We start from the raw sequence: 117,972 nt of genomic DNA, 5'->3' as shown, positions 1-117,972 counted from the left end.
GAAAACTATTCTGGCCAAAAGTTCTCACCAAATCTGAAGCCAAAGTTTGAAGCGCCAGCTCCAGGTTTTTGAGGGCCCTTGGGCAAGACACCCTCCATGGGTCCCCTCCCTCAGGGAATCTACCTTCTTACTGCTATTGTCACCACCTGTTATTTCTCCTCACCCTCTTTCTCATCATCGCCATCACCTTGCTCACTGGCTTTTTGACAGGCAGGTGCCTGAAAATATCTACCGTTGACACCAGCCCTTATGTCAGTCCCCAATGTGTATATGCATCTATCAATGGCCCCCTCTGTTTTGTGCTATTTTCTCTTCCCTTTCTTTCTCTAGTTTATGGGCTAGCAAACAGGAAAACTGTTGTTGACTTTAGGGACTAGTACATCCTAAAGGAAGATTCTATGACCACTTACATGCTGTAGTCCTAACAGGTAACTGTTGAATGACTCCTTAAGTAAACTGAGGAACTATAATGGCTTCACTAATAATGCAAACAGCTAGCAATCTGAAGGTTAGTGGTACACGGACAAAATCAATATCACTGTGTTGTTTAAATCTGGATCTTCCAGAATATTGATGAGCCTTGAACTTGTTGATTTTTAAAAAGCCACTTTGGCTCTGACCCCACACTCTTAAAAAGAATTAAATGAAAACATTAAAGATGGCTTGAAAGTTTTCTTGCTAATAATGGATGGTATTTTTCTTCATTAAAAAATGATACTTCACACTTAAAAGAAATCATCTCCTTCCTTTAAGATCCCCCCAAAAGAGTTCCATTAAGCTTTCCCACTTTAGGCAAAAGTCACGCTCACCATTTACATTTCAGTTAAACATGCAGCCAGCAGAAACACATTTTAAGCCTCTGTCTTTAAATTGCCTATCATCCTTTCAGATAACCAGCTGCCAATTCTTTGTGGAGTATCTGAAAGTGTCATTCAATGCAATTGTCTTCAAAGGGCTTAATCTGTATCTGAAACCAGGATCCTGTGGTCTCTAGATGTTGCTGCACTACCAGCATAACTGGCCATTGTCTGGCTTGAGTCAAAGAGCTTCTGAAGGATAAGAGGTTCCCCATCCCTGACATCTAGGGATGTTGAAATTAAAACTGTCATCCTTAGCAAATTTACCTTAGAGCAATCCTACTAAACCCAATGGGGCCACTTAAAAATATTATATATGCAATGAAATAATTTTTTCCTGTTGAGTTAATTAAGTCTAGGGTTGCCTACAAGGCACTTTCGATCTCCTTGTGTGTTCTAATACCACATATATTTACTCATACACAGGCCAGGTTGGCATGTTCTTTAGCTATAAGCCATAGCCCTTTTCAGTTGGAATGGAGAATTTCTAACCTTTGAGGACTGGCCCAGGCAGAGTAAAGCAGTCATCTCGGGCTGCAGATGATGCAAGAAGGCAGTAGTAAGATGTTGGAGGAGAGACCTATGTGCTATGCAGCCTGATCTGACCCCCCAATTTAACCTGCTGCCTTCAGGTACAATGGAGGATGTTGTCCTCTCATCCATGTTGAAGGCAAATTCAGTGGCTGCTTCAGTTGGCATGGAATGGGAGAAGCACCAACTTGTTCTTTGTCTCAGGCAGCAAAATGTCTTGGAACAGCCCTGTAACCTCCAGCAACATATAGGAATGGTGCATCCAGACAGACAATCCAAAGGCCCCAGGTATCTATTCCACCTTGCCTCCTTAACAGGTTGCTTTGTGGTAAGAAAGAAGACAGACAGAAAACACAGGAGACACAATGAAGTCAACTTTCAAATTCTCTGTTGGTGGCAAGGCAACTGCAGAATAAGAACCTCTTTTGGAAGCACCCCAGTTTTCATCCCCTCTGTTCTCTCTGACTTTCCTTAGCAAGATTGTTTCCAGCAAGGTTGGCAACATCTTCAGTGTCAAGGGTTGGCATGGTCAGAAGACCACTGACAAGAACCCCCTGGAGTTGCTGCTCCTCTTTAGCACTGCAACCTGCCTGTTCACCTGCCTCTAGCTTGGCCCAGCTGATGGTAGTGGTGGTGAGGAGGAGGAGGAGGAGCGGTAGAGGACAGTCATCTGCCAGGTATGCTTTAAGGTGGATTCCTGCACTGAGCCTCAATGGCCTAATAGGCCCCTTCCAATTCTACTATTCTATGATTCTAGGGCATGGCCTACTTGCTCACTGGCGCTCTGACTGTCAAGCAAGCCAGTGGGAGCAATGAGGAGAAAGAGCGTTTGGTGGCAACAGTGGTGAGAAGGTAGACCATTGCCCAAGGGCCCTCAAAACCCCTGCTGACTCCACTCACACCCTCTCATGTGGGTCTCTGTTACTCCTTCTCTAGCACAGAGGGATCCCATGGGTTTCTTAAAAGGGGGTTGGATAAATTCCTGGAGAAGGCTTTCAGTGGCTACTAGCCCTGATGGTTATGTGCTACCAGTTGCTGGGGAACATGGGTGGGAGGGTGCTGCTGTGCCATGTGCTGGTCGATAGCTGGTTGGGCACTGTGTGAACAGAGTGCTGAACTAGATGGACCCTCGGTGTGATCCAGCCTGGCACTTCTTATGTTCTTCCCAGCCGCTTCCTCTGTTTTCCAGGCGTTGGCTTCTCCCCGCACTGCGAGGAGGGGAAGGAGGAGGAGAAAGCCGCCACCTCTCCCAATCCCGCAACCAACTCCATCCATCCAGGCTCCTGTTGTGGTTGGAGCAGTCCTTCCCGCTGCGCGCGCGTCGACAAGCTCCCCTTCGAGACGGGAAAGCGGCCGCGGCGTCCCGGCCGCTCCCCACTCCGCCCCCCACACCCCCGGCCTCGAGCTGCTCCTTCGCCCCAGTCCGTCCCGCCGCCCAGGGTGATCTCACCGAAAGGGGCGGAGTCGCGGGAGCGGAGAGCCGGGCCGCGAGGGCGTTTGAGCTAGGGAAGAGATCCCGCCGAGGCGCAAATGTAGCCCGGCGTTGGCGAGGGAGGAGGCAGGAGGCGCGCGCGGCTGAGGGAGGCAGGGAGGCATCCTGAAGAAGTTCCGGGAGCGCGTGAGGAACCCAGGCCCCCCGCCCAGCCGAAGGGCTCTCTGCGCCATCTAGTCAGAGATATTAAAATTCGCAGGATGGATAAATATAAAGGTAAGGGAAGATGGTGTCTCTCTTTTTCTCTCTCTCCCCCTGGCTGTCTCCCGGGCGTGGGAAAGGGGAGGCGTCGGCGCCTCTTCCGAAAGGGTCGCCGGTGACTTTCGCACCAGGCATGTTCTTCACGCCTTCCTCGCTCGGGCGTTTCCAACGGGAGCCGCCGAAGGCGCCGAGCGCGGCGTTTGGTGGCGGAATCTGGTTTTGTTTCTCTCCCTCAGACGCCGATCTCTGGCAGCGCTGAATGGGCGCGTGGGCTGAGCCGTGGAGTTCGGCGCCGCGCGCGCGCGCGCGCGCAAGCGACGGGCAGTCGTGGGACAGAAACGAGGCGGGTGGGTTCGTGGAGGGGCTGCGGGGCTGGGGTCCCATCAAAGCGGCCGAGTTGGGGCAGGTCCTAAGAGTGGCGGTGCGTCCTGGCGTTCCCAAATCGGACGGAAGCGTTTTCAGAAGCGGTGGGACGAAGCAAAGAACCCAGCCCTCCTCCCAGACCTGGACGTCTGGAAGGACTTGATGGTGCCGTTTTGAGGAGGATTTTAGTGATCGGCGAGCGACGAATCGTGTGTGTGTGTGTGTGAGAGAGAGAGAGATGAGAAAATATTTGGCTTCCTTTTGGAAGGAAGGAGAGAAATTGTGTATCTGTGCGGGTGCTACATGTGAGGGTACCATCAGATGCCTTAAAGATCGAAAGGTGATGAGCAAGTGAACGCGAAGCTGCTCTCGGGTTGTAGCCAGGCTGCCGGGAAGCGGGGCTGGGTCGCAGACCTGCACCTGACACGCACACTGCGTGTGTCTGACGGATAGTTCAAAGGGCTTCCACACTTTCTTCTCCTTCCTGGGGAATCGCTGCTCCTCCGAAAGGGAGTAACCATAGAGGATATATGTTGCTACTGGATCTGAGCAATAACTAAAGTATCTGCAGACTTTCTGGCTTTAGCTTGCAATCTCCCTCGTCAGCAAGATTATGCTGGGGAGTCAATATACTTTTTTTTTTAAAAAAAAAAGAAGAACTGGGAAGGAGTGGCTGAGGGAGGCGGGTAAGAGTTGAGCGTGTTAAAGAAATGATTTAAAGCCCTTTTGAGTAGTTAAGGGAGCAGTGCTCTAAGTGCTCTATTTCTATAAATAATAAAAAAAGGGAGGCACTTGTGGAACTCATGCCCTTTCCCCCTGGGAGCACTGCTCCTTATCCTGAAGGTATGGCACGGGGACAGATGTGGTTAGTCCCTGGTGAGGAAAAGGTACTCTGCACGTTCTCAGAAGCACTTTTCTTTATTATTACTTTGAAGAATCCAGGACTGGTATCATAAAGAGGCAGTCCTGACACGAAGCCCTGTAAAGGCATGCTTTCTCTCTCTGAACCTAATGAGATTTGCTCAGCACGGACAAGCAAATTTATATTTGCTGTTTTGCAAAGATATTAAGGTTGAAATCCTAGCCAAACTTATCTGGAATGAAATTGCATCAAACAGCATGAAAACCTGCATAGGATTGTGCTGGGGTTTTATTCCTTTTTAACCCCGGTGAAGGAAGTTCTTTTCGCGTCCCAGTGTGGGGGAGATTGACATTCCAGTCTCTGCTCAGTGATGAAGTTGCTATCATGCATTCTATCTGACTTTGGAGGGCTGTTGAGAAGATACAATGAGATAAGGATGCATTGCCACCAGCAGGAGAGAAATCTAAATACAATAAAGAAATGTTTTCCCACTGAACCTGTTTAGGAGCTTGTCAGACCAGTTGGCAGTGCAATCCAGTGAGGCCAGTTTGCATCAATACCTGAGAATTTGGCTCTCTGCATGTATCATTTTAACTTTGAAAACAAACTTGCCACTCTCTGATGGCCAAGGCTCCTCTCATGTGTGCCGTGCTTGCTCCGGTGTAGACAATCAGTCATTCAGTCAACCTCTCCAAGCTGTCATTTATGTGTAATCTGAACATATAATTGTTTGAAATTGGCAGGTGCTTTCTGAATCTGGATTTTGCAGGAACTATGGGTGTGTGCATAGTGCAGTTTTATACATCTCTGCTCAGAAGTAAAGCCCACTGAGTTCAGTGGGATTTACTTCCAGGAAAGTGGGTGCAGAACTGCAGTTTAGGGCTCTTATATATTGGCCCATTTTACACCTTTATGGCAATGTCAAAAGCAGCAGTTTAGCATGTTTGCATCCATATGGGTGGCCAAATATCAGCGTTGCTATTGACTACCATTCATATTATTTGTTTGTGAGAATGTTTCCATCTTTATTATTACTTCTGTTTGTGTTTGTACATCTCAGAGCTAGTCACAGCCCTAAGAAGAGAGTGATCTGCCTTCCCCTGTCTTGCACTTGCTCAGCAGTGATAGTACCAGTACAGTGTAGTGGTTGGAGTGTTGGACAAGGACTCAGGAGACCCAGGTTCTAATCCCCACTTGACCATAAAGCTCATGGGGTGACTTTGTGCCAATTGCTGACTCTCAACAAGGTTGTTGTGAGCATAAAATGGAAAGGAAGAGGACCATGCAAGCCGCCTTGGATCCTTGCAAGATGAAAACAAATGTGGGATTTAATGTAATAAAATAAATAAATAAAGGTCTCTGTTTATCTTTTGCATTATTCTGGCGTCCCTCACTCACATATTTATATACATCTTGTTACAGCATGTGTTGCAGGTGGGGATCTGTACAGTGGAGGCTGGTGGCTGTGATGTCAGTGGGGTGGTGAATCTGCTCCAGGTTTCAATCAGAACCAGTCAGGACTCCTTTAACTCCTTTAAAATTCTGACTGGTTCAGACTGAAACCTGGAGTGGATTTACCGCCTTTTTGACATTGTAGCCACCAGCCTCCACTGGATCTCTGTGTTTCAGGTGGGGATCTATGTGTTGCAGGTTCATGCACAAGGATGGACACAGAGGGTCCCAATCCTGTCATTCCAATGCAAAGGACTCCCCCCCCTCAACACACACACACCAGATTGTCATTCCATTCACTCATGGTCTGTCATTGCTGTCCCCCCTTCATTTTTCTCTTTCAATGCAGTGAATATTTTTTAACAGGCTTATAAGCAGCCATTCAGAACAGCAATACTTTTACAAAGCAGTGAACAGGATATATTAAAATCATAGTAAAGCAAATATCAAGATTTTACACTAAAAATAATAAAACAGAAAGAGCAGTTTAACCCATTTCTCTCCCTGTGACCAGAATATATACAAATCATATTATAAGAAGCATTAAAAGTAACATTTAAAATAATAAATCAGAAAGAACAATATAAACCACCTCATTTCATTTCTCTCTGTGTGACATATTCCATTCCCTCTGAGGATCCATTCCTTACTTTAGTTGTAGCTTACTTGGGGTTTACATTGATTTCAAGAGAGCCCAGCCATGTCAGCTGTCATTCTTAGCTGGTGTTATTTCCTATGCACATTCAGATATCTCCTTTTCTAAAAATGAGGATTCAGGTGTGTAAGGTCTGAAGTGTGGGGCTGGCATTCTCCTTTGAAGTAGAGTCTTTGCTATCATCATCATCAGTATCTGATCTGAATTGGAAAGTAGCTCTTCTCTTTGGTTCAGGCACTGTGGGAACAGAGAATCACATTCTTCTCATGTATGACAACTTGTATTTGAGGAAAGAGTGGGAGATGCAGCAATTGCAGCTGGAAAGGCAGCTCGCCAATAGGAGCCAGCAATGGCAGAGGGACCAGGAAGGCTATGTGGATAGATGTGAAGTCCTGCATTGGCAAATGGCTGACAACAATATAGGCAGGAAAATAAGGTTTGTGGGCTTCTGCTTTCACCCATATGTTTGAGTCTCCTCTCTGGGATTGACAAGGAGCGCATAGAGAAGCTTCATCAATCACCTGGCCAAGGATTCCTTTCCTATTGGAGCCTTACAAGTTACTGCCCACTAGTGTCTACGATAATGGGCTATGGACCAATGGTCTGACTCAGTATAAGTCAGCTATCTATGTTGCTAAAATAGTTGGTCTTTACATTTTCTATAAATCAATAATAATAATAATAATAATAATAATAATAATAATAATAAAAATGTGATATCCAAGTGGCAAATTTGTATTGCATATTAAACATATTCCCATAAGATAAAGAAAGGACACCATATGCCCATAAAATGCGGAGTGAACTTAGCTCAGTGGTAGAGCACATGCTTTTCATGTAGAAGGTCATAGGCTCAGTTGTCAGCATCTCCAGATAGGACAGGGGAAAAAATCTGTCCTACCCCAGAGAGCTGATGCCAGTTAGTTTTGACAACAATAGGTTAGATGGACCAGTCATCTGACTCAGTATAAGTCAGCTATCTATGTTCCTAAAATATTGGTTGGGCACTTTGTGTGCTGGACTAGATGGGCCCCTTGATCTGATCCAACATGGCTCTTCTTATGTTCTTAATTTTAGACTGCAATCCTGTACCCACATACCTGAAATAAATGGGATTTGCTTCCAAGTAGACACGTTTAGGATTGTGCTGTTAATTCCTGTAATGAATGAAACCAGTAAGCTTCTCTGCTCTAGCAATATATAACATTTACCTTAATTATTCTAAGATAGAAAGCACATCTGAGGACTTAAATTAGTTAACAAAATAATGTTGTTTTTAAAGCTGAGTATCACTTTCAGTAGATTTGCAACCAGTGTATTTCTGATGGGGTTGGCTTGTGGGGTGGTGGTGGCTGATTAGTGGTTGGGAATGTTAGCTGCTGTTTTGTTCTTTAGGTATTTTAATTGGATTGTAACTGAATTTTAGAGGCGTATCTTGATGTTTGTCTTGTAATCTTTTGTTATTCACTCTGCCCCATCGGGATGGGGCATGCTGTGAACTCAAATAAATTAGTGTATAATTTCCAACTGTTTTGAGACTGATGTAATGTTTAGCCTGCCCAGGATGGCTTTAGGGATGATTCCTGTGGAATCATTAGAATAGAATTCGTCATGCAACTTTCTCAGAGTAATCTGTGAGCTGAGACTGAATTCTCAGATAGAGCCTGAGATGAATCATCTCTTAAAAGTTGTGTGAATGGCCCATTCTGATGAAAAAAAATCAGGTAGATATGCATGCAGCAGTGTCTTTCTAAAAGTATGCTGTTCATTCAGAATGCTACAGTAGCACCAGCTGATTAGTATTCTGAGTGGTGCTTATTGCAAAAGTCATCGCCTTCAGCTTCCGACAGATGAAAACAGGGATACCTGCTGAATGAGTCATTCTTGTGCAATAGTGAGCAGGCCTGCTGCTATTTTGGTGTGTAATGGTGCATTTCCATGAATGTGCTACTGTAGTGTGAGGTCTGACATTCAAATTCAGAAATATCTTTCTCAGTTCTGAAAATGCAAAGAGGCTGCATGGCTCCATGATTCCAAATAATGCCGCCCTTTTAATTTGTTTCTTGCTTTTCCATGTGAGTGACTTCTCTCACCCACCCTGAGATTTTCCCCATCACCTTGTGAGCTAGAAAAGTATTTTTCAAGAAAGGAAGAAATGGGAGCATTTCACAATTTCACCCACTGAAATACCTTTGTGTGCAGCAATGGGCTATGCACATGCTGCTGCATGCAAGGATCCGTATTTGCCAAATCAGGTTTTATAGAACTAATTACCTCCCAAAGGCAGCAGGGAAAGGAAGACTGGATTCATAGTTCTCTAAACAGGAGATTTCTTCTATCAAAGCTGACTGTGTGGAACACCTGTTAAGGAATTCATCTGCAGACTGAAACCAGCCTGAGTCACATGTGCAACCCCAGATGCTGAATGCAAAGTTTTAAATTCTAGATGGCACCCTTTTGTGAACAGAGAACACAATGGAGACCTCCCCCCCCCCCCATTCCAATTAAAGTGAATTAACTAACATTCTCAGTGTGAGTCTAGACACTCAATAAACATTTGTTGCCTGGAAAATGTGTTTATTATAGCTTGCTTGCCAGGATTCTAACTTGATGTCTGTAAACAGGTGAGCTAACTTGCAACCAACTTTCTAATAAGACAGAACAACCAATCATCAGCTAGGCTAAATCTAAAGTGTTATCTACATAGGGTTTGGCATAAAAGGTTTGGGATTGTCGCACCCAGCCTGTGCCACTGCTGCCGTAGCTTGGGTCTCAGCTGGGGTGGGTGGGGGTAAAATCATCCATTGCCAACTTTCTCTCTCCCAAGCTCTCTTCTGCCCTCCTCTCTCTCTCCCTCTCTCTCTCTCTCTCTCTCTCTCTGCTGCGAGAAAGGTCTTGGGCTGATCCTTCTTGGTCTGACAGGCTTATGAATGCTGGCTATAGACTTGACAGTCCCTCACCCAGCCTGACCCACCCAGACTTCCTGGTATGGGGGAAGTGTATCCACCACCACTTCAATAGAGCTGCAGTTTGCTCTCATCTTGTTCTTCCTGCCATACTTCTCTGTCATCCTGCTGTCTCCTTTGGCTAACCTCTGCTTTGGTTCTACCAAGGCAACTGAGTTCCAGTAGGCATCTGTGTTCTGTGTCCCAGTGTGTGTGTCAGTGTTGTGATACCGTCTGCCTAATTGTTAGCCTTGACAGATGTTGTCCCAGATCGGTGCACTATCATTGGATTCCCTCTCCAACAAACAGTTAAGATTGTCTGGCCAGAAGCTTGATATTGCTATGGTTCAGAATGAATTACTTTGGGATAGGGCAAGGGAATCATCATCATCATCACCTGTAAGAAGTGTGTACATAGATATTCAGCTGACCAACCTGTTAAATGTATCCCACTGGGCTGGTTCCAATGTTTTAAATCCTCCATTCAAAATAGTCCCTTGGTTGCAGCTGCAGAAAGAAATTAATATCTATCCTAGTGCACTCTGGTTGCACATGCAGTTTCCTGAAGGTGAGTCAGATGAGCGTAGTAGTATTTTTTCAGCTGCAGTGCTTGTTTATATATCGGACTTCCCCAACCTGTTACCCTCCAGATGTGTTGGACTACAACTCCCATAATTCTTCCATAAAGCTGGCTGGTGGATTATGGTTGCTGTAGTTAAACTCATCTGGAAAGTAACTGATTGGGGAAGATTGATTTTTTGTCCCCCCAAAAGCACTGCCTTTCACCCAGGAGCCTGCCAGAACAGATCTTCTTTCCTTCATGCAGCTGTTTCATGTGGGAGGAATTTCAAGCATTTGAACCAGCCGCTGTATCATTTTCCTTTGGATGTAGTTCTTAAGCTACAATTCTGAAGGCCATTTATGTGCATACATGTCCTACTCTGGTAGGTCCTTCTGGACTGCAGCCCTGGTATATGATACAATCTTGTTATATAACACTCATTTTCAAAAACAAAACAAAACAAAAAACCTCAAACACTCCTTTTATAAAACCCATTCCTTTTCTAAATTAGATTATTATGGGCTATAATAATGGATGAATATGCAGAACTGTGCCACATAACATGTTCAGCTAGAATCCAAGGATAGAAGCCTGCATTGGTTTCATGACAAGCCACATCCCACTTCCAGAACAGAGCCACAATAAGTACCAGTAGGTCGTATCCTCTCCTGGGACCAATCAACTAAATCACGTTGTATGTGTATGTTTTGTGGTTCTGTCTGGCCAGTCCTTAAGGGAACCCACTAAGTGTTAGCATGTTGCAACTTGTGAAGGACTTTACTGCCCCGCTAGTGCCATTGTCTGCTGACCCAGGATGGCAACTGCTGCTTTAACAGTTAAGAGACAACATTTAGGAACTGTTTCTGGTACAGCAACCCATTCACCCTCTGGCCCCTATTACTTTATATAGGAAGTCCTATTTCCAAGGTCAGGCAGAGAAGGAGGGGAAACTGATGATGCACTGGGGAAGAACAACCATTCCCTATTTCTGTCTTTTGGACCTGATGCTGTTAAAATTACTATTTGCTCAAGCCCACCTAGCAAGGTCCAGTTTTTGGCAGATTCTTTCTCACACACAAGGTCTGGAAGTCCATCCTTCTATATTCTATGGACTAATCTGCACCTGGAGGCCTTCCTGGAGTGGGGAAGGATGATTACGGGGGTTTGCGCTTCCAGGATTGTCCCTCAGGGGCCACACAACAGCGAGTTATCCTGGAAGTAAGGAGGGCTGTTCCGGGGTGCCATTTTTTTTACAAGTGGAGACATTTGCGCAACAGCACGAGCATGATCCTGCGTGAAGGTATGATTTTTAAAAACACACACACTGTGCTGGAAGGCGCTGAGAGCCATCGCAAACATGGTGAAAATGCTCTCTCCCTCACCCCTGATGCCCACGGACTCTCCCCACACAGCTCCTTGTCCATTTTCTGAGCCCTGCTACTCACGGGGAAGAGAGGGGACCCTGGGAGCGAGAGCCACACTGCCCGCAGATCTAGGGGTTGTCTCAAGACTGAAGAAAAAACTGGGACAAAGGCAGTCCCTGATATTCTGGGAGAACTGAGAGGTCGTCCTCAGTTCACCCCGAGATCAGCTGTGCATCATTTGGACCTGCAGGGATGACCCCATGGCCACCCTGGGATAAATGGCGGGTGTAAATTAGGCCTATGTGACTATAAGGCTTGTTGAGTCCCACTGAGGCCTTTCTTTCTTCCAACTCAATCCTACTGTTGTATAAGTTAGTGGGTGCCTCACAGAGTCCCTCTGTGTTGGGTTATTGTGCCAGAACTTTTCTCTCTCTGGAACTCTGTTTGTGCTCAGAAACAAACACACATCACGCAGGTTTTACACAGCAGAGCTGGTTTATTTCCTTCAGGCTTCTGTGCAGTCCAATTCAGATCAGTTCAGATCAGCACACTGAGGCATACACAGAGAGCAGTGATCATAGAGCAGTGATCAGTAAGCAGTGATCAGTAAGCAGTGATCAGTTCCATTTTACAAAGTGAGAAACTATATACAGATCTACACAATTCTTATCTACATTACATACAGCTGTGATGAGGCTAACTTAGAATCTTGGCAAGGTTCCCAGAACAGCCTCTATCTCAAGGTAATTGCCCACAGATAGACTTTCTCTGTTTAACCCTGAGATAGCCATACACACACAATTTTAATGACTAAGCAAGTATTTCTTTTCATATACTTAACAGTCCTCCTCTTGCGCATGTTGTTTAAATTGTGTTACAATCTGAGACCCAGCTTTAAAAGCATCTCTTTGTGTTTTACCATTGAACATTCCACCTGTCCTTTCTCATTTTGTTTTACTTTGAATACCCATTTACTGGTAATGGCTTTACGACCTTCAGGTAAAGGTACTAGCTCCCACGTTTCATTTTTTTCCATTGCTCTGATTTCCTCTGACATTGCTTCATGCCAGCCCTGAGCTTCTGTAGGTTCCATTTCCTGAATTTCCTCAAATGAAGTAGGTTCATAGGCTATTAGTAAAGCTCTATGAGAAACCTGTTTGCTTTGGTATTCATCTGAGTAACGAATTGGAGCTTTGCGTTCCCTTTCTGATCGTCTTGGCATAGTTACAGGCATAGTTTCCTCCTCTACAGTTTCTTCCCCCTCCCTCTCTTGCTGAGATTGTTCAGGAATTTCTTCTGTTTCTACAGCTTTCTGTTCTACAGGCAAACTTACATACTGTTTTGTTTCCTGCATTTGTTCATGAAAAACTACATCTCTGCTCACAATTACACTTTTGTGATATGGAGACCACAAACGGTAGCCTTTTGTTTGTGTATCATATCCCAACAGTTTACATTCCAAACCTCTTTGAGCTAGCTTTCCTGGTCTGTTTTCTTTCTGAATATGAGCAAAACATTTACTTCCAAAAACCCTTATATGTGACACTCTAGGTTTTCTTTTGTAAAACATTTCATATGGGGTTTTTTCATGTACAGAGTGGTAAAGCCTGTTTAACAAATAATTTGAGGTGGACAAAGCTTCTGCCCAGAACAGGTTAGACAATCCTGACTCTTTCAATAGAGCTCTTAACATGTTCTGCAAGGTTCTGTTTTTCCTTTCTGCAACTCCATTTTGAAATGGTGAATATGGAGCAGTAAGGTCATGTTGTATACCCTCATCACTGAGGAATTTTTTAAATTGGTTGCTAAGAAATTCACCTCCCCGGTCTGTTCTTAGATTAGCTATAGGTTCTTTAAATCTATTTTTACTCCACTTAACAAACGCTTTGAACTTTCCAAAAGTTTCACTCTTCTGTTTTAACACATACACAAATCCAAATCTACTGTAATCATCAACAATAGACAAGAAAAATCTGTTTCCTCCTTGACTTGTCTCAAAAGGACCTGCAAGATCTGCATGAATTAATTCAAAAATTCTTTTTGTTGTTCTCTCACTATGTTTTGAAATGTTTGACTTATGACACTTGGTTTCACTGCATACATTACATTCTACATAGTTAGAACATGGTTTGATTTTCACCCCTTCACACAATTCTGGAATCTTAGAAATTGTTTTATAGTTAGCATGACCAAACCTTTTATGAGTTAAATGGATACACTCTTGGTGTGGTTTGCAATTGGCTATTGTTTTTGTTGTGACTTTGCTGGCTACAACTTCATTTTCTGTACAAGTATTAATCACATACAAAGATTCTTTCATTATTCCCTGCACACACACCTTGTTTCCCTGTTTTATAGTACAATTTTCTTCAGTAAAACAAACCTCATACCCCATTTCTGTTAACTGAAACACACTTAGAAGGTTTGTTTCCAATTCTGGTACATATAAAACACTTTGTAGTTCAATTCCCAGACAATCAAAATATACATTACCCACACCACAAATCTGGATTTTTGTTCCATTTGCAAGGGTAACACACTTTTGCTTTGAAGTAGAAGTTTCCAAGGTTACAAATGAAAGTTTGTCTTTTGCCATACTTATTGAAGCCCCAGAGTCCAAAAACCAAGGATTCATTGTCTCTTTGACTCTTGCTAGAAGACACTTCTTTGTTGATTCAGCTTCATTCATGTTGTTTTCTTCTCTCCACTTTGCTGTCAACTGCTTTTTCTTCTTCTTGTTGCAATCCCACCTTAAGTGTTCTGTGGAACCACAATTAAAGCATTTCCTTGCCTTTAATGCAGCCACCACGTCAGAAGATTTATGGCTTTGTTGAAATTCAGCCACAGGAAGTTTAAGGCTCTGTTGTTTTGAAGCTTGTCTTCTTTCATAGGTTTCCAGTAGTTTTCCAGCTACATACTCGAGGGTTAAATTTTTCTCCTCTTGACTTTCTATCATGGTGACAACCGCGTCGTACGATGAATCAAGACTTGACAAAATCACATAGACTTGGTGTATAGTTGTAAACTCCATCCCTCGTGCCCTGAGTTGATTGAAGATTTCTCTCATGCTTTTCAAATGGTTTGACATAGACTCCCCTGGTTTCAGCTTCATTCCATACAGTTTCCGGGTTAGAATTACTTTACTGCCCGCTGTTTCTCTTTGATATACAGCTTGTAGCGCATTCCAGCACTCTTTTGAGGTATTCAAAAACTGAATGAAGGAAATTTGAGAGTCTTCCACAGCTAATGCAATAACTGCCATTGCTTTTGCATCGTCCTTAAACCATTTAGCATTCTGTGGATCTGCTCTATTTGGTGGATCCTCTGTGACTACATACCACAGTTCAGCCTGAATCAAATACATTTGCATTTTGTAAGACCATAATGCATAGTTAGAGTCATTCAGCTTTTCTAACAATTGATGCAAACCAGACATATTAGCTCCTGCCATTTCCTCTGCTTTAGGAATTTGTATCTCACCGTCCTCCTGCTCAGAGTCCTCCTCAGAGTCAGCCGACTGAGATTCTTCCTCACTTTGCAGCACTGGCTTTAGCTTGATGTCTTCCTTCATCAACAGTTTTCTGTTTTAGCAGACTCCTGGTTCTGGTTCTGATACTGCACCATTCCCATCAAGTTCTGGTTCCTCTGCCTGGGTTAGGCTGGCGTAGGCTTCCTGGACTGGACTAGACTGGCTCTAGGCTGCCTGGACTGGACTGGGCCCATAACCTTTGTTGGGTTATTGTGCCAGAACTTTTCTCTCTCTGGAACTCTGTTTGTGCTCAGAAACAAACACACATCACGCAGGTTTTACACAGCAGAGCTGGTTTATTTCCTTCAGGCTTCTGTGCAGTCCAATTCAGATCAGTTCAGATCAGCACACTGAGGCATACACAGAGAGCAGTGATCATAGAGCAGTGATCAGTAAGCAGTGATCAGTAAGCAGTGATCAGTTCCATTTTACAAAGTGAGAAACTATATACAGATCTACACAATTCTTATCTACATTACATACAGCTGTGATGAGGCTAACTTAGAATCTTGGCAAGGTTCCCAGAACAGCCTCTATCTCAAGGTAATTGCCCACAGATAGACTTTCTCTGTTTAACCCTGAGATAGCCATACACACACAATTTTAATGACTAAGCAAGTATTTCTTTTCATATACTTAACACTCTGGTCTATGCTTGAACATTGAATCTTTGAACAGAGGATCCAGCAAGTCACTCCATCCCATTCTAACTGGAATCTCTGCTTGTTCCTCTTACAAAGTGCCCATACATAACCCACAGAATTACCTAATTGCTAAATTGACTTTGTAATGGATCTCACTTCCACTGCTACTGAATGGCAAAACCACTGATCTATACTGAGACGTCCCGCTCATCCTTCTGGTTTCTTCGCCAGATCCACTTCAACCAATTTTTTTCCTCAATGCCTGCTGTCCTCCCTTTACCTGCTCCTCTTCCTCTTCTTAACCTACAACTGGTGTACCACAGTGATTAAAAGCTTGTGCTACCACCTGAAGTCCCTGGCACAGATCTGCACTGATGAGCTCCCTGGCTTGTCTATGACACAGTATTGTTTGACCTCAGTCTCTCTCTACCATCTTTAATATGGAGAAGAATATTGCCTTACCCCATGGGGCTGTTGTTAAGGATTCCTGAAGTAAAGGTATTTTCATAGAATCATTGAATAGTAGAGTTGGAAAGGGTCTATAAGGCCATCGAGTCCAACCTCCTGCTCAATGCAGGAATCCACCTTAAAGCATCCCTGTCAGATGGCTGTCCAGCTGCCTCTGGAAGACCTTTAGGGTGGGAGAGCCCTCCCTAGGCAATTGGTTCCATTGTCATACTGCTCTAACAGTCAGGAAGTTTTTCCTGATGACCAACTGGAATCTGGCTTCCTGTAACTTGAGCCCATTATTCCGTGTCCTGCACTCTGGGATTTTAAGGGCACCTAAATGATTATGAGTAATTATATCTCTGTTATTACTCTCTCATGTGTCCCCTTTCCCTGTATCTCATAAAGCTTGTACAGTCTTCTGGGGGTGGGGGCTGTATTTTGAACAGAACTTGCCCTTGGTGATTTTAGCAAAATGTTCAGTAGTGGGAATTGGCCCAAACACAGAATATTCCTTGCTGGCTCACACAGCCTCTTCGGGAGGAAATGGATACAATTAGTGCTTTGACGTTCTGAACTTGTTTTGTCTTTGTCATTGTTCTATAATCTGCCTTTCCACTTTCTCCTGGTTGTTGCAATATTGTGCTTTAGTTTCGAGGGTGGGGGTGGGATTAAGCAAAGAGCAGCCTTCCAGTTTTAAACACCTGGCACCCATTGTAGGTCACACCTCTCTCTTGGTCTTCCTTGTTCCTTTCCTTCTTACCTAGCCAGGCTTGACAATGGTAATGCTACTATGCTTCTGTTTTGCTCTTGCCCTCCTTCCTTATTTTCCCTTACCCCTTCTCAATAAGATTTGTTCATTGTGCATGCATATTGAATTCATGCAGAAAAAGAGACTGTGGGCTCATCTACACCTAGAGCCCTTTCGAGAATGGGGAGGGATGATCGCGGGGTTTCCAGCTTACATGATCGTCTCTAACGGGGCACACGTGAGGGATGTTTCCCGGGAGTAAAGGAGAGCTGTTGTAGGAGGACGTATGCCCCATGATGAAGCTTTCGAAGGTGTATTGGGATAAGTGGGCAAGACTGGACAAATGGGTATGGAGCATGGAATATTTTTTTAATACCTCCTTTGAGATGTGCATCAGCGCAAATACACAGAAATGCAGAGGGATAGGTACTGTGTCGAAGATGCACTCTTGCACATCAATATGCTTGTGTTAAAAAAAAAATACACACGGGCAAGGCCAAAACATTTAAAAATGTGCCCAAAATGCCAGCTGAACACTCCCACACATGCCCGAAATCGCTGGACACACCCATGACAGTGGTTTGGCTGTTCACTGAGCCAGGAGCTCACACCGAACAGCAACAGCTTCAGAAAGGGGGGGGGCACACCAGCTGTGGACATGGGGATCATAGTGAGAGAGCCAAAAAAATCAAGGCAAAAGCAGTCTGTGATATTCCTGAATAACTGAGAGGTTGTCCCTAGATCACCACGGGAGTAAGTGAACGTCATGTGGTGTGGTAGGGATGACCTCGATATTATTCCGGAATAAATGGCTGGTGTAGATTAGGCCTGTGTATGAATGACTTTATTATTGTGGGGTTTTCACTGATTTCTTTCACAGAGGACCCACCGCCCTGGAATATATTAACAGTGCAATCCTATGAATACTTACCTGAGAGCAAGACCTGTTGAAAAGGGTGGATAGGATTGCACTGTAAATTAATGTGCAAAGATATCTTATTGAAATAATACTTATATTACTCCAGCACTGTATTTCCAAAGCACAGGACCAAATAATGCCTTTACTGTAAATCAGAGTGGGGGCGGGCAGAGGGCTGAAGGCCATCAATTGCAATGGTTTATGGGCTGGAAATATAGGAATGTGTGTCTTTCTCTTGTCAATTTTACAGGCACAGTTTAAATCCAAGCCTAGACCCATCAGAACATTTATTGCTTTGTCCTCAATCTAAATTACCTGAGCAGTCTTTAGTAAAGGCCTGTGTGACTTTATATCACATATCACTTGCCCTATGGAAGTCTTAACAGCTAGAGAGAACATGAAACTTACAAGATGAATTTACATTTAAAATTGCCGGGGCGGTGGGGAGAGATTTTTCCCAGTACAAACATTGTGATAATTTCTTTGCAGATTCTGTGTCTGTAGAATTCAGCATTTTCCTTGAAATTTCAGAATTGGGGTGTGGGTGGGGATGGCTAGGCTTCATGCCTAAACATTCTAATTTTACACACCTTAGTGATTTTATTAGAAAGATTTTAAAAATCGTAGGCACCGAAAATGTTGATTCTGGTGCCTACGAATATTGATAATTCCCCTCCTTTGTGTGTGTGTGCAAAGTGCTTTACACTTTTTAATCTCATGCATCCTTATGTTAATCCAATGTGGTAAATTGGCAGTCTTGTTCTAACCATATAGGTATTTCCAGATGAGACTTTTATCCTTCAATTGCCCTGTCTCAAACATGACATTTTCCAGGGAAATGTCTATCCATTGTCTTTCATTTGCAATTCTCCTGTGTTTTTCTACCACTTCTTCCATCTTTATCTGATCACAAAAAGTCTATTAAGGAGGGAAAGATGCCATTGAGTAATTGCACAATGCCTTCTGGCCAGTAGCACTAGGAATCCTCCATTTGGAAGCATTCAGTTTCCTTGGTTTCATTGCTCAGAATTGCTTTATACTGATTTTGGCCAGTGCCAAGTAATAAGCTTCATGGCTTCAATATTTAAGTCCCTAAAATTTATCTTGCCTTGATGACATCCCACTATTTCTTAGGCTGTAGATCAAATTTTGGGCAAGGAACCTGGAAAAAAATAAGAGCAGTCTTCTTCACCCCAAACCAACTCACTCTCCACAACGCTGGAAAAGTTAGGTGATATTGTTCACAGAGTCTTCCTCTACTGAGGCGTATGTAAATTCTACTTCTGTGAAAAAGTGTATGTTGAAATATGATAAACTAAAATGTGCTTTGTAGAGAAGGGGAGGAGTTAGAAGACACCCAGGATCTTAAAAGTGTGCTGGAAAAGAAGTCAAAACAAGGGTGTGCTCTTTCCTAAGGAAGCAAGGTGATTCACTTCAAGAATCCAAAATAGCTCATGCATCTGACTTTTTTGTTGTTGTCTAGTTTGGAATGCTGAAGGATCATCTCTCATGTGCCAGGTATACAAATAAGTAAAATGAAGTATAGCTGTAGGGCTAAGGAACCAAAATGGTGTTAGAAGAATCATTTTATGTGCAAATAATTGAGGGTGTCTTGCCCAAGGGCCCTCAAAAACCAGGAGCCAGCACTGTCCATCAGGGACCTAGTCTCTCATCTTCGAGGAGCCAAATCAAAACTTTTAATTTGCTCTTGCTTTCGGAGAGCTGTGATACACAATCTCTGTTGCTATTTTAATGCTGCTGGTAGTTCTGTTCATTGGGGAAAGGCTGTAGTGCAGTGGTAGAGCAGAGGCGATACATGCAGCAAGTCTTAGTATGAGTTCCTTGTATCTCCACATAGGGCTGGAAAAGACTCCTGGGCTAAAACCCTGGAAAGCTGCTGCCAATCAGTATAGACAGTATGAAGTTAGATGTATAAATAGAAGCCTATCACTAGTGCTGAGCAGGGAACAGCCCTCCCTTTTTCCATGCAGAATGAGGCCAGGGGAAAAAGGGGAAGTCTGAAGCCCCATCACATGCCCTGTTCCCAAACTCCACTCCCTGATGTCATCAGACCCCTTTCCCTGTGCAGAGACACACACAAAGCAATGGCCATGCTGGTTGCGGCTGATGGGAGTTGAAGTCCACCACATCCAAAGGGCACCAGGATGGAGAAGGCTGCCCTAGATGAAGGCATGGGGACACATGTTAAAATGGCCACTATGTGTAAACATTGTGAAGCATATGAGGATTGCCGTGTTTGCTTCTGTACCACAGTCATTTACATAATCAAAAATTGCCAGTCCAAAAACCAGCCTTGAGATCAGCTTCAAATCTTTAGATCCAAGAACTGAAGCAACTTAATTTGGGCTGCTTCTGATTTTTAAGGAAGAGGTATTCTGAGCCCCCAGGAATCCCAGTGATTGAACTTGTTTGCCAGTCTTAGGGAGGGCATATGAAGAGGAGGACAGGGCTCCTGTATCTTTATAGAAAAGGGGATTTCAGCCAGTGTCATTTGTGTGCATGCAGCATCTGATCAAATTCCCTGTTCATCACAACAGTTAAAGCTGCAGGAGCCCTGCCCTCTTTTGTATCTGGTCACACTAGGCAGGGCTCTTGCATCTTTAACTGTTGTGATGAAGAAGGAATTTCACCAGGTGCTGCATGCATATAAATGACACCTGCTGAAATCCCCTTTTCTATGCAACTGTTAAAGATACAGGAGCCCTGTCCTCCTCTCCATATGGTGACCCTAGAGAGCTGTTGCTAAAAGAAAAGCTGAGCATAGGCTATCAGAGCTGTCTTGGGAGAGTCTGGTTGATTGTGTAGGGCTGGTTTTTTCAGTTGTTTACAATCAAATTTTAGCAGTGGAAATAAAGGTATCCCAATCTGCATGATCAGTAGACACATTTTCAGTTGCTTGGGGAAAGCATGGGAAAACGGAGTGTTTGCTCTAATGTTCCAAACATGAAGGGTCAGTGTCTACTAAAATAGCATTTTTCCCCACTGACCTATTGCCTTTGTGGGCAGGATTCCATTGAAAGCACATCTGATGATGGTTTGGTATATGGCAATATCCAATTACAAACAGCTCTGCCTGGAGGAAAATATCTCTGTCTTATGGGATCAGACTGTGATTCCCATGAAGCAAACCTATCAGGCAACTTACACTTAATAGAACTTTTTTATTTAGGTCAGATTTTAATAATTGATGCTTCTCAGCATGCTTTTGTATTTATGCGTGCTTCCTTTGGAAGACAAATTTAGAGTGCATCTCGCAAACAATTTTGTAAGCCACTTGGCCTACAACAGATTTGTGGATTTTATATTTAATTGGAGGCAATACTAAAGCCATTAACTTGCTACTTATGCATCTATCGCCGAATCTTTTTTTATCCCTGTCATGCAAGCATTTATTATTGCACTTCATGGGTAACACTGAAAATCTTACCAGTTAATCAGGGGAATGTAACACAAATTGAATTTTGTGGGTCACAGCAAGCCTTGAAACGGAAAGTATAAGTGAGTTATACTTCCTATTTGGGGTTTTCTTCTGCAATTCTGAAAAGGAATCCCACGCTCCTTAATGAGAGCTTTGGCAGGCAGTGCACATTTCCAAATGGAGTGTGTGGGTGTAATGCACCATTTTCAAGTATTACAGGTGAAGCCCAAAGTACTTGGGGTTCTTGTTTCAGCATGTGTTACTTATAAAGTACAAAAAGGCTCAAGTCTATGTGAGTGACTAAGATTGGAAATAAGTATTTTGAGCTAGAATTGTTTGAACATTCAGCCTGAAATGGGGTGAATCTGAGTAACTGAACTGAGCTAAGAGATGCTGGGAGAGGGGCATTGCTGGCATAACTCCCTGGTTAATGAAGGGGAAATACATTAAGGGTGTGATCCTATGCATGTTTAGACAGAAAAAGGTCCTACTGGGAGTTGCAGGACTTTTTTCCTGCCTAAACATGCATAGGATTGTGCCCTTAGGCTGTACAGGCTTGGACTAGGAGTAAGCCCCATTGAATTCAGTGAGGCTCACTTCTGAGTAGACATGTATAAGATTGTTCTGTGAGTGGAGGGAACAAAGTGATGAAAATGCAATGGACGCAGCTTAATCTGCCCCTCCGCCTCAGAAGCTGTTTTGAACAGAAGCTGTTTTGTGAACTGCCCAGAGAGCTTCGGCTATTGGGCGGTATAAAAATGTAATAAATAAATAAATAAATAAATTGAAAGTCTGACTCAGCCCTGCAACATTCGAATTAATGATCAATTAGAGGGTGTTCCGTGTACATTTAGAGTGCATTTTCAGTCATACCAAGCCACCAAAGCTATCTCTCAAACCACCTCTCTTTTCATGACTTAAGTAATGGTAGTGGGGCTACTAACGTAGAGGCCTTCACTTTAAAACTTGGATTGTCACAGAGAATGAAACCGACATATGAGTAGATTTACAAGGTACGGTGGAGCACTTTGCAAGAGCAGTGGTGTGGTGGTAAATTTTGAAGTGAAGACACTCATCATGACAGTTCCCATATCCAAGGCCCCAAAGAGAGTCCAAAAATGTAGGCATCTGTGTTGATCCATATCAACAAGTCCTTTCAAGCGGTTTTCATCTCCACCAGGAGCAGGTCTTTGGTAAAGCTGATGGGTCTTAATTGCCTATTCAAGTCCAAGTCATCTCATAATACTTTGCATTGCAACAGAGAACAATATATTGCTAAGAAACTTCATTCCCCACCCCTCCCAGCTACTGTGAGGATTGCAGCTAAGCTCAGAGGGAACAGGGAATTCAAAAGCAGGGTTCTGGTGGCAGATGCTGCATTCCTGCAAGGCCCAACTCCATTACACCACTGCTCAAGAGTGTGTGTTTTGAATTGTGTCCAAACAAACGTAAAGAGGGAACTTGCTGACCAGCTGTTGCTTGTGAAGCTGATGTGCTCGTTGCCTTCTGTGCATTAAAGTTTACCATATGGCAATGGCACAATTCAGAGTGGCTAGATTTTTTTATACAGTGCTATTTGACAGCCAGCTTAGCCAAATGTAAATGATGACCAGTTCTAAGCCCAAAGACCTGTGGATATTGTGGTGCTTCATCTTAACTCCAACCTCACATTGCCTTTCTATTATCACACAAACCAGTATGCTTTCGCCTTGCCAGTCTGCTGGGTAGAAACAAGGAGTGTGGTGGTGGTGGTGGTGGTGGTGGTGGAGGAGGAGGAGGAGCAGGAAAACCGACTCAAGCAGCTTAAGACAGACTTTGACATCATTCTGGAAGTATTTTCTTTCATGCTGAGAGCAAAAGCTTTACAGAGTCAGAAAAAAACAGTTGGGGCACTCGCTGGTTGAAGCAAGACCTTACTGCATCACTGATCCTGCAAACATGCTTTGTAACTTGGAAAGAGGGTTTCACAGAGCCATCTGTAACCTTCCAGCAGCTTATTGATTTAGTTCCATGTAGGGGATGAATGGCCCATCTTGTTTGCCTTGAAAGCAACAAGTGCAATGGAATTTTTGCATTTCTTGTAGGTTTTGAAAACTTTTCCGTAACATATTTTAATTAGTCAGTATAACCTATCTATAATACATGTAGCAGTCAATTTCCAACATAATCCCCCCTCTCTTTTTGTCAAACCAATAAAACCCCAAGATTTGTTTGTGCATCTTGCTCATAATGATGGGGGATGTTGCTCATCTTTCCCCCTAATCAATGTTTAGTGTGGCACATTCTAAGTCTTTGCTACACTCTAGTACAGGGGTGCCGAACTTCCAGCCCTCAGGTCTAATCCAGCCTGCAGGGCACCCCTATCCATCCCATGTTACCTCTTGGGTTCCTCCAGGGGGCTGGCTTAGACTTCAAGCCCCACCCTCCTATATCCAATCTGAGACCAGAGATAACAGTCAGGATTCCCCTGCTGGCTTGTGACAGAAGCAGAACCCCCACTGTTATCTCAGATTGGAAATAGCAGAGGGGATGCCCAGTGGCAGGGGTTAGGACTCACCCATACACAGGGAAGAGGGGCTCCTCTTCCCCCTGCGTGGGTGGCTCCCACCACCTCTCATCCCTGCTGCTATCTCCAAGATTGGAGATACCAACAGCTCAAGGAGTGACAGTGGAATTCTCTCTGTTGGGAGGAGGCACAGTTCAGCCAAAAGAGAAGGTGAGGGGGGGCACACTTCTGTCATGACATCAGGGGGAAGACCACAGACCCTGACATTATCCAGCCCACAGGGTAGGAGGTAGGAGGCAATCCGACCTGCTGCCCCAGAACCCCTGCTCTAGCACCATCACACTGCTCTACAGCACGATAGAGAGACAGAAATTGAAGATGTGGCTTTGCAAAGCGAGGGTCGCATTCCCTGATGCCCTCTCTCCGTTTCTCAAACCACTTTTCGGGTTGGCAGGCAAGATCCCTCTTCAAAGTGCGTCAAGTATATGTCACTTCCCACAGCTCAGTAATAGAGCACCTGCTTTGCATGCAAAAGATTCCAGTTTCAATTCCTGGCATCCTCAGGTAGGGCAGGAAAAGACCCCTGCCTGAAACCATAGAGAGCTGCTACAAGTCAATACTAAGCAAGATGAACCAGTGGTCTTACTCTGTAAAAGCCAATTTCCTGTATAAATGCTTCATGCTCTTTAAGTGAGGGGCCACAGCTCAGTGGTAAAGCACATGCTTTGCATGCAGAAGTTTTCAGGTCCAGTCGCCAGCATCTCTAGGTAAGGCAGGGAAAGTATCTTGACTGAAATCCTGGAAAGCCACGGCTAGTCAGTGTTGGCAGTATTGGACTAGATGGACAAATGGTCTGACTCAGTCCAAGACAGCTTTCTATGTTCCCAAGTATGGCCACAGATGGAAGTCTGTGTCCCTCAAAGGCTGCTCAGCCATCTCGTACAGCATCCCTGTCTTCTCTTGCCACCTGTGCTTGAGAGGGTTGACGGAAGAGGAGGAAGAGACAGAGGCAGCAATGCACATATTAAGTCTAGTGAGTCCAAAGGGAGGAGCAGAAGCAGGGAAAAGCTGGAGGAGAAGAGTGGAGGGGGGATGGCAAGAGCAAGGGGAATGCTAGGCAGGAAGGGATGTTATTTTCTCACTAGTCCCCTTAAACACTTCCTTATTCTGTTTGTGACATTCCGTTGGCAGTTGTCTAGTAGCAGCTTGTATGTCTTTCTCTCTCTCTCTCTCTCTGTGTGTGTGTATGACGTTCTCCAAGGCCAAGAACCTGATGATATTGCAGATGTGTCTCATGATGTCAAGCAGCCTTTACCTGCTTGGTGACTCCTGCGTCTTCCAGTTGGTAGCCTCAAAATATCCTGAGTATGAGGAAGTGCGGGAGTCAGAGAGCACGGGAGTGAGAGAAAAGGACTGAGCAGGATGGATTGAAGGAGAAGGGGACCCTTTCGCGCTTTCCCTCTATCCTGCTGATCAAACATTAAATCTCTTTATATATTTGGCCTCTGTGTATACATTGTACATGATTGTAAGTGCAACTTCCAATTGTTTGAATTCTGAAGTGTACAGTCTATTCTAAAATAAAGTTTTGGAGCGTTTCAAACATTTTCCATCAAGTTTCAAAATTAGAAGTCCTGGCACCCTGAGTAAACTGGAAAGAATTTCAGATATTTCTATCTCTGGGGACCTCTTACATATACACACTGTCTGTTGGCAAGCTCATCTCAGTTGGATTCCCCCCTCTTAATCTGACTTCTTCATTTTTCAATCATGCAAATTAGATTTGTTCCCTCCAAATGCAACTTCTAAGTAACAGTATAAATATAAATAAAGAAGAAAGAAATCAAACAGAACTTGGACTGGTTCCATACCTGTACTTTGCAGCCAGTAGTCTTTCATTGGGGATGAAACTCTATTCTGTGCTACCTGAAGAAGGTATTGCAATGCTCACCCCACTTTGAGCCTTGAGAAGGTGTGGGGTGCAGCACTCAAAGTCTAGATTCCTTTGAGAAGATCCCACTAGAGACTTGTGGCATTTTGTAATATTTGAATTTATTTATAAATAGACAACTGAACAGAGGTTGGAGGCACTGTTTACTCCAACAGCCACTCCACTCCCCTACATCAGATTTCAGAGAGAGCCAATTCCTCCCTCTCCTGACAAAGCTTACTGAGCCCAAAAATTCTTGCTCTCTGCTACTCTTGAAAACCCGCACTCTTTCCCATTTCTTTTGTTTCACAGACATATAGATTACAACATCCTTAGCCCAGTGTGGGGTAGGTCTGTTTTTGCCCCATTCAGAAAACTTCAGATAATATCATCTTAGTTCCCATGGCAACACTTCACCTGAATATCCTGGGCTGTTAACATTCCTTTGTTAAGTCCAAGACTTTAGCCAGGTATAGCCTTAAATAAGCAACCAACAGTGGCAGTCCTATTTACAGGAATCTGATAGGAAACTCATACAACACCATCGAGTTTGTATTCCCACCAGTAAGAGCAGGAGTCTGTGAGTGGATTCACACAGCTGCCTTTAGCAGGTGACCGACATAGTGAAGCAACCACAAATTCGGTTTCCTTTAGTGCTGCAATATGGTGGTTGTCAAGACATGTTTTAAGAAGTACTATCTGGAAAACCAATAAATGACGACGAAGCGTATTCTTCACTCATGTCTGGGTCACCTTGAGGACTCAGTGCAATTTTTTTTAATCCCACAATCAAGCTATTCAAATATAAAGGTCAGTATTATGTACTAAATTTAGCAACATGCGGATTTTACTTTAAACTCCTTTTAATTAAAAACACACACACCTAGAAACTACTTTTGTAGCTTTTAAGGAGTGCTAAGAGTTACTTGTAAGTATAAGCCAAGCTCCCTGCTTAACAGGGAGCAGTGGATTGTGAGGCGCACTGGCGGGCAGAGGAGGGAGAAAGGCTGGTGGAGAGCAGTGGCACAGATCCAGCAGCAGCATCTCCTTCCCAGGAGGGGACTGCTGAGCCAATCAGCACGATGATGGGGTGGAGCCAAGGAGGCAGACCCGGCAGAATGAGATCTCTCCTTCATTCTGCCTCCAGTTCAGCCTGAGGCTCCAAACGGCAGTCCTTCCATGCGGCTCCAGAATTGCAGTTGCTGGCTTCCCCACCCACCCATTCCTGGTAGTAAGATGTCTTGCAGTGGCAGAAGTAGTCACCCGTTAATGGGGCTGGGAAGGAATTTTACCTGCACACCAATTGGCAAAGACTGTGCAGGGTTTTTGCCTTCCCCATTGCAAGATTAACTCCATCGTAAATAAGTTGATCTGGACTATCAGTAAATTTTGTATGATGACCTGTGTCGGGAGAAAGGCAGGAGAGGGAGTGTGACTCTGTTGATCTCAGCGGCTTTCGATACCATTGACCATGGTATCCTTCTGGGACGAATCGCTGAGCTGGGAGTGGGAGGTACTGCTCTGCAGTGGTTCCGCTCTTATTTGGCGGGTCGGATACAGAAGATGGTGCTTGGGGAACATTACTCGGCCCCGTGGACTCTCAAGTATGGGGTCCCGCAGGGGTTGGTTTTGTCCCCCATGTTGTTTAACATTTACATGAAGCCGCTGGGTGCGGTCATCCGGAGCTTTGGAGTGTGCTGTCATCAGTATGCTGACGACACGCAGCTCTATTTCTCCTTTTCATCTTCAGCAGGAGAGGCTGTGGATTTGTTGAACCGGTGCCTGGCTGCTACAATGGACTGGATGAGGGCTAATAAACTGAAATTCAATCCAGACAAGACTGAGATGCTGTTAGTAGGTGATTCCGCTGACAGGATGGGGGGTGTTCTACCGGTTCTGGATGGGATTGCACTCACCCTGAAGGAGCAGGTTCATAGCTTGGGGGTTCTTTTAGATCCATCATTGTCACTTGAGACTCAGGTGACCTCAGTGGCACGGAGTGCCTTTTACAAACTCTGGTTGGTGGCCCAGCTACGCCCCTATCTAGACAGGGATAACCTGGCTTCAGTTGGCCATGCTCTGGTAACCTCCAAGTTAGATTACTGCAATGCGCTCTACGTAGGGCTGCCTTTGAAGACGGTTCGGAAGCTGCAGCTCGTGCAAAATGCAGCGGCCAGATTGATTTCGGGAACCAGAAGGTTTGACCATATAACACCTGCTCTGGTCCGCTTGCACTGGCTGCCTGTATGTTTCCGAGCCCAATTCAAGGTGCTGGTTTTGACCTATAAAGCCTTACATGGCTTGGGACCACAATACCTGACGGAACGCCTCTCCCGACGTGAATATACCCGGTCACTACGTTCGACATCTAAGGTCCTCCTCCGGGTGCCTACTCTGAGAGAGGCTTGGAGTGTGGCAATGAGGGATAGGGCCTTTTCGGTGGTGGCCCCCAGACTATGGAATGATCTCCCTGACGAGGCTCGCCTGGCGCCAACGCTGCTATCTTTCCGGCGCCAGATTAAGACTTTCCTCTTTGCCCAGGCATATAGCGGCACATCTTAATCACCCACATGTTTAGTTTTTTAATGGTTTTTAATGCTTTATGTGTGTATGTTCTGTGTTTTAGAGTTTTAAATTTTGTATACTTGTTTTTATCTCAATTTTAGAATTTCTGTAAACCGCCCAGATAGCCCTGGCTATGGGAGCAGTATATAAGTGTAATAAATAAATAAATAAATAAATTTTGTGTGGATGCTTCATTTTATAACATTTGTCACAACTTACGTAGGCGTGATAGGCATTGGGCTGGATCCATTGGTGAGGAGGGGGCGGGATTGGCCTCCCTGCTCCCCCACGGTGAGGATTCCCATAAGGGATCTCTGGGATGTGGCAGTTGGCTGGAGTGCGGAGTGCAGAGGGGTAGAGACAATGACAATTTGAATCTGGGAATCACCATAGGGACAAAAGGTTTGAGCCCTTCCTTCTGCACTGCAGCCACAATCCAAATTCTCTCTCTCCCCTCTTGTTCCATGGCTGCTTGCTAAGAAAGAAAGAGAATGAGGGGAGGCCCTATCATAGAATATGCACATAACATTTGGCCCATAGCAAGATGGTCATTGAAGGGACTAGTATCTTGAAAATGAGATTGGTGTCCTTTCTTTTTATCTAGGCTCAAAGCCCATTCAAGCAAGCAGGAATACTAGAAGACAAGTCCTTCCTGCAGTATATCCCTTCAGACTTTCTGCACATATCCATGTTCCTGTACATAAAAACCTGCTGCACATGTTAGCATGTCGAGAAGAAACTAGGCTAAAATCCTTACACCTTGCTGAAAAAGAAGACTTGTATTGCCAGCAAAAGGACCCTGATTGTATAACATTTATTATTTATCAAGATGTATATTTAGGAAGAATTACTATAGTTCAAATAGAAGTACAATACACCTCAGCCGGGGGGGGGGGGCAGATTGTGACCTGGCTAGTTGACCACTGTGTGAACAGAGTGCTGGACTAGATGGACCATTGGTCTGATCCAGCAGGGCTCTTATGTTCTTACTTGTGTGCCTGCTCAGTCTGCTGTCCAGGCGCTAAAATTGTCGATGGGCAACTCCAAGGCCTCTGCTTTCCCTTCTTATGGTTCTTAAGCTTTAAAATGGACTTGAAGCTCCATCACACCAGGGTTTAATTGCATTGTCATCCTGCCTTGTTTACTGTTTTGCCCTGTGTCCCTCACATAACATTGTCCCTGTCCTGCAGTCATCTCGCCTCTTCCCCTCCATTTTCCTTCTTTTTCTAGGGTGGGGAAAGTGCAGCTTTCCCCCCCTCCACACTGGATAAAACCACACTTCCGTCCCCATGTATTACTGTCCTTGCACTGTCGCAGAACATCCCTTCTTGGGGGCGTCTGCGTTGAAGGGAGGTCTTGCTGACAAAAGAGGAGGGTATGGGTGGTTCTCCTCCAGTGTGTTGAGTCGGTCAAATGGACTTTCGCTGCACCAACCACACTGTCATTACTCTATCATCCACCCATTTCAACTTCCCTCTTTTTTTTTGCCTGCTGTACCAGGTGCCAAGCCAATGAAATGCTAAATCACTAAACTTTAGACAACAAAACTAGAGCGAGGGGGAAGGTGCCCATGTCCATCAGAATGACCATCAACCACAAGAACCAATGAACTGTAGGGAGAAGGAGAAGGGGCAGGGGTGGCAATACCATTAAGCACGAGTCAGCACAGGTAAAAAGGTAAACCAGGTAAAATAGCACAACAAACTATGCACGTGAAAGTGACCAGCACTGGATGCACTAATGAAACAGAGGTGGAAATCACGGAAGCATACCAGGAAAAAAAAGTAGGTGCGATGGAGCTTTTGGACTATATAACACATCAGAGGATGCATTCAAATAGAAGTCCCATAATAGCCCTTCAGATAAAGGACTGTAATATGTAAGTTCAGACATAAAGTCACCCTGCCAGTCTAGGAGCAGATGCTGGGCTTGCTTACTGTTGCTTTCACTACTTGCCACTCTTTGGTTGGTTGTAGGGAGTGAAGCTGAGCTGTGGGACCCAGAGTTCCAGCCATAACTACACTACTGTTTTGAGCTGCAAGGTACATGATATCTTGATTTTGACAGCTAGTGGATTATAAGAAACCCTAGCCTGAGAAGAAGAATTTTAAGATGAATTAGAGCTGAGGGTTTTGTGTGACAGGCCAAACTGCATTGTGTGGATCACAATTGAAGCCTGAGTTACCCTTTGTATGTTGCACTGCCCTGCTTTCCTCATTTCCTACCAAACTGGATTATGAAACTGTGTGTATTCAGAGCATTGTTTTTATGAGAGGAAGTGTTTCCACACCGTTGGTATTTCTCTGATGTACTGATATGTTTTCTTCAGTTTCAAGTGTTGTATTTTCTCTTCTCTCCCCTCCTTTTAAAAATATGTCCCTGCAACCTTTGAAAGGCCCTAGAAGAAATGTTAAGGAACTAATTAATAGGATCCCGGAAAGTACTCCTTTTTAAAAATCATTGTATGGGGGCTGTTGTCTTTTGTTTTGTTTTCTGTATGGGACTTTATTGTATAAGCTGCCTTAGGAAGGCTCTTTAGAGTGGCCCTGTGTCCTCTTTTACAGAAGACAGTCCTCTGTTTGAAGGGCTGTCCAGTCTAAGAACTATGGGCCTTGAAGTTGCTCATCACCAATTAATAGTTGGACCACACACAGGCCACCTGGTGGCCACAGTCTTCCACACCATGCACTTGTTCTTAATACATTCACATTAATACTTGGGGCCAGATTTATTGATTCATTAAATGTGTATTTATTTTTATGTCCTGCACATCCTGCAAGTAATTTAGGGCAGCATATTCTGTGAGTTAGATTAAGCTGATTGGCTGTGAATTGTCCAAGGCTACCAAGTGGCTAAACAGGGATTTGAACCCAGGTCTCTCCAGTTCCATCTTGAACACTCTGCCTTCTGCAGCGTAGTGAATGATTCCAAATTCTAAAATGAAAAACTGGAGCACTGATTTGAAAAGCATTGTAATGTGTTTCTGAAGCAAATTATTTAAGTGTAGAACACCAACCTCAGAATTAAAAAAATAACTGATAAACTATTAGTGCGTGTGTGTTTCTTACAATATGCAGAATGTGAATTAGGACTGCTAACTTCCACTCAAGCTAATTTCCAACTAGTTTCAGAAATAAAGCTAAAGTTTCCATTTCAGTTGTGCATTACCCAAGACAATGACCTTTTTCACCTTATTGATACTCCATATGCTCCACTCCACCCTACCATATGTGTTGACAAATAAGTAACCATGGTTGTGTACAGCCTGTGCCCAAATAATGTCATTTTCTTGCCAAGAAGCTGTTTGTGTGTGTGAATTAAACACATTTGCATTTTCTTAATTAGTTTGCATAATTTATTCCATTGCCATGTTTCAGGGGAGGGGGTTCAAAGAATTTTTAATTTGGGGCATTTATTGGATTAGCAGAGAGCCTGGAATAATAGCTTCGGCTATTGGCCGGCATAAAAATGTAATAAATAAATAAATAAAAATAAAACAAAGGAGTAAAGCAAAGAGATTGGGAGTAGATCGTTGAAATAAGCAAGAGGACAGCAAGTGTCTTGGCTACTCGCACCCCTGGTTATTCAAGACCCTTCTTTTAGCCCCTTCTCATTTCATACTTCTGCCAGAAGACACCAAGACCCCTGTTAGACTTCAACATTGCTTAGTTTTGCATTCCTGGCACAAACATGGATTATATGCTACCACACTAATGCAATTGCATCAGAACTACAAGCGGGTGTTCATGTCAAAACGGGAATGGGAAAGAATGGATAGAAAATGGCAGTGCTGTAGTGAGGTCCCCTTTCCCTCCTGCATTCAGCCCACCCCACCTCACCCCACCCCCAAAACTTTTTCCCACCTCTGTGCTATAAGGGTGCAAATGATGTGTACAATGCCAGAGATTCTAGTGTTAATCCCATTCAATAGTTGGCTTCTCACTTCAGAAAAACATATTTCAGTAGGAGGGTGTAAAAGAATGCGAAATGGGCATGATTGTAATTGCTTGTGTTCATGTGGCTAGACAGTAGTTCTTGTACTAGAAATGTAGACGGTACCAGTTCAAACATGTTTTCCTCAGACATAAATCCCACTGAGTTCAGTGGGACCAAATTACTAGGAAGTGGGTTTAAAACGGCAGTCAAAGGGCACTTCCTGATAGAATACAAAAAAAAAGCCTTGCTGGATCAGACCAAAGATCCATCTAGTCCAGGCAGTATCTTGGAACTAACCATATGCCCATGGGAGGTCTACAACCAAGACACCACATCACACTGAAATGCAGTGTCAATTCTGGAAGGCTAAAGAGTTAAAACCAATGTGTCCTGTAGTTTCTTTTTTGCAGTGTTTTTAAAAGTTCCCAAATGCGAATGTCACACAGGTGAAATTTCTTAGAAGATAACCTTTCAGAGAATGCTTAGATTCAAGCTATAGATGTAACTGGAAATAACAGCTTTAATGTTATATTAAAAGGTAGTTCTATTAAGGCTGCACAAATAAATCTTGGTTGACTATCTTGCAAATAGACTGTACTTTGGCATAAGAAAATTATTATTTCCAGTAAGAATGGCATTTACCACCCAGTCCTATGTATGCCTACTTAGAAGTAAAACCTGTGGATGTCAATGAGGTTTGGGATTACAATCTTGGTTTCTGTGTTTATTTTTATGAATTCGTAACCTGTATATCTTTCCTGCTTTGATGCTGATTTAAGTTACACTGTTTTTCCAGATGTGTTTTTTACTTTGTTCTCTTCTAGCTTTTATGGCTGATCTCTGGACTATTGTACAAATCAAAATAAAAACCATATACTTTTTTCTGACCTGTGGCCCAAAGCACTGTGTGGTGGATAGTTGAAACTGATGAGTGCAAATTTGCACAGCTTTCATCCATTTTGTAAATACCCTGATAATTACAGAGCCATTTGTATATAGCTTAACCTCACACCAAAACATCTTGTTATACCTTAAAAAAAATGTAATTCTCATTTTGACTGAAATGAAATATATGAAATGTGAAAAGTTACATACGACTTTTAAAACAATGGTTAGTCCAATGAGATATCAGTGCATGAAACTGTTTGCCTAATTTCCCCTCCTCTACTTACAAATAAGATTTTTTAAAGTCAAGTTTCGACTAATTGTTGGTAATCTGTTGAAGGATTCATAGAATGGCAAATACAGTCTAAAGTTACAAAATAATAATCTCTAGGCAGGCCTTTAGCCAACCATACAGATTTTGCCATTAAATTTCATTCCCATGCTAGTCTGAGTTTTTGTTGGAAACTCTGTCTGTTTGCAACATATGTTCTTGTTTCTCTCAATAAACATAACTGTCTCATTGGCCAGAATCTAGAAGAACTGTCTGCAAGGCCAACATTTTGTCCTGATGTTCCTCCAGCAATATCAAGAGCATGATTTAAGTATTACTGAGACCCATAAACCTTATACCACTCTTCCTCAACTTGGTGCCCTCCAGACTTTGTGGACTACAGTTCCCATCAGCTGCAGACAACATGACCAGTAGTCAAGGATGATGGCTTTTTAATTCAAAACATCTGGGGGGCATGAGGCTAGGTGAGGCTGTCTTATAATTATATTAACCCTGAAGGAGCCAAGTATGTTTATGGGCATATAACTTAAATCTATGTTCCTTGCTATTAAATAAATTAGGAAATATAATTGTAGTGAGAGAATAATTTCTGTTATGATTAAGGTTTCAGACTGTTGCATGATTTATACACAACAGTTTGTTCAAATATTAAAATTTAATATTTAGTCTGGATCTAGCACCCTACCCCAAGTGTAAGCCTTATTGAACCAATGAGACTGAGGCCACAGCTAGACCTAAGGTTTATCCTGGGATCATCCAGGGTTCGTCCCTGCCTGACCACTGGATCCCCTGTGTGTCACCTAGATGAACAGGTTTGACCCCTGGACGATCCAGGGATAAACCTTAGGTCTAGCTATGGCCTTACTTCTGAGTTGATATGCATTGGATTGCGCTGTTAGTTCCATTGAAATAAATGCCAGGTACTAGCTCCATGTATCGTGGCAGGGAGACAAACTGTACGGTGGAGGCCCATCTATTTACCGGGTAGCATATTTGAAGTGGCAAATACCATATAGAGTAGCCACAATCTGGAGGCTGTTTTTAAGATGCCTTTAAATTTTAAGGTTTAGAATACATCATCTGCTCTGCTCTGCTTTGAACCTTTATCAGTATCTGAGGAAGAAAGAGAATTATTAATGAACTATACTGTGAAATTTCTTGAAGAGCATGATTATGATATAGGAGCTTGTTCCCAAATTATGCTTTTGGCTGTTCTTAATCTGCAGTTTGGAAATCATAAGGTATTCATTAAGATGATACTGTGTCAGTGCTGTGGTTTTATGTGTGGCCAAGGCAGACCTACAGTCGCAAAGGCTCACAAGGCAGATGAGATAACAGCATTTCATTACCATTACCATTACCATTACCATTACCAGCATTACTAACACATTCATTCCCAGAAAAACCAGAATGAAGATTACTATAGTGAGATTTAAAAAAAACACAACCACCACAAATGGGGGTTGGAGCTTGCCTGGCATCATTGAACGACACCATAGTATGGCTTGATTTGAACGTAGTTCTCCCAAATATAACCCCCAAAGGCTATTAAGCCCAGCAGTCTATGTGTTGGACATGGCACAGGGCATATCTACACCAAAGGGTGTAGAGGGAGGGACGGAGGGGGAGGATCATGGCCTTACCTGCTTCCATGATCCTACCCCAGCATTTTGACATCTGCATGACATCCTGAAAGGAAAGAGTGATGACGCAGCCACACACACACACACAAAATGTGTGTGTATATATATAGTATATATACTATATAGATAGATAGATAGTATATTTTTATCTATCTATCTATCAGGGGAGATGGAGCGCAATTGTGCTCCACTGAAAAGTAAGTTTGAAACAAAAACAAAAACCTGAACTTGCTTCCCACTGCCTACCTCCATGGGCACAGAGCCTCCCCATACAGCTCTGTGCCCATTTTCAGAGCCATGCTATTCGTGGGGAGGAAAGGAAGAGGCGGGAGTGGTGGCCACACCACCTGTGGTCCGCAGGATGCTCCCAGGACTGCAGGAAACATCGGCTTTTCTGTGGTTTGTGATATCCCGCAGAAAGCCCGTGTCCGTCCCTGCTTGTCCCCAGGATTCCCTGTGCATCATATGGACACACAGGGACACACAGGAGACCAGCCCGGATTTAATGGCTTGTTTTATTGAATTGTTTTATATGTTATTGTAAAGCGCCTCAATGCCAGAAATGGTGAGGCGGCGCTATAAAAATGCTTTAAATAAATAAAATAAATAATAATTAAATAATGTCTCGTGTAGACATGCTCACAATGTCACTTATTATGAAATACTGTGTCTTGTGCCTACCTTCAACTGGTATAATATTATTTATTAGTAAAATGCTTTAGCATGCTTTCCATGTACTATAGTACCTCTGATTTTCTTACTGCATCTTCTTAATGACTTTTCTTACATGCCCAATCTGTCTGTAAAATATGAAAGGAAGAGGGAGTTGCTCTCACCATTGGTCTGCTGGCAATGTAAAAGAACACATTTCATGAGAGAAAAGAATCGATTACTATAGATACGCCTTAGAGCATGCTATTCACAGCTTGTTCTGGAAAGAAAATGAACAAAGCCGTATCTATCTGAAATCACAGAGGAGATCTTGATTAGGCAGGATGTAGCTACTACTCAGAGGGGATTTTTTATTAGGAAGGATGTAGAATGCAGCCATAGCTGCTATTATGAATAATATAATCTAGATGCTTCTTTTCATTCATCAGACCTTTCTAAGAAAAGAATACCCCCAAGCTCCTTAATGGCTAACATCCTGGGAGATTCCAAGCCAGGGTCAAAGCCAGTCAGTCTGCTGCCTTCAGTGAGTCATGCACGTGTTAGTCAGTGCAGTTTTCATTCAAGATGTGTGACCACGAGACTTATGGAGCAGGTAAATTCCTAACACACTTATTCATAGTGCTGCAAGAAGCTGTGTAGGTTGAATAGTTATGTTTGTTTGGTGAGGTGTCTTGCTCTTAGCTATCTTCACTTGCCCCTTCCAGAAACAAGCCTTTCCACTCATTTGGAGTTATTTTTAGAGCCAGAAATGCCATGTTGCACAAGTGGTGGGTCTTGTGAGTGTATGGACACAATAAGATGCTACCAAGTGGCAATTGTTTGCCACTTTTCAAGAAGGTTTATGACTTTGCCCAATGCAACCATATGCATGTTGACGAACTGTTGCTGGTGTGGTGATTCTCTTCATAGTCCCATTTTCAGTTGCATAGGATCACATAGCACAGTGTAGCATGGGCTCCACTTATTGTGGGGAGGGTGGACCACCTGATGCATACAGAACCCAGTTGGCCAATTGTTCCATGTACATGGTTTTCTTGCTTGTGCTGCTTGAGTATTTAGGACTTGTGCTTTCAGTGCAATTTGCCAGTATTCCTACTTTTCTGTCACCATACAGTGTACTACTTAACGCAAAGTGCTTCAGCTAAAAATGTGAAGTGGAGGAGTTCAGGGAAACTGGGAATTGAGTCAGCACAGTACCTTTTGCAATTGTTGCCATGGGATGTCCCGAAAGCTAATAATAGTTTTAACAAATGCATAGACCACCGGATCATTCTTGTATCTTTGCCTGGGTGATCAGAAAATGCACACGCCTAGTTATTTAAGCAGATTCAGATCTTCCACAGAAGAGGGGACTATGGGCACATGAATCATTCCTCCCACTGAATTGCTGCTTCTAATATAATGTGAAAGCAGGGACAGGTGACTTGCACCTAATTTACAATAGCTTGTTGTCTGAAGTAACAGAAGGTAGAAAGTATTGGGTTGTATCCAACAGTGCCATTCCAGTTGTGCAAATGATGTTGCACTAGTGAAAACCAAGTGCTGAACGCTGTGCAAGGGGACAATCCAACTAAAGTTCTGCTTCTGTAATGCGTTACACATCTTAGGTTTACAAGTGGTCTGCTAGCCCTTGCACAACCACTTTTGTGATGGACAAAGGCACGAGGGCACCCCTAGGGCAGCAATTTCTTCTGCTAACAGTACATTGGATTTAGGACATAGAGTTGTAGCTTCATTGGCTGGACTAATTCATTCCCTAAAGTTTATTTTCTCACACTTTCTCAGTTCAGACTTAAAATGCCCCACGTCCCATGTGACTTCTACCTTTTTCCTTAGGAGATTACTCTGCAGTATTTTAGTATCTCATTAGTCTTCCACATGTAATAGGAGGCATTCAAGCATTCGGGTGACAGCTGGGAGCCTCTATTGCGCAGTGACTGTTTGTGGCTCCTAAATGCAATTTGTTCCCTTTGAAAAATTCCCTCTTTTAAAGTCTTGGCAATTGACAGTATAAGGCATGTATCTGTGCCGTGCAAAAGATTAAAATAATCTCCTTTCTTAGCAGGATTGAAAAATCCCATTTTCAGATCAAAACAACCACATATGTTCCAGGGCCAATGAACAGCCAGCACCCTAGTGGGAGAATTCGGCAACAGAACTCTTTGTTGGAAAACAGAGTTATCTTCAGTAGTATGGAATCAGCTAATTAAACCCATGCTGATTGCACCAAGCACTTTGGCAGTCCTGTGGTTAGTGTGCTTTCATATCAGAGCCTTATAATACAAGCAGGAAGAGGGGAAATCATATTTAGTAAAACATATAGTCTGGACTATTATTGTGGTGCAACAGGTTGCAGGATGCAACCCCGAAAGAAAGTACAGAAAATGGTACGCACAATCCATGGTAAACATCTTCTGTGCAATCCCTAATGAATGAATGGAGCTTACCCAAGAACGCAGCAGCTCCACTACTTCCATTGGGTTTAACGGAACCACAGAAAAGAATACATAGGATTCGGACAATGGTGGCCAGTTTTTGATGTACTTTGTGTCAAGAGTTTCAGAATGTAGTTGGTCCACTGGTCTGATGGGAGGGCTGGCCCAAGACATTTTTTCTATCTGAGGCAAAGGGTGAGAGGGTGCCTTCCCCTGCCCCCTTCCACAAAAACAAAACAATACAAGCCAACAAGACTGCAGTTGAATTTTTCTTCAACGTTGGCCAGAAGACAGCATCTTCCACTGCCCTGGTCTTGGGACGCTTGGGCAGTCCATGTGGCATACAAATTGCTCTGTCCTCCAACATCTCAGTGCGGTTCCCCATCCACAAGCATCTGCTGCCTGAGGGAACTGCCTCACTTTTCCTAATGGTAGGGCTGGGCCTGTCTGGGGGGCTGCCTTGATGGCTCCGGCTTGCCCCCGCTTTTAGAAAAAAAACATGCATTTTTGCTGTAGCGGGGTGGTGTTGGGTAATCCTGATGCAGGAGGCCTTGTGGGCTTTCTGGTGGCCATCCAGCTTGCCAGGTCCGCCCCTTTCCCCTTGCCCAGCTTCTGGCAACCAATACCAGGTCGCCTTCCACCCGAGAACGCCCCTGGCGCAATAGTGGAGCAAAGACAGATGGCGGAAGTGCCATAGTAACCTTGCTCCAGCAGGAAAAGCTGAGGTAAGTCCCTGACTTTTCCAGCATGCCGCTTCATGGGAAGGTCCCACAGTGGCTGTGAAGTGACTGCTGCAACATATAACCGATGGCGCGCCACTGCACAGCACTGCAGGGCTTTTAACCTGTATAGTTCAACTTATATGAGACTAGCTTTCTTTTGAAGGCTAGTGATGTTCACCAACCTGAACAGCTTTTTAAAATGTGGGATTCAACAAATTAATGGAGCGCAAGGCTGTCAGTAACTACTAGGCATGAAGGCTGTATATAATCTCCAATATCAGACGCATTATGCCTCTCAATAGCAGTTGCTGGGTGTTATTACACTCATGTCTTGCTTGTGATATTTCTATAAGTGACTGGTTGGCCACCGTGCAAACAGAATGCTGGTGTAGATAGGGCTTTGGTCATATCCAGCATAGTTTTTCTTATGTGCTTAAGCCATGTGTCAGGTGGGTTCAGCTAACCCATTTTGCTCTAGATGGGTGTGGTGTTGGTTACTGTCTTATTTATTTCTTTATTTAGTAAATTTGTATCCTGCCTTTCTGCCCAAAATGGTACTCGGCAATAATAAAGTACAGATTTCAAAACAGACTCTCAAATCATAACAAACCAATTAACAGCATGACAATAAAAGAATAGGGCTGCATTGCTGCAGTGTACGCTCTGCGAAGACATCCGTAAAAACCAACAACACAGTTTTGCCTTTGGGGAATCCTTTAGAATACCAGCTCTCATTCCCTTCTAGCTGTCATTTATTTATTTATTTATTTATTTATTTATTTATTACATTTCTATACCGCCCAATAGCCGGAGCTCTCTGTCATGTAAGAGTAGCCCTTATGTGACAGCCTAGAGGAGAGTAAGGGCAGCTGTGTACCCTGTGGTATTGGGCGTAAGGGCGTAAGGGCACTCCAAGCCCTTATGTAACAGGTAGAAGGGCATACGGGCTGATGTTCCGAAGAATACCCCAAAGGCAAAGTTGTGTATCTTTCATCTGGCATTGTGCTAGAAGAGGTAAATCATCTCATTTTGGTGGGAAGCTCTGTTGACCTATTTGGGAGCCTTGAGTTGCTGTAAGTTAAGCATATATCTAAGACCCAAACAATAGATAAGATGGAAAATTTGTGGCTGGACCGTACCACTTCACACCGCAAGTGGGGGGCAGCGAAAAATACACATTCCTACCCACAGCAAACTAACATGTTAAATAGGGGGAAAGATATTCTACAACCATTCATCCTGACAACTAGTTTTCTATTGCAGCGTAATATTATCATTGTCATTGTTGTTATTATTTGTACGGAGGAGGATTCAGTCCTATGAACCATCTGCAGTCTAATGTGGAACTAACTAGACATAGGTTTACTATGTCATCTGCTACTAGTGTGAATTAAGCCAAGGCCCCTTGAACAAATAGGACAAAGACACTCAGGGTAGCGGAAGAGATGGAGTACTAGTTGTAGCTAACTGCCATCTGTAGCAAATTACTGACAAGGTTTTGTTAAATTATATGCAAATATAGTACAGATGCCAGTGGTAACCACGATATACAAAAGACTTTACTTTCCAGAATCGGTCAATAAGGAATATTATAGCTAATACAGGTTTTAAGATACTACAAAATCACGTAGAATATTTATGTAGATGCCATTGTTCATAATCTTTGTTTCACAATGAACAGAGATGGGTGAAGTAAACCTCTCTTTATTTTTTGCATAGCTGATTAAAAAGAACTACACACCTCGATTAAATAAGAGGACATCTGCTATTATATCCAATACTAGTGAGTTTTAAATTTCCGATCAGCATGCCTGATGCTCATGCGTTCTGGATTTTGATGTCAGGTATAAAAATATTATTTAAAAAATGGTAGGATAATATTGTGAATGTAAAATTTTATTTATTTATTTATTTATTTAATCACAGTTCTGAAATCAAAACTCAAAGAAGACTGAGATGCTATTAGTGGGTCGTTCTTCTGACTGGATGAAGGGTGTTCAGCCTGTACTAGATGGAGTTCAAAAGGAGCAGGTTCATAGCTTGGGGGATATCTTGGACCCATCTTTGAATGTCCTGGTGGCCTCAGTGGCACAGAGTGCCTTCTATCAATTTCAGTTAGTGGCACAGTTACACACCTATCTGGACAGGGATACCTGGCCACAGTAGTCTTTGCTCTGGTAAACTGCAGGTTAGATTACTGCAACAATGCTCTACATGGGGCTGCCTTTGAAAACAATTCTGAAACTACAGCTAGTGCAAACTGTGGTGTCTAGACTGATAATATGAACCAGAAGGTCTGAGCCTATAACTCTGATTCTGGCAAGTGTGCACTGGCTGCCTATATATTTCTGAGCTACACAGCTCAGGACCATAATACCTAATGGAGCGCTTCTCCCAGTATGACTGTACCCATCCACGATGATCCACATTTCTGAGGCTCTCCTCTAAGCGAGAGAGAGAGAGAGAGGTTCAGAGGATGGTAATGAGGGAGAGAAACTTTTCAGTGATTCTCCTCCCCCCAACTGTAGAATGTTCCTCCCAGTAAGGTCACCTGGTGTCAACATTGTCATCTTTTTGGTGTTAGATCAAGACTTTCCTCTGCACCCAGTACTGATGTTTTAGTTGTTTTATTATGGTATTTTAATGGATTTTTTAAAAGCTATTTTATATTTTGTAGGTTTCAATAATTTTGTTGTAAATCACATTGAGTATTTTTAAAGAGAAAGGTGAGTAAGAAATATAATAATAATAATAATAATAATCCCTGTTCTTCCTCCAAAGCAGGAGCACAGAGCAGCTTACAAATACTAATAATATAACTATCAATAAAACAACAATAAAATTCTTCCATTACAATACAGCATTTATAATATGACAATAATTTATTGTGAAACACTTAGAGATTTTAAGGAGATTTTAAAATAAAAAAAAAACTATCAGAGAGTCCCAGAAATAAACAACTCAGGAGGCAAACACTTGTGCAAACAAAAAGATGTCTAACTTACATTGAAAAAATATTCACAATGGAGACTAATCAAAATGCTCTTGGGAGGGGGTTACACAACCAGTGGGGGGGGGCACCATTGCAAATGCCTTATATCTCATTCCTCGCTGCTTCACCCCATTTATTTTGGTGGTACAGTGAGTAGAGTTAAACCAGTAAAATAATGGTTATTCAAATTTGTACACAACTAAATTATACTCAGTCAGATGTATTCAATATGACGATAATACAAATCAGAAAACAATTCCCTGCCACATCAGTGTAGCAGTATAACATTCAATATGATTAACAACCATTCACATGTACCCTATTTCTTCGATTCTAAGACACACTTTTCCCCCCATATAGACATCTCTAAAAATGGGGTGCGTCTTAGAATCGCGGGTGTGTCTTAGGGTTTTTTTTCCTGTTGGTGGTACTGAAATTAATGTGCGTCTTACAATCGATGCCGTCTTACAATCGAAGAAATAAACCAGTCAATACATTGAACTAGGAGCCCATTTGTAATGAGAGTGATGTGCAATCAAACAATACACAATTCACATACATAAACAGTATATCTAGACCAAATCAGTCAAAGTAATTAAACATTGTTTAAAAGACCACATTAAATTTGTTTATTTTGGGACTGTTATTTTTTACAGATTACTAAAACCAATGTTTTGGATTTATTAAGACCAACGTTTTGAGAAAGAGATCTTCAAAACAAGGATTATCATAAACTTTGTTAATGTGGTCTTTTAAACAATGTTTAATTACTTTGACTGATTTGGTCTAGATATACTGTTTATGTATTTGAATTGTGTATTGTTTGATTGCACATTACTCTCATTACAAATGGGCTCCTAGTTCAATGTATTGACTGGTTTAATATACATGTGAATGATTGTTAATCATATTGAATGTTATACTGCTACACTGATGTGGCAGGGAATTGTTTTCTGATTTGTATTATCGTCATATTGAATACATTTAACTGAGTATAATATAGTTGTGTACAAATTTGAATAACAATTATTTTACTGGTTTAACTTTATTCCTTTATTCCTATGCCTCTTGGGGTTCTTTTTGTTCATACAAATTCCACCACTGCCTTGCGTTTATTTGGTACAATGAATAGGACATCTCTTGCAGATAAAAGGGCCCTCATTGGCTGGTAATGATGGAGGCGTTCCCTCAGGTACATACTGTAGATCCCAGTCATTAAGGGCTTTATATGCTATAGAAAGACCTTAAATTGGGTCCTCTGTCTCACAGGTACCCAGTGCAATGCTTTCAGGATAGGTGTAACATGGTTCCTTCTAGCTGCCAGCAATAGGGCTGCAGCATTCTGCATTACCTGCAGCTTCCAGATTGTCTTCAAGGGAAGCCCCACATAGAGCATGTTGCAGAGATACTACCAGAGCATGGACAACTAAAGCCAGATTATCTCAATTCAGGAATGGTGATAGCTGGTGGACCAACTGGAGCTGGGCAAAAGGGCCTCTTGCTACTCCAGCTACACATTGGAATCCAGGCACATATCCAATCCATATTCCTGTTCCTTCATGGGAAATACTACTCCATCCAGAACAGGCCATCTATTGCCATACCTGAGAATCATTGACCCGTAGTGCTTCCATCCTGTCAGGATTTAACTTCTGTATAAAAATGGCTTCATACTTGAGGAACACTTAATTCTGTAGATAGTTTATTCATACTTGTGTAATCAGGAACAATGGAAAGAAGCTGAAGTTAAATACCTGAGTGGTTGTTGACAGTAACATGCATAGAAATTGCATGACGGGTTCCTGAAAAAGGTGTGCTCAAAACAAGCGGCAAATTAATTAAAGCTTAATTTTCTCTAAACATTATTCCAGAATATGGTGGGCATTACCTATGGATTTTCCATTGGTGATAATAGTCCATGATTAAAATCCTGAAAGACTGCAAAAATGAAAAATAAATTTTAAAAATAATTCGTTTAAGAGATCACTTCTTGGATATTTGGGCTACGATCAAGCCTGTGAATGAGTTATTTAAGATGAAGTTGGCTTCTTCAAAGAGCATATGTTTGAGGTGTAAAACATATGGCCTGCCAATCACGAGAATCTAACTGCAAATGCATGTTACTAATTAGGTTTAAAAGTGACAATTATGTTTGACGTAGATCAGAATGAAGAAAGAATTGAATGAATAATGATGCTGGAGAGATGTCCACACCCTTGAACAGTTTGAGAACAACTGGATTGCTGTATGGGGATATACTGGCACTTTAAACAAAGAGGGCTAGCTATCAGTTCTGTAGAAGTTTTGTAAAGAGTTCCTCATGGGTGAAAACAATGGTCCTTCTGAGAAACCCTCATAATATGAAATTGGTGCCTGTCAGTTTGCAAGTAAGAAAGGATGCTATTGATTCTGGGCATGAATAAATACCACTCTTTAAATGTAATTGGAAGGAACAGTCACATTGTAAAGTGGAATGCGTGAGTGGGTTAGTGGAGTCAAATGCTGAAGACAGATGGCACAAATAACTGAGGGGATAAATAAAATGCATGACAAATTAACTTTACTTTCTCTTCATATTCATTGTCAGAGTCCAGCTCTCTTGGATTTGGTCTATTGTGTAGAGATATGCAAAGTTTCTAATTGCACTTCAGAAAATATACAGTAAGTCAAATGCTTGGAATCTCTGATATCAGCAACTAAAAGCTGGATCCTTCTCTGTTTTGCATCTCTCTTCTTTGGAAATCAAGCAGTACAGATATCTACTTGTAGCTAAAGGTGGTGTCAACAGAGGCTTTGTCTTACTTGCTGTATTTATGGACTCCAAAGTATTCAGGGCCTTTGATTACGGAGTCCTGTAATCTAATGTCAGTGTAATTATACCTGGATATCACTTCCATTTATTTGACCTCTCTGTTTTCCTAAGGTTTTGAATATCACTGAAGATTAAAAAAAGTTGGAAAATATTTTGTTTCAAGTTAGAAGTGGAGAGTATGGGAGTATACAAAAGAGTGAATTTAAAGAAGATAATGAACACAATTCTGCTAAATTTTGTTGTGATGAAAATGGATTTTAACATAAAAGTTGCAAACTGATATTTTCCTATATGGAAAATCATAATAGTAGAGTTCAGACAATCATATTTTAGCTTAATAAGCAGTGGTGTGTGAGCCCTTTGGCTGTGCATGCATCCCCTTCGCTTCTCCCTTTGCAGTAGGAGGAAAGAAACCAAGAAGTCTTCCATTAACTGTACTTTCCCATTCTGTCTGAACTGGGAAATGATGGTGTTGTCATTCCAAGCCCTCCCACCAAGATGTGAGATAATAAAGTCTGTCATGCGATCCACAAAGCTTTATTTAGTAAATAGACATCTATTCACACCTGAAGGAAGTGTGAATGCTAGGAGCTATCCTTTAAGCTTAATTAGCCTAACAACACAAGGCAGTTGCCTATCAACTAAATGGATAGTTTCCTGCAGTGTACACTACAGGCTTTTACTGAACCCCTGCTTCAGGGAGGGACTTCAAGTTGTAACCTCTGGTGAGTGGCTAACATAGTGGACCGCCTCCCACCTCCTCTCAACTCTGCCTGCTTGATCCTGCGGCAGACTCGGGGAACTGTCAATTCCTATGTTCCCTCCCCCTCCGACAAAGACTGAGTTCCCAGGGGCAGGGAGGATGATCTCTGAGCCTGGGGCCATAGCTAGATGTAAGGTTTCTCCCTGGATCGTCCAGGGGTCAAACCTGTTCATCTAGGTGACACACAGGGGATCCAGTGCTCAGGCAGGGGCGAACCCTGGATGATCCTGGGATAAACCTTAGGCCTAGCTGTGGCCTGGGTGTCCTGTCTGATAAGCTCCTGGAAAGATTCCTCCTTATCTTTTGGAGAATTTCCTCCCTCGCTTCCTGTCTTGCTGGTCTACTTCTCCTTCTTCAGGCTCCAAGTCCGATTCGGGATACACACCAGGGAGATCGAGCCTGAGCCTGACAGATGTTTAACAGCTTTGGAACAAGCCAGGATATTAAACTATGCCTTGAAGTATCTTGGCTTGTTCCGAAACTGTTATGCATACTTTCCTGGTTCAGACAAAATGGGAAATTATAATTAATGGAAGAGTTCCGTTTGTTCGCTCCCACTGCAAAGAGGTGAGTGAAGGGGCTGCATTTAAGATCAAAAGCATTATCCATATCTCAACTTCTAAAGCCAAGATATGGTCATCTGAACTCTTCAAACGTATGAAGCAGCCCTGAAGGACATTTCTGTTCTTCTTCTTTTGCTCAGAGTGCTGTGTGGACCTGTTGGAAGTGAGCATGCCATCCCTGAGAAACAGCTGCTGAAAAATCTGGAAGAGAAACTTTTTTATTATTATTATTTTCTTTCCATTCTACAAAATCTGATTCCAACCCAGCTGTTTGCAGACATTTGCCAATGATTAATCTGATGCCTGAAAAGTACAGTAACAGCAGGTCACAACTGTTCTTAGCCCAGAAAGAACTTGTAATGTCTTTCCAGTTTCAATCTAAGTGATGCCATTCTCAAAGTAAATCCAGTGGAGTAGCCCTGAGTTTGCAAAATTGTAAGTTACTGGCCTAATCTACACCAAGCAGGATATTGCACTATGAAAGTGGTATATAAAAGGCAGGAGCCACACCAAGCAGGATATAGCATTATGAAAGTGGTATATGGTATGTGTCAATGGGCCCCAACAGTTGTCAGTGCACTTAAATACTGCTATAAAGCAGTAGTGTGGCTCCTGCCTTTTAAATACCACTTTCATAGTGCAATATCCTGTTTGGTGTAGATTAGGCCTAAGTGTAAGGCCATGTCTCTCATTTTTGTATGGTGCCTAACAGAGTGATAGACACAGTAGAAGTAGATGGTGGGGACAATGGTGGTGAGGATGAAATAAATGATAAGTAATGCTAGTTGTGCCAGTATTTAAGTTAGCAACACATCACTGAACTGTGGAGTTGCAGGAGATGATCTCTCATGGCTATGTAGGAAAAGGCGGATAAATCAAATTAGTTTCTATGATGTGGCCAGTGGCTAAACCTGGCTGCCTTTGACTTCCCCTAACTCAGTGGTACATGATGTAATATAAGAGGAAAATGACTGTGTGCTGTGAGAATGAACACAACTCCATAACTTCCAAAGTTTCATCATAGTGTCCTTTGCAGTTCAGCAGCTGTGCCTCAAGAATGGCCTTCTGGTAAAGAGGGCAAAATAATAAATGTACTTGACAAGCAGTGTATATTAGGGTTGTGCACGGACCACCACCCCCAAAACCGTTTCGTGGCGCAATCCGGAACTTCCGGATTGGGCCCAAACTGATTTGGGTCAATCCGCCCGTGCCCCGCTCCAAGGAGCAAGATCCATAGGGGCAGATCGAGATTTTGCCCCCCCCTCCATACTTACTTGCTTCCGTGGCGGACGGCAGAGGCAGGTAAGTGGGGAAGAGGGGGAAAATGGGGGCCGATAAGCCAAACTCCCCCCCCTTACCTGTGTCCATCACGGTCCGTTGTGGGCTTCAATTGGGGCTTCTATGGTCATATACTGTAGCAAAGGCTACAATCCTAAACTCACTTACTAGAGATAGGGTGACCATATGAAAAGGAGGACAGGGCTCCTGTATCTTTAACAGATGTATTGAAAAGGGGATTTCAGCAGGTGTCATTCTTATGTATGCAGCACCTGCTGAAGTTCCCTGTTCATCAGTTAAAGCTGCAGGAGCCCTGCCCTCTTTTGTATCTGGTCACACTAGGCAGGGCTTCTGCAGCTTTAACTGTTGTGATGAACAGGGAATTTCACCAGATGCTGCATGCACACAAATGACACTGGCTGAAATTCGCTTTTCAATACAACTGTTAAAGATACAGGAGCCCTGTCCTCTTTTTTATATGGTCACCCTAACTAGAGAGTATGTCTAATTGAATTAAATGGGAAATGCTTCTGAGTAAACATGTGTAGGAATCACCTGCATATCAGCACGAAGTTCTATGAAAGAACCACATCATAAATTGTATGGCCCAAAATGAATCCATAGAATCATAGAATAGCAGAGTTGGAAGGGGCCTATAAGGCCATCGAGTCCAACCCCCTGCTCAATGCAGGAATCCACCCTAAAGCATCCCTGACAGATGGTTGTCCAGCTGCCTCTTGAATGCCTCTAGTGTGGGAGAGCCCACAACCTCCCTAGGTAACTGATTCCATTGTCGTACTGCTCTAACAGTCAGGAAGTTTTTCCTGATGTCCAGCTGGAATTTGGCTTCCTTTAACTTGAGCCCGTTATTCCGTGTCCTGCATTCTGGGAGGATCAAGAAGAGATTCTGGCCCTCCTCTGTATGACAACCTTTTAAGACAACCTTTTAAGTTCCACATAAGTTGCATCTGTGTAATTTAAAATACACAGTAATTATTTCAGAAAAGTAGGTATCAAACTACTAGGGGTGGACATATTGCACATATTCTATATATGTGAGATGTCATTAATCCATACTCTACATTCTGTTCCATTTAATATTTATCTAGAAGATGGATTGGGGAGTCTTTCAGGAAGGCATACAGCTACCTTGGGAAGACTGTAGTCCTGAAAACAAGCTAAGAAGAAAGAAAGAAAGAAAGAAAGAAAGAAAGAAAGAAAGAAAGAAAGAAAGGAAGGAGGGAAGGAGGGCAGGCAAGCAGGCATGCAGGCATGCAGGCAGGCTTCTATCTCTAAAATCCACCAAATACATTGAAAACCACAGATTTGTTGCCTTTTAGTTGTCCCTTCTGTTTGTATATTATGATGAATATATTATGATGAGTTAATGGTAGGCTAGTCTTTTTGGGCAGCCAATCAAAGTTCATCTGGGCAGAGACTGTAGGAAGAATGTATACTTTTTGAATACGTGGATGTTCACTGGCCGCCCTCTATTTTGGAAACTTATCGAGATCTTCCTGCCCAGATGACCTGGCAATAAAAGGTCTCCTACAAATAACACAAAAGTCAGCTGGCCAGATGTGATCCCTAGAATAAGTGAACATCTGTAACTCCTTAAGTGTGTCCACTGCCATTGTTTCCATCCCTCCAGCATAGTAAGGTTGTGCCAAAGGCCCCAACAACTCAGATGTTTGAGCTGGAGGAGGAGAAGACATCTTCTAGAATTAGTGTAGTGTTTTGTTTTGTTTGTTTTATAAAAAAAACAAGTAGAAATTGATATACACTGTTGTAACAGGCAACAGTTCAAAGTCTACAACGTTAGCAGAGCATTTGAAAGACTGGGGTGGAGGACTGTTTTGGGCAGTGTACTGTATGTGTCCAAGATGGTTAATTTTTTTTAAAAAATACTGCCCCTTGGAAGAGGATTTTCTTGTCTGTCAAACTGACCACTGCTGATGCAGTCTTTCCATTTGCACTCCACAGTTCTCTTTGAGAGGCAATGGGAGATTGCACAGCAAAGCAACAGCCACCAAGCAGAGAGATAGAACCCTGCTTCCATGTGGTGTGAGACCCCTGAGCTCCTCTGTACCCCAGAGTTGATTTTACCACTTCAATCCTTAACTGGAAATAATAGGTTAAATCAAACCAGGGAGATGCTTTCTGGCTTGCACTATTTACTCAAGTAGAAAGCTGGGGGGACCTTCAAAAGGGCACATGGGGGGGAAGGGGAAACTCTCTACACAAGTATGTAGGAAGCTAGAAGAACAGTAGCGCTAGTGTTCCTTCCTATCTCCCAACAAAACAGAAGCATTTATAAAATATGAAGCAATTCAGGGGGAGGGAGGGAGGGAGGGAGGGAGGGAATATCAACCCATGATTCAAAAACTTATGCTCACTGGCCTGCTTTCCTGTCATGCATTAGTATTGGAGTGAGTCAAAACAGAATGAGGATCAAATAATAAAGTACCTTTTAAGATTCCTTTGTTCAGAAGTCTATCCAAAATGTATTGTTTTCCTCTCTACGGGATCAAACCTCCTGGGCCGTTTGTGTGTGTGTTTGCGTGTGGTGATGGTGACTGGGGAGACCTAGTTGCTGAAGTAATTGTGCTTCCTATAATTGAAAGATTAGAATGCCATTTGTTTCATCTCCTTTTATGTGTGAGAAATGTGTGAAGAATTTGTTCCTAAGCCTAAGTAGAAACCGTGGCACAAATGTTGGACTCTTTGGCCTTAGCTAGACCTAAGGTTTATCCTGGGGTCATCCCTGCCTGATCCCGGGATATCCTGTGTGTCATTTACATGAACAGAGATGACCCCGGGACGATCCCGGGATAAACCTTAGGTCTAGCTAAAGCCTTTATCTGGGCATTATTATTACTATTTCATTTCTCTTCCATGGAGTGTAGGATAGTATTTATTTATTTAATGTTATTTGCAGTATTTATATACCGCTCCCCATTCAAGAATTTCAGACAAAGAAAAGAAAAGAAAAACAGAATAAAAACACATTCAAATACATTTTTAAAAGAAACAAAGGACAAATAAAACTGCAGCTGTATACATAGTCCTCACTCCTGTTTTCATTTTATTCTCACAGCATATACATGGAACAGTTGGTGGGTAAACCCCAACCTTGTCCCCTCTGATGTGTTGTACTGTAACTGCCATAGTTCCTTGCCAGCGTGGCCAATTATTGGAGATGCAGTCCAACACATCTGTATGGTACCAACTTGGGGACAGCATATTTACACGCATAACACTGATACATGTGAGGATGAAGGACCAGGATAGGCCTGCTGGCCCAGTGTTGTGCAGCTGGGCTACTGGCCCCATACCAGGTGTTGTTTTGTGGGCTAGCCTTTCCCTGACACCCACACCTTGCACATGTGAAGAAGACCTGCTAGTTGTGAGCAGCTGTTCTTGCCTAGGAGCGCCACGTAACTGGGTCACTTGTGGAACTGGGGATCCACCTGTGCAGCAGGTGTTTCTCCTGAGCAACTGCTCATGTGTAGTGACTTCTCTTGAGACCTCCATGCTCAAGGTGCAGATGTCATAAGCAGGGCTAGCTTGGCTGCACAAGGCCACAGACAGGGCCAGCAGCGGCACCCCATTTCACAGTTATCTCATGGGCTCTAAACACATGATGCTGGCTATTTGGATGGAGGCATCAAAGAGGCGTTCTAGTCCTCAGCAAGTTGTCAAAATACAATACAACTTCCAAGAAATCCTTTGTGCTTTGTCTGTTCATAGAATCCTATATTTGGAAAAGGCCAAAAGGCATGTAGGACTAAGCTAAATGTTTGTAGGTGAACATTTTCATATGCAAAATGGAATTTCAGGTGGCCTGAAATATTCAACAAACGATATCTCTCTCAACCCACTCCTCCCCAACAACTGGCTTTGCCCCCTTTTTTTCTTTTTGGCCTTGTGCAATTGCTGTTCACTGCTCTTCCCTGCATTTCCCTTAGCACATTTTCTTTTTAAAAAAGAACATTCATTATTCTTCATATGTGTTCCAGCCAATCAAGGATAAGGTAGCCAATATGATGATGTCACAGCACCATAGAGCTACTCAGATTTGATACAACTAAGCCAAATTAGAGAGAAAATAATAGTAGTAAGATAATGCTTCCTGTCCTCATTCTGAATGAGGCTTTTCTGCAGCAGCAGCACCCCAAATAGGTAGCATGTTTAGCAGGTGGTGATTTGTGTATGTGAACCACATCCCCTGTTTCAGTACAGCTCTTATCAGGTATTCTAATTTCTTTCAAATCAGCTTACACATTCCCAAGTGTACCATGAGCAGCAAGCAGGTGCGTTGTAGAATATCTGAGAGCAAGTACTTCTGGACAACTCACCCATGCTGGCCACTCTAGGAGCTTTTCTACCCATGACTGTTAATCCACTGTAATCCACTGTATCTACTTTCCGTTTCGTCGCAGAATTGAAATCTGAGCATTATACAAGGAGCATTTCCTTTCCTGCTTTTCTGCCACTTAACCTCTAGGTGGCACAGTGGTATAGCGGAATAGTGCAAATACACAAAATGGAAATCATGCTTTCTTTCATTTTCACACTTCAATGCCTCATTTTCTCTGCTTTAAAAAACTCACAGAAAGTTCTCATTAGACATAGAAATGAAACTGGAGGGTCATAACATCATCTAAAGAACCCATAAATAGCCATGCGTAAGGAATGACGAGCACATGATAAATGCCTTGTGTAGAAAAGCCCTACAGCAGAGGGCAAATAATTCCTAAACCCATAGGAGGGGATTCCTTCCTGATGCCCAATCATCCACTGAATATGAGCAAAACATATTCATCATGGATTTTAGGTGCTACTACTTCACTACCAGCACCTTGTCTATAATTGTGGTAGGCCTGAAGACCCAGGCCTTAGCTAGACCTAAGGTTTTTCCCAGGATCGTCCCGGGGTCATCCCTGTTCATGTCAATGACACACAGGGGATCCCGGGAGCAGGCAGGGATGACCCCGGGATAAACCTTAGGTCTAGCTAAGGCCTCAGAGGAAGAGGAATGAAAACATTTATGGGGAAGAGAACAGTTCCTTATCCCAGAAAGCCAAATCCAAGGTTTCAGGAGAACTGTGCATATTCCAAAAGTCTGCTCTCTTTGTTTTAAAAGGCACATTTTTAGTCCTTCTTGTTAGGACTATTGCAATGTCATCTGCAAATTGCTGGAAGGGGGCAGTATTGCAGTTAGTTACTTCATGGGAATCTCTATAGCCTACAATGTGGTTTCCCGTGATTTCTTCCTTTTGCTCCCCACTCCCCGACCTTCACCATTGCTGGAAGCACACATGTTTGCTCTTTTGCTCCTGCCTGTGTAAAATATACTGAACAAAAACTCTTTTTGAAACTCTATGCTGTACCTGCATTGTATGTGCAAGAATATCTGTGCATAAAGCCATTTTCTTTCCTTCACTAAAGAAGAAAGGTGTGGTCGCCTTTTGCTCTCCTAAGATAGTCTGTGTGTATGTGGGACTGGTACATGCTCATTCTGTTTTGCATTTTGTTTTTTCTCTGCTAATTGTCTTTCTAACAGGAGGCATCACTTCTAAATAACCCCATCACATCTTGGCTGCAAAGATGGCGTTGCCCCCATGCTTTCAGTTCTTTTGAAACTTCAGGTGCCAAAGAGAACAGTTTTTAGTTTCTAAGATTTTTTTTAGCCATTGCCTGAATATTTTCAATTCTATCTGAGAAGGATCCCCAGTGGTCCCAGGGGGATTCCACACGTCGTACTGAGGGCGCTTCCATGCGCCCCCAGTGCGCACCCAAAGTGATCGTGTAACTTGCCTGGAGAAGCGACGAGGAAGAGGCGTCCTTGCCGCCGCCACCCACCTACCTCCTCTCCGGCCAGGTCGGAGAGCTCGGCCGAAGAAGGCGGGGTTCCGCTCTCCACCCTGCCTTCTTCCGCCGAGCTCTCCGTCCCGGCCGGCGAAGAAGTAGGTGGGTGGCGGCGGTAGCGGCGGCAAGGACGCCTCTTCCTCGTCTCTTCCAGGCAAGCTACACGATCGCTTTGGGTGCGCACTGGGGGTGCATGGAAGCGCCCTCAGTACGACGTGTGGAATCCCCACCCCCAGAGTGATCTGTCCCTTCCCTGGCAGTCCACTAAGCAAGAAGAGAGAAGGGGGGGGAGAGAGAGAGAGAGAGAGGTGGGCAGCATAAAAAGAAAAGGAGCGAACTGGTTCTGCCACCAGTGACTTGCAGCCCCAACAAATTACAAATGTGATCCTTGGCAGAAACAAGGTTGCCCACCCCTGTTTTAAAGTAATGGGGTCATTTTCCATGGGAATACCTAGATTTCAAACCACTTTTAAAGGAGGGGGTTCTGTTCTGTTTCGAAGCAGCTGCCCTTTTCTCCAGTTATTTAAATGGGTGACGAATGGCATGAGCAATCTCTGCTTTCCATCTTTTTCTCATAGTATTTTTAGTAGAGGGATGGACTTCCTGACCCCGTTGTTTGCAATGCTGTGTGTAAGAGCTGTGCATTGTTAGGCCATGGTATGCAAGGGGAGTACGATCCCATGCATGCTCCAGCTGTGATTATCTGATCTATTCCTATTTTGGGAAGGACTGGGTGTTTCCATGTCCCTTGAGCTCTCTGTGTTTTGCCTTCTCGCCTTTGTCTAATGTGCTTAGATTATGGAAAGAACTTGGACGTATGTCAAATCCTTATTATTGTTGTTTTGGTTTAAGTGCTTCAACCTAAAATGAATGGGTTCCTGCCTTTCCTCCCATAAATACATTTGTGGGATATTTATGTACATGTGTGGTTGCATTTTCTCCTCTCAAACTTAGATCTATTGCCTCCCCTGCTCCCCCCACCCCCAAGTAATGCCTGTTTTAGTTTAGGACGAGGCTGTAGCAGTATCATCATCTCCAAGGTGATTATGAGCTTTGGTTTGAAATCTGCAGAGCTGGGAGCAACAGCTCAGTAGGGCTGAGTCCAGAACAAGGATTTTATTATCGGGTTTCAGCATCTCCATATCACATATAGTGTGAAATTTTAAAGGCATGTACAGTATATCCCTTGCTAAAAGGGAACCAATTTCTGTACCAGACTTTCCCAGCTTGTTGTTTTGGACTTCAGCTCCCATCATCCCCAGCTAGCATGGCCAATGGTCATCCTTCATGGGTGTTGCAGTCTAAAGCATTGGAAGATAGCAGGTTCTAGCTGTTCTAGACATTATTACCGCTGTACTACACAGATGGGTAGCAAGCAATATAAAATATATCAGCCTTTCCAAACCTGGCATCCTCCAAATGTTTTGACTACAACTCCCATCATTCTTGATCATTGGTCGTGCTGGCTGGGAATGATGGAAGTTGTAGAGCACCAGGTTGGGCAAAGCTGGAACAGATCTTACACAGAGCAATATAGCTTTTCTGCTCACCATTATCCAACCATTATCCATTATCCTGCCTTTGTTAGTTCTGTGAACATATGGAGCCAGGCTATTGGTCCATCTTGCTCAGTATTGTCTACTCCCACTTGTAGTGAGTCTCTTGGCCAGACATACTCAACCTGGCACCTTCCAGATGAGTTGAACTGCAGATATGTTGAATGCTGTTTGGGAACAATGGGAATTGCAGTTCAACACATCTGGAAGGCACATCTGGGGAAGTTCGCTCTAGAGTCTTAGGCAGATGAGATCTTTCTTGCCCTGTTTCCTGAATTACTGGAGGTTGATCCTGGAACTTTCTGCACTGAGAACAAGAGCAAAAGTCCTTCCAACAAACAGTAACAGTCTTCCATATTCTGCATCAACTCTAATATAGGACTGTTTTTTAAAATTAATGTGCAGGCTATCTGGAGAAGAAAGTACCAAGGGGAATGCACTGTGTGCCTTTCTGTCACTATTGCACTTAGATTCAAACAACCAGGTACAGTGTGGCAACATCTTGTTTGTAGCCTGCCCCTGTGTGTTTAACGTTGCAAACCTATATGTACTTACTTACCTGAGAATAAGTCCCATTGAATTCAGTGGGGCTTAGGTCTGAGTAAATTATTTTATTTTACTTATTTTAATTTTATTTATTGCATTTTTATAACATCCAATAGCCAAAGGTCCCTGGGCGGTTCACAAAAAGCCTAGTAATTATTACCCCTTCACCATTGCATGAAATTTCACAGAAGTAGACAGGTACTAATGCTGAGGTAACTGTATGGTAGGAGGCTACAGAGACAGTTTCTCCATATGATGGAGATGACACCTGGTATATATTTCAGTGGCTACAGGGACTGTGTGGATTGTCTTGAGTCTGCCATGGTTTACCACAGCTAGCATCTGAAATTAGTGGGCTAAGCTTCCAAAATGTGTGACATCCAAGTACGCTTGTCCGTAGCATATGTCTTTAGCATCTTCCATTTTACAAGGGAGGCCAGGGCGAGCAAGTACACCCACCTCCCCAAATTCCTTCCTGCTATTAGGAGGGATTGTCTTATCAGGCTTATTTCTTTTGAGGATCGAAAGTGAAGCATATTCTTAAATCATCATATGGTTGCTGTCAATTGCATGTAGGTAAAAATGGACAAGTGAAGCATTTCTCCGCACAGAACTGCAATGATTAGGAAAGCTTCATCCAAAGATTCCTACCCATTTACAAAAAGGTGGGAATCCTACTAACCACAGGTTGAGTAAGATCCCTATTTAATATTCATTTTCAGCTACTTCCCCATTGTATCACTCCAGTCACTTCTTTCAGGCTTTTCATCTTTCTTCTATTTTCATCATCGATGTTATGTAAAGCTCTTTTGATGCAGCTTGGACAATAGGGGCTTTCTAGAAACTAACTGTTTCAACTCAGTAATCTCCTGTCTCAGTATCATCAAAGAAGAATTATAAACAAGATGGAAGACTTTTGGTGCTGCTGATTACTTATGCCTTTTAAAAAAAATATAGCTGGAAACAATACGTGCAAAGATTTTTTTAAAAAGTTCATTTTTAAGTTGTAGATACTTTGACACACATTTCATTTATTTATGCATAAAAATACAGATATCTTTTAATCTGTTGAGCTTGTAATAATGGAAGGAAATTAAGCTATTGTGTTTATGACCGTTACCTATTGGGCGGTATAGAAAATAAATAAATAAATAAATAAATGATTCCTCTCCACAATTAATGTCCTTCTCCTCGAAGGCTTTTAGCACATCCTTTAAAACTGAATGGTTCAACATTTGTGATTATGGCTATGTGGTTTATGGTATGCCTGTGTGTGTACTTGTGGAAGGCAGTGATAGAGAATTTGAAGAATCAGATGTACACATTGCACAGTTTATATTAGTCCTGACCTTGTCAGTGTCAGCTGTAGGTCTGGGGTGTGGAAATCAGATGTCCTAAAACAGCATCATTTTAGTACTTGAAATTAGAATCATGTGGAAAGGTCCAGACATTTAAATAGCAAGTTCCTAGTCCTCATGTTTATAGGGGAAAAATAGAAGTTACAAGAAATATCTTCTGAAAAGTGAGGTACCAGCAAGAGTGTGTAAGAGAAAAGAGAATTCTTGTAGGTCAGAAAATGTGTTCAAGAACCCAGTGCTTGTTTGTTTGTTTCGTAACAACACCTCTGTATCTTGTCCCACTTACCTGTGATATTCCATTCCTTACTAAAGTGTCACTATCTATTACTTTGGCACAATATAAGGTCATTTGGATTTGCGGGGGCGGGGGGAGAACATGGAATGACGTACTTGATTTTTTTCCCCCTGTAATGGAGAGGCTCCATAGCTTAGTGGAATAATGCCTATTTCGCATACAGAAGGTCCCAGGATCAATGCCCAGGGTCTGCAGCTAGGACAGGGAAATGCTCCTGCTGGAAACTCTGGAGAGCCACTGCCACCCAGCGTAGGCATTAATGATCCGGGTGGACCAACAGTTTGATTCAGCATAAGGCAGGCACTTCCTCTGTGTTCCTTGTGAAGAGTTCTCCTCCCACAGACCACTCTGAATTTTCTTGCAGCATTTCTCTGTTTATTTTCAAGCTCTTTGGGGTGATCGTTTACTCCATATGCATTGTCTGACTCACATTTCTATTAGCATTTTTTATATATTCCAGAACGTGCGTGATTGTGGGGGGAGGAAGACTCTGCCTCTACTGTACTAGGGTGACCATATGGAAAGGAGGACAAGGCTCTTGTATCTTTAACAGTTGTATTGAAAAGGGAATTTCAGCAGGTGTTATTTGTATGCATGCAGCACCTGGTGAAATTCCCTCTTCATCACAACAGTTAAAACTGCAGGAGCTATACTAGAGCGACCAGAGACAAAAGAGGGCCGGGCTCCTTTTCATGTGGTCCCCCTAGCTGTACGTAACTTTGTTAATATGTCTTGCACTGTGTGTATGGCGCTGCTGGGGAGAGAAGTTCTAACCCTCCCCAGCACTGCAATGTCCCCTACGAATCACCATTTCCATGCTGCAACAAGGCTTTAAAAAAATCTCCATTAGTGCCAATGAAGGCTTTTTGAAGCCTCATTGCATGCATCTCTCTCTCTCTTTCTCTCTCTCTCTCTCTCTCTCACACACACACACACACCACACACCCCTCCCCTGCTGCACTCAGGCTTTTCAAAAACCTCCATTGGCACCGATGGAGGCTTTCCAAAACCCTGATTACAATGGGAGAGGGCTGGTGTGTGTGTGTGTGTGTGTGTGTGTGTGTGATTTTGTGTGTGTAAGTGAGTGAGTGAATGGGGTTCTGAGCATGCCAGCAGTGGGAAGGCCCTGCCTTCTTTGGGACATGACCCTGCCACTGCAGGCATGTGGTCCCCTGACATTGTTCCCCAGAACTACTTCAACCCTGGAACCACAAAAAGTTCCCTACCCCTGCTTGTGCATGCATAGGCGACTTCCCAGGCATGGTTCCCAATTTTGTGGAGAGGTAACTACATGTGAATGGTTTTGGTACATTCAGATGTACCAATGAACACACTCTGTGCATCCATGGAAAGGGCTATGGACACCTCTACCAAGCTAATACAACCACGTCCCTCTGAGCCACATAGTTCTAAGCTTGTAGAAACAGCGCTGTGACTGCTGCTATGTCTGCATGTGGGCTAAAAATGGAAGGTGTGGTTTACCTTAACTACAAGCAGAAAATAAATAGTCATTACACAACTGTGCTCTTCTCAAGAGCTGACTTCAAGGGTAGATGTTTACTGTAAGCACAGTAGGTTTTGTTTAAGTTCACCTTATATCATTTTTATTGAACAAAACAAATGCAACGAGAGCTGGTATGTTATAGTGATGGGCTAGGAGTGGGTAGATTCAGGTTGAATCCCTGCTCAACGTTGAAGGTTATACTGTTTGACTTTGGGCCAGTTACTGGCCTCTTTCGGACACCACGATGATCAACAGTGGGTTAATAGTCAACTCACAGTTGGTTATTTTGCAGGTGCTGTCGAGACGATCAGAGAAATAACCGACAATGAATTGGTTATAAGCAACTGTGAGTGGATTATTAATCCACAGTACGTTGACTAACTCATACCCCACCCTCTCTCCTCCTCTCAGTCCTCCCGCTAGTATCCCATCATCCATTGCTACCAAAAATAGAGTTCTGCTGGCTGCTCTTGCCTAGTGACTCTGTCACCAATGCAAATAACCAACGGTGCCCTCCACATGACACGATAACCAATGGTGGCTTAAATAACCCACTCTGCACATCATTAGTTATTTGCGTGGGTGATTGCAGCAAAATAACCTACCATGGGTTAAAAAAAATCTCACCACATGACACCATAACCCAGAGTAGGTAAAATAACCCACTGTGGATTATTTAACCCATCATGTTGTCCGAATCCAATCACTATCTCTCAGCCTAACCTACCTCAGGTCGTTTGAGACAAGCTAAAGGAAATAATGAATGAAACAGATGACCTATTTCGAATACAAATGCAATCCTTGATGGCATGCTTTATTTCAATGGGGATGTGGACACTGTTCATGTCAAGAAATATTTGTTTGTTTGTTTGCGTGGAAGAAGTAAAGCATCTATGATTATTTGGAAAAGAAGAATGACAGGCAGAAAAAAGAGAGAGTATGTCTTCACTGAAGTTCTGACTGCAATTTCTTTGAAAAATATCTTAATTCTACAGGGTCTATATTTCTGCGGAGGAATGGGAGAATATGGTCATACAGCCTAGTGTCAAGAAATATTAACATTATTCGTCTGAATGTAGCTCTCTGTGTTCCTATAAGAGCTTTTTGTTAGTTGGTGTTTTTTAAATTCTAATGATTTCCTGAAGCTCAGCACGAAACAACAATGTGTCACTTTTCCTTTTGAAACTTGCTTCCATAATGTTGGCTTTTCGAAGCTTTCTTAGTGCTAGTATGCTAACTAACCAAACTTGTTTTTTCTCTTTGGTGCTTTTGTCTTTCGCTGCCAATAACAACACCCTTTTTTAAAATGCTGATAAAGGTAAGAGATGTTCTAAACCTTAGTTAGATGACAGTGGGAAACCAGCCAGAGACACCATTTGGGGCTATGCTGGTGTGCACAGATGTGTCCCCCCCCCCCCGGTTATGCCAATACATTTACCAGAAAACACTACATTGCTTCTTGTGGTGAGGGAAAGCAACTGTCTGACCACCTTATCCCACCCCCTGGGATGGCATACTTTCTAATGTTGACAAGGGAAAACTGCCTAGACGTTTCATGAGTCTGGCACCCACAAAGAGGCAGGCACACACTACAGCTTCATACTGCAGTAACTCATTGCATCCTCCCTGCCAGACCTGTATCATACACAATCTTTTGAAGAGCTACTTTACAAACTGCTGTGTGCATGCCTGACATTTACCCTACTTCTTCAATTCTAAGACACACTTTTCCCCCCATATAAACATCTCTAAAAATGGGGTGTGTCTTAGAATCACGGGTGTGTCTTAGGTTTCCCCCCCCTGTTGGTGGTACTGAAATTAGTGTGCATCTTACAATCAATGGCATCTTACAATCAAAGAAATACGGTACTAATGTTGTAACGTGTGAAGGAGATGAGTTTTGAAAAGGTCCTGACATAAGGCACACACACTTGCCAGAGAGTCGGAGACTGGTTGGACTCTTCGGGAGGGGGTTAATTTTGAGTAAAGAAGCAGTGTGGGGAGGGGAGGTGTGCTTGATCCTTTCCCTGCTGCCCATTTTTCCACTTCAAATTAGACCATATTTGCTTAGTCCAATTGAGTTGCACACGTGCATTTTGCTAAGGTGATTGCAAACATACATGGAACCCCATGGGGATAAGTATTATGGGCGTATTTGGATCTGGAACCTGTTGGGGGGAAAGTGTATGGGGGAAAGTGTTAGGGGGAAAGCAGTGCTGAGCCTCATGGGTAGAAAGACCCCACTGAATGGGGTAGACTGTGGTTAGTGCCTCCACTCCCTTGTATATCCCATTTGACAGCCACCCCAACTGTCTGTGTAGCATTGCTAGAAGGGCTGTCATTGAGAGAAGGTGGTGGGGACATCTGCTTTTGCCATCCCAATTGCATGTACCTAAACCTGGATCCAACCCATTTGTAATTGTGTATATGTTGTCCAGCCTTTTGCATATTTGCTGCAGGAAACATTACTGTGACACCACTGTACAATTTGGAGCCCTCCTGCCACCAGATGCTTGCATGGGAGTAAAATGATACTTATGGACAAACATTTCCCATAAAAACTAACTAACTAACTTTCTATTTCTTTCTTTTTTACCTGCTTTCTTTCTTGGGCTTTGGAGGCTGTTCTGTAAAGCACCACGAACGTTGATGGCGCTATATAAATATTAATAAATAATAATAATAATACACAGGGGTTTTCTACCCAACACATTTATCATGCACTTGTTCTTTCCTACTCATGGTTGTTTACAAATTCTTTAGACAAAGTTGTGATCCTCCAATTTTGCTTCTGTGTCTAACCAGCACTTTCATTGAGTTTTTTTAGAGCAGGGGAAATGTGGCATTTAAATGTGAAAGTGAAAGAAAGTGCAATTTTGTCCTTGTATAATTGTTCTATTCCTCTACACCATAGTGCCACCTAGAAGTTATGTAGCAAAAAAAGGAAACACTCCGTATGTAGTGCTTGGATCTTACTTTGGCGATAAAAGTAAAAGTAGATATAGCAGATTAACAACCAGTTAACAGCCTTGTGCAGAAAAACTCACAGCAGTGATATTACTAATTTGCTTTGTGATTTTGATGAGCCATTAAAAACAAAAATTCTCTGTTGCAGCCCCATCCTAAAATAGCATAGTGATATTACCCAGTTTAGAGATTTTAATTTAGTTCTTGGCTCTCAAGTACTTGAAGAGGGAATAAATGATCTGCATTCACCGATATGTAATGATGATTTAAGGTTGTTTCCTGTTTTGTAAGATAATAACCATATCCTGGGCTGAATTAAGACTGAGGCTGAAAGGAATTAGTCCAGATTATTAGTAGGAAACCCAAGTTTCTTGTGTCCACCCCACCCCACCCACCACCACCAAGCAGGCTGCAGATGAAATTTTAAAAGAAAAGTATGCGACCCTTTTGGAAATATCAGTTTTGCATTTCTTGCAGGACTAGTCTGCAGGACACACATTTTTGGCTGATGAGATAGCCATGAATTCATACCTAGAATGTAAATCTTAATTGGACTAAGATGTTGAAAATGGATTTCTTTTGCATATACAATGAATTGAGGTATGTCCCCATCCTCTTACAGAAGTCTTGGGAAACTATTACAGTTTGTAGATAGCTTCTCTCCACAAACATGAGCAGGCTGTAAGCCTCTCAATTTGTTTGAAGAATTTTGTTAAAAGCTAAGGTTGCAATCCTATACACATGGGGCTGGATCCATATTTAGTTGCCTGCAACAGGGCTGGCAGAAGTGGACTTTCCTGCCCCCTCCTCCTCCAGCCTGAAAATGCTACATTGAGAATCACAGAGCCGTTCTGAATGGAGTGAGCTGTGGTGTTATGTGCCTGTGTGTGTGTGACAGGATGATCCCCCAAAATTAGGCAGATGCACCTTCCGTCAATGGAAGACAGATCCTGGATCCAATCTATGTATCTTGGAGTAATCCCCATTGAACACTGGGAGGGCTTAATTGTGAGTTACAGGAATGTTCATGACTACATGCTTCAAGGCTGTTTGTTTTATCTGACCTTGTGACCCACTAGGAATATCACTACTTTATTATACAATGCAGTATCAGGGGCTGTTATGAGCAGGTTGAAGTTGTAGTAATTGGCAAGTCTAGAAGCAACTATCCTGGCAGATCATTGTTTAAGCAAGAAGGTAGGGGGGAGAATGTCCATTTTATATGGGGAGACCAATCAGCTGCTAGCATGGGGTCACCTAAACATGGCTCAGCACAGGGTGCTGAACTGAGGTTCATAGTTGTAGTTAGTTAGTCACAGACCTTGACCTAAAAAGCTGTAAAGAAACACCCTTGGAGGCCCCGGTGATCAGGGTTTGGACTTTGATAACTAGATCACAAACAGGTGTAGCTTAATGGCACATGCCATTTTACTAGATTATGCAAGATGGGTTTTGACTATGAATCTGCAGCTCCAGTCAGGCAGAAACTGAATCCTACACTCTCAAATCTTGTGATAGGTAAAATAAGGGATTTGAGAGGCACTATATTCAACTGTTTTACATTTCTCTAACACCAAAGAATTGATCAGGCCACACAGATGGTCTAGAGCCCAAATTCCATTTTGAGAAGCTGTCAGAGGCCACATTCAATGATTAGGTCAAAGGAATGCCAGCAAAAATACAAACACACACACAAAACCCAGCATACTGTCACTTAAAGCTCTCACTGCCAGCAGTTCTTACACTGATTCACCCATCTGAATGGAAGGTCTAAATTTGGTGACATTGGTCTTCCAGGCCAATGTCTCCAGATTTCTGCACCAGGGAGAAACTTTGGTGAAGCTCAGACCAATTTTTACAACCAATTTCTGCAATCCAAGCCAATTTTGAATTTGGAAAGGAAGAAGCCTTTCAGAAAGTGTCTGAAGAGGCAGCCCTTAAATTATAGCATATTGACACAAGTAATAATCAAGCAGCAATGCTGAGAAAAGAGAAATAACTAAATTACAGTTGAGCTGCAATGATCTTTTGGAGACTTGTTAGTGCAAAAGAAAGATTAAAGAGCAAAACATGAACGCCAAATGTTCCAAGAAGACTACAGTTACTGGAAAAGCACAAACTCCTTTATCAGCAGGGTTTTTTTGGTGACTGGTTTTATGCTGAAACATTAAAATCAAAACAATAACCTAATTCTTAAATATGTGGTAGGATTAGTGATACCTTCAGAGTGTTCTATCTTATGGGCTTTGGGAGGTTTAATGCAACTTATCATTCTCTCTGTAGATAATAGGCTCCTGTTTATGTAAAATGAAGTCTGGGATAGGCTAAGTAAAAAAAAACTTCTTTTATCTGGTAAATGCCTGTTTTGCAAAGTCTGGGACTCTTGGGCAATTAAGGGCCACCTTTGGTGTTGTTTTTTTAAAAGCTGCAGACATCTGTGCCTTAAGATACATACACACACACACACACACACACACACACACACACACATATATATATATATATATATATATATATATATGTCTCTAAATACATACATCTGGCATACTCTTGAAACTTTCCCACAAAATACGTATCTTGCTTGAGAACCAAGTGTATAAGTACATTTGCCTAGTTTTGATATGTGAGCATGGCCACATCTTTGTTTTAAGGTTAATATCAAAAGCAACCCTTCATAAAACATGAGGGAATTATTGCTGAATTAATTCTTTGAACCTCATTAACAAATAATGGATTATTATTATTATTATTATTATTAAAATTATTATATGCTGCCTTATTTGCTAAACAAGCAAACAACCATCACACCCTGGTACCTATGTACTGTGTATCATGTGGGGGAAAGCTAAGCTTTGGTAATTTGTTTACTTGGGTGTACCTGTATTGAGTTTCCTAGAGGCACTCCAGTTTTGAAAAGACACCAGTCAGTGGAGGCTGGTGGCTCTGTTGTCAGTAGGGTAGAGAATCCGCTCTGGGTTTCAATCAGAACTAGTCAGAATTCTAAAGGAGCTATCCAGGGTGCACACCTTGGATAACTCCTTCAGAGTCCTGACTGGGGCAGATTCACTGCCCCATTGATGTCAAAGCCCCCATCCCCCATTGACATCCGAAAGATTCAGTCCAAACATTTTCCAATCAAGCAATTGGTGTGGTTCCCCAATAGAGTTTTGACATTGCACTGTGGTTTGTCCATGGGTGAACTAGCAATTGAACAACACCTGCTTTATACCAAGGGTATACACATGCACCCTTGTGCTATCTATTTGATTGCCAGGGGCTCTCTTCTGCCCTGACATTTAAATTACTTGAAACCCTTTTAACTGGAGTTACCAACAAATTAATCTAAATCCTTCTGCATGCAAAACATGTGTTCTACCATTAAGCTAACAAAAAGGTAACAGATGAAGTTAATGACTGGGCTTGTTAAATAAAGAAAAACGATAGACTGGCAATTCTTCATAAGTATTTAAAAAGGACTGGGGAACAGGCCTTTCTCCAGCCATTTTGGTGTCCTAGCAAGGTGGTATTTTGACACCTTAGTGGACATACCACTACTGCCTTTCTCTCCTCTCTCTTCATCCCTTGGCCATGCCTCTTCCTTCTCTCCTCCCACCCACTTCACTCCCAGCTACTGCAGCCACCTTCTACCCTTGCTTCAGCTTCCTCACCTTCTCAAGCTGCCACCATCTTTCTCCTCCTCTCCTTCTTTACTTCCCCCTCCCCACCTGCCTCCCCATCAGCCATGCTTTGAAGGGTTCTTCCTTAAAGTGAGGCATTCTGGGTGAAGTGGCCCTTTAGACTGCCTGTGCTATGGCAGCATCTCACCCAGAATGCCTCGCTTTAAGGAAGGATCCCCTCGAAAGGCAGCATTTGAATCAGGGCAGTTCTCCAAAGAACGCACCCACACATTCTCTCTCTCACTCTGGGACGGAACTCAGAGTGACAGATTGTGTAGGTATGCAGGTTCACTGGGCGGCACAGATGGATGGGCAGTCGGCATGGGGGAGGAGCTGGAGCAATGTCGTCACCTTCAGGGGGGCGGTTTGATTTGGCACCCACAGAAATTGGCACCCATCCTGTTCATCCCCCCCAAAAAACGGCCTTGCCAGAAAAAATACTAACATTGCACAGATGTCAGCCTTGACCTCTACTAATGAAGTTGTCCTAGATAAGATATTGCTTATCCTGGAATGCATTAAGTTGCTGAACTTTCCAGGAAGTGCCACATTATTGCACAGTAAGTCGTCGCACTGTCAGTACCATTGCAATGAATGTTCTTTATTGAGCCATTACTCCTCTGCATTGTGTGACTGCTCATGTGGTTATTTTGTGGTGATGGCATCATCATTCAAACAAAAGCCATTCAAAATCTATATTCTATTATTTTCAGGCATATTTTTTTATCTGCATACTGATAGGCCAGATTTCATGATAGCAAAATTTATTTTCCCCCAATTTTCAATTGCACCGCTGGATTTCAAAATAGCTGGCAGTTTGCCAGAGAAAAAAGCTGCCTCGGAGTGAATTGATGTGCAAGGATGGATGTGCTCTCAGTTGCCATCGCTTGTAAAAGAGTACTTTTTCCCAGCAGGAGCATCATTTATTTATTTCTTCACATTCTACAATTGCCATTTGAGTTACAACAAACTGATTATTTATTTATTTATTTCTCCAAGGCATTTTCAACCCTGAACAGAATTCCATCAAGTAGGATTCTAAGGCTGAAGTCGATGACCACCATGACAAGTAAAAAAAGCATGTGAAACACACGAAATACACATAGGATTCATGTAATAAGTTAAAAGAAAAAGAGAAGCATAAAGTGGAATTAAATTGGGTGGAGGGAATCAGCAATGTTATAAAAATGTATAATCAAATTATGATCTCCCAAGAAGGATTAGAATCTCTGAGGTCAGTTCCTGGCACGTTGTACATGCTGCAGCATAGAATTTGGCAACACTTAAGACATTTCGGTCAGAAAGACATTAGAAAGCATAAAACTCATCTGATTGTCCTGGCAGTTCGAAGAGAAGAGGTTCAATCATTTTTTGTGTAAGTCGCAATAGAAAAATAGGCATCTATACTGAGTGCAGTTCATCAAAGCAAGACAAGCATCCTACTTTTCATTGGAAACATCATACTTCTCTCATTATGATCCCCTGAACTAGGGGAAGGCTACAGCTCAGTAGTAGAGCACCTGCGTTGCATGCAGAAGGTCCCAGATTCAGCCCCCAGCATCTCCATGTAGGACTGGGAAGGGCTCAAGTCAGAAACAGAAAAGCCACTGGAGTCAGTGTCAGTGGTACTGACCAAGATAGGCCAATGATAACGCAGCTTCCTAGGAGCTAAAGCAGGATATTTTGAAGCTAAAGCAAGGAAGAAAGCAAGACCACCCTTAAGATGGATCTGTCTTTCCCATATTTATATCTTTTGATTACCTCAGTTAGAATTGTCGAGCTGGTCAGTCTGCCCCAATATGCTGAGTTGGATTTTCTGGAGGAGGACTCTGAAGGCTGAGAGGGCTCTTGGATATTGGAAGGCTTTGTGGTACCTTCGTGATGGCAGGCTTCATAGCAAGATACAACCATTGTTAAGAACAAGGGGAAGTGTGGTTATAGTCAGAAATTTCAACCTCAGCCAAAGGATTTTCCTCACAGGAAGGCCTCCCTGTTTTGTGAATGACTCTAGAGCAGCCTTCTCCTATCAGGTGAACTTGTGATGCTTTGGATTCCAACTCCCATCAGCCCCAGCCAGCATGGCCAATGGTCAGAAATGCTGGGAATTGTAGTCCAAAACACTTGGATAGCACCTGGTTAGGGCAATCTGGCCTAGAGCACTATGGTAAAGATTCCAAATGGCAAAGCTGAAAGCTGCTTCGTTTATGAAGGAACTCACTACATGGACTCTGCATTCCACCATTATAAAGCTGTAATTGGGAGGTGGGTCATTCTAACGTTCATAAAATGGAAAATGTTTCACCAATCTTGCTGAAATTTACATGTGCCAGAAAGAAATGCTGGTTTTACATACCCTGAAAGTTTCAAGAAGATTGGTGGAAGATTGAGGGAAGGATGGCAGTTTGAAGTACAAAACGAAAAAAACCCTCTCTGAATCAAAATGACACTAAAAAAAAGGGTTGGTGACTTTTTGTGCATGAAATTCAGCGAATTGGGACCCTTACCCTGCAATCCAGTGGTGGGGTCTTCTTCCCCTGTTCTTCTAGTTGGTGGAATGGCTTTTCTTTTTTTTAAATTCCCTTTGGTTGATTTTTAATGAATATTTCTTTGCCCCATTAAAGTGAATAGAGGCCTCATAGCACGTGACATGCTCAGTAGCGTCGCTCTTCCCCCTCCCTCTTGTCTCAGACAGATTGGAATGTTGGAAATAAAATGGCCACCCTGCTCCTCTTGCACAGATGTGGGCAGAAAATAGATATATCCTGATGTTTTGGACATCAACTCGCAACATTCCTGATTACTGTCCATGCTGATAGGGACTTTTATGAGTTGAACTCCAAAATATCTGGAGAGCTACATTCTGCCTGCCCTTGCTCTAGAACAGTATTCCCCAACCTGGGGCCCGTCAGATGTGTTGGGTTGCAACTCTCAATGTGAGGAGATGCTCTAAAAAAAAGAGAAGTAGGTGGTCCAAAGTTGTTCATGATCAGTTTTCCACAACCCCACAGTCACCTCTGCAAATGATAGCTTGCTGCCCTCCAGATGTTTGAGATTACAAGTTCCAGCATTCCTGACCATGGGACATACTGACTTGCAATGATGGGAGTTGTAGTCCAACACCTTTGGAGGACACCAGGTTGGAGAAGGGCTGCTGGAAACAAAAAAAGAGAAGTAGGTGGCCCTAAGTTGTTCGTCATCAGTTTTCCACAACCCCACAGTCAGCCCTGCATATCCTATTCTCCATCCTGTCCTCATGGTTTATCTGCGCTGGGAGAATGAGAATTTCACCGGCACTTTCTGCCTCCTTGGGAGGATGTGGCGTTAAGGCTTGTGAGCCTTAACTCCCAATTTCCCTGTTTTTTGGTGCTTGGTTGAAAACTGTAGGTTTTTTGTTTATTGAATATTGATTTTGATCATTGTGAAAAGCCACCAAGAAGCATGTGATTGTTCATAGTAAGGAGGGGGAGGGGAAAACAGCCCTTCCTTCATTGAGCTTTCTGCATGTTGTTCAAGGACTTTCCCTCATTCTTCCCCCCACCCTTCCCAAGTCCTCCCACCAGCTTTTTCCAGTGAAGGGGGAGTGGAGGGCGGAAAGCTAGTCTGTTATTTGTTCATCAAACTGGAAAGCCTTGTGCGTCTTTTCTGCTGCCTCACTTAAAGTTCAGAGCTCCTGGTTTTGAGATGACAGCCCATCAATAAGATTATTGTCCAGACATCTAGAATGGCCCATATTGTGCTGATCGAGTTCAGCAGTTGGGCTCTCAGCCCACAAGCAATGAAGTCCATTGTCGCACTTATCCTATAGAAAGACACGGCCAAACTTTTCAAAGAGAGGTTTTCAGATCCATGCATTAAATTTAACTGAACTATGATTTGGGTTACTGGAGCTCCTTTCACCATATTTTTTCACAATGAGCAAAAATATGGTGAAAGTAGTGCAATGGGGAACAACGGTTTGCTAGGACTTGCTAGCGCAAGCCTGGAAACTAACCCCAATTAGGACTTTCTTGTGCCTTTCTTGAAGCTCAAGTTGGTGCTAATTTCTGGAGCTAGCAACTGCTACCTCCCAGTTGCACTAATATTTGTGCAACATGCTAATGCAACATGGTTAGCGCTGGTGGAATGCCAGCCTTGGATACTGCCCAATAAATGCATATTTATGTTTCATTTGTTGTGAACAGTTTCCACATCATCGCCACACTTTCATCTTGGGTTGCAAGGACCTTTTATTTTTCAAAACACCTAAACTGTGATTTTTTTTTAACTCGGAAAATGCTAAGCTTCCCACAGATTCCTTGCTATTAAGACTAACAATGTTTAAAATGTCATGTGGGACATGCTTTGTCAGCTTGGAAAGTCATGTAAGCTGCAACCTTATATCCATTTACCTGGGAGGATGCTCCATTGAACTCAGTGGGGCTTACATCTGAGTAGATGTGCATAGGATTGTGCGGTTAAGGGAAAGAAAGGATTTTGGCATGCTTTTGTACCAATGTTCTGTGAACAATTGGTATTATCTTCCTAAATCTGTTCTAGTTTGCTCGTCTTGTCTAGGCTTGCATTGCTTGTGACTCACAAAGCCAGAACATAGCCCACCAGCCATGTATTGTGAGGTGTTTGAAAATCGCCCTGTTCGTGCCTGGAGATAGCAAAACCAGGTTTATTACACCCTAGACAACCATAAAATGTTGGGGTGGCTGGGTGGTCAATATTTAGCTTTGTGAGACAAATGTTGTCCAGGAGTAGTAGTCTGGGTTATTGACAGGATTTCAGCTTTTCCAATGTTAACATATGTTATTTTCCAATTGTTTACATAAGTCTTCCTCTTATTCTCCTCTCCACGCATTCAATCAATGTGTAGAGGGGAGTGGAATTGTGGCTTCAGGCCCCACCTCGCAACTTGCATGCTGCTGTTGGCCTGCCTTAGGCATGTTGGGGGGAATGTAAGAGCAAGCACATGCACTTGTAGGGTCAATTCTTCCATTCCATGCAAAACATGGGAGACAGGTTGGGGCTGGCAGACATGATCCGGTTGTCCTCCATACATTGACTGAACATATTGAGGAGAAACATGAGGATTATAGAGTACTTGTAAAATAGAAAGAGGAAGCTACGGCATGGTCTAAAGCTTTCCCTAACCTGAGTTCCTCCAGAACTTATTGGCCTACAACTCCCATCAGCACCAGCCAGCACGGCGAGTGGTCAGGAATGAGGGGAGTTGTCCTTCAAAACATCCAGATGGACCCAGGTTGCGGAAAGCTGGTCTAAAGGCATGTGATGCAGCAACTGTGCTGAAGCTAAGCTGGTTGGGGTCTGAAAGGTGCCTGCATAGAAGATTGTTGGGGAATCCTATACTTACTGTCATGGATTCCCTGGATTTATTTATTTATTTATTTATTTTATTACATTTATATACCGCCCCCCAGCCGAAGCTCTCTGGGCGGTTTACAACAATTAAAAATAGTAGACATTAAAAGTATACAAAAAATTTAAAAAACATAAAAACTGTAGAAAAACAACAACAGTATCCATTTAAAAACAACAATTCTGGGGTCCATTAAAACAAACTTAACGTTATTAAATGCTGTTAAAATGCTGTTAAAATGCTGTTAAAATGCCTGGGAGAAGAGAAAGGTCTTGACCTGGCGCCGAAAAGATAACAACGTTGGCGCCAGGCGAGATATCAGTGTCATAAACTATTATTAATATTTTATTAATAATAACAGTTGTTATTATTATTATTAATATTATTAGTATTGTGATTATTATTAATAACTGCATACAGAAATATCTATATTTATTCAAAGTCACTGTCTCATTAGTTCAGCCACATATCAATGTTAACAAGTTCTCTGTGTAGACTTCTGCATGATAATCTGATTATATGAACATCCGATTAGCCCTTTTTAATTAGATCTTTCTCAGTCCATTGGGATACAGGTTGTTCTGTACTTGCCAATAGATTTGTGTATCTCTTATCTAGGTAATGATGCGGCACTTGTCAGCATTAAGCTTGTTCAAATGTGCTTTAAAATACCAGGCCTGCTATTTTGTAGAGCAAAAGAATAAATACACAAAACCACGCGTACACACACACGCACACTCATTTGGTGGAAAGTTCAACTACCTTTTGTGTAAAAAACATGTAAACTAATAATCATGACTAATAATCATTAAGACTACATCAGCTCACAGGAGAAAAAGCAGCAGATCATTCTAATTTAATAGCCACATGAGCAAGAGTTAGAAAATCAAATGAGAAATGACTGTTTCCCCCACATTACCAATTACAGCCATCTTGAAACAAGGTAGAGATTAAAGTTGGAACAAGGTGGAGAATAAAATAGGGACATTTTCAGTACCACTTTCAAAAGCAGCTTCTGATTTTACTTCTGTGAATTCAGTGGCAACTGGAAGCAGACCAAGGAACATGACGATCTCTCCTGTCCTTCTAATTGTAGATAACTCACCATTCTTCAGTGCCCACTCGGGTGACCAGCACGGAAGGGTCTGCTCATTAGAATAAGTGTGTGTTTTGTTCCTTTTGGGAGCTCAGCCTCCTCTAAAAGTCTGTCCAGCTGTTTCAGCTGCCACCATCAACACATCTGTTTCTATTCCCACTTAGGGAGAATAGCATTCTCCTGCTGTCATCGCAATCTGCTTTCCCTTCCCGTACAGCAGCCGACCCATGTAAGCCTTGGAATGTGGCTGGCAGGATGGCCGGGAAGGCCACATCCAACACTCGCCCCCCCCCCCCCAACATTCAGCTCCTTGAAGGCTTGCTCGAAATCAGCACTGAGCTGGGCTCTTGGTTTTCTGGAGCAGACAAACAAAGAATGGAACTGTGGCTGGAAGTTGGGAGGCCTTCTGCCAAGGAAGCCTGCTCAGAGAGGGAATGGTGTCCGCTTAGAAAGTCTGAGATGTTTTGGAGAGAGAGGGGGGAGGGATGCATGCAAGGAGGGGTACAGGGAAAACCCTCTCCTTAGTGTTCAGTGGACAAGGTTTGTGGATGGAGGGAAATTAGGGTGACCATATGGAAAAGAGGACACGGCTCCTATATCTTTAACAGTTGTATAGACAAGAAAATTTCAGTAGGTATCATTTGTATGCATGCAGCACCTTGTGAAATCCCCTTTTCTTCACAACAATTAAAGCTGCATGAGCCCTGCCCTTTATATTAGAGTAACCAAATACAAAAGAGGGCAGGGCTCCTGCAGCTTTAACTGTTGTGATGAAGGGGGAATTTCACCAGGTGCTGCATGCATGCAAATGTCACCTGCTGATATTCCCTTTTCTATAAATCTGCTAAATATACGGGAGCCCTGTCCTCCACCACTCTAGCCCCCCTCTTCTGGCAGAGACTTCACAATAAAAACAGCACATATACACCCAAACACCAGCGTGATGCAGTGGCAAGGCCTGGGAGGCCTGGGTGCAAAATCCCTGCCCAGCCGTGAAGCCTGCTCAGTGACTTTGGGCCAGTTGCTCTTTCTCAGCCTAATCTACCTCACAGGGTTACTGTAAAGAAAAAGAAAAGGGGTGGGGGAGAGAATGGGCTATGTACATCCACTTGCACTCCTTGGAGGAATATTCACATTGGTCCTCCTCCACTTTTGAGATATAACACTTTCACCAATTATAATCCTTATTACATTTTGTACCCATCCTGCTCTATACTACGTATAGTATATACATATGGCCTTGTCTAGTCTTTTCTCCCTTCATATGTCAGTGAATTTATCCTTGCCTCCATTTTCTTCTGCTCCCTGTATTGCTTCCTCTGGGTCCAATTTCAGATAGTAAGTTCTTCCAGGCATGGACCTGTCTTTTTGTCATTTCTCGGCAAAGTACCACCCGTTGACTGCACTAGATAAATAAATGAATAGTACTTAAAAAAACCAGATTGCTCTTGTTTGCTTTCTTGCCAGCACATGTCAGGGGCAGGAGCCTGTAACATGCTTTTTCAGAGGTTAGCAGGTGTTCATGCTCTTTGGGAAGCCATGCTGCTTCCTTCAGCCACCTGCAGCGTGTCACATTTATAGGAGGAAAGTTCCTGCCCAACTTTGTGTATGTAGACATGAAAATACAAAGGCAAGTATCCTCAAAGCCATCTGACTCCACCCTTCCCTCCCATTGATGCTCATATTCTTTGTTTGTTTCTTTTTATTCATGAAAGGTTTTGTTGTTTCCTTTCCATGAAGGTTTCTTCACAAATGTGCATGCATGCATAGTCTTTATTTATTTATTTATTTATTTATTTGTTACATTTATATACCACCCCATAGCTGAAGCTCTCTGGGCGGTTTATAAAAGTTAAGAACAGTAAACATTAAAAGTATACAAAATTTAAAAAACATAAACACAACAGTATAAAAACAACAGTATCCATTTAAAAACAACAGTTCTGGGGGTCCCTCTGTAGCTTGTTATAGCAATAAGATTTAGGAAGGGGGGGAAAGACACATTCCTCCCCCCACCCCCTCCCTCCTTTACATATTTGAAGCAATTTCACCTAGTGTGATAATGCCCCAGACCAGTTCTTAGCAGACATTCTTTTTGTGAGGTGTGTGTCTTTTCTTAGACGTTTTCTACATGAGGTTTTTAACTTTACTGAGGATTCTGCTTCTGGATTCGTTGTGGGAATAAGATTGGCTCCTTTACACATGCGTTTTCCCCAGGGGGTTTCTTACTCTGCCTTTCTATATGTTCTATTACACAACCACTAGGTGGTGCTGTGCCATAAAAGAATTGAGGAAATAAACCAGGCTTGCATGTCACCATTCACAGGAATATCAGACTTTCGTTGCTGGGGGTGGAGGGGAAGGGAAATGCTATAATGGTTGCAAAGGACAATACATGCTCTGGAGGATGATGACATCATGTAAAACACCCGCAAACTACCATGAGTGAGGAAGCATGAGCACACAATAAATGCCTCATGTAGAAAGGTTCTGTTGTGTTGTTGAGCCTGCTTTTGGGGAACATTTCTATTAAATCAGATAACAGTTTCAAGCAGAGCTGTCTATATGATCCCAACAAAAAATATTATTTCCCTGTCCTTATGTCAGCATTCAACATAGAAGATGATGAAGACATAGAGAGGGTGGAAACTTAAACTAATAGCAAAGGATCAGCTGAGGACTAAAGTGTAACGTTTTGAATAAGGGTTTAAAGTTTTGTTTAAGGAAACCTAAATATTATTATAAACTCCAACAAGAGTAAGAACAACAAAGGCTTGTGCCAAGTTTGAATTAGACGAATTCCACATCTTATTTCCAGAGGGGGAGCTGTGTTAATCTATTGTAACAAAACCAACAGTTTTGTAGCACCTTAAAGTCTAATACATTTATTATGCCATGTGGACTATAGTCAACTTCATCTGATGAAGTAGACTTTAGTTCAGAAAAGCTTATGCCATAATATTTTTTTTAGTTTTTAAGGTGCCATAATTTATTTATTCATTTATTACATTTATATACTGCCCCATAGTCAAAGCTCTCTGGTTTCGGCTATGGGGCGAAACCAGGACTCTTTCTTGGTTTCACGTCTTCTGTTTCACATGTTTTGTAATAAATATGCAATGTTTATCTTTGCACATTTGAAAAGACTCTGTTATGTTTACTGAGAACTCTTGGATCTAAATTTAGGAAGAGAGTTTCTTTTCTTTATTTTTTTGCATGAGATTTAGGCTAACCTGAAACCACAAAATGGGATGATGGTAAAAGCATAGATTTTGGTTTAAAATAGGTATTTAAATCCAAATGGATGTGAAAAATGTGGTCATTCAAAGTTCAGTGTGAATCCTTTGTTTATATGAGAGAGCCAATGTGGTATATTGTTTAGGGGGTTGGACTGAGACTCAGGAAACCAGGGTTCTAGTCCCCACTCAGTCATGAAGCTCACTGAGTGATGTTGGACCAGTTACTAACCTACCTCACAAGGTTGTTGTGAGTATGAGATGGAAAGGAGAAGGATCATATGTGCTGCCTTGGGCTCTTTGAAGGAAAGGCAAGATATAAACGACAACAACAACAACAACAACAACAACAACAACAACAATAATAATATATTCAACCAGTGGGCAGAGCATAATAAACATTTGCAAATCTGTTTTGTGTCTACTGCAGCTCTGGAACAATTGCTCACAGAACTTGAAGATTTTCTGAAGATACTAGATAAGGAGAACCTTAGCAGCACAGCTGTAGTGAAAAAGAGCTTTCTTGCTGACCTCCTTCGGCTGTGCACAAAATCAAATGGTAAGCAGCGTCTCATCAAGGGACAGTAATTTCAGTAGAACTGATGTCTTGCTGCATGTATACTGCTTTGAGCAGCAGGTTGCTGATACCACACTGAGCTCCTTCCCCATCACTTTTGAATCGTATCTATCATGTCCCAAATTGCATGTAAAAACAACTGAATCCTATGTTAGCTTAAAGACAATCTTATTTACTGGGGCACAAATGTTCATGGATTGGAATTTGTTTTGTCAGATGATTTGAACTGATATACTCAGTTGTCAAGAGATATGTGTGCATACACATGCACATACGCACACATGTACACAGACACATGCACACACTCTCAGATAGGTACAGAGGGGGAAAGTTTGTAAACAGTGGGGCCAGAAGTCCATGCAATTCAATGTATAGTAGTGGTTTCTGCCAAATTGCTATGCAGAGCCTAAACATATATAAGTTGAGAAAAGTTTTGCAAGAGCAAAGTCAATTAAGGTGTCACTAAGTTAAGTCATGAGAACAGGCCTTCTACAGTAATTTAGGGAACGAGGAAAACAAAAATGGTATGGAGAAATAATCTTCCCAGTAATTGATTCCTAATGTATGTTTTGGTCTATAGGTACACCATACTGTATGAATATACACAAAAGCATATACACAAAAGAATAAGGGCCTTATATTCTTTTCTTTGTAGGTGGTGATGAGGAATACATTTACATGAACAAAGTCACCATCAATAAACAACATGGTGAACCTGAGAAAGCAGATAAAGGTAGGAATTTCAAGCTTTTACTTGCTAAGCTAAGAGAGGAGAAAGGTATAAAAAGATTGAAGATGCTTTCATTTATGGCTTTTCTGCATGAGGCATTTATTGTGTGCTCATCATTCCCTACACATGGTTGTTTATGGTTTCTTTAGACGGCAACATGGCCCTCCAGTTTCACTTTTGTGTCTAAAGAGCACTTTCAGCGAGCTCTTTAGATGGAGGGTAATGCAGTATTTAATGTAAAAGTGAAAGAAAACACTTTTTCACTTGTGTATTTGCATTAGTATACTATATTAGTCTACTTACATATTTGACAACAGTTATTTGTGTTGTCAAGTTAGTATACAACTGAGCTGAAGAATGCAACACAAGTGCTCTCTTTCCCTCCCCTCTCTCTTTAAAAAAAGTTTAAAAAATAAATATAAATGAAATATAAGTGTTAAAGAAATTAAAAAAGAATAAGAGATTTTTGATTACTGCAAGCAATAATCACATGTAACGTTATCACAGTTATGGTGTCCAAGAGCTTTTTATTCTTGGCCTACAACTCCCATGATCCCTCATTATTGACTATACTGGCTAGGGCTGATGAGAGTTGTAGGCCAAAACATAGGCAACAAGTTGCCCATGGACTGTTTTTGTTTTGTTGTTATTACACCAGTTGCTGGAGAACATGGGCAGGGGGGTGCTGTTGCACTCATGTCCTCCTTGTGGGTTTCCTGTAGGCATCTCGTTGACCACTGTGAGAACAGAACGCTGGACCAAATGGCCCTTTGGCTTGATCCAGCACGTTCTTACAACACTGCCCAATACACAATGCCAGACATACAATGATTATTTATTTATTAGGTCCATGTTAGGGTGACCATATGGAGAGGAGGACAGGACTCCTGTATCTTTAACAGTTACATAGAAAAGGGGATTTCAGCAGGTGTCATTTATATGAATGTAGCACCTGGTGAAATTCCCTCTTCATCACGACAGTTAAACTGCAAGAGTCCTGCCCTGTCACTCTAGTATAGCTCCTGCTGCTTTAACTGTTGTGATGAAGAGGGAATTTCACCAGGTGCTGCGTGCATACAAATGACACATGCTGAAATTCCCTTTTCTATACAACTGTTACCAATACAGGAGCCCTGTCCTCCTTTTCATATGGCCACCCTAGTCCATGTATATATTCTCCTTCAACAGTTGCCATGGTAAACTCTGACCCTATTCATTTATCCATATTAGCTGTTACAGCAGCCCAGGCTGGGTTTGGCACACAGAAACCTTCAGTTTTGGATTTAAAGATGAAGAAACTTCCTCTATCAGGGACCATTTTATTAAGATGTGACGAGGAAAATACCAGGAAGCCATGGGAAGGGCAGCAGATGTCTAATTTGTTGGGCTAATAACATCACTGTACACTCTGGCTTTTGCTTTGCTGCTTCCCCTCTTATGCCAGAAATCCATTACAGGATGTAGATGCAGAGCTGTTATTGTGGCTTCCCAGATACAGGCTGAAAGAGGCTGATGATTCTAACTTTTATTTTTAAATCAGACAAGTATGCAGCCAAGTCCACTCCAGATTCATCCCAATGCTTTGCTACGAGGCTATGCAAGTTTGAAATGCTTCTATTTTCGGTAGCTGTTTTGCTTGGGATATTTGTAGGAAGCACAGTCCCATTTCAAATGTGGCATTTTTCCTATATGAGGATAGTCTTGATCTAGGGAGAAACATGGGCACCTGTGCACACCATCACATTTCAGGATAGCAGGACCATTTGTGCTGCCGATGATTACTTAGCTATTTAAGCCTCTTGGATCCATTCAGAAATCCAGAGGCTTGGCTTTACCTTTTAGCGAGAGACAGCTGCCTTTACGCATGGCTATAGCCACGATGTGATATATTTTTAAGCAACTATGGTGGTGTGGTTTTAAGCCACTTCTGTGTGGTTAGCAGTCATCTGTTTCCACTCATAGTCAGGCTCTGAAGAACGGAAGAGCATTTCTTCCATTCACTGTCAATATAGCCAGAACCGTCTACTGCTTTCTTCCCTTTCCTATATCGCTAATATCACGTGGATTCCAGAATTACAATAGCAGTGAAGCCACACTTCACTTGTAAACTAGCTGCAAAATCAGATTGGAAGGATTATCCACCTGCTGAGATTCAGTGCAAGTACCTTTTGTTTGAATTAGGAAAAGACCAAGTTGCCTGCAGACTTAATCCACAACTGTAATGACAGGGTGAATATATCGGACTGCTCAATATAGACACCAGCCTTGCCTTGTGAGTAGAGAGCTTATTTTTAAGGCATCTTGGTCTTTGCTGTTTTCAGTGTCAAGTGAAAATGTGCCAATAAACCCACAACTAGCAAGAGAACAAGTCCTTAGCTCTACTGGGTTTTTGCCATATCCTTGGAGGTGGTATCAAATGCCATTTTTGTGGTCTAAAATATGCTCTCTAATTAATGCTAGACTTCCTCCAAAACTAAAGCAAGGCATCTAAGAATGTTACTGAGCATGGTCTTCATAATGGACAGTTTTGCATGCTGTTATTTCTGTTTGGGCCATAGTGCTAGGTCTCAGAGACTTTTTGACCAATGGGGAAGTGGAACAGCATTTGTCTCCTCCTCAGAAGAGTTTGCCGGACCTTCCACCTTCAAAAATAGTAAGTTCCTGTTTGTTCCTTTACTTCCTTTGAACTGCTGCTATACAACAATCATATAAGCTACATGGGTGTTCTGTGGTAGAATTGAATGCCCTTCAATGCAAGTCTGAAAAAATTCCCAGAATTCCCAGTATTTTCAGTCACAAATAATACAGTAGTAATCATTAAACATTTATAGAGTACTAACAGTGTTCTGGGAATTGGCAACTGTTTTTATTACCACTGTGCAATAAACACACAGAGATTTGTTTTTACCTCAGCTCATTTCCAGATATTTCATGCCATGGTGTAATCTTGGACTAGAAATCAAGGTCAGATCTATTATTATTATTATTATTATTATTATTATTATTATTATTATTATTATTATTATTATTTATATAGCACCATCAGTGTACATGGTGCTGTACAGAGTAAGACAGTAAATAGCAAGACCCTGCCGCATAGGCTTACTGCTTTGATATCCTGTCTTGTCTGAAATTAAACCCCAGTTTCCTGGTTCATATGTAACAAAAAACTGTGGTGTAACAAACCCTTGAAATCTTTAATTACTGTGTGAGAAAGAAAGGAGGAAGGGGCACCTAGGAAAAACCTTGTTCTTGTCAGAACTGAACCTTTGTTTCTCTAGCGCAGAAGTTATTTGCACAAAAAATATTTTCCAAATTATTTTCTAATAACTGTTCCTGCTGTTGATGCTCAAATTTTATTGTTGTCGATAATGCTGTTTGTGACTCAGAGTAGCCACATTCAATCAACTGAATTTTTGCGGAGTGTGTTAAACCTATCCCTTTCCATCAGGTGACTATTAATTTAAACTTGGCTTCCATTTTGTATGACCCGTTTTCTGAGGAACTTTTCTTCCCCAAATCAATTTGAGCACAATGAGGTTAGATCATAACATTTAGATATTGGACATAGACTTGGGGATCTCAGCTGTGAGGAACTTTGTGCTTTAAAACTGTAGAAGACTTGAAAGAATGTGTGTGTGCAGTGTGGGGGGGGGGAGGTGAGGGCCTGTGGGTGGTCTGCTGAGGAAATGGCTGTGTGAACTACAGTCAAAGGGTGATCTGAGGGATTATTACTGTGAAATTGTGCTCCAGGGATTTTAATGGGTGGGTGTCCCTTCAAGGTTGCTGGGAAAAGGAAGATCAGAGGCCTTAAGATGCACTGCACTGCTTTTGTTCTAATGAATACATTCTATTGCCCAAGGAAGTTTTCTAGCCAATCTATCTGGCTGGTTACATCTGACTGTATATTTTTTTTTATAGAAGACTTGTTCTGAGAGAGGGAGGAAAGTGCATTTTTTCCCCAAGCCCCCACCCCCACCCCCAGTTCTGTATTATCTGAATTGAAAAACCTTTTCTCTCAAAATATGCATTTCTGCATATCTTTTGTCTCAAAATGAACACTTTGAAATGTATTTTGAAACATTTTATAAACTGAGAACTATGCTCAGATTCATATGTCCATTATACATCAGATCTGGTGGATAACCAAATTCCAATTTGCACATTAGTTCACAAAGTTGACAGTAGGATCAAGAGGTTCGATTTGGAATCCATAAAGATCGAATTTCTCAAATAGCTGCTCTTCCCAGCAGCCAAGTCTCTGGCTTGGAATGGTGCCCGGCATCCCTAATTTGGCCAGCAATGGGATAAACAGCTGCTATTCCCACCAGTGGCTGAGTCCCCTACCCACACTGCCTACATCCCTGATGTTATCGCCAATCTGGGATTGAAGATAACAGCAAGGATTCCCCATGGAGGGATTCCTCCAGGGCACTCTGTGGTTTGGATTAGGCTCACAGGCTAGAAGGTCTGAATTCCTGTTATGACATTTTACCACATGACATATTGTTGTGTTGTGACTTACCCATCCTCACCACTGACAGGTTTTTTTAGACTGGGGAAAATGGAGTATTATTTCTGAAAGCAAAAGAATTACTTATATATTTGTGGTATTCCGCTATAGCACAGGGCCACCTAGTTGTTATGTAGTGGAAATGCAGAAAAGGAAAAGCTCTTTGTGCAGAGCTCAGAGCTCAATTTTGCAATGAAACCGAAATTAGATTAAGCGATTAACAGTCCTGTGTAGAAAAAGCTCTTAACCTGAGTGACATATCGCACGCTAAGTCATTGAGTGATGAGTGCCAAGTAATTTACATTTATGTGTTAATTAACTATTAGTCATTATTCACAACTGAAGAAGCTGTGCTTAGAATTCTCCCTGTGATATGACGGAGAAGGCTAAACCTCTAGTACCATTCTCCCTGACATCTAGTTTTCTATGAGGTGAGGTTTTTGTTTGTTTGAAAGAGCATTCCATCATATGATTTCCCTGTCCTGCAGCCTGAAATAGCTCAGTTGAACAGATTTTTATCACCTCAGCTGCTGTTTGTGAGAACTTGACTTCAGTGACTGATGAATGATGAAAGTCAACAAGGAAGTTTTGGCTCAGCTCCACAAGTTTCCTTGTTCATATACGGCAGGTTCATTATCTCAGGGTAACAAACCTGAAATAACAGCCTCTGATCTTGGCTTGTGTATTGAAGTTCTTTATTGGTCATAAAAACAGAACCTGGGACTCTGTGTGCGTGAATGGGAAGCGATAAGACTTAGCTCTAGTCTCTTGATATGTGGGCAGAATTTCCTAAAACAGACCTAGGATTAGCAGCAAACCAAGACCCATCCAAAGCAGGACTTATGAAGGAGGCATCCATTTTGTTTATTTATTACATTTATATACTGCCCCATAGCCGAAGCTGTCTAACTAACTAACTCTCTCTCTCTCTCTCTCTCTCTCTCTCTCTCTCTCTCACACACACACACACACACACACTCACACATACACTATTCTCCAACAATTTTCTATTTGGAAGCTGTTTTCTTTCTTCCCAACTCCTTTCCTTCATTGTAAAGCAGGTGGCATAATTATTCACCATTTCTGAGAGCAACTGAATTAAGTTGTATGTAAGACAACAGCTGTGGTAGTGAAGCACTGCGATGTAGATTTTCTGGGAGAATCAAATAACCTATATTCTGTGTATAGCTTATCATACTGGTATTGCCTATTCATATAAAATCAGGAATATTTTAAAAAGCACCAATAGCTAGAGAAACTGAAATCCAAAACAAAGTAACCTAAATTAATGGTCATGTTTATTTTATGATGCTGGATAGTTAAGAGTTTAAAATTCATAACCAAACAGGAAAGTTTAATCCCACCTCCAATAGTGAGAAAATAATACCATGTTTCTATGAGAAAATAATAAATGGAGCTTTGAAATCACTGAAGGATGAAACTACCCATCTGGTTTCTATTGTTAGTGGGAAACAATTTAGAGTAGCCAGGTTTTTCCTCCTATCCAAAACTTGTTTTACCGCATAGGAAGATACGGCAATTTGTTTCATGACTGTAGACAGAGATGTGTTTATTGCTTTAAACTTTCTTGAAAATATTATAGCCTCTGGCTCCAATGCCAGCTAGCACTAGAAGTAAATCACAGACATGCTCCCTGCCTGGCCGCCACTGAAAAGGTGGTTTTATGCTGCGGTTCGGTTTTTAAGCACTTAAATATTTAACCAGGTTCTTATGTACTATCCATAACTGCCATAAGAGCTGACATCAGCGCTTTGTACTGTTGTGTATTACTTTCCATCTAACCATTTTGCAAAGGTGAGTAACTATTTTGCCAAGGGACCAATTGAGAGCAGTTAGTTGAGAAAATTGTGGTTATATCAAATCGAACATCTGCCACTCTATACCCAAATTAGCTAGCATCAATATATACTCCTACCTTTTGACAATTCCAGCAGGGGATTTCCTGGAGGCTCTTGCAAAGGTAATATTGATCTGGCTCATCTTTGAAGTAATTGTGTAAGAGGAAATGTCAGCATTAAAACGAGATTCATTGGCTAAGATTCTTTTTCAAATGGTTGGAATCATTTAAGATTTAACATCTTTAAAGCCATTTTAATACTGGTGGAACCACCTCAATTTCAAAAGAATAAGATGTTCTTGGAGTTGGACTACTGATACATGTAAATTAGATCTCTTCTGATATAAATCTTGTCCATCTCATGCTATGGAGTCACTGGAATGGAATAAGGATGGTTTGCTTGAGATTGTAGAGGAATTAATGTAAGGATAGAGTCAAATGTGTACCCATCACATCTCCAGCCATGGTTTTCTCTAGCGATGTGAAGTCGAATTTCATCAGTACCACATACAGCAACCTATACAGAAACACCAAAGAAGAGCTTCTATCAGTTTCCCCTCTTTAGGCAGTTGAGTTTATCCTCAAAATATTGATTGTAATTTCTCCTTGTCACTTGCATGTGAATATTTCCAATGAAAAATCTTGTTTTCTTCCTAAACCTTGGGCTGTTCATTATGATGGATTTGGCCACTGTCCAGGGATTTTCCAGTGCTTGGAATCTTTTGAAAGTATTCGTTTACTTCAGTACTATTTATCTACTTCCTTTTTGCTTAAATTGACTTTGAAGATGTCTGGTGTATTTCCAACTTGGTTACCCCCCCTTTTAATCTTTTAAAAGAGAAAACTAAAATGCAATTGTACAGTCATAAGATCAACTTTAAAATAAGAAACAAGAGATGGCTCTACTCATACTCTGACAGAGTGTACAGCTCATTCTCATTAAAAAAATACTTTTAATGAAGCAGTGGATAAGAAGCAACATCCTTATTGCAGGATCCCAATCTGGATGTAATCAAATAAATGCCAAAGACCCTGGCCCCTTCCAATTTAACTTTAGGGTTTCTTTTTAGAGAGATCTGAATGATCCAGTTTTCTTGACTTACCCTGTATCCTACAGCTTCAATTTTTGGGAAAACTAAGAATGCTATAATAATTATTTAACTGTGATTTGCTTTACAGTTCTGTTTGTCTTTGTGCTTCCTGCAGTGTATGCTTTTCATGGTTTACCCAAAGAAACGTGGTGGGCATAAGGAATGTCACCTATTGTTGTGATCTTTTTTTCTAGTAGGGCTCCTCAGTCTTTAATATTAAGAAATTCTGCAAACTTTTTTTTATCACTGTATTGGCATGCCAGGAAAAACTAAACCTGTCTAATTTCCACTTGTCAAACAACTTACACTGCAACCCTATACACATCTACTCACAGTTGTCTTACTCCAAGGTAGGTGGGTATAGGACTGCAGAATCAGAGTCACAAGAGCCTTTCCAGAAAAAAAGCCATCAGTTGTACTGTTACACTGCTTGTAGTATTTGGCTGTGCTGTTCCAAAATCTACATACTGTAAAAGAGAATTTGGATACACAGTTATATGACTACCTCTTGGAAAACACTATTGATTTGGATTCAGAAATACAAAATATCATGTGATAATCACAGGTATCATGTTGGGTCATCACTATAACTCTGTTATGTATACTGCTGTATCCATTCTTAGAAGTTTTACCAATGGCATTTGTCTTGCCTTCACAAGAGGAGGCTCCTTTGATCTGAATTCTAGATACTATCTTGGGAATTTATTTCAAAACTTTTTCTTTGGCTCTTTATCTACATATTCCAAGCTTTTGTTTATATTTCAGATTCCAGAAACAAAACTGCATTCAGGCCCCAAAACAGAGTCTCCAGAAGGGTACTATGAAGAAGCTGAGCCCTTTCGCATCTCTGTAAATGGTATGTAAGAGTGTATTTACAACGTTTCATTGCTGTTTGTTACCTTGGATATTACAGAGAGTTTTGTTATTTCTAAAAGCAGCCAACTCAACTGCATCTTGGAGGGGAAAGCCCTCAAAATATGAAATTGCAAATATATGAGATACATATGTCATTTGTCATGCTACAAATTAAATATCATAGAATATTAAATGATAGCTAGTAAGAGACATGCTGGACCTCAGAAGTGGTCATACAACATTTTCAGTCAGGTTCCACTGCCACCGACTTGGCTGAAGAAGGTTTCCTGACTGAATAAGGCTACAGTGAAGAAGCCGAGATCTGTAGTATCTTCATGAAAGTGAACGATACATGTCTTGCTTTTGGATGCTGATACCAGCTACCAACCTGGCAGCCACAGCCAGCACGGCCAACGATCAGGAATGCTGGGAGTTTTAGTCCAAAGCATCTGAGGGGAGCAGGTTGAGGGAGGCTGCTCTTGAGACTCTACTGGGCTTCAGCCCTCTCAAAAAAAGATTGACAGGTGGGTGACTTCCTGGATAGAAAGGGTAGACTTCCTTGGTCATCACTATGCATGGAGGTAGTCTGAATTACTACAGAAGGGAAGGGACAGTAATGACTTTAAATCCTCAAAAACATGTGTGACCCACAGTCTACTGTTCCTCTTGAGAAGCAGAGATTAGCTGCAAATCGAGAGAGTGCCTGTTCCAACTTCCAGTAGTTCCAAAATTGCTTTCTAACATGTATTTTCCTGTTAAAGCAAGACATTCTATGGCATTTTCTGGAACATGCCAGAAGGCATCCTTTGATGCATGGGCATTTGCCAGGGAACTGATTTTACATTATTTTTGGTTTTGTCTCATACATAGAAACTATGTAATTGCCCAATTAAGAGTGATAACATGTAGAGATGTGTGGAAAGCTCAACTGGAATTGTTATTTAAACAAAAGATTATTGAGATCAATAGATATTTTTACTAGGTTGCAGGCGAATATCCTAATCACTAGATTAGTTTCCCTAGATGGCAATTATGATGTGGAGCATTCTTGAAAATGCTTAATAGGCCAGGTCTAGGACCACCACTTCATTTACTATCTGCCTTAAGATGTATTTGAATGCTCAACAACTGTTGCATATCAGCTTTTTTATGTATGTATGTATGTATGTATGGGAAAGGCTGAACCGATACCAGTTCCTGTGTTTGTTCAATTCAGCCACAGAATCGTTGCATGCACACAGCCCTCTTATAGCATAGGCAGAATAATGGTAAATCTCCATTGTGGCACATGATGGAAGTCAGAAGGATTTATGACACCCTACCTGGAATGAATGGAGAGCATGTCTGGATTGCTTTTTGCTTTTTTTGCTTTCCATGCATCAACACAGTGGTGCCCCATATATACTTTGCCACGTCACATGAACAGTAAGCATTTCCTCCTTGACTCCCTGCTCTGAAGGTAAAATAATTGAATGGTGTAATTAAAAAGCAAACAAACAACCCAAGTGGTATCATGAAGGGCTGAATATTGACTAATAATTATTCAGACGAAATTGGTACCATCTTTTTGATGGTCATGACAATGGATGGTGGTGATCATAATGTAGTATAAGGGACTGCTGTAAAGTTTTTGCAGACTGATTCTAATTATGATGATGATGTATTTTGACATTAATTATACTTTGTCCTGCTAAAAGAGTTTAATTCATGTTTTGATGAACAGAGAGGTTCATTTGCAGGTCTCTTTCTTTTTTCTCTTTCTTCTCCATGTGCGATTATGCAGGTCTTTATGGTAGGCTTGCAGCTACTGGATCCAGACCAGGGTTGCAGGTTACCGAGGGAGTAATATATGCCACAATTACTATGGGTATGGCATGTTTTCAAACCCTATCACTCATGTGTTACCTTTCAGCATTTTGTCATATGAAGGTCTTCCACTATAATCATATTCATGTCAAGGATTCTCCCAGCCACACATCATAGAGAATAGGCAAGATGTTATATATTCTTTTGCAATCTCTTAACCAAGCTTGAGCTAAAATTGTACGTGTCACTAGTCAATCTTAGCTGTGGAAACAACACTCTTGTAAGTAATTCCCATCCACTTCAACTTCATTGAGCTTTAGAGCAGGAAATCAGTGGAAAAAACATTCTTCCTTGGTAAGAAGCAACATACTGTTTAGAATACAGATGGCATAATGGGATAGTGATTTTATTTTTAAAAAAATAAGGGAAAGTGAGAGATACTGGTATTGTGGCACCATAAGTCTCTTTTGCCTTGAGTTGTGTCTTGTGTGTGGTACAGATATCCCAGGTCCCTGAATCATGTTTTAACTACTGCCTCCACCAGGTATCTCCGAAGCTTAAATCTGTATGGTGATTTATTGGCTTCTTACAGAGACTTCTTTTCTTTTGGGTAATCTTCTGGCACACTCAGGGGGATATTCAAATTCCAGGGTACAGAGTATGGATAGATAGCTAGGGAAAGTATAGCAAATGCCCACATTTCGAAGTGGTTGTTCAAACAATAGACCTGTACCTCATAGCTTGGGTCTATATAGACAACAGCTCAGGTGAAAAAGACTTAGAGAATTTCTTCAACAGGTTTCTTCAGACTGTTGACAGAATTATACCTTGTTTGGAACCCTGGGATCCACTGCTAGTCAATGTAGACAATACTGAACTTGAGCTTGATGGTAGACAAATGTCTGACTCAGGAACATGGTCTCAGATCACCTTGCTGAAGCTGAGCAGATCTAGGTCTGGTGAGTGCTTGGAGGGAAGACCACGTGAGAATCACACACAACCACCTTGAGTTCCATGGTGGAAGAAAAGTGGGATATAAATGTAATGAATAAACAAAACAAATGTAGCTTCCTAGGTTCCTACTACTGAGGGCTCCAAGTCAGAGCAGGACATATATATATATATATATATATATATATATATATATATATATATCTCAAACATTGAAAAGTCACACCTAACATTCTGTAGGCTGGTATCTCTCTGAGATCAGAGATAGCAGTGAGGATGAGGGGTGGCAGGACTTGCCTAATTCTCATCACCTTCTGCATACACAGCCTTCCAGGGGGATTCCTCCAGGGAGCTGGGCTTGGAGCATTAGCGCCCCCCCCCCCCGAAACAACCCCAAGAAGCAGCACAGGCCGGATTTTGGGGTACCCTGGGTCTGAATTAGACCCAGGAGCTGGAGATTCTGCACCATTGAGCTAGCAGTACATTAGTGGTAGAAACGGAGTGACAGCATTGGATATTGCTCAAAGTGCACAATTTCTGTAATCTATAATATTTCATAGGCTGGTTATTAAATTTGGTAAAAGTCTATTCACGTGTTCTGAGATAAGTTTAGAATGAGAATTGAATGCTTTGTACCTGAGGGGAGGGTGCAAAGGCCTTAATAAATGCCGTAGACCATTCTCTACTGTTTTGATTGCATGTTGAACAACCTGTATTTATTTACTAAGCATTTCATATTACTGGGTCTTACAATTACTACACTACCTTATATAAAACAGTTAAACAAGTGTAATGCTATACAGGTTTATTTAAAAGTTAGCCCCATTGAGTTCATTGGGACTTACTCCTAGGTAAGTGGGTATAGGATTGCTCAGTAAATGTATATAGGATTGCTCAATATCCACCCACCCACCGGCAATGCACACCTGCCACTATTCTACAGTGGAAAAGATCTAGCAGTTTATCTACTGGGAAACAAGCAATTGAATGACAATTTAAACCCAATATTTCCCCAACTGAAGCATAGATTTGTGGCTGTTATTTTTTCATTTGATATTCTGGAAGTAGCAACTGACTCATGAGTGGCTCTTGGCAGATAAAAGCTTGCACACCCTCTGCAAGATTTTGCTTTTCCAGCCTTGTTGAAAACATTTTGATAGCATGGGAGGAATGTGCCCAAAGAAAGAGACTGAGCAGGGTGTGTCTGGAGAATAGCTATAAAATGAAAGTCTTCAGTTGTCACAGTTAAAGTCACAGTTTGGATCGGAAAATGAATGAGTTTGGGTCTGTTATTTGGAATGAAGCAAACAGAAGGTCTTTAGTTCTGAAACCTAGCAAACACAAACCAGACATTTCATGCACCCCCATAGCTTGGTATTTTCCTCTGTCAAGAGCTGGTAGTGGACATTCACACATCGTACACTTAGGCTCAGGAACTGCCCAACAAGGGTATTATTGGGTATCACATGTGCATGGCAGTTTAGATTGTGAACCAATACCTAAGTTCATTCCAGATTTCTGGGGAGAGAATGCAAGTACCCATCCTCCATTTGTTTGAATTTCCATGTTCAGAATTTGGCTGTGGGATTCTTCATATTGTGTCAATCTAGCATAATTTTTGCATGAATGTTCCCTTCATGTTGCCTTGTGACGTATGTCCTGGGGTAGAGGACCCAGCCAGCGCTGGAGCAAGGAGCAAACTGAGCTGCTTACTCCAACATGGACTTTACCTAACTCTGGCTTGATCCCTAATGCTACACACTTATTTGCGCTACTACAGCAGTGCTCTTCCATTCCACAAGTGGTGCAAAGGAATAGGTCAATATAAGATGAAGGTCCGGCTTTCATGATGCAAACCTTTGGCTGAGTTCAGACATCATGTTAAATCACAGCTTAGTGTGATGTGAACAAGCCCCAGAGAGCCTCAGGCTTTTAGCCTCCACCCCTCCCTTGTGTCATGGCCAAAAAGAGGAGTTTCCATTTCCCCCCCCCCCATTTTTACTTAACTGTACCTTTTGTGCTTTGAATGGACAAACTGTTGAAACAAGCCAGCTTCATAACACACACTTTTCGGTTAGCTTCCTTCAAACAAACCATAGTTTGTCAGTTTGGAAGACGTGACAAAGTATGGTTAAGCAAAAATAGAAACAAAACATCCAAACTCCTTCTTATGAGTTGCCAGAAAAGAAGAGGAAAGCAGTGGACCATGCAAAGTCAAAGTTCTCAAGGGCTGATTGTTGACACACTAAACTGTGGTTTAATGTGATGTCCCAACACAGATAATGTTGGTTCTGTAATAGCTAATCCTGATTGACAGGATTAGGTTTCTTGTCTGTAGTGTTTAGACAACTTGCAAGCATGTGAAAAGGATGCAGCATGAATTCATTTTATTGTTGTTAGGGTAGGTCTGCACCAGCCCTCCTTATTCACATGTCTTTTTTTAAAAAAAATCCAGTTTGTCTTGATATTAATTTTATATGATTCCTGTCAATATGGACTTCCTCCTCCTGAGTTTTGTGGTTTCATTTGTTGTGCATTAAATGCAATTATAAAATAATGACACTGAATAAGTGCAATTGAACCTCTGCACTCCTATCCACGTGCCAATGATTTTATGCAAAAATAAAAATGGAGAAGGTGTGTGCGTGAAAGACTCCCATAGGATTGTTTAGTAGCTGAGTTTATGCAAGGCCAAAGTCAAAAACAATCCCCTAAGAATTGTGGAAAGTGTCTAATGTGATTGGGTGGGGATCAAATTTCAATATCTAAAAAAAGGATACAAGCTCTGTCAACAACTAAGGTGCAACAGGAGAATGACATTGGGAAACATTTGTCCAGTCATAAGTAAGGATACTTTGGGGGGAGTTAATCCTTCGAAAGGAGCCTTTCTCAGCCTTCCAGGTGTGTTCAACTACAACTGCTATCATCCCCAGCCAATATGGCCAATTTTCACATGAAGAAATCAGGAAGTCGAGTACTGACAAGATTGAACTGCATTAGCTCCTCACACTATTTTCAGTGTCAGGTTGTCAAAAAATGAGCTGGTGCAGACATGCCTTTATAGCAGCATTTGGTTAGCTTCGGATTCTTTTATTAGCATATTGTTTTTGTTTTTTAAATCTTCACAAACATGTGAACATGAAACAGTTCAATAGAATCTAGAATGTATAAAATGCATTTCTCTTCCAGTCAAGTAATGTTATCTGCAATGCCAAAATAACAAAAATACCTACATAAAATATGAGAGATCTTAAGAATCAGCAAAATTGTGAGATTTCCTTTATAGCTCCGTAGCTTTCTTTGTATGAATTAGCTGTGCAAAATATTAGAAGCAAAATGTGTAGAATATGCAAATCTTCATGTTTACATTTGTATTGATTCTATCCGGTGCATTAATCAAATGCAAAAAGTTGAGCAGAACTAAGAGGTACTGAGAGCATTTAACTTTTTCCTGTGAGTTTTTCCAACCATTCACCTTTCAAATAAAATTAGCGTCTGAGCCACATGATCAAATGTTGATCACACATTCAGATAATCACAAGATGGTTATCATTATCACATACAGAACTTAACATCTGATAAAGGCTTTGGTTTGTGGTCTACACCTGGCTTGTGCATGCTGATCAAAGTTGTGTGGGACACAGAGGATAAGTAAAGATGGCATATTTCATTGGACCAGCGTTTAAGCTTTCAAAGCTTTCAAGACACCCTTACCTTTTCTTTGGCGTCCCTCCTTTCATGCATGCTGCAATGTTCTCCAGCTTGCCGAATGGAGCATGAAAGAAGCAAATCGCCTTGTTACCCAGGTGTGCATATAATGCTCTCCCCATCCCACTTGAATGCAGATGATGGAGAAGCGGTCAGCAGCTCCTATGAATCCTACGATGAGGAAGAGAGCAGTAAAGGCAAGTCAGCCCCCCATCAATGGCCTTCCCCTGAAGCTTCCATTGAACTCATGAAAGATGCCCGGATCTGTGCTTTCCTCTGGCGGAAGAAATGGCTGGGCCAGTGGGCCAAGCAGCTTTGTGTGATTAAGGACAACAGATTGCAGGTAAGTGTTTCATTTGTCAGAAGGTGCATGTAAAATAATGCATCTTCTCAATCTGGCCCACCTGGAGTCCTTTCCCAGTTTTTGCATGGTTTACTCCCATTTTAAATTGGGAAATGCCTTTCTTAAGGCAGTACAGAATCTGAGTTACTGGCAGTACAGAACTTTAAGCTAAATATGCTGGTATTTGGGGTATTTTGGCCCCACCCATTAGAACATAAGAAGAGCCAAGCTGGATCAGACCAAAGGGGCATCTAGTCTAGCATTTTGTTCACACAGTTTGCCAACCAGCTGCCTGTGAAAAAACCCAAGTAAGGGAATGCAACAGCACCTTCCTGTTCATTTTCCCCAGCAACATACTGCCTCTGATACTGGAGGCAACATAAAGCCATCAGGACTAGTACCACTGATAGCCTTATCCCCCATGAATTTGTCTATTCCCCTTTTAAAGCCATCCAAATTGGTGGCCATCACTGCTTCTGATGGTAGCAAATGCCATAGCTTAACTATGTGCTGTGCAGATTGCCTTTGGCCTTGCCTTGAGAGCTTCTCCAAAACTGAATTCAGCGCTCAGGCTGAAAAGGGTTCAACACCCCTCTCCAGATGTTAAGAATTTATCAGTGGTTTTCTCAAAGTGAAGAAAGGAACAGTTCCTCACAATCTCTAATGTTTAGAATACAAGAAGGTCTCTGATAGATAAGACCAAAGATCTACAGTCATGTGAAAAAGAAAGTACACCCTCTTGGAATTGTATGATTTTACATATCAGGACATAACAATCATCTGTTCCTTAGCAGGTCTAAAAATTAGGTAAATACAACCTCAGATGAACAACAACACATGACAGATTACACCGTGTCATGATTTATTTAACAGAAATAAAGCCAAAATGGAGAAGCCATGTGTGAAAAAGTAAGTACACCTTATGATTCAATAGCTTGTAGAACCACCTTTAGCAGCAATAACTTGAAGTAATCGTTTTCTGTATGACTTTATCAGTCTCTCACATCGTTGTGGAGGAATTTTGGCCCACTCTTCTTTACAACGTTGCTTCAGTTCATTGAGGTTTGAGGGCATTTGTTTATGCACAGCTCTCTTAAGGTCCCGCCACAGCTTTTCAATCGGGTTGAGGTCTGGACTTTGACTGGGCCATTGCAACACCTTGATTCTTTTCTTTTTCAGCCATTCTGTTGTAGATTTGCTGGTGTGCTTGGTCCTGTTACATGACCCAATTTCGGCCAAGCTTTAGCTGTTGGACAGATGGCCTCACATTTGACTCTAGAATACTTTGGTATACAGAGAAGTTCATGCTCGACTCAATGACTGCAAGGTTCCCAGGTCCTGTGGCTGCAAAACAAGCCCAAATCATCATCCTTCCACCACCATGCTTGACAGTTGGTATGAGGTGTTTGTGCTGATATGCTGTGTTTGGTTTTCACCAAACATGGCGCTGTGCATTATGGCCAAACTTCTCCACTTTGGTCTTGTCTGTCCAAAGGATATCGTTCCAGAAGTCTTGTGGTTTGTTCAGATGTAACTTTGCAAACCTAAGCCGTGCTGCTACGTTCTTTTTAGAGAGAAGAGGCTTTCTCCTGGCAACCCTTCCAAACAAACCATACTTGTTCATAGGGATGTGCTCCGCTTCTAATCGGACCGGCGAATTAGAAGCGGAGCGGGGTGCTTCGCCTCCCCTTAAGGTGGAGGCGAAGAGGATTGGGGGGCCAGCGGAGCGTGGCGAAGAGGATCAAAGTGAAGGCAGATCCTTCGCCTCGATCCAGAGCTCCGCCGGAAAGGTAAGTGGGGTTTACCGGGCCCTGCCGCTGTCGCCCATGCGGCAACAGCGGCAGGGCCTGGTAACCCCCCCTCCTCTCCCTTACCTGCCTCCGTCCGTGGTCCGTCGGCTTCTTCAATTGAGCCCACGGTTCAACCAGGAAGTCTAGGCCGCACTTGGCTGACTTCCTGACTGAACCGCGGGCTCAATTGAAGAAGCCGACGGACCACGGACGGAGGCAGGTAAGGCCCCTCTCCCCCTTGGTCCCTTACCGGGTTCTGCCGCCGTTGCTGCACGTGCGGCGACGGCGACAGGGCCCGGTAACACCCCCCCGCCCTCCTCTCCCGGCCTTACCTGGCACCACTCCCCTCCACTGCGGAGCTCCGATTCGGAGCCGGAGCTCCGCGGCGAAGAGAAGCGGAGTATGGGCGGAGCGGCGCGGAGCGGGCCGATCCAAAATTTTCGGATTGACCCGCAGGGCGGAGCGGGGGGTCCGTGCACAACCCTACTTGTTCAGTCTTTTTCTAATTGTACTGTCATGAACTTTAACATTTAACATGCTCACTGAGGCCTGTAGAGTCTGAGATGTAACTCTTGGGTTTTTTGCAATTTCTCTGAGCATTGCACGGTCTGACCTTGGGGTGATTTTGCTGGGACGCCCTCTCCTGGGAAGATTGGCAACAGTCTTGAATGTTTTCCACTTTTGAATCATCTTTCTCACTGTAGAATGATGGACTTTAAATTGTTTGGAAATGGCCTTAGAACCCTTCCCAGATTGAGAGGCAGCAGCAATTGCTTCTCTAAGATCATTGCTGATGTCTTTCCTCCTTGGCATTGTGTTAGCACACACCTGAATGCTCCAGACCAGCAAACTGAATTTTTTTTGGGCTTTTATAGAGGTGGTCATACTTGCTGATGATCAATTAATCACGGGCATTTGGTTAGCAGCACCTGTCTGCTACTTAGCATCTTAATTCCTATGGAAGCAGTAAGGGTGTACTTACTTTTTCACACATGGCTTCTCCATTTTGGCTTTATTTCTGTTAAATAAATCATGACACAGTGTAATACGTCATGTGTTGTTGTTCATCTGAGGTTGTATTTACCTAATTTTTAGACCTGCTAAGGAACAGTTGATTGTTATTATGTCCTGATACGCAAAATCATACAATTCCAAGAGGTTGTACTTCCTTTTTCACATGACTGTATGTAATCCAGTATTCTGCTTCCCACAGTGGTCAACCAGTTGCCTCTGGAAAGCCTAGATACTAATGTGGTCAAGTAGCAGCTATTAGTGGCGGCGCTGAAAATCTACTGCACTACATGACTGGTAGTGCAGTATTTGGGCGAAAGAAATGGTACAATTCCTGTGCAGGGAGAGACTTGGAGCTCTGCCAGTTAGGGCAGTTCATAACAGGGCATGGAAATATAGATCATACTGCACACATTAATTAGTTTGTTTATTCACACATTAATTAGTTTGTTTATTTAATTATTATTATTTTGTCCTCCCTTTATTTTTCTTCTTTTCTTTCCTTCTTTGTATCACCCCTCCTAAAATTGTATTAATTAATTTTATATAACAGTTGCTTAGGCATCAATTGTTAGGGGACTTATCACTTGTTGGTTACATTAAAATAATAATAATAATAATAATAATAATAATAATAATAATAATGGTGTGGGAAGCTGCCACGGGGTGTGTCCTGCCACTGCCATGCCCTATCCCCATAGGGTGGCCTTCTCCAACTTGGTGCCTTCCAGATGTGTTGGACTACAGCTCCCATAATTCCACAACCAGCTAGGATGAGTGTGATAGAGAGTGAGTGAAGTTGTCGATGAGAATTTGATGCTCAGAGAATCTGGGTGACCATGAACATTGCTTGTTTGGCCATCCCTGCCCTTAACTCCTGGATAGTTATTTCCAGCCATTGCTGCAGATATAATCTACTCTGTGAATGTTTAGGAAATCAATAAGTTAGGAAAAGCCTAGTGTGCTTCCCTTACAGCTGTTGCTATTGGATTATGTAACAGAGCTTACCATTGGAGAAAGTACCAACTACAACCATTTTGTGGGACCGAGAGGATTTCATCCAATAGTTCTTTCACCAAACTATACATTTTGGATCTTCTGTGTATCACTGCTGGTAATCACTATTAGTTCACGCCCATGAAACATCTGAACATTAAATATGAAATTGGGTACGAGCCTTCCTCTTTGTATTGGGTGGTTATTGTTAATTTCCTCTCGTTAATTTCCTATAGTAATTAGTTACTATATGTATAATGTGCACACTCAGAAACTCATAGACTTTGGCTTCACTTTTAAGAAACTATTATTTATTAATTGATTATTTTTTTAAAGTTACAACTCATGATTTAAATAGCAAGTCTTAGGTATTTTAATATTAGGCAACAACACATCTTTAGGTTCCATTACAAGCACCTCACTGCTTCTGTTCCCAGTGCTACAAGACTTCCAAGGACCACAATCCCCAGCTGGATGTTAATTTGTTGGGCTGCAGCGTCATCCACAAGGAGAAGAATGTGAGGAAGAAGGAGCATAAGCTGAAGATCATCCCAATGAATGCAGATGTAATTGTGCTGGGCTTGCAGAGTAAGGACCAGGCCGAACAATGGCTCAGAGTGAGTGGACCGATCTCGTGTGACCGCTTCCATCACTGTCTTCAGGTTATATGGATTTCATGTGCCCACAATCATGCCATGCTAGCACAGAATTCTGACTCCTGAGAACATCTCCATTAAACCACGCACACAGCTCTAGTTCTGAAGGCTATGGAGAGAGAGTTGTACATGTGTGAGCCATGCCTGGAGAGATCTCACACATCCAAGAGAAATTGAACGAATAGGAGGATGAAGTTTCAGTGCTCTGTTTAGTTCCTAGCTCCTTCCTCACAGGGTGAAAGAGTGCAGGGAATTTATATTAGGAACACATTATTTCCTGCATTCAGGTTAGGGTCCATTCCCACTCAGGGAGGGGGTTATCAGTTAGTGATGGAGCACATCCTTTGTGTACAGAAGATCCCCATGTTCAATCCCTGATGTCTCAAGTTCAAAGGATCAGGTAGCAGGTGATGGGAAAGACCTTTTTCTGCCTGAGACCATGGAGAGCACCTGCTGCTCATAGCAAAGTATTCTGGGCTAGATGGACAAATACAGTGGAGGCTGGCGGCTCCGATTTTGGTGGGGCTGTGCATCATTCTGGGTTTGAGTCAGAACCAGCCAGAACTTTAAAGCAGCTAACCAAAGTGCTGAATCTTATCATCAAAATGTCAATTCAAAATTCAAAAGGGGCCTTCACATCAGAACTTCCCTTAGATGGAGCTCTGCCTCCGTTCCCATACATCTTTTAGTGCAGCAGAATACCTTCCATCCTTTACCCTTATTTGCTGGGCTTTGTGCCGGCTTGACTCTCATGACTAATACAAGAGTACATCCAAGAAAATCCCTGTTACCCTTTGCATGTGGGAGGATGAAGGAGAACTTCACAACCCAACCCTTTAGGCAATAATGAAGGGAGCCTTTCTTCAGCAAGAGCTTAGCAAACACTTGGCTTTGTCTGGTTAGGTTTAAAAGGAAAACTTTACAGAGGGACATTTTAGCCCCCTTTTGTGTGTGCTTTTACTCCTATCAAGTTAGCTTTTTTGTAAAAAAAAATGAGTGGGTATGTCAGGGGAAAGAAACATGAAACGGCCAGGATTGAAGAAACAGAAATGTGGCCCCGTTTTACAAACCTTGCTCATTCTGAACACACAAAGGTTTATTTCATTTGTGGGCATTAGCACACTAATTTGGCTGATTTTTCTTCTAATCTAGTATATGCAGGCAGGGTTCAATCTTGAATATGATACTAACATTCTCTTGTTATTATTTGGATGCAATGCTAAATGTATATAAATATATAATGTATCCCCTTATTTAATGTTAATTGGTGATATAATAGAAATATCAATTATAGGAAATGTTTTAATAGCAATATTAATTTCAAAAATAAAGGCAATTTGAATTTTAATGATTCTATAGATAAAGGCAATTTAAATTTTAATGATTCTATAGATAAAGGCAATTTAAATTTTAATGATTCTATAACAAGGAGAGATTTGTGTGTGAAAACTGGGGTGGGAGAGGTAAATCTACCAGATCCAACAATTCAATTTGTAGTGCAAACTTGCAAAATCTGCATCCCTCCATGCCCCTTTTGCGGGTTGGGCAGGTAAGGGGGAAAAAGCCTTTCCCATGACAGATCTATTTTGGCAAGGAAAAGAGTGGGGATTCTATGAACATTAATAGTCTAGCAAAAATTTTGGTTGGGCATTTGAACTACTGAGCAATATGTCATAGGGGGAGCTTAGAGGATGGGAGAACTGGGATCTTGCTTCTGAGTATTTTAAAGGGAGGGGTGTCAAATGTTACATGCCCATGACTTTTGCACTTGAAAAGGGGTATGTGTATTTTGCAATGGGCATCCCTCATTTCAAAATGTAACATGAGAATCAACCTTGAGACTGGGTTCACACATTCAGAGCCCCTACACATGAGCAACTGCTTGTGCATTGAGATTCCTTTGCAAACAACTAGACTCAGCATGCAAACGTTGCTTGAGCAGGGGTAGGAAACCTGTGGCCCTTCAGTTGTGCTGAACTCCAACTTCCATGAATGTGGCCAATGGTCAGGGATGCTGGGAGCTGTAGTCCAACAACATCTGGAAGGTTGCAGGTTCCCCATCCCTGTGCTAGAGGCATTCATGGCATTGGGGTTGGGGCTAAAAGCAGGGCTACCTGCTTCTACATGGTAAGACCCTACATGCAAGTAAGTGGTATTTCAAAATGGATGAGTGGTATATAGAGTTGTTGTTGTTGTTGTTGTTGTTGTTGTTATTGCTACATTTATATGTAGCATATATTGCAAGAAACCCAGGGTGGCTAACATGGTCCTCTTCCTCTTCATTTTATCCTCACAACAACCTTGTGAGGTAGGTTAGGCTGAGAGTTAGTGATTGGCCCAAAGTCACCCAGTGAGCTTCATGGCCCTGGCAACTAGAACCTGGATCTCCCTAGTCCCAGTCCAACACTCTAACCACTATACCACACTGGCTCTCTTGCCTTGGCCTTCGAGACCCAATAGCAGTTTTGCTGTGAAGAGGCAGATGGCTTCTTACACAATAATTTGTATTGAGGTGCCCAAGTAGGAAACGAAGATGCTTGGATATATTATTTGCTGCCTGTCTCTTTAAATGCAAGGGACTACAGACAGGGAAAACATCAGGCCCCTGCTTCTAATTTAAAGGGACGAGCAGGCTGGTCTTCTCCTTTGCCTGTAATAGCTGTTTGAAATGCAGAAATCAGCAAGTGTCAGTGAAGCTATTTATATCATGGAGATTAAAAGCATTATCATCTGATAACAGCTGAAGAGCAAAAGGTAAAAAGAACAAAGAAAACTTCCAACCCTCCCTGACACATGTGGTGTTTTGTACTTGGATAGTTTTACTGGAGTGCATACAGATGGTTGCGAAAGAAGCCACCCTGAATTTGCTTAGGACACTCTTGGATCTGGCCATACATGTCCTCTGATTTTGTGTGTTGTTTATATGGACTTTGGTGATTTTTCTAGGAGTTTAGCTTTTTTTCATTTTATCTAAGAGAGGCTTTGTACAAATTGAGTGGTGTGTCAGTTGAATACACAACTTACATCCCAAAACAAAAAAAGAAAGAAAAAAAGAAATGACTTTTTGGTGGTGGCTCCCAGGCTGCCAAACCCCTAAGTTTGCCCCCTCTCTGCCATCCTTTTGATGGCAGGCAAAGACCACTTTATTCAAGAAGGCTTGGGCCTGTAAGTGGGGGCTGTTTTTATTCTGTAATGGTTATGTTTTTTTATTGTATTTGAATGTTTTGTTATTTTAATCTATTTTAAATTGTGGTGTTTTTTTTTGTAAGCTGTTTTGTGTGCCACTTTTTGTTAGAAAGGCGGGGTAAAAAACAAATAAATAAATGACTTAAATGGCCATGGGACAAGGCCTTACTCACAGTTCTTTCTTTCTTTCTTTCTTTCTTTCTTTCTTTCTTCCTTCTTTCCACGTAGGTCATCCAAGAGACAAGCGGTCTCTGTCCAGATGGGCTGTGTGAAGGGAACCAATATGTTCCAGACTCCCAGCGGCTTTGTTATCCCAAAGTACGTCTTATCTCTTAAGAGAGGTGATGCTGAAAGAGTAGCTTTTAAAATCTTCTGTTGCATCATATTATTCTTTTCTTTTTAAAAAAAGAAAAAAGAAAAAATCCCATCTGGAAGTAACTTCCATCATCAAAACAGGAAAATGGTTGAAACTTACATATGAAGAAAAATCAGCCCCTTTTTTTGCTGAAAGAAGCACAATTGGAACACCGTCAATCTGCCTTTCCATTCTTTAACATCAACACTTCTTTTGCAACCACTTGTTTCTCTAATAGGTTTGTTTCAAATAGGATTCTGGTTTTAGACTTAGCTGATTTAGATTTAGCTGTGTTCAAACCCAAATGAAAGAGTTATATAAACAAGCATTGTGGAAGGGTGTGTGTGTTTTGGATATCATTCTAGATAAAAGACAAAAGCAAACCAACTAGGTGAAGCAGAAACTTCTTTCATTACAGATGTTTACGAAGTTGCAAGCTGTAATGATTTTACTGAGTGCAGAATTGTAGCTGGAAGAAATATGACCAAGCCATGGGCCTAATCCAGATAAATGATTCTGAACAATAAAAATAATACCTAGTCATATGTGATTTTAAAAAACCACATTTTAAATACATATGTATCTTGGATTTTTTTAAATCTAGACTAAAGCTGGGATGATTTGAGATAGAACATTTTTTGTTAGCACCCATGTAGCTACCAATGTAGGGCCCAATTGGTACATTCCTTTTCAACATGGTTTGGCTACTATGAGAAGATGTTTCCCTGCTAATTTTGTATGGTCAATTCTTCTTCTGAATAAGCCCAGTACAAGGATTTTGGAATCTGACTGTGACCTAGGGATCCACTAAAAGCTCAAAAATTCCTGGGCGTGGTAAATATTTCTCATCACACCATTAAGAAGGACATTTCACTGGACCAAAAGGGGATTTTATAGAGCTTTCCACAATATAAACTAGCATTACATGATATTATACAGCTAAGCTGGGCGCTATCAACATGACACCTAAACTACATAGAAACAATCACAACTAGAAAGTCTTACAGCATGTGGTAATGAGGACATAATAGTTAACTCTAAAAATGTAGTTAATTTGAGCTGGACACAAGTATTGTTGCATTAACATATCCCATAAAGCTTTAAAGGAAATATTGGGAGTCCATATAAGAAAGGAAGATTGCCTCCGCTTAGAGCAACTGCATCTAGCAAAGAGAAACAAGTCTTACTAAATGCTTATTATAGAGGCACCTCAAAAGCATATTTCTCTATGTGCCAAACACAGTCCTCTATGGAGAAAACTCAGTTTGCATTCCCACCAGTGCCGGCTCCAGGTGGGAGGGCCCTTGGCCAAGACACCCTCAATGAGTCTGTCTCCTCATCGTCATTATCTCCAGCTGGTATTGTTCCTCACTCTCTTTCTCATCATTACTCCCACTTGCTTGCTTGGCAGGCAGAGAGCCAGTGAGCAAGTAGGCAGTGGCATATAGTGCTCCATTTTCTCACCACTATCCTTGTCTGGGCCAGAGCAAGAGGTAGGTGACCAAGGAAGTTTGAGTGGTGAACAGGAGGAGCAACTCAAGGAGGCACTGGTCATTGGGACCCTGCGGAGTGTGTTCACATACAGGTTTTCTTTTGTACATTCATAGTTTCTGACATTGAGTGGGTTAACACACAATGAGAAGTTACCATCGGGGAATTTTTATGCGGGGTTTTTCGTTGTGGTGGTGGCCGCCATTTTTAATATTCAAGCTGTGGTGAGGGTGCATTGTAGCTTCACTGTACAAAAGAACCCAGCAAGGATGGGTTGTTGGGGTGCTTGACAAGCTTCCCACAACCTTAAAACAGTCCATGAGATCTGGGTGGCTTGTCAAGCTCCCCAACAACTCATTTCCAAAACATCAAGATACAGTGTGCCCCTGCAGCAGCTTGAATATTCAAAATGGCAGCCACCACAGCAGTGAACTCCCCCCGGTACAATTTCACCCATGGTGGCTCCTTGTTATGTGCAAACCCACACATGGTGACCACTCCTGAGCTAATTTTGGCAAATGTAATTCCTCAGAAGAGAGAACAGTATTTCCGCCAATGCTTTGTTGCTGCCACATCCTTGGTTCTATGGATCTCATTCCTGCTTCTTGTTTGCAGGTGGAGCCATCTGAGAGATATTCAGGGGCATCAGAAAGCGGAAGCAGCACTGATGGTCACATAGAGCTGATAGAAACTAAAGATGGTAATAGCAGTTTTAGAAGCGAATGTGATTGTTGAGTTAGGCAAAGAGGGAAGAGGAATTGGAGCGCCTGTCTCAGTTATGTTGAGCTTGTAGGTTGCCTGGTTGTACTGAATTAACTAGAGCTTGTCTGCTGTATTCATTTCCCCCCAATTAATAAAAATAGTGTAATGTGAACCTACATAGCAACATCATATGACATGGGTCATATATTTACAGTCTGATTCATGGAGACATGAGCTGGTTTAGTGAACAATAAGCTTGGAAGATGGCAAGCTGCCTTATACCAAATCAGAGTGTTTCTCAACTAGTCCAGTTTTGCCTATTCTGTCAGTCAGTGGCTCCCCCAAGATTTCAGGCAGAAAGAGGTCTTTCCCATTATCTCCTACCTGATGCTCTTAACTGGAGATACCAGGGCTGAATCTGGGACCTCCTGCATGCAAACCATGTATTCTACCACTGAGCTGCAGTCTTCTTCCCAAGGGAGAAAACTCAGTCCTCTTTGGCCCTTTGAAAATGAAGGGGTAATATCCCTACTTCTTCTTCCTCCTTGTAGTCAAAGGGAATTTTGCCATTCAGATCAGTCACAACAGGAATTCATTCTTAGGCCATAGCTAGACCTAAGGTTTATCCCTGGATCGTCCAGGGGTCAAACCTGTTCATCTAGGTGACACACAGGGGATCCAGTGCTCAGGCAGGGGCGAACCCTGGATGATCCCAGGATAAACCTTAGGTCTAGCTGTGGCCTTAGACTAGAATCCTAAGAGTGCATTGAACTCAGTGGTACTTGAGAGTAAGGACATTTTGGATCAGTTTGTTAGCTTGGTCCCTTTTTTTCTGTGACTAACATTGCTTTACAACTGTGCTTGCTCCCCTAAATTTTTGATCAAGTGTGGATGTATGGTAAAGTTCTCCTAACCACTTGGCGGGATATTAGATGGCCAGCATACCATCAGGTTACATGTACTCTGAGCTTTTCTAGATGAGGCTGTTAAATGAGCTGCTTCTGCTTCCAGATTGTTTGCAGAATTAAGATTGGATCTCCACACTTCCCCCCTCCCGTTCATTGCCTTTCTGTATTTTCTGGTACATAACCTCTAGATGGCACTGTGGTATAGTGGAACAAAACAGAACAATGCAACTGCCCTGGTGGAGAGTTGTATTTTGTTTCCACAAAAAACCAACAAACACAAACTTACTTGTAACACACAGGAGTGAAAATGGATGATGATGACATTGTTTAAAATACCCATAACCAACCATGAGTAAAGAATGGCAAGTGTACAATAAAAAAACCATCTAGAAAAGCTCACTGTGCTAAATTGTCATGTGTATTCATAATAAAGGTAAAACAAGGTAATGGGTAAGGATTTAGTGTGAGGAGAAACCAAAATGTTGACTTGAAAAAAACAACCACATTAGGGATGGGTGAATGACCTGTTTGCCTCCTGAAAACAAACAAACAAACACCTGGGTTTTGTGAGCATTCCTTGCAAATATCTGGGAAACTTCAAGTGGTTTTTCAAATACTTGAAAAGGAACATTTGCAAAACTCATATGGCAAAGACCCCCTTCTCCACTTTGCAAGCAAAACAAATACCTTGCCTTTGTGAAAGGGGGAGGGGCTTAACTAGCTGCAGGGGAGAGCCCAGCTATCAAGCATGCATGCAGGAAGTAGGATGGGCCTGCTTGACCAACACCAAACCTTGCTGAAATAATGCTTCTCATCATGCTCAGAAGCATCATTTCCACTGGGCTCCAGGGATTTGTAGTGCTCTCTGCCTAAAGAAAACCCCAAATACCTGGATCCTAGCAGGGAATAACACTTCTGAGCATGGTCAGAGCCTTCATTCCAACACCTTTTGGAGTTGGTTGGGAAGGGCTGCCCACCTGTCTGGTGGTTACTTTGCCCGCACCCCACCCACCTTGCCACAATAAGGTTTTGCTTTGCTTGTGTAAGTGGGTGTTCCTGTCATGGGAGAGTTCGGAGTGATGCGCAGAGGGGTGCAACTTTTCAAGCCATTTTTCCAGCCTACACGTTTGAATGCTTTCCCCTGTCCCTAACTCACCTGCTTTTTGGATGCCACTTAAATGTATCCTGTGTGGTGCTTCCAAGCATAAACAGCCAGATATCTGTAGGCACTGAGATAAGACATTTCTCTTTCTTCAGAAACTTGCAGGATGCCTGGAACCCCCTTTCTGTTACGAGTACCCCATGGTTCGTTTTGGAAGTGCCACACTTGTTCACAATTAATTTGGGTTCTGCAAGTGTACAGTATTAATTCTATACGATTCTAATGTACTGTATGTCCTGGCTGTTGTTTTAGAAATTCAGTGGTGCAATTTGATATATGTCTTGTTTTTATTCATTTCTTACTATTTTTAGCTAAGAAGAAAGGCACATCTGGTTTAAAACTGAGCAATTTGATGAACCTTGGGAGAAAGAAATCAGCCTCGCTGGACAGTCCTGAGAGATCTTTGGACACTTGTAGTAAGTGACCTGAAAGGAACCCCTTTAAAACATTTAGATTTTATTTCAGTCCCTGCCACTAGCAGAAAATGCCAGTCTAGATAGTGATTTAGAGGTAGCCCGTGGATGCAGCCAGAGTTAAGAAGGCTCCAATGCTCCTTTTCTCTTTACTTTTTGGAAAAGCAAATTAGTGAGATCTGGACCTTTTAGTCAAAAGAATTTTGTGGGATTTCAAACTTTTAATGAACAAGATATCTAGGTTTTTGGATACTCCTGTCTTATTTCTTACTCAGAACCTGACCAAAAGTCCAATTTTGACCATCTACCTTTATATTATTTATACACCACAACTTGCCTTCCAAATAACCCATTCTATATCAGAATTTGGCTTGAAATCTGCACAGTTTGCCAGCCTGTAGTATATGATAGAACTGTCTTACCATTGACAACAACCAGTCCAGATCAAACGCCCTGCTGGTCTAAAGAAGAGGGCACTTTTATATTGGTTCCAGGTCTCGCTAGGAAGGTAATGTTACTAAAGGAGTGCACTGATTTTTCCCCAGCATATCTAAATGTACTAGTGAACAGCCAGTGGAAATCTCGATGGTGCTATGTGAAGGATGGGCAGCTCCATTTCTATCAAGACAAGAACAGAAACAAAACTGCACAGCAGCCTCTGAACTTGATAGGCTGTGAAGTTATCCCAGACCCAAGTCCTGAACATCTCTACTCATTCCGTATCCTGAATAACGGGGAAGAGCGGGCCATGTTAGAGGTATGGGTCGTCACTCTCGTGGAAGTAAGCAACACACTTGCTCAAAGTGCCATACAGTTGAATGGGTCAGTCTTAAGAGCATAGCAGCAACCATTGCCCTGAGGAATGTTCATGTGGATTATCTTCCCTTATGTGCACTGCCTGTTTGAAGTAATTTACACCATGTTGCTGAAGCTGATTTCATTGAATAGCATGGAAACATAATGGAGAGAGCTGCCCCGTCAAGACGCCGCGAGGCGCCTTGCTCCCACACTTACGTTCCTTCCCAGCATTCCCGCTCTGTAAAAGTTAAAAAAAAAATGGGGGGGAGGAATGAGGCAGCCAGAGGAGGACCCAAGGAGGGGGACTCCAGGTGAACCACCTCTCCTCCCTCTGGCTGCCCATTCCTCCCCTCCCCTGATGCATTTTTATTTTTATTATCTGTATCTGCACAGCTATGCAGATACAGATAATACAAAAATTTAAAATGGGGGAGGAACAGCACAGTTTCTCTCCTCCACCCATGTTTTGTTTTTTGTTTTTTGTTTGCTTTTACAGAGGCACGGGGGGGGGGGGGCTCTCCCTGTCCAGCCCATGGCGCCCAATCAGGGGGTGCAATGGGCTTGTGACAAACCTCCACTGCCAAAAAGACAATTTTGTGAACATTATTTGCACACTTCATTCAACACTCTGCTTCATTCAGTGCTGTCCTTCCACAGTTCTTTGGCAAAATATAGAATGCTCATCATGTGAACAATATGTTATGTACAGAAATTATAATATATTATTATTATTTGATGCATTGGTTTTAAACGTTTGAATTGGTTGTATGTATTTTATGGTGTTTTTATTACTGTTGTACCCTGCCTCGATCCAGAGGGAGAAGTGGGTAACAAATAAATAAAATTATTATTATTATTATTATTATTATTATTATTATTAGCTAGCCTGGTGGGATGGATGGATATATATCTCCTGCCATTCCATTTCTGTCCTGGCTGTTATGTATTTTATAGTATATTTGTATTTGATGTTCCCCACCTCGATTCAGAGGGAGAGGAGGGTAAGAAATAAATGTATTATTATCATCATCGTCGTCGTCATCAAAAGAAATGCTGTATTCGGTGGGCAGAAATTATGGAATCAGTTACCTAGGGAGGTTGTGGTCTCTCCCACACTAAAGGCAGGTGGACAAGCATCTGTCAGGGATGCTTTAGGGTGGATTCCTGCATTGAGCAGGGGGTTGGACTCGATGGCCTTGTAGGCCCCTTCCAACTCTGCTATTCTATGATTCTGTGATCTGCTATATTTTAATCGGGGATGTATAAACTGAAATGTCACCCATCTGATCTGGATCTTGTAAACTGTTGCCCTGGGACTGCAGAGCTGAAAACTGCACACTCTGGTCTCATCCATCAGCCAGGGTAACAAGGCACCACTAAGAGGCTGCACCCCCTTCTTGCCAGGAGTTAAATCATGGCAAAGGGGAGACCGGCCTGGCCCCATTCATCAGCCAGTTCCAGCTTTCCTCCTCCCTCCTCTTTTCTTTTTCCTTTTGAATCGTGTGTTGTGAGACTGTGGACAGAGGGACTGTCTTACCTTTCAATATGAGCACAGCACTTAGACAATGTTAGGCAGTTCCTAAGTGTTCAGCGACAACCTGACATGTTTTCTGAAATAAGCAGCCAGCTGGATTAAGCAGGGAGGTTATAGGGTAATGGGTTTTCCGCACCGAAAAGAAAAGAGCTCTTGAGGCTGCTGAACAAGATCAGTGTCACTTTAGTAGAGTTACCTTTAGTTTACAACAGCTGTAAAGCTGAGTTGGGAAAAGACCAAGGCCATAGCTAGACCTAAGGTTTATCCCTGGACCGTCCAGTTGTCAAACCTGTTCATCTAGGTGACACACAGGGGATCCAGTGCTCAGGCAGGGGCGAACCCTGGATGATCCTAGGATAAACCTTAGGTCTAGTTGTGGCCCAAGTGCTTCATATCTGTTACTTTCACTGGCCTTGGATCAGAGTTGTTTTTCTTCCCTGTTTACCTCTAATCTTAGATCCTCTGACATCAGCACCATTATAGTAGTAGGAGGGAAATGTGACAAATTTCCTGCATTTTGTAGTGGGAGGAATTTTTGCAGCCAACAACAGGGCTGGTAGGAGCTGCCAGAGACTATGGGTTTTGTCTTTGTTTAGCAGATGGATTGCTGAGGTTGGTGGAACCAGAGGTTATTTTCAAATTATCTTAATCCATGACGCTAAGGCAAGCTGTAGACGCAGCATTTTGTTTGTGCTTACTAGGAGTTGTAAAATCATTTCCCACAAGCATGTCAGGGTGCTTTAATCAAAGAATTAATCAAAATAACTTTGGGGCCCGCCTACTAGAGAAACTTTAGAAAATCAAACTGGTGCCCTCTTCTGGTAAAATAATAAAAATTAAAAAAAGACAATTGGAATCACTGAAAGTACAATTGGTGCTGTCTTTTTCCCAGGTAGCTAAGCTGTCGCCTGTTCAGACATGCTTACCCACAGTTCAACAAACAACCCATGATTGAAAACAACCCACTCAACCACTGAGCATGGGTTAGCGTGTTGTGTGAATAGCCCCTTTCTAAGGTTGAGGCTAGATGTGTTATGGAAAGTGTGTCTAGCAGCCGTAATAGTTGGTTTCTTCTTTGGTTATTTCACAGGCCAAGTCTTGCGAAGAAATGGGCCATTGGCTCGGTCTCCTTTTATCGGAATCTGGCTCAAAAACAGACCCTGAAGACCTTACCTATGATTACGTTGATGCGGACAGGGTTTCCTGCATTGTCAGTGCAGCAAAGAATTCATTACTGTAAGTTACTGGGGTGGAAGAAAAGCAGTTCAGACTGCTTTTCTTATAGTTGATTTCTACTTGTTCTTGACCCCCCCCAAAAGAAGAGGCTTTTACTGGAAAAGGGTAAATGTTCAATTTGACAAGATTGTAATTGCTAGCAAAAAGAAGCAGCAGGAAATGAGTTCGCTGTGGTATGTAAATGCACGCCATGCAAGGTACATTCAAATGAAATATCCGCTGCATGAGATTGCCATGGTACCAAAAAAATAAATAAAAGACACCTTGAAGATTACTATCACTTATTACTTTCTGATGTGGTAATTAGGTTCGATACAATGTATCTTTCTTTGGCTATTTTTATAACCTGTAAAAGAACAATGTGAAACATGAAGGCTTGCTTTGTATTCCAAATTTCTTCACTAATGCAATATATTATAATCTGGTATGGATGTTAATCCTACCTGCTCTGTTTCCTCACCAACATGCATATTCTGTTATCATTATGCATTGTGTAAGTTTGGTTTTTGTTATTGTAGGGTCATGATTTTATGGCACCTCTTTACAAATCCCAAAGACAAAATTAACTCTGTCCAAGAATCCTCCAAAATAATTCCCACACTAAATGTAAAAAAGAAGTTATGATGCAATCACCTGCTCCTTAAATTCACTCCTGCAAGCTTAAATCTCACTATCAAGACTCAATGCAGATTGGTATACATTTAATACATTTATAGCCCTCCTTTCTTCTTAGTCAGCATATATGAGGTTCCATGGATGCAACATCCAGACATAGGAAGTTGCCTTATACTCACCTGGTTTGCACAATCATGGGGGGCGGGAATAAGCCACCATGACTTATTTCCCCTCCCTGCATGTGCTGTGCTCATTAGCATAATTGCCCCCAGCAGCTCAGCTTGTCATTTTGTACAAACCTGGCCAGGGTGATTTGTTGTCATGGATACCAAGCCATCCAGAACCCTACAACAGGCCATTTCTCCTCCATGGTCAGGTGAACCTGGCCATTGAATCAATATCTGCGTGCAAAATATGTGCTCTACCACTGAACCACAGCTGCATTATACACCCTCAGACCATACATGGCCTCTGATTTTTAGTGGGTCAAGGGGAGGTTATCCCATACCTGATGAAAAAAAGGGGGGATGTCTCTGTTGCCGTCAATGGAGACACCCCCACTTTTTAAAAAAACTTCTAGGGGTGATTTTGGGAAACAAATGGTGGAGGGAACCTTTAAGTTCAGCACTGTGGTCTTGAACCAAATGGGACTGCAAGCGTTTACATTTGAGTAAAGTCAGCTAGATGCTATGTATTAACGAAATGTGTAGTATGACACTTACAGGAGGGTGGTCCAAGATTACACCCCCATCTCCTGCAGCTTCTACACTCTCTAATGGCACATCTGCTTTCATCTGTTCCAGGCTAATGCAGAGGAAGTTCTCTGAGCCCAACACTTATATCGACAACTTGCCAAAGGAAAAGGCAGAACTAGAAGAGCTCTATGACGACGTGGACGTTCCAGATGCAACAATGGTGAGTTTTTGCAATGGAGGCCATTTTGTTTTTCAGTGATCCCTGCTTATGATAATAATGTTGGGAAGAACAAGTGATCCTAATCACAATTTGTCAGAAATTTGCCTTCTTTCATGTCTGTAGCCTTTCTTAACGGTTGGTAATAACGAAACGGGGTTTTTTAGTTATAAATTCGTCATTAAATTTATATCTGCAATACTAATACTAAGGATTAAAACAGACGTTGCTTTAAATTTGTATCTAGCACCTACGACTTTAAAAAAAATACTCTAAAGTAGGCATAGGGGCCTGCTCTGGATCTTTAAAGCCTCCCTACCCTCTACGCTATGGTCACAATTCAAATCAGGAATGGGGTGAAAGAGAAGACATAGTTGCTAGATACAGATTTAAAGTAATGTCTGTTTTGGCTCTAAATAATAATAATTGGCCATGTTGATGACTCACTGCCATATGAAGGTCTCTCTCTTGTTCTTAATGGGGGTGCAGGTATTGGCAATTGTTATAACATTTAATCTTTCACAGGAGGAAGTGCCCCAAATGGAAAGTAAATGTGAGGGGGTGCCGGACAGAGTCTATCTAGACCTCACTCCACTCCCATCCTTCCTGCACAATCCTGGCAAGGAGCCACTGTCCCCTACAGTTTCTCCGTCTTTGCAACGAGCCACCAGAAAGAGCTCGACGGGTTCTGAGAAAGACTCGGTGCTACATAAAGAAGCCAATTCACAGAGAAGATCCGTGGAGACTCCGGACCAGGTAGTGTACAGAAAGGAATCGGAGGGACTGGAGAGGAAACATAGCTCAGGGGCGACGCATGTGCTTGGCAAGCAGAAGGTCCCAGGTTCAATCCCTGCTATCTCGGATGTGGTGATTTGGTGGGTGACGCGCCTTCAAGGGATATGGCCAGCTGATGTAGGCAGCCTAGAAGAAGTGGTAGGAAGGAGCAACGAGGATTGGGGCTCAGGCCGAGCAGCCAAGTCCTGCTGTTGCTGTTCTCCTGGAAGTTTTAAAATGAAGTGGTTTTGCCTCTATAGTTAGATACGGCATGTAGTTTAAAGGATGATGTAGCAGCTGATGGGAAAGATCTCTGCCGGAAACTCTGGAAAAGGCACTCAGAAGAGACAATGCTGGGATAGATGGACAAATAGTCTCATGCTGATTAAAGCATCTTGCTATGATCCTAAATCCGAGGTGCAGAACCTGAGGCTGGCGGGGCGGGGGGAGCATATCCGGACTGCCCAGGGGCCAAATCTGGCCTTCCAGGAATCCCCAGATGGCCACGCCTCTTCCCCTGACCCCACACCCTTTGTGGCTTTTGTGCAGGGTTGGGTGTTTGTTTGTTTGTTTTTTACCCATTTTAAAATGTTGAAATGCCTCTCCTGAAGTTTTGAAGTTCTCAATATTGTGGGGGGATCCACTTTCTTACCACAAGCTCCCAGTCTTGGATCTTTTCCCGTTCAAAGTAGGTTCCTTCAGACAGTGACGAACAGAGACCACGTGATTTTTAATTGAAAAGAGAATGTCATTGAAAATAATAGGTTGTATTGAAACACCGCCATCTAGTGGCAGAATAAAGACCCATCATAAATAGATACTGGATTATCTCTGTTTTAAAAACAACCACCATAGGATTGCTGGGGAAAAGGGCAAGAGATGTCCTGTTTGTTTATTACGTGATGAAATCGACCCACAAACTTCCAGGAGTGGCCAGTCATGAGCATGATATAAATCACTTGTTTAGAGACCTCCTTAGTTACTGGCAATAAGAGGTTTTAATGAAATATGCAGGTATTCTTGGTTTTTGGGCCATAACCCTTTTGGGTTTTTGGCCTCACCACTGGAATGTGAGCTTCTCCGAAATAAAATCCGGCCCTCAGGCTGAAAGAGGTTCAACATTGCCCCTGTCCGAAATGAGCAGCCAGCTTCAGCTAGTCACTCAATCTCTAGAACAGCCTCCCCCAACAGGTTGGACTACAGCTCCCGGGATTCCTGACCATTGGCTGTGCTGGCTGGGGCTGATGGGAGTTGAAATCTAAAATCTCTGGAGGGTACTAGGTTGGGGAAGACCACTTTCAAATGATTCTTTCTCATTCTGCTCCCTCAACAGAGACCTCCAGATATAGATGAGCTGCTACTACTACCACCACCACCACCACGGACAACCGTGGTAAAAATCCAGACCCAGCAGCAGCAAATTGCCTTTCCACAGAGTGGCCCTGAGAGTAAAGACCCCACCACAACCGTGGCTGCACCCAAAGAAAAAATGGACCGGCCCAAGGTGGTGAATACAGGTGGGTCTGCAGTCCTAACTCTTTAGACAAGCGCTTTAGGATGAAGCTTTACAAGTCGAGGTGGGGACTGTTGTCACTCACTTTACAAGCCATGTTAAAAAGTACTGTGCTGGTGGATTTAGCAGCCGAGATGCGGAAAGGTCCGTGCAGTTATGAATAAATAGCTGAATTGGCTGCCACCGCTGAGTCTGGTTTTGCATCTCTCTTTGCAGCACCTGTCGAAACCAAACTGGGCAAGAACAGGACAGAGGCTGAAGCAAAGCGGTTCTCGGAAGAGAGGGATCGCCTGGAGAAGGAAAAAGAAGAAATCCGCTCTCAGCTGGCCCAGCTTCGGAAAGAGAAAAGGGAGCTGAAAGAGATGCTGATAAGCTGCACAGGTGAACGTCCATCCCCCGCCCCCCTCATCTCCATGCAGTCTGACAAAGTGCCAACTTTTTCGAACATTATGTGCTGCTGGCACGTTTAGTGAGCCAGCAAGGTGAGCATTGACATGGCAGCAATCTGGATTACCACTGGTCTGTTGGTGTCCTGAAGATTGTCAGTAGAGGCAAAATACGTAGCCTTTGTTGGCTCAAGAGCTGCATCTGAGCTACAGAAGAGCTGCAGAGAGGATAATATATGGATGCACTTGTATATAGCATTGGATCAAAAATCCGCCAAGGGCAGCAGGCAGCCCAGCGCTAGGACAGGCTCACGCCCAACTGCTCTCAAGCCTTTGGGCTCAGGACTGCCCTGACACGTGTCCTTTGTCCTTTTCCCCACTGCTTTTACAGCAACCGCCATGAATGCAGCAGAGGGAAATATGCAATTTCCCCAGCCTTGGGAAAATTGTGCTTCTCTCTCCCCCCACAAACAGATGGGGGCCTTAATGGCACTATTAACAGGGCATTGAAGGCCCCCATTGGTAGTGGTTGGGAGAAACACATGATTTCCCCAAGCCTGGGAAAATCCACTCTAATGGTGGCCGCGACCATTTGAGTGGAGGGGGAAATGGGTTTCTCCTCCCCGCCGTGCCAATCAGGGCCTTAAAGGCCCTCTTAAGAGGACCTTTAAGGCCCCGATTGGTGCATTGGGGGGTGGGCGGAGGCAAAGCACACTTTCTAGGGCCTCCAAAAAGTGCACTTTGCCGAGGGCTTGGGAGGCTCAAGCAGCTTCCTGAGTGCTCAGCAAAGGCTCAAGCGGGGCTATGTGAGCCAGGCTCAGTGAGCTCGTGGGGTGGACCCCCCAGGAGTTCTCTAAGGGTTACTTGTATATGTGAACGCAAGCCCCAAAGTACGTAGCAGCCTCTTTCAAGCCAAGGGAAGGCACTCCCCCCCCGCCTCCCATCTAGCACCTCCCCTGGCTTGAAAGAGGACTATAACTTGGGTAGTAAACCTGCCCTGGGAGAAGCTTTTCCACCATCTCATGGAAGGAGAAAAAAAAATGTGTCCCCCGCCCTTCACCTCTCTTGACCAAGGGTGGGAGGAGGTCACACCCACTTCTGCAACTCTTTGTGAGACAAGAAAGAAGGTGGGAGTGGGAGTTGAGTTCTGATCCTGGCAGCGTGGCCTTCCCTCACCTGCCACAGTCACAGGAGAAGGCAGGAGGGGGGCAGGATGGAGCGGGGGTGTTGCCCAATGCTTAGCACTTACTGGATTTCTGCAAACACTTGCTTCCCTTGGCAGACAAGAGCCTGCTGTCCACCCTGGAGCAAAAACTGAAGGAAATAGAGGAGGAGTGCAAAAGGAAGGAAGATCAGCGTGTGGACTTAGAGCTGAATCTTGTGGAAGTGAAGGAGAATCTCAGGAAAGCAGAGTCTGGTCCTGTTACACTTGGCACCACTGTGGATACCACACACCTGGAGAATGCAAGCCCCAAAGTACGTAGCAGACTATTTAAGAAGCAGCAGCAACGCTTGTCTTCAGTAAAGGAAATTAGTGGAAGCCTAGCTCCGCAATAGAGCTATACTTTGCAAGCAGAAGATCTCAGGTTGAATCTCTGGGATCTCCAAGTAGGGTAGGAAAGAATCCTGCCTGAAACCCTGAGTGCTGCTGCCAGTCAGTGTTGACAATACTGGGCTAGATGGGCCATGGGTCTGTCTCAGTCTAAGGCAGCTTCCTATGTTGCTAAATCTACAGGTGGTTCAAACTACACGTGACACACAAGTGAATCCCTTTTGCATGTGTGCTTTTTACAGTGTAAAAGGGGCCAGAGGGAGCAACGTTGTGTCAAGATGTCAGGACGGAAGCAGGGGGTATTTAACCCCCTCCTCCCACACCATTCCCTCATTCAAAACTGCACACACACATACACATACACACTGCTGGTGCTGGTAGCAAGTCTTTCAGCCCAAGGGCTGGACTTCCTCAAAGCTCTTGGGGCCACATGGTGCGCAGGGCTGAAGGCAAAAGGCCAGAGCCCAACACACCAGACTGCTTTAGCCTAAAACACTTACTATGCGTTTGGAGAGGCATTTTCCATTGTTTAGATGTGGGGGGATGGCACAAAGGCTGGCAAGACAACCGAGATCGGTGGATGGGTGAAAGAGGGTAGGGCCAGGGGGAAGGGGTGTGGCCATCTGGAGAAGCCCAGATTGCTGGTTATGGCTCCCGGGCCTGACGTTTTGCATCCCTGCGATACGGACACCTGTCTTTTCTCCACAGGCTACTAGCATGGCTCTGAGTTGAGAAAAATGGCCTCATGCCAATTTGCTTTAAAAAAATAGACATTGGGAGAGATCCAGTTAAAAATAGACATTGGGAGCGATGCAGCTTTTCTCCTTTAGTCAAAGCGAAGGTCTGCAGGTTTGTAGGTTTGTGGACTTTTAATGAGATGTTGCCACAACGTATTAATCAGAACTATGCTTAAACCCACATTTTTGCCCTAGCTCTAATTAGATTTGCTCCCCTTCACACACACACACACACACACACACACACACACACACACACACACACACTTTCTGGCTATTGCTCAGAAGTAAAGCCTGGGAAAAGTTCTGTTTCCAGCTATGGCCAGCCAAATGCTTCTGCGAAGCTCATAAGCGTAGAATCGTAGAGTTGGAAGGAGCCTATAAAGCCATCAAGTCCAACGCCCTGCTCAATGCAGGAATCCACCCTAAAGCATCCCTGACAGATGGTTGTGCAGCTGCCTCCTGAATGCCTCCAGTGTGGGAGAGCCCACAACCTCCCTAGGTATAGAATCATAGAAGGGTGTGTGTTATCCTCAGCACCGGGTACTCAGAGTCATATTGCCTCGGAACATGGGAAGTGTGAGCCGGCACAGGTGAAAAGGTAAACAAGGTGAAATAGTGCAAGAACGCAGGCACATGAAAGTGACCAGAGGTTGACGTGCTAATGAAACAGAGGTGGAAATTGTGGATGCATACCACGAAAAAAAAGTAGGTGCGATGGAGCTCTTAAGTTCTGTGAATGTCTTTATTCCTCATATAGACCCATTCATGGAGGAGATATCGATCACTTACACTGAGTGAAAACTTAGCAATTTAAACTAATGACCTCACAACATCTTGTATAAGTGGTTTTCGTAAGTCACTGGCCATCAACAGACTAGATACAACCTTAATGTGCGCTTATACTCAACTTCACAAAGCATCAACAATATGGAAGGGAGGACTCCCCGATCTCCACTGTGCAATGGATGAAATGTGTGGCTGTTTTAGTATACTTCAGTTCACCACAACCATTTCCTTTCCCCACAAACACAGATGAAAGCTGCCAACACGATGAATGGCACAGAAAACTCTCCAGTCAATTCAGCAATGGCACTAAAAAACCGGCCTTTATCTGTCATGGTCACAGGGAAAGGAACAGTTCTTCAGAAAGCTAAGGTAAGATATATAAGAAGTAATTCCATCTTATCATAATGGGTTGGAGTTTCGCAGCACCGGGCCTGCCTATTGGCTTGTACTAAGTTCTGGTCTTTTCCGCTCAGATTTGCCACCCTGCTCAGTTTTGGAATCCTTATGGTTACAACCTCTTCCTAAATGGGTGGCACTTGGTTCTCGACGTATTAGAATTAAAAAAAACTCTCTTACAATTTTGGCTGCTAGAGAGGGATGGCATATAGTATCATGCCAATCACAGTTTGACCCATTCTCTCATGCAAAATTGACTTTATGGGGAAATCTGGATTTAAGAATTGGAAAGAAAATGTTCTTGTGGAGGACACGGATGGATAAGATGATCTTTGGATCAGATAATAGGTTCAGACGATGAGTTTTTGTCATTTTCTGATTTACGCGCTAACTATAATTGATCTACTACAGCTGAATGGCAATACTTGCAGTTGCTGCGATACTTGATGGAATATAGGTTCAGTCCAGCTGCTTTTACAACTTCAGAGCCTCCATTATTGTTAGAAACACTTATAGCAGCTGAATTGACACACAACACACACACACACACACATGTATATGTGTGTGTGTATTATTATTAGCTTTTATACAGCTAAAAGACTTCTATTATCATGTTAGAAGGATAAATGCTCACTTCCAATAATGCAATGGACTGAGGACTTAACAACGCTCTCAACATTTGAACGTGTGTTTTACAGGCGTAAACTGCGATTGGATATGGATATTTGGTCTGCTTTTCTTGAAACCTATGCATAAATCTCTCCTTTTAAAAAAATTAATGGTATATCTGATGACAAATTAGGATATTCCTGTATATATAATGTATTTTCTTTTTGTTTTCATGATTTTTTTGTTCTGTTTTGTTGATATTCACAATATTTAAAAAAAAAAATTAAGAAAAACCCCCATAAAGGGTTGGCTCCAGACTTAGTCCTAATTAGAGTAGACCCATTAAAATCAATGGGTCTTCTTTAATAAGGACAAAATCTGGATCTAACCCAAGTAAACCCTACAGGAGGGTTTAAATGAATAAAGTTGGATTTCTTTTAGAACCCCAAGTCATGTTCTTGTATGGATTTTTCTTTTCCTTGCAGGAATGGGAGAAGAAAGGTGCTAGTTAAGAAATCACAGCATCAAGAATGGGCTTAAGACTAGAACTGGACATTCATGGACTACAATATTCTATTGCCTCTGGCTCAAAAGGTCCAGATGAGGCAACGCATGGCAAGCCAGTATGCCGTGTCATTTTGTCTAGAAGAAATTACGGGCCTTGGCCAGATTCCAGCATGGCCTTCATTAGAATAAGGATATTGCTCCTTTTAGCAGAGAGTTAACACAAGTGGAAATGTTGCTTCTAACCCAACTGATATCATGAACATGTTGCTGTACATAAGGATGCTTTTGTGTATTTCTACTTTGGTATTTTATTATTGTCCAATCCAGGATTTGTTGTTAGCAATAGAACATGGAGTAGTGGCTTCCAGCCAGATCTGTTTAATCTTTCTTTGATACACCAGGGGAGTGTTTGGGGGAGGTCAGGGGTGGCAGGTAAATTCAGACTTTTCCTTTGGATAAGAGCTTTTCTAAACAACGAAGAAAATTTGGGAGAAGCTCCAGTGTACCAAGCAACTCAGCTAAAAAGTAGCTGCTGTTAGGTGTGTGCAGAAGACAACCCGATTTCCTATAAAGAATTCTTGACAAGAACAGAGTCCAGCTACGCAAGTTCCACAGCCTAACGTTGGTGCAAGGGACAGCTCTCTGCTGGAGAACTAGTATCACTTGTGGCCCAGGGGGTTCATGAACACCAAGGCATTCCAGTGAGCTCAGAGAACCTCTGGATATACAAGGACTTCCCAGTGGACACCCACTGTGTGCAAACATCTGTCCTGAACACTGAAGTGAATTAAGGCGCTGTGCATTGACTGTGTGGCTCAGTTTGTGGACTGAGACCAGAAAGTCATGTAAAAACAGATCACAATTAATTCTTAAGCCACTGCAACTGTCATTGGCTCACACAGCTAACAGGCTAACAGTGATTTAAAACACAGTAAAGGGATGGCATTTTTTTCAAAATGTGTTTTAAGACCCTGAAGATACACTTTACTGAATTTGCAATGCTTCAGGGTTGGATCCAGACTTAGTCCTTCTTAGAGTAGGGCCACTGAAATCAATGGGACTTAAATTAGTCATGCTTAACTTACGTCCCATTGATTTCAGTGGCCCTACTCTAAGTTGCTCTAAGTCTGGATCTAACCCATATAATAGTGTCCTATCTGAGCAGATGCCACGGCATTTGATAGTCTGTACAACAGTCGGTGTGATGCTTATGCTGTAGGAATGTTACCTTGACATGTGGGGCGGGGGCGGGGTAGGGGTAGAGTTTACCCAAGTATTGTGAATGTAATCACACTAACATTATTTGGAAGAGTAGGGAACTTCCTTCTTTAAGCATATTTTTATCATTCATTTTCTGTGAACAAAAATATAATTTGAGCAAGGTAGAGCTTGACAGTATTGTGTTCAGAAAACTCAAGGAGGTTATGGTGAAGAGTTAGGCACAGAGTTTACTACACCAAAAATGTCAGGTTCCTGGATTTTACCCTTAAAGTCTGAATATGAAACTTTGTCAAAGCAGATGAATTATTATTAAATGGTTATGGCCAACAGAACCCTGTGCTGTAAAAAACACGGATGTGGGCTCAGCAGCGTTACTATCCAAGGACCTTTCCAGACAATCATTTTCTTGTGCAACAAATGTGCACTCATGTTAATTGTTGCAGGAACTCTAAACATCTCTCTCCTGGTTAGCAAGTTTATTGTGTGGAAGTAGCATGTTCCCAGCTATTAAAGCAGTATTTGTCACAGGGAAAATGCTGTTTCTCCGGCTAGCACATATATTGCTGGGTATTGCCATTTGAGCACTATGATCAAAAGTACCTATTGACTAGCACCCATAATGTCAGTGGTAATCGTATCATGCTCCTTCCATTGTGTCTGTACTATTTTAGAACATTTTAAAGGATAGGATCTGTTTTCATGCTGCATTCTCCCTCCCCACAGGGTGTGCACACATAGGAGGCCACCTGAGCAGTCCTCTACGCAAAAGGTCTGCACATGCGTCAGTGATTGACTGGATTGTGCCCTATTATT

General features: G+C 42.4%; 1 protein-coding gene across 2 annotated transcripts; it reads left to right on the top strand.

The window, feature by feature from the left end:
- Positions 1-3,027: 3,027 nt before the first annotated feature.
- AFAP1L2 (actin filament associated protein 1 like 2) lies at positions 3,028-117,181 on the top strand. 2 transcript variants are annotated; one of them, XM_063132695.1, is made up of 20 exons: positions 3,028-3,096; positions 74,909-75,037; positions 75,711-75,788; positions 78,344-78,438; positions 84,013-84,103; positions 85,886-85,969; positions 90,705-90,910; positions 95,145-95,324; positions 98,778-98,867; positions 101,011-101,095; positions 103,479-103,583; positions 104,126-104,337; positions 107,003-107,148; positions 108,567-108,678; positions 109,201-109,431; positions 110,783-110,966; positions 111,179-111,343; positions 112,631-112,824; positions 114,673-114,795; positions 115,917-117,181. In XM_063132695.1, the coding sequence occupies exons 1-20, from the start codon at positions 3,081-3,083 to the stop codon at positions 115,941-115,943; spliced, it is 2,553 nt and encodes an 850-aa protein (XP_062988765.1). In that variant the 5' UTR covers positions 3,028-3,080; the 3' UTR covers positions 115,944-117,181. The 2 variants fall into 2 exon arrangements, with proteins under 2 accessions (XP_062988765.1, XP_062988764.1); XM_063132694.1 differs by lacking the exon at positions 85,886-85,969 and having other exon boundaries at positions 109,201-109,455.
- The last annotated feature ends 791 nt before the right edge of the window (positions 117,182-117,972 follow it).

This window comes from Elgaria multicarinata, chromosome 8, assembly GCF_023053635.1.
Source record: "Elgaria multicarinata webbii isolate HBS135686 ecotype San Diego chromosome 8, rElgMul1.1.pri, whole genome shotgun sequence".
Lineage (NCBI taxonomy): Eukaryota > Metazoa > Chordata > Lepidosauria > Squamata > Anguidae > Elgaria > Elgaria multicarinata.
The sequence above is the reverse complement of the archived record's forward strand: the minus strand, read 5'-3'. Positions and strand labels throughout refer to the sequence as shown.

What these genes read in the sequence shown, in the direction of transcription:
- AFAP1L2 (XM_063132695.1), top strand. An exon ending in ACCTTCCACCTTCAAAAATA is followed by an intron (nt 78,439 to 84,012) that starts GTAAGTTCCTGT and finishes TTTATATTTCAG; the next exon opens with ATTCCAGAAACAAAACTGCA. An exon ending in GCAGCAAAGAATTCATTACT is followed by an intron (nt 107,149 to 108,566) that starts GTAAGTTACTGG and finishes CATCTGTTCCAG; the next exon opens with GCTAATGCAGAGGAAGTTCT.